We start from the raw sequence: 113,495 nt of genomic DNA, 5'->3' as shown, positions 1-113,495 counted from the left end.
AAATGGCAAAGTATATGAGGGCAAAAGAAGCCAAGGAAGCAAGTTCACAGTTCTTGCTTGCATCACGTCTGATCACATCTCATTGGCCAAAGAAAATCACAGGACCATACCTAGTGTCAATGGAGTGGAAATTAGAATTATTCCCGTTCTAGAGGGAGGGTCTTCAGAGCAATGCCCAAAGTCACATAAATATATAATTCTGTTATGTGAAGGTTGTAAAGTGTTGGGAGCCCTCATCCACTTTGTCACAATGGTGTAAACCAAATAATTTCTCTCACTAATGGGGCCATTTTGAAGGGATTTTTCTTTATGCCCACTTGACCTGGAGGGGTACTAAAGTGATTTTCTTTTCTTCCCACTCTAAAAAAATACTTCAAACATAGAGATATTATTTATAAATTTTATATATATGTATATATATTTTTTAAAGATTTCATTTATTTACTTGACAGAGATAGAGAGAGACAGCAAGAGAGGGAACACAAGCAGGAGAGTGGGAGAGGGACAAGCATGCTTCCTGCAGAGCAGGGAGCCCAATGTGGGGCTTGATCCCAGGACCCTGAGATCATGACCTGAGCCGAAGGCAGATGCTTAACGACTGAGCCACCTGGCACCCCAATATATATATATATATATATATATACACACACACACACACACACACACACACACACACACACATATATGTGTATGCACACACATTTAAGACGCATATATATATGTGTGTGTGTGTGTGTGTGTGTGTGTGTATACATACCATACCCATAAACATACCCAGTTTGGTGCTTGAGCTCATGACCCTAAGATCAAAAGTTAACGTGCTCTACTGACTGAGCCAGTCAGATGCCCCTATTCTTTTTCTACTCTTGGAACGTCAAATTTTTGAGACCTCCAGATAAACTATAAGTACATTAGTTCCTGTTCCAGAATCCTGGGTCCCATACACTTGGTTATTACCATACTTACCTTATCTGTGACTATTCATAGCACCTGTATCACATAGAAATTGCATTTGGTTGCAAGTAATAGTGCCCTGGAAAAAAGGTGGTTTAAACACACAGATATTATTCTTTGACAGGAGGATGTCTTCAGATAAGCAGTCCAAGGGTAATCCAGTACTTTTTCAGAGTCATCAGGAATCAGGATCCTTTTATCTTTCTTAGCCATTATCAAATTTTCCTCATGGTTCGATATGGCTGCTGAAATTCCCTCTATCATGTCTCCTTGTGTGTCCTTTTTCTCCCTCATCACTTCATGTCTATCTTCTCAAATTGGGTACTTGATGAGAGAGGATGATCTTCATGGATCCAGGAGAATGACCTTTGGTGAAGTACGTTAGTAGTGGAATATGTTTGTGAACTAGGACTTCCCAGCTCCTAAACCTATTCTCTTTTCTAGCTTATTGTTCCCATTTTTTCTCTTCCTCTTTATCACAGAATTATTTTCCATGTTCTTTGCCCTGAAACTCTGTAATGCCTCCCGATGGAATAAGTAGAGTGAACATTCCTGCCCTGTTGACTTTGGGCTTGGCCATGAGACTTGTTTTTTGTTTGTTTGTTTGTTTGTTTTGATTAATGAAATGTGAGCAGCTGTGACCCAAGGGGAGCTTTTGAATGTGCTTGTACAACTTGGTTCAGCCTCTTGAACTTTCTGCAGTCTTCCAGGAGAAGAACATTTTCGCAGATACCTGCTAGTTCAAGAATAAGGAGATGAGTGGAACAGACCCAAACCCAAACCTCAACCTGGATTCAGGTTCAGTGAGCTCAGGGAAGTCCCTCATGTCATAACGAAAGAGCAACCCCATGAGTGCAAAGTATGTGCTTATTTTTGTAAGGCATAGTTTGGGGAATTACTTGTTATAGAACATTAGGATGGCAAAAAAAAAAAAAAAAAAGTTGACTAATACACCCACCAGGCTGGTCAACTCAGGAGAAAGAGTTAAGGATACTATTTTATACTCTTTCTGTTGAAAATGACATGAAGTCAATTCATGTCAGTAGGAAAAAGGAAGGTATGACTCACATTTCTGAAAAGCTCAGGAATAGATCTGGTGTCTCGTACAGCTGAACACAGAACCCAGATGATAGTGCAGGGTTTTATATTTCTTTCTACCTATCCCTTGCCCTTGCTTCTGTTTGAATATTAACTTCATTCTATGCTATGGTAAATAACTTCTTCCATGCTGCTGGGAAATGTGGCAGCAAGCAGCTCAAGCTTATAATGTCCCTACAACTAGGGAACCCCAAGGATGGGTGAACCTTCCACCGAGGCCTGGCCAATCAAGGTGCTCCAAGCTCCCGGCCATGGGATTGGCTCCGTTATGACCAGATAGCCCAAACAATCCTTTTTCCCTAGAATTTTCATGTGGGATCCTAAGGAAATGTATCCCTCTGATATTCTAGGGTTCTGATGGGCTAATTCCTCAGGAATAGGGGGGCAGAAATACTTCCTTAAAAGAAGGGATGATGGCCCAAGTTCACATGAGCACAAAAGATACACAATTTAAGATTGGAGAAGTATCTGGGCAACTTTAGCCCGAACCTCTCAAACCTTAAAATCCTAAAAAAAGATTAATTCATTTTTTATTTAAACTTTTTTGTTGACTAATAATAGCTATCATGTATTAATTTTTCTTTTGTGTATTAGGCATTTATTCAATCCTACACACAAAAAAATCTCAGGCTCTGGGAAGATAAGAAACTTGCTCAAGTTCACGAAGAACGAAAGTGGTCATGCCGTGATTCAAATTAAAATCTATCTGCAAAGCCCATGCTCTTTCCACCCCAGTGTATCACCTGATGAACTAACTGGCAGTGTCCCTTAGAGCCGCACTTGGGCAAAACTGTGCTAATCGTCTCTCCAAACCCCTTCCCACTCCCTCCCCACAACTTTGCAATTCCCCTCTCTTCTGGCCCCTCTCCTACTTGATGGTGATGTTCTGGGGTTGCTGTGCGATTTCTCGATGTGGTCACCTTGGTAGCAACCTGAGCTCTCGCTTGTTCATGACCTCCTTCAAAACCTCTAATCCCATGCTTTTATGGCCCTGGTTCTCCAACACAGAGGAACCTAACCAAGTTGTCGCAGAAGAGTCCTCCAGGTCATGGAATCACATTTGTACTTGACAAGACTTTCAGGGTCTTCTAAAGAAGGGCTGCTGGTGGAAGGGACCAGCCCATGGACAGCCACACAGGAGTCGGCAGTCATGTGAGTTTCCTGCAACAAATCCCATTAATTGGGTAAATTAAAACAAGAGATCTTTATTATCCCACAATTCTGGATGCCAGAAATTCAAGTTTAAGTACTGAAGGTTCAGTACTTCTGGGGATCCTGAAGGAGATTCTGTTCTGTGCCCTTCCCTTAGCTTCTGGTGTTGCTGGCAACCCTTGGCATTCTTTGGCTTATGGCTGCTTCATTCCAATCTCTGCCCTCATGTCCACATGGCCTTTTTCTCTGTGCATCTGTGTCTCAAATTTCTCCCTGTTCCCTCTTAAAAGGAGACCAGTCATTGGTTTATGGCCCATCCCACAGCCAGGATGATCTTATCTTGAGATTCATTTTTCCCCCCAAGGGCAAGAATGTCTTTATTGAAATAAGATACTAGGAAATGTTAAAATGTTAAAAGGCCTAGGGCTCTCCCAGTACCTGGCTACTGTGCTACCATAGCTGGTGGGTCCAAGTGGCCGAGATAGCCCAGGGCCAGCAGCCAGTGTCAAGGGCCTGAGAGGTTACCCCTCCCCGCAAGTGCTATGGTCTGTGCTTGGTATCTCACCGATTTCCCTGGAAAGGCTTTATGGGGCTTTATAGCTCCTAAAAAAGGAAAATATTTACAGTCTAGAATTATGTTCATTCATTACTCAGAAAAAATCATAGCAGATAAGAAAAAGCTGTTGGTTGACCAATTCCTGGTCTTCCAAGTGTTGAATTATATCCAAGGCAGGGGGGATTGGTTCTCTGGATGAATACAGACAGGGGATCCCAGGGCACTTCTGTTATCCTGTGGTTTGTGGTCTACATCTTTCAGGGCAAAGATGGTGTCTGAATTATCTTTAAATCCTAGGTTCCTGAAAGAGCTTTGCTTAATTAGTGGTCTGTTCTTAGCTTCTCCATGTCCTTTTGAAAGAGATGTCATGTACCATCACACAAATAAATAAGAGAGGAAACTTTCGGGGCGCCTGGGTGGCTCAGTGGGTTAAGCCGCTGCCTTCGGCTCAGGTCATGATCTCAGGGTCCTGGGATCGAGTCCCGCATCGGGCTCTCTGCTCAGTGAGGAGCCTGCTTCCTCCTCTCTCTCTCTCTGCCTGCCTCTCCAACTACTTGTGATTTCTCTCTGTCAAATAAATAAATAAAATCTTTGAAAAAAAAAAAAAAAGAGAGGAAACTTTCTGATATCTTCCTTGGGAGCTCCCAAGGGCAAGAGGTATTGTCTTGCCTTGACCCAGGCCCCTAGGGCACAGCTTCCCTAAAGCTCACCTCTGCTGGTTATTTTTTTTGGCCCGTCCTCAACAACAGACAACTGTAATTTAATTTTAAACACCTTTAATCATCTGGCTACTTTAATCCACCCCCTCACAACTTTCCCCAGCCTGGCTCCCATCAAGCCAGCCATTTCTGGGTCCTTCAGTTTCCCCTCTTCTGGCTTTCTTATTTACACTGGTCAATGACCTGCTGCTCAACCCCATTTTACTGATGAAGAAACTGAAGCTTACAGAGGTGACCTAACTTGCCCTATGTCTGTGTAACTCGGGCAGTGGCTGAGCCAAGTCCCCTAGTGGCCCCTGCTTCTCAGGACTTTGGCTCTTGGAATTACTCTTGTGTGGGGAGAACATTCTGGAATGACCCAAATTTACTTCCATGGTTGACTTCCCACCTAGTGGAACATGGCCAAGGTAGGGAACAGAACTTTGTGACTTGGGCCAGGACCTGTCTGAATGGTGGGGAAGAAAGTCTCGAAGGTGAGGATGCACAGTAGGGAAGGCCCCTGGGCTGCTAGGAAGTTGTGTTTGCTGGGCATTGTGGGAGGCTCTTTACCCATTTTATCAGTCCATTTTCTAGCTGAAGAAAATATGGCTTCCAAGAAGATCCATGATCTAGCACCCAAGAGACTGCAGTGGGATACATAGGGAAGTTTGTCACCAAAGGCAGACTGAAGGTAAGAAATACCACAGGGGTGCTGGGGATGCCTCACAGGGGAGAGGGTGAGGTCGGGTGCCCTGCCCTGATCACCCCTGCCGATCTCATTTGTTCCCAAATGACAGCTTGTGAACCATTCCTGGGCTGTATGTGCATTTCCTAAGGAGCCATTGGAGTGGGCATGGTCCCAGAAGCCACTGGTGACATGTCGTCAGAACACCATAGCTTGTGGGACACCTGGGTGGCTCAGTTGGCTTCAGCTTAGGCCATGATCCCAGAGTCCTGGGATTGAGTCCCGTGTCAGGCTCCTTGCTTGGCAGAGCGTCTGCTTCTCCCTCTGCCTGACGCTCCCCCTGCTTGTGCCTTCTCTCTCTGTCAAATAAATAAATAAAGTTAAAAAAAAAAAAAAGGCAAGAACACCGCAGCTTGTTACTTTTGGAGAAACCGGTACCACTACTTTATAGTGTGTGTTGGGGGGGTGGTGGGGCGGGGCATGCTCCCAAACCTGGAAGAACCTCAGAATCACCTGAGATTCTTGAAAAATTATGGCTAGAAAAAGAAAAGAAGAGAAAAGAAAAGAAAAGAAAGGAAAAGAAAAGAAAAGGAAAGAAAAGAAAAGAAAAAGTATGGCTCATTGGGGGCCCCTCTTCAGCCTGGGGGATATGATCTGTATCCCTAAGCTGCTCCTCAGGAAGACTTGCACAATAGGTGGGGGACTTCACAGCACCTTCTGCCAGCCCAGTGGGGCAAGGGTCACCCCTGTCATCGGATGGACAGGGGCACCGCAAAGCTGAGCGGCAGCTGGTGGTCCTGAGAGAGAATGAGACAGAAGGGGACAAGCAGGGCCTTCCTGGATAGAGCCCTGGGTTCGGATCCCTCACCTCACCTGAACCTTAATCCCCTCATCTGAATAATGGGTCCAGGCATTTCCATCACCCAGCACTGAGGTGTAGCCCCCACTTCAAAGCACTGCAGGGTTAAATCCTCCAACCAAAGCGATGAGCCTGTGTAGGAGGCTCACCCTACAGGTTCTCAGAAAGTGACAGCTGGTAACTGGAGGCCACGCCAGCTGTGGGCTGATGGGCCTTTCCACACCCATGTGGTTCTCTCCTGTCTCATCCACACCTGCATCTGGGGGAGAACCACAGAGTAATCCTAACACAGTCTGAGTGCACTTACCCTCGGATGGCCAGGCTGTACTATTTTAATCAGGGCTTCTCTGGGCTGAGGCGGGTTCTCCAATCCTGGCCCACAGCTGGGCAACAACATGGAGCCTGAGCACACATCTGCCTGGCTCTGGCCTCCTTTCACGGACAGGCTCCTGTACCGGACAGGCTCTTCTGCCCACACCCCTGCTGGTGTGGCCACAGGGAACGATCATTTGCTTCTGGGCTGGGTTTTGACTTGGATGGCCATTGCAAGGGATGTTGCCAAGGGACAAGGGTTGGTTGAAAACTGGTGGGAGAAAAATTCCTGACGCAGAGGCACGCACCGGGCACCCCCCTGGAGTTTCCCACACCATTTTCTATTTCACACTGACTGCTGCCCTCCAGGGTAAGCGAGCAGAGGCCTGACCCTGGAGCCAGTCTGTCTGGATGAGAACCACACCCGGGACTCATGTAAGGGGCTTTCTTCTTTGATTTACCCCTGAAGCGGCCAAGAACTGATCAAAGGAGAGAAGGCAGGTGTGGGTAGAGTTGAGTGGCTCTGGCTCCCTAGTGCCTCCCTTTAGGCTCAGAGATGCCTGGGAGTTCCGTGGCCTTGGCAGGCTGGGTACCGTGGAGCCAGGTGTGGGATGGGGGTTGGGGGGAGAGCAGAACAGAGAGAATGGAAGGACTCCTGTCTCATAGGCCCTCAGTCACCTTAGTGCCCAGGGAAAGCTAACTCCCATGTAAATGACATTGTTGCTCAAGAAGTCACTTCACTCAGGTCAGAGGTCTAGGTTTTGAACCTTGGCCCCAGTGGGAGTACTCCCCCCACTCCCCATCTATACCTGAGCTTCTGGAGTTCGTTTTCCATGCACAGGCTGGGCTGGCACGGGACCATCACCATTCTCATCACCGGGATGCCGTCAGGCCCACAGTCTGAATGCCTCTGACTGTGTCTACTTCCCAGCAGCCGCCTAGTCCCTTCATTGACAAATTCTGTACTTTCCAACTTGGTTATCAAGGTTTCTATTGGTGCTACCTCATGCTGAAGGTATGCTGCCCTCCCTGGTGTTCTGGCTTCTCCTGTTCCAGCACAGGGCACACCTTTTTCTTTTTTTTTTTAAATTTATTTGAGAGAGAGAGACAGCAAGAGAGGGAACTAAAGCAGGGGGAGCAGGAGAGAGAGAAACAGGCTTCCCGCTGAGCAGGGAGCCTGATGCGGGGCTCGATCCCAGGACTCTGGGATCATGATCTGAGCCGAAGGCAGCCGCCCAACAACTGAGCCACCCAGTTGCCCCCAGGGCACACCTTTGAGGCTACCTTGTGTGCGACCAGCATCTGAGCCGGGGGGATGAACGCCAGCTCTTAGGTTATACACCAGCTGAGTGGCCTTGAGCAAGTCAACGAAACTCACCTCCCTGTTCTGCCGGCTGAACCAGGCCTAAGCCCAGGGCATGGGCTTCGGAGGGAATAGACAGCTGTCTGGCTTTAAGAGGCTTCTCCCTTGACCCCTTCCAGCCTCAGTATCTGGCAAGGAGGGCCTGCCAGCTATCTTTTTTTCTTTCTTACTTTTCAAAAACCTACAACGCCCAGGGTCAAGCTCTAGCCTTTTTCTCTGTAACCTTCACCCCTTGCCTCCTGGGTCCTGATTTCCTGTCTCCTTGCTGAGCACCGACATCCCCACTCGGTTTTACCTGCTCAGCTGCACGTGGGCCTGGGACCCTGCAAATGCCCCGTGGCAGCTGAACATTTCATTCCTGACTGGGGCTTCTTGCCTTGCTCCTTCACTCTGGAACCAGGGACGGGAGGGACTTCAGACAAACCTCAAATACCTGTCAACTCCACTTTCCCTGGAGCTTGAGGCCAGCAATGTCCCCTGCAGAGGGTTGGCAGTCCCTGCGGCCTGAAATCTCAGCCAGCCCACCGGGTCAGTGTGGCTGGAAGGGGGAGGAAGGAGGACATAGGAAAGGCTGTTTTTGTAATCACTTTCCTCACCACCAGGGGCGTTTTGCCTGCCTTGCACCCCGGTGGAGTAGAGGAGGGTGAGCTCCAAGGCTTCCAAACAAAATCTTTAGAAAAAGGAAGTGAGGAAGAGCACTCGGAACAGAGTAAACTGTTTCAAGAACCCAGATTACCAAAGATTTAAAGTAACAAATGCACTTTTAATACGTCTATGGATAAAAACTACTCAGCGCAGGTCAGGAACCCAGGGCAGCCCCTACTTCTGTTGGAGCCATGCCCTGCACGGTCTTTGGGTCTGAGGTTAACAGGCTATTTGCATTATTTCATGTGATCCACAGTATTAGAAAAACAAGGCATTAGATCAGTTTTGATGAAATGCACTGCTGGCAGCTGAATCCGGTCCATTATATTCCGTATTTTTTCTTTAGTTCTTCTACTTTGTTGATGTAAGCTTTCATGGCGTCTTCCTTGGAAGTCCCTGGAAGCAATCAACAGGATTATCTGTCACAGAGGCAGCATGGTAGAAGAGCAGCAGCCTGAAAGCCCTAGATAGCCCCAGTTTCATGCTTAGAGGCTCAGTTTCTCACCTAGAAAGTGGGGTTTCTCTTACCTGCACCTCACAGGCAGTGGCCAGGATTCACCTTGAAATACTGAAGGAGCTCGGCCCATAGTAACTGCTCCCTGAAGCACTGAACCCCTAATGTGTATGCAGCTGTCCTGAGGCCTGTCATTGGCCTGCTGGCCATGTAGGAAAGGCAGGACGCTCCAGACACATCAGAAAGCCTGTCCATGGGAAGCCACAGTGACTCTCCTGGCCCTGCTTCCTTGGACTCTCATGGCTGGCTCTGCCCTATCAGGCGTCTCTCTGTGGGGCTCTTCTCTGGTGGAGCTGCTATGTTGGCAGAGAGAAAGCAAAGCCAGGCACCCTCTTCTCCCCAGAAAGGAGCTGTGGGAAAAGTCTTAAGAACTCTTGAGCAAAAGCGGCTGGGCCGTGGAGGGGAACGAGGCAGCTCTCTGCCTTCATGCTGCCATCCAAAGGACACAGACCATACCCCTCAGAGGCAGTGAACCCCGGGTTCCTGGACGCTGTGGTAAGGGAGAGACGCTGGGAATCAGGGTGTTTTCTGAAACACTGCAGAGTTGCCTGGGCACTGGTATACGAATGGCCAGGGACAACGGGCAGTCAGCCGGGCATTCCTGCTCCTGTTCCTTGCAAATCCTAGGAGTGTATTTCTTGTATGCTGGCCTTTTCTGAATCTGAGGGTTTTTCACTCACAGGAAGACAGAGGGCTCATTCAGAAGCTAGCTAGGCAAGAACACAAAAGCTGGCGGGCCCTTCAGTGCCAACTTGTGGGTCTTGCTGCTGCAGGTGGCACGCGATGAAGTCGGAGCTGGGATACTTCCTGCCTGCTGTTGCTTAGCATAGAAAAGCTCCATTCACGGGGCCTACGATGTGCCAGCAGCTTGCCACGCATTAGCTCATTCCTTTCCTTTATGTGCCTTTCTGGCTGGAAGGGAGCTGGGGAGAGCTGCTTGGGCTAGGGTATTGCTGCCTGCCCTTTTGAGGAAGAGAAGGGTGTGAGGAGGAAACGACTCCTTCTTGTGAAGGTGTGGGCCATGAAACCACTCCAGGTCAAATATTCACACCCCCCACCCCTAGTCTGGTCTCCAGCTCCTCCCCCCCTCCAGAAGACACCACTGCTCAGAGACAGTGCTCTTGAAGAAGGCATAATACATAGGTATTAGGAAAGAAAGTAGGTGGCCCAGTTTTTTTCCATTTTGACCAGGCCAGGCTGATTTCAAGCATGTGCCTCACCCACTCTGTTTTCTTGCCTCACCCCTTTCACTCCATAATGAACAGTATTTTGTTACTGGGCTTCACAGACTAGGGACAATGATTATGAACAATTACCTTTCAGCTGATTCCAGGCATCCCACTTGGCCTTGCCTTTGAGATCCAACAGCCCAGGCCGTTCTAAAACAGGGGAAGGAAAGACATTAGATCTGCTTCAAGTTCTAATGGAGTACGTCATGGACTCTCTTGTCCTGAACTCATCTTTCATTTCCCTGGTTCCTTCCAGGCTCTGCTATGGAGTTAAATGGGTCTAGCATAGTGAGTTCTGCCTTTAGAAACCCAGATGTACAGGGGTGCCTGGGTGGCTCAAGCCCTCTGCCTCTGGCTCAGGTCATGATCCTGGGGTCCTGGGATCGAGCCCCACATCAGGCTCTCTGCTCAGCGGGGAGCCTACTCCCCCCCCCCTCGCTGCCTGCCTCTCTGCCTACTTGTGATCTCTGTCAAATTAATAAATAAAAAAACCTTAAAAAAAAAAAAGAAACCCAGATGTACAGAAATCCAAACTTTTTTTTAAGATTTTATTTTATTTTTTATTTATTTGACAGAGAGAGAGAGAGAGGGGAGGGAGAGGCAGAAGCAGGTTCTCCGCTGAGCAGGAAGCCCAATGTGGGGCTCAACCCCAGGATCCTGAGATCATGACCTGAGCCAAAGACAGAAGCTTAACTGGCTGAGCCACCCAGGCAACCCCAGAAATCCAAATTTAAGATCTAGAGAAAAAAGGAAGGAAATTGTTCTCATTACTGAGCAGTTATCTTAAAAGTTAAATAACTCCAGAATTCCTCCTTTTAAAAACCATACTTAAGAGTTTTTTGTTTTTTTAAAAAAACAAAACAAAAAAACAAGCACTACATCCATTCATATGGCTTAACATTCAAATGCTGTCAAGGAGAATACTATAGTTTCCCTCCTACCCTTGGTCTCAGTCATGCAATTTCTCTCCTTCATGTTGTTGCTATTGGTTTTCTGGGCTCCTCTTTCTGTGAACAGTTTGTTCATATCCTTGCCCCATTTTTCTACCAAGTTGTTGGTCTAATTCTTGTTAATCTGTGTGTGTTTTTTTCCCCAAAGGCAAAGCATTCTTCAAGTCAGGCCATGATTTTGTGCTTCCAGACCTGTCATCAGCTGCACTTGAGAAACACATTGGCTGCTTCCCTGCTGACCTATTTTACTGCTACACTGAGAACAAAGGCAAGAGGAGCAATCCTGGTGCCCATGCCCTGGACCACTGTGCCTGAGACACCTCAAGTCTCCTCAGAGGCTTTCAGAGCAGCATTCCCGGAAATGCCGGAAAGGGTGCCGTGGAGTCGTCACCTAGGAAGAACGAGCACACTCCCGTAGCCCTTTTTGTGATGATGGACATGTACATTTGCACTAACTCAGGGCCACTGGCCACTTCTGGCCCTTGAGATGTGGCTTGTGTGATGGAGGACTGAGCTCTGGATTTTATTTAATTATTTTCAATTTAAAACTCAATGTGGCTAATAGTGACGATCTGTGAGACAGCGCAGCCCTAGATTGAACTGACACCTCCCTACTCAGGAAGTGACAGATTCCCAAGCCAGTCTACATACTCATGTAAAAGCAGGGCAGAGACCAGGGTATGGGAAAATCCTGTTTGGCAGAAAAGCATGTCAGTCCCTCTGGTCACCCCCACTTCCTCTTTCCTTTCCTGCCATGGGAGGATATAAGGTTTATAAATCCAGCGCAGAACTCACCTTTGCCCCAAGACTTCTCTCAGCTAAGCCCTTCCTGGGAACTTTGATTTGGCACTGCGCTGGGCACCATTTCCTGCTTCCAGATGGCTGGCAGCCACCTACCTGCTCCACTGCCCACCCCAAGCTCAGTGGAATTGGCCACGCTCATCCTCCTGAACAGAGGAGGGGGTGACCTCTTTCTGTGCAGCCATGGACACTGCCTCTGAGTCCCTGCCTAGATTGCATTGTGCTGTTGCCTCACTACACATCCGAGTTTCAGGGACTCAGGGGCAGAATAAAAACAGTCCTAAGCCAGAAAGACTGTATCCAAAATATGGTAGTCTAAACTACTACCTCAAAGCTATACCAAGATTTTTTTCAACAGGGAAGAAACGCTTAGCAGGAACCGTTGTTAGCAAAAATGCTTCTGACCGGCCACAGGAAGCTAGCTGCTTCTCTGCCCCTGTTATCAGGCTTGGCCTGGCTGCCAAGGGCTCTGACTTTGGTTCTGCTGGTCTGGGGTGGAAGTAGTATGATTCAACAAAGCTACTACTGAGCTGAGAGCTTGGACTAAGTCTCTTCCAGGCTGGGGTCTCTGCTTCCAAAGATGGAAAATTTTAGTGATAACCAGTAAAGTACTTCCAAAAACTAGGATTTGAATTCTGCTACCTGAGCCACCAAGAACAGTGCAGGGTCTGTGAGCCCCATTCAGGGGCATGATCTTAGCCTGGTGGGGGTGGGACCCCCAGGAGCTATTACCATGTTCCATCTGAAGAGTAAGATTTTGGGTGGTTTTGAGTGTACAGTTCCCATAGATTAAGAGTTCCAGCACCCATCAAGGCTTCTGAGCCTGCCTTGATGAGTAGGGGCCTTCCCAAGCTCATCTCAGCATACCTGTGCTTTTTCTTTTTTTTCCTGAAGATTTAACTTATTTATCTGACAGAGAGATAGAAAGACCCAGAGAACATAAGCGAGGGGAATGCCAGAGGGAGAGAGAGAAGCAGCAGGGAGCCTGACATGGGACTTGATCCCAGGACCCTTCTGGGATCAGAGGGTCCTGGGATCATGACCTGAGCTGAAGGCAGATGCTTAATTGACTGAGTGACCCAGGAGCCCCATACCTGTGTTTACGTCACCCACAGTTACTTGTTTGTAGTGGCCATAGATGAACAACATCTCATCATCTGTTGGCTTGGTCTTCAGGTGCTTAACGTCCTCCGCAGCTTTGTCAAACTCAGCCTAAACACGAGGGAAAGAGGCCTAAATAGAGCTCAGTAATGGGGAGACACAGGTTGGAAAAGCAGCACTCCTGGGATGCCTGGGAGGAAAAACAGTTTGTTTTCTCAGCTCCCCAACAGGCCAGCCAGAAAAATTCAGCAAAACAAGGGAAGCATAGGCGTTCACTGGTTCGATGGACAGCTACATACTGGACCCCTCACCATACCAGGAGCCAGGTGCTGGAAACACAGCGGTGAAGAAGGCATGCTGGGAGTGCCTGCAGTAGGCATACAAGTCACCAAAAAAGCGTGGTCAACAGCCTGACCATCCCTGGGTCAGGCCGGCGTCCCAGTAGAGCCGGGACTTGTGGATAGAGCCAGCGTGTTTGCAACCGGTGAGAGGGAGACAGGGTTTGAGTGCGGAGGTGTGGGCAGTAGTGTTTGTTGGACCTTTCACCGCCACCCGCCCTCTGGGACTGGCCATTCAGCACCGACCTCTATTTCAGTGTTCTGATTGGAGAGAAGTGAAAGGAGTCAGAGGTCATCCCACTCAGTTCAGTTTCCGCAAAGCGGCTACATTCGAAGGAGGGAAACGGCCTCTGGGTCACCTCCCCACAAGCCATCCTCTTCCCGAACGTTGGACACTCAGCCCCTATGTCCCCTGACCTCTAAGTTGTCAGCGACGGCTTCCTCGCTTCCCCATTCTGCATGGCGTCCCTACTCCTGCCCTGACCTTCCAGATGGGGAGCCCGGTCTCTGCTTCTTCCATCCACGAAACCCTCTACCTGCCATCTTTCTACCTACGACCCTAGCCTCTGTCCCCCCCGTTCCCGCTTCATCGCGCAGTACACCCCACGGGCAACTTTCTAGCAGTTGCGGGTGGGTAGCAGTGTCCAAACCCTGTAAGTTCCGTTCACAAGGCTCTGTGCAAAGAGTCAGCGCTGGGCACGAGTCCAGGAGGCACAGCGGGGCCGCAAAGGGAAAGACCCTGCGGAGTTCTGGCTGGGAGATATCCCCCTCCCCCAGCCTGCAGCCAGGAGAGGTACGCTTTATACCTGAGACATGCTGGAGGCGTCTGGAGAAAACCGGTGAGCCCGCGGAGGCGGCGAAGAGCAGGAAACAGTAGCACCCGACTCGACTCGCAGCGCCTTTAGAGGCGCAGCCGCAGGCGGCTCCAACCCCTGCCAGGCCAGCGACGGGCAGCCAATCAAAAGCCAGCTCTAAGCTGCGGGGCGTGTCCAGCCGCTGCAGCGCCGCCAAACCCGCCCGAGCCCACGTGGGTTTGCTCGCACACGCGCAGTGAGAGACCGAAGGGGACGCCGGGTACAGGTGGGGCCCGCGGAGGACAGGCGTGCCTGTGGGATTCAGAGCTCGGCGGCTGTGGGGAGTGGACTGCAGCGGTAGAGGGGACGGGGCGGCGGCTAAAGAGTAGAGACTTCTAAATTTGTTCAGTCTTGTGTCTGGAGTGAGGAACCCGGAAGTTGCGCCTCAGGCGCAAGTAACTTCTCAGGCCTGGGGAGGACGAGTGGGCTCCGCCCGTCACGGGGTTCTAGAGGAGACCTTGTTGGTCCGGTCGGTGGACAGCCGCGCGGTGGTGGGATGCTGGACTGGTTCCCGGAAAAGCGAAGCCGAGGCCTCTTCTCTGAGCTTTTGGCCCGTTTTGTGACCTAGTAATCTTAAGTTTGCAGTCCTGCACTGCGCATTTTATTGTGGTACATTTCCTCCACCTGGTGCATGAAAGGCAATGCCAGTGTCTTATTTGTCTTTAACAAACTTGCCCTGGACCCGGTACCCAGCAAATGTTTGTTTGTTATGTTCATTCATAAATGTTTACTGAACTCTTAGCTACCTGACTTGGACTAGTTTCGACACTGATACAGCAGAGTAGGAAACAGATAAATTCCTGCATTCCTGCTACTTATATTGGAGATAATAGTTAATAAAATAAGTAGAAAATTTGTTAGAGGGTTAGGGAGTTGGCAGTTTGCAGTTTTACATGGGAGGGGGAGGGTAACATTTGAGAAAGGCCCTCAGTGAGAGGAAGGAGCATTCCAGGTAGAAAACAAGTGAGCAGAGAGTGGAGGGAAAGAGTAGAAAGAGATGAGACTGGAGAGTTAAAGAAGTGTCAGACTGGCTAGATGATGCAGAGCTTGGCCTTTATAGGAACTATAGGGGTTGGGACTTTTATTTTGAGATGGGAAACCAGAGGCTTTTAAGCAGAGGAGGGTGAGATCAAGGGGAAGCACATCTGCAGAGTTGTAGAGGCTGATGCTCCTGGTGGGAACAGAAAGGAGCAGCACAGGTGATGGGCAGAATTTAAAGTTGATGAGAATTTTCTGGTGGTTACAAAGCTGGGTTTAAGTGAGGTTGATTTGTTGCTTGCTTGTTTGGAATATACTCCACTTTCCCCCCAAACAAACAAACAACAACAACAAAAAACCAAATTTCTACATGGTAGTTTTGTGAGCAAGTGAGTCCACAAAAGTTGGTTAATGGAACTGAAGTATTTAACTGGTAAGGATTGTGGGTCCCATGGAGCATGGTGCTAAATGGTTTTCCTTGCTCCAGGACCCACTCTGGGCCAGGTTTTGAAATAACTGAAGACGTGCTCTTCAGCCTGTGTCCTGCTTTCTTTCCTTATTCCTCAGGGACCCATTTTTTGTGATTTCCACTTAAGAAAATGCTGCCTTAAGGCCTCCATTTACTGTTTCCTAGGCAATTGGCACTTAGCTTTTAAAATAAAGAGATAACAAGCCAGCATCTGAGATTTAATTTTTTATAGTAAATTTTAGAGAATATTTGGGGGTCAATAAGTTGTATGAATTTTTAATTCTGTATTTCGATAGCATTGGAAAGGTAATTGCTCTTCATATCCCCAGAAAATGCAGCTCTTTTTCAGCTTTTTTAAAAAATGATTTTATTTCTTTATTTGATAGACAGAGATCACAAGTAGGCAGAGAGGCAGGCAGAGAGAGAGAGGAGGAAGCAGGTTCCCTGCTGAGCAGAGAGCCCAATGCAGGCTTGATCCCAGGACCATGAGATAATGACCCAAGCGGAAGGCAGAGGCTTTAACCCACTGAGTCACCTAGATGCCCCTCAGCTATATTTATATCCTTGCTAAAAACTAGCACACTTCATAATAATTTTACTTACAATCATTTTTATTTATTCTTCTGTCTGATTTTTCTCCCCTACATAAGCCAGGGAAAATAGGGATCATCTTGTATTGGTCTGCGCTTCTATCTCCCAAGTGCCAGGAACTTCTTAGGCACTGAGCAGATGGCAGGTGATGAACGGAGTCCTTGGCTCTCTATGAAATGTTATTCTTCTTAGCCATGACCTTGGAAACTTAAGTTTATGGAACTGAATGTGCAACTATAGACTGTGGTAAAGTAGATGAATTCTGATGCAAGGACCATGTAATCTCTTTGTATCACTCCTAGCTGGGAACAGAACACAATTATTTAGGGAAGATGGGGAACCTGATAAGCCACCTAATGCACCTACTTGGCTCTCCCCTTTAGTAGAAAGGCTCTTGTCATTGCTGTAACCTGCCCTCACATCCTTGGGGTGCCAATTTCGACTACTCCTAGGCTACACTTGCTGGGTCTCAGTGTAAAGCCAGATGGGCAGCATATATTAACAGGTGAAAGCTGTTCTTACTTAGTGGGTGTGAATAGTAGTTTTTTAATATTGGGTTTCTTGGTATGAACTAAACCTCTAATTTCTAAAAGCCTAATCATTAAAAAAATGTACTACAGTTACAGTAAAGCTTTCCTAGAAGGCAAGGGCTAGAGTACTCACAAATGCTGAATTCTATCCCTTTGGTATTTATTTTCACTTCTTGAAATGTGATTCCTGAGGCATGGCTCAGTTGAAGGTGGGAGGGTATTAGTGTGTTTAAAGGGAAGGAAGCACTTGGGAAATGCTTCTGGGATAGGAGGTGAGCAGAATTGGGGGCGTTTTGTGAAGGTGGAGGGAGTTAAGAGCTGAGTAGGGATAAGAATGCAGCATGGCCCCCCCACCCCATTCTTTTCGATTCCTCTGTCTCTTTAACTTTTCTGATGGTATAATTCCTTTTCTGGCAGCTGCAACTCTCTTTTTTTTTTTTTTTTTTAAAGATTTTGTTTATTTATTTGACAGAGATTACAAGTAGGCAGAGAGGCAGGCAGAGAAAGAGGAGGGAGCAGGCTTCCTGTTGAGCAGAGAGCTGGATGCAGATGCAGGGTTTGATATCAGGACTCTGAGATCATGACCGAAGCTGAAGGTGGAGACTTTTTTTTTTTTTTTAAAGATTTTATTTATTTATTTGACAGAGAGAGATCACAAGTAGGCAGAGAGGCAGGCAGAGAGAGAGAGAGAGGAGGAAGCAGGCTCCCTGCTGAGCAGAGAGCCCGATGCGGGACTCGATCCCAGGACCCTGAGATCATGACCTGAGCCGAAGGCAGCGGCCCAACCCACTGAGCCACCCAGGCGCCCATGAAGGTGGAGACTTTAACCCACTAAACCAACCAGGCGCCCCTGGCAGCTGTGACTCTTAACCAGCCCCTTCCATCTGCCATTCTCTTGTTCTTTTGGGTGTTTAGATTCAGAGGAATTGTAGCAAGCTGGGTGTGAGAGAAGTGTGTGTGTATGTGTGATCTATGTGTGTATGATTCGCTCCTTTCCCAAGTACTGTTTCTATCCGGCTGACATGGCTGACATGGCTGACATGGCGGGGTTGTGGTTTGGGCTGAGGTGAGACTTAGAGACCAGGGCTTGGGAGCAGGGGAGCAGGGACTCTTGGGGGAAGTGTCCTATGCTGGAAGGTGAGAAGGCCTCTTTTTAAAAAGATTTTATGTATTTGACAGCACAACCATGGGGAGAAGCAGGGAGAGGGAGAGGGGGAAGCAGACACTCCTCTGAGCAAGGAGCCCAATGTGGGGTTCATCCCAGGACCCTGAGATCATGATCTGAGCCGAGAGCAGATGCTTAACCCACTGGGCCACCCAGGCACCCTGAAAGAAGACTTCCTGAAGACTTACTTAAACATAAGTAAAGATAAACACTGCTGAGACGACTCCTGTATCCCGTTTGGAAATACAATTATGGACAGGAATAAGGAAGCACCTTAGGAAGATATCTTGATAACTACAGTCAGTTACTCTAGTTCTTACTCAACCTCATTAGAAGTATAAACCCTTCTAAATCTGTTTTCATTTTGCCTGTTTCCCTGGCTTCTGGTTGCACATGACAGACCCTTGGTAAAATGCTTTGAAACTAGGTTGTTAGGTGAGCCGAGCCGAAGGCAGCTGCTTAATGACTGAGCCACCCAGGCGCCCTGACAATGCCATTTAAAAAACTTTATTTTTGACATGATGCACTAAAAAATGACAACAACAAGAACAAAACAAAACAACCCAGCACCCTAATTTTTATTTTGAGGCAATTGTAAGTTCACATGAAGTTTTTAAGAATACATAGATCTCTTATACCCTTTTCACATTTTTCCCAGTGGTAACATCTTGCAAAACTATAATACGTACCATAATCAGTATATTAACATTGAAATATTTAAGATAAAGAAACTTTTCATCATCAAGAATCCCTTATATTATCCTATGCTAAGGAAATCTGTGTGATTTTAAAAGGTTAAAGCTTTTGCAGGTGCCTGGGTGGCTCAGTTGGTTAAATGACTGCTTTTGGATCAGGTCGTTAACCCAGAGTCCTGGGATTGAGTCCCACGTTGGGCTTCCAGCTCCGTGGGGAGTCTGCTTATCCCTGTAACCTTCTCCCTTTTCATGCTTTCTCTCACTTTCTCTCTCAAATAAATAAACAAAATCTTTAAAAAAAGGATAGTATTTTAAAAAGTATTAAAAAAAAAGCTTTTGCAACTTTATTACTGGTTAAATAAATTTGGCCATTATAATGTCCAAGCAGTTGGGGGGAAAAAATCAAGTAAGTGCTTGTTTTTATAGTAGTTTTCATTAAAAATATTCATATGATAATGTCTACAAGCATCATCACTTTGATTATTGTAGATGTAGTATTGTGATAAATTGTTTAATGGGGGAAGGCTTTTCATTATTGAATATGATGTTAGCAATGGGTTTGTCGTATATGGTCTTTACTGTCTGCTCTCTTCATTGAGAGTTTTTGTTTTAAACATGTTGAATTTTGTTAAATGCTTTTTCAGCATCTATCAAGATGATCATTATTTTTATCCTTCAGTTTGTTAATTTGGTTTATCACATTGATTTGTGGATATTAAACTATAGTTGGATGCCTGGAATAAATCCCACTTGATTGTGGCGTCTGGTCTTTTAATGTATTGTTGAATTGGGTTTGTTAATATTTTGTTTGGGATTTTTGCATGTGTGTTCATCAGGAATATTGGCTTGTAATTTTCTTTTTTGGTGGTATCTGTCTGGTTTTAGTATCAGGGTGGTGCTGACTTTGTAAAATGATTTTGGAAGTATTCTGTCCTTTCAGTTTTTTTAGGATAATTTGAGAAGGATGGGTACTAACTCTTTAAATGTTTGGTAGAATTCATCTCTGAAGCCATCTGTCCCTGGACATTTGTTTTTTGGGAGTTTTAAAATTACGGTTTAATTTCATTACTTGTAATCAGTCTATTCACATTTTTTTTTAAGATTTTATTTATTTATTTGACAGAAATCACAAGTAGATGGTGAGGCAGGCAGAGAGAGAGAGGGAGGAGGAAGCAGGCTCCCCGCTGAGCAGAGAGCCCGATGCGGGACTCGATCCCAGGACCCCGAGATCATGACCCGAGCCGAAGGCAGCGGCTTAACCCACTGAGCCATCCAGGCGCCCTATTCACATTTTTTAAAAAGATTTTTATATATTTATTTGACAGAGAAAGAGAGATCACAAGTAGATAGAGAGGCAGGCAGAGAGAGAGGGGAAGCAGGCTCCCCGCTGAGCAGAGAGCCTGATGTGGGACTCGATTCCAGGACCCTGAAATTATGACCTGAGCTGAAGGCAGAGGCTTAACCCACTGAGTCACCCAGGCGCCCCTGTCTGTTCATTTTCTATTTCTTCATGATTCAGTCTTGGAAGGTTGTGTGTTTCTAGGAATTTATCCATTTCTTCTAGGTTTTCCAGTTTGTTCAAAGTATTCTCTTTGATCCTTTGTATTTCAGTGGTGTCAATTTTAAGTCTTCTTTCATTTCTGAATTTATTTGGATCCTCTCTGTTTTTGTTTTGTTGAGTTTTTGAAGAGTTAGTCTAGCTAAAAGTTTGATTTTATTTTTTCAAATAGCCAGCTTTTAGTATTGTTGATCTTTTGTTTTCTTATTGCTAATTATTTTTGCTCTGGTCTTTATTAGGTTCTACTAAATTTGGGCTTTGTTTGTTCTTTTTCTATCTAGTTCCTTTAGGTTTAAAGTTAGACCATTCATTTGTGATTTTTCTGGTTTCTGGAGATAGGCCTGTATTGCTGTGAAATTCCCTTTTAGAACTTCTTTGCTGCCTCCCATAGATTTTGGAAGGTTGTGTTTCCATTTTCATGTGTTTCAGATATTTTCTGATTTCCTTTTGATTTCTTTGTTTGACCCATTAGTTATTTAGTCTGTGTGTGTTTGTGTTTTTTCCCAGTTTTCTTCTTGTGATTGATTTCTAGTTTCATACTGTTGTGGTCAGAAAAAATTCTTGATATGATTTTAGTCTTGAATTTTGGAGACTTGTTTTTTGGGCCAACATGTGATCTGCCCTAGAGAATGTTTCATATACACTTGAGGAGAATGTATATTTTGCATTTGGATGAAAATGTTCTATATATATCTATTTAGTCCATCTGGCCTAATGTGTTGTTTAAGGCCAGTGTTTCCTTACTAATTTTTCTCTCTAGATGATATATTCATTAGTGTAAGTGGGATATTAAAGTCTCCTACTGTTATGATATTATTGTAAATTTTTCCCTTTATGTCTGTTAATATTTGCTTTATATGTTTAGGGACTCCTATGTTGGGTGCATAAATACTTATGAATGTTATATCCTCCTGTTGGATTGACCCTTTCATCATTATGTAATATTCCTCTTTGTCTTTTGTTACAGTCTTTGTGTTAAGTTCTTTTGTCTGATACATATATTGTTACTCCAGCTTTCTTTTCATTTCCATGTGCGTGGAATAGCTTTTTCTATTTTTTCACTTTCATTCTGTGTGTCTTTAGAACCAAAGTGAGTTTCTTGTAGGTCACATATAGATAGGTCCAGTTGTTTTTTTTTTTTTTTTTTTTTAACCCAGTCACCCTGTCTTGATTGGTGCATTTAATCCATTTACATTTAAAGTAATTATTGATACCTATGTACTAATTGCTATTTTTGTTGTTTTTTTGGTTATTTTTGACGTTCTTCTCTGTGCCTTTCTTTTTCTCTTGAGCTCTTCCCTTGCGGTGTGATGGTTTCCTTTAGTGTTAAATTTGGTTTCCTTTCTCTTTATTTTTTTGTGTGTATGTGTTGTAGGTTTTTGGTTTGATGTTACTCTGATGTTCATGTTTGAGATATGTTTGTTTTAACCTGATAGTGCTTACATTTGAGGGCATTCTATAAGTTTGTTCCTTTTTATTGCTAAGTAATATTCTATTATATGGATGAACTAGTTTAACAATCATCTGCTGAAAGGCATCTGTATTGTTTCCATTTTTGGTCATTACCAGTAAAGCTGCCACTAGTCACTTATGTACAAATTTTTGTGTGAAAATATTTTCATTTTTCTGAGATAAATGTCCAGGAGTGCAATTCTGGGCCATATTGCCACTTCATGTTTGGTTTTGTAAGAAGCTGCCATTGTGGCTGCATCATTTTACATCCTTACTAGCAACAAATGAGAGATTCAGTTTTCCCACATCCTTGCCAGCCTTTGGTGCTAACACTCTTTTTTATTTTAGGTATTTTGATAGATTTGTAACAGTATCTCATTGTGATTTTAACTTTCATTTCCTAATGGCTAATCGTGTTGAACATATTTTCATGTGCATATTTGCCATCTGTGTATCTCTTCTGTGAAATGTCTCTTTGTGTCTTTGTACATGTTTTATTTTTATTTATTAAGATTTAGACACAGCAAGAGAGGGAACGCAAGCAGGGGGAGTGGTAGAGGGAGACCAGGCTACCCACTAAGCCGGGAGCCCGATGCGGGGCTGTATCCCAAGTCCCTGGGATCATGACCTGAGCTGAAGGCAGATCCCCAGTGACTGAGCCACCCAGGCGCCCCTCTTTGTATATGTTTTAATTGTGTTTTTTCAGTGTTGAGTTTTGAGAGTTCTTCATGTATTCTGGGTACTAGTCCTTTGTTGGATATGTGGTTGGCAAATATTTTCTCACTGTTTTTAGCTTATCTTTTCATCCTTTTCCAGAGTCTTTCATAGAGCATAAGTTTTTTTATTTTGACTGAAACCCACCTTACCCATTTTTCCTTTTATGGATTGGACTTCTGGCATCTAATAACTCCTTACCTAATTCTATATCCTGAAGATTTTCCATTTTTTAAATTTTCTATTTTTTAAAGTTTTATAGTTTTATATTTCATAAATGCAAATAATACTAAAAACATAAATTTTATATATAGTGTTTAAGATTTGGGTTGAGGTTCTTTTTTTTCAAGTTTTTATTTAAATTCCAGCTAATATACAGTGTGATACTAGTTTCAGATGTAGAATTTAGTGATTGATCACTTACATACAACACCTAGTGCTCATCACAGCAAATGCACCCCTTAACTTATCCCCCTCACCCACCTGAGGTTCTTTTCTTTTTTTTTCCTCCTGCTAATTGCTTCAGCACCATGTTGGAAAGATAATCTTTTCCTCTATTGAACTGCTTTTCACATTTATCAGTAATCTGTTGGGCATATTTATGGGGTCTTTTACTGGGTTTTCTCTGTGTTCTAGTGATAAATGCATCTATTCCTCCATTAGTACCACAGAGTTGATTAGTAGAGCTATGTATTAGATCTTAAAATTGGATAAACAGATTCCTCCAACTTTATTCCTCTTTTTCAAAATTGTGCTAGCTATTCTAGTTCCTTTATTTTTCCATATAAATTTTGTAAGCTTTTTTTTTTTTTTTAAAGATTTTATTCATTTACTTGACAGACAGAAATCACAAATAGGCAGAGAGGCAGGCAGAGAGAGAGAGGAGGAAGCAGGCTCCCCGCTGAGCAGAGAGCCCGATGCGGGGCTCGATCCCAGAACCCTGGGATCATGACCTGAGCTGAAGGCAGAGGCTTTAACCCACTGAGCCACCCAGGCGCCCCTCCATATAAATTTTGCAATAATGTCTATGTCTACAAAAAAACCTATGATTTTGATAGGAATTCGATTAAATTTGTATATCAGTGTGGGGAGAATGGATATATTTACTCTTGGGTCTTCTGATATATGAACTCCATATGTTTTAGCTTTTATTTTGATCTTCTTTAATGTATTTGATCAGTAGTTTGTACTTTTTAGCATATAAGTCCTGTACATATTTTGTTAGATTTATGCTAATTTGTTTTTGAGTGATTGCAGATGGTATAGTATTTTTAATTGTGTTCATGTGTTCATTGCTAATATATAGAAATACACTTGGTTTTTATATGTTTATCTTGCATCTGTGACTTTCCTGAGCTCACCTATTCTAAAAATTTTTTTTCTTGTACATTCCTTTGGATTTTCTCTATAGATAATCATGTCATCTGCAAACACATACAGTTTTATTTCCAATATATGTGTCTTTTATTTCTTTTTTTTTGGTCTTACTGCACTGGCTAGAACTTCCAGGATTGTGCAGAATAAGAGTGATGAGAGAAAAAAAAAAGTGATTAGGTAGATATCCTTGCCTTGTTCCTCATCTTAAGGAGAAGGCATTTAGTCTTTCACCATTAAATATAATGTTAGCTGTGGATTTTTTATAGATATGCTTTATAAATTTGAGATAGTCTCCCTCTATTCCTATTTTTCTGAGAGTTTGTATCATGACTGGGTGTAGACATTTGTCATATGCTTTTTTTGTTTGTTTGTTTTTTGCATTGATTATGCATTGATATCAGTGATTATGTGATTTTTCTTCTTTAGCTTTTTATTGTGGCAGATTACACTGATTACTTTTCAAATATTGAACTAGCTTTGCTTCCTTGGAAGAAACCCCAGTTGGTCATGACATATAATTCTTTGTATGTATTGCTGAATTCTGTTTGCTAATATTTTAAGGATGTTTATACCCGTATTCATAAGGCATATAGGTCTGTAGTCTTGGAAGATTCTGTCCCACATAACAAGCCTGGCCAGGTCCTAACTTGAATGCCCTTCGTGGCAAGGTAGGGGTACCAATCACTATAGCTGAAACTGGGAACAGATTTCATACCACCTTTTCTAATTGGAGACTCATTATAGGGAAAACTACCCATAGGGTACAGTTGACATAATGAGCCTGGAGGGCCGCCCCCCCAAGTAATTGAGATTAGTTTTGGAGTGATTGCCACTATTGGCCTGCTTGTTTGTTACCCAGAGCTTGCTCACGGTGTTTTTAAAAATACCTGCAGGTCTAAGATGCAAATAACAGTGTTTTAGGGAAGAGGAAAGTTAATACTGACTTCCACAAAAAAATCACAGGCCCACGGGTGCACATGGTGTCCTTGGAAAGAAATTGCTTTACAGTTTATGACTGGGACCCACGTGGCTCACAGGGCACAAGGCGTCAAGACTTCCAGTATAATCTTCGGCCATCTGGTAGGCATGATAGTTTTCACTTGAATACACATCATTGCATTTGGAACTTATTTTTGGAGGGACTGCCTAAGGGCAGTCAGTCCAGTCTGCCTTGTCTGTGCCACTAGCTGAGAGATGTTTGTCCTTTGGGGTAGCTATGGGAAGTTGGGGAGGTGCAGTGGTGAAGAAGACACCTGGAAATGTGGGCAGGTGTTTTGCGTGGGAGCCATAGAGGCTGGGATATGTTTTTGATAGACTGTTCTAGTAACAGTGATCTTATTGTGGTCACAGCCATCTTTCAGGAGTTGGGGGATTCAGGTATCAATAAATTGGAGGTGCTTAGAATCGTTGGGGGGGAAATTCAGCAGGGTGTTTTGCTTCATGAGGACTTCAGCAGGGGCAGGTAGTTTTTAAGATAGGAGACCTCTAATGAGCGACCCCCCCCCCCCACATCTCCTGTGGTAGACTTTGTTCTCTATGGACATGTCCTAGATATTAAGTTTGTTTCCCTCCCTCCACCCAGACAAAAAACTGTGTTTCTCATTCTAGTGCTATAACTTTACCTTTTTTCTGATCAACTCCTATTCCTTGAAGGGATTTTTTTTTTTTTTTAAGATTTTAAGCCCCCACCACCAACATGGGGCTCAAACTTATGACCCCAGGATCAAGAGTTGCACACTCCACCAACTGAGCCAGCTGGGCTCTACCCCCTGCTGAAGTGAATTTTTGTAAAACTCACAGAGACCTGTTATGTCCCCCACTTTGGCCTGCAGTGTGTTTGCATGATAATTATGGTTGCAATCTAGGACCTGGTCCGTTCAGCAAGAGAATCCAGAACTCAAATCCCCCAAGCCCCTTTTGGCTCCTTGTCACATGGAGGGTGTAGCAATTCGGCTGGTGGGGGGCTTCTGTAGAGGAAAGAGAGAAGCATTATAAGTAATGGCCAGGGTGGAATCCCAGGATTTCACATTGGTCTGTATAAACCACTCTCCCCTGCCCAGTCCTGTTTGTTCAGGTCATTACTGGGAAATGGCTGCGAGAGGAAGGTCCTTTTCTGGGGGCAGCCACGTTCGGAGCAGACCGCCGTGCCACCATATGTGCTCCTGGGGGTTGTGCAGGTAGATGGAGAAATCTTTTAGAGTTGTTTTTTGGGAGGTATTTTCACTGTCTCATGATGCCAGATGGCTGTGGATGGTGGAGGAGGGGAAAGTCTATGGACTACCTTGACTTTTAGCCCATTGTTCCTTGGCATTGGTGATAAATGTTGAACCATGGTCAGCCTGCAAATAGGGTGGAATACCAAACACATGGCGCGGACTCATTTCAAGGGTCACAGTGGCATGACTGGAGTCAGGTGATTTGGAATATTAACACCCAAACCTGGGAAAAACTGCCATTGGGAGAGTGGCATCCCGAGAGGAAGTCAGAGGTTGAATGTTGTACATCTGCTGGGAGTGGGTCAGGGCAGCGGTGTGTGCCGTGTGGCCTCCCTCACTGTGGGACCAACGCTTCAGCTTCTGGCAGGAGTCCCAAGTCTGGCGGAGGCCCTGCCTTGGACGTAGAGTTCTTCTTGTTGTGCCCATGCCTGAGGACAGACCAAGACGGCATCCGTGGTAGGTCTGGGCGGTGTAGGCTCCAGCAGTGGCTGGTCATCAGAGAACAGGCCCTTGTGTGGGCATCTAGGGGAGTTGCCCCGGTGGTTCAGCCAGCAGCTGAGAGTTGTCACAGTTCACAGCCCAGTGGATGGTTTTACAAGAGGCAGATCAAACCACTAGGCCCTTGGTGACAGCTCAAATGTCAGTAAAAACGCAAGCTCCATCTGTGGGAACATTAGCCAGGGCTGTGGGAACGGACTTGAGTTCTGCCCACTGAGCAGAGGGACTGTGTGCGTTTTTGGTTTATCACAGGGAGGAGAGGCAGGGGAGCTTGTTGCAGTGGCATTTCTCTACCTGTAGCTCTTCCCGATTGGGGAGAATCCCCTCAGGTACCGCATATAGGAAAGTATAAGCAAATGTAACATACCATTCATACGGAAGAATGACAGTACTTTGAATTGGCCTGAAGGGCCCCGATCCACTGGGTCATGTTAGTCTCTTTCCCATTATGAATCCTGTCCAAACTCTGTGGGCTGAATCTGAGTACTTCCTTCCAGCACAGGACCAGGTACCTGGGTGCCTGTGTCCACAAAACCATGAAAGTTTGAGCCCCTTCCCTCCTGGAAGTTCCCCAGCACTCTTGGGTGCATAAGGCCTTTGGTCTCTCTTAGGGACAGGGAGACCCCAGCCTACCCATAATCCTCCTCCTCCTTAAAACAGATGTCACGGTAGAGGGCGAGGGGAGGGGATGGAAATACATAGCAGGAGAGCAGCTCTGTGCCAATCAGAAAGGCCCACTTTTAGTTCCAAGTGGCCTGGTGGCTATTCGTGGCTCAACTTAGTGAACTTTTCAGTCACCCACTCTCTAGATCCTCATTGCTGACCTCATTTGTTTCGGCTCTGGGGACTCCTTTGGTGTTCAACAGCTACAGCCACGTCACCTCTCATCAGAGAGGTGGGCGATACGCAGCATCGCTGGGGGGAGTGACTGACTGACTGCTAGCCAAAGCACCACTGGACAGCTCCTTTCAATCCTGCCCTTTGCTGCTCACCCCCTAGAAGTTAATTATCCCTTTCTCCTCCATACCCACCACTTGGACAAGAGCATTTGCTACCAGATCTCAGGGGATCTTCTTACAGCCCCTAAGCCCACGAGACTTTTGCCTGGTCCAAATAGCTATGTCTGTGGCAGCATCCATTCTTGTCAGCAACAGCTGCCAAGAACTGTGAAGAACCTGAGATTTTACCCTATTTGAAAGCTGACAGTCAGCCCGTCACAGTTTGCCAGACACCGGCAGAAGACGAGGCACTCTGGGTCAGAAACAAAGGATTGTCTCTATACAACATGGCCAGCAGCAGTATTTGCATGTTTTTGTCTGTGCTTCTTGCCTCACAGATCCCATGGGGACAGTGAGAAGGTCTCAGAAGGATGCTGTCCACGCAGTGGGTTTGAGTCAGGCTGGAGAGCCCTGAGTTCGGGTAGTCCTAATCTCTTATAAAGTGCTGTGAACAAATCTGCCCAACCTTAGCCCGGAGGGAGACACAACTGGACAACCTTCCCCTCTGGAGGGAGAGGGAGAGGATATCTCTGTGTTTCTAGGCTGTTTGCTAGACACACTCCCGTGCACAGAAAGTTCAGAACCAAAGCAGCCAGTTCCTCATAAGAGATGCAGATGTGTGAGAGATCCCTGAAGACTCACCTCTCAGCACACAAGGATTAACATTCTTACCGATGATTGTGAATCAAGAAAACTAGAATTTATATTCCATACATCTTGTTCAAGAAGGAAAGCATGTGAAGTATTCATTCCAAAGAGTTTAGTGTCTCACCCCTTTGGAAAACTCAACTGTCCAGGATGAGTCAGTTCTCTGGGTCTTCCTTGCCTTGAGCAGAGAACACAAATTGTGATTTTGTGTATTTGCCCCAACTTGAGGGTCACAAAGGCACATCTGTGGAATTATAGTTGTTGATTTTTCAGGGGGTAATATACTGAGAGTGAACAGCAGTCAACAGTTTGTTGATTAGAATTGTTTATGACCCTTCCTCAGGAAAGGGCAGCTGCTAATGGCATTATGCAATGAAGTACAACACTGAGAAGCATTTGGTAGCTGTCAGATTTAGCTAATATTCTAATATTTACTTTGTATGTATTGTGCTATGTGAACATCTAAGGTGGAAAACTGTTTTTCTTAACCTATCTAAGAAAAGGTTGAGGTTAAAGACTTTAAAATCACTCATAAGTTAATAGATTGAAAACGACTTTCTCAAAAGTTTTATGTCCATGAAAGATGCGTAAACTGAATTTTCCTTTTCTTTTTTTAAGATATTGTTTATTGACTTGATGGAGTGAGAGAGCATAATCGGGAGAATAGGAGGGGAGAGGGAGAAGCAGGTTCTCCACTGAGCAGGGAGCCTGATGCAGGACTCAATTCCAAGACCCTGAGATCACGACCTGAGCTGAAGGTGGACGCTTAACTGACTGAGCCACCCAGGCACCCCCTGAATTTTCTAATAGTGATTTGATTTGAATTATACAACTGAACACCTAGAAAAAGGCAAAGGGGATTTCAAATGTTTATTTAATCCTCACATGGTCTCAGTTTATAAATGTATACTTAATTTCATATTTTAAAAATTATGCTTTTGAAAAAATTTAAAGCAAATTCCTGTTCATTTTTCCCCATTTGTATTATAATGACCAGCTTTTACTATTTCATTGTCACTGAGATCTATTTTTATTTTTTTAACTTAATTTTTTCTTAAGATTTCATTTATTTGAGAGAGAGAGATAGAGCACAAGAGGGGGGAGGGTCAGAGGGAGGAGCAGACTCCCCACTGAGCAGGTAGCCTGATGTGGGACTCCATCCTGGGACACAGGGATCATGACCTGAGCCAAAAGCAGACGCTTAACAAACTAAGCCACCCAGGTGCCCCCGAGATCTGTTTTTAGAATAAAATTTTGTTCTGCCTCTAAGAGTTAAAAAAACATAAAAAATGCTTTTCAGGTAGGTCAGAGGAGATTAAATTAACATTTCACTTTTAGTCATAATCTTCAATGTGATGTGATTTAATTTATGAATTTCATAAATTTATTCTTAAGAACTTTAGTTATATAGAAATGTAAAGTTAGTAATTGGCCAAGGTTGAGTTCTCTTTAAAAGGAGGACATTTATCGTTGACCTACTTAGCAGGATGCCAGGTGCTCAGTATTTTTAAGAGAAATAAAAATAATGGTTTTTATCTTTTCCTTCCCTGGTCTTAACTTTTTTTTGGTAAAATGACCTATTTAGATGATATTTAGCAATACATATGATTATTTACTCCACAATCAGTAAGATGCAATTTTGGAATCATTTGCATTTCAGTGACTGTCATCTTAGTAGAATTCCTTCTTTATTCTACTTTTATACCTGATTGTCTGTACTACTTTAGTTTCCTCACGTAAAGGAACAATAAACTGAATTTCTTACCCTCTTTATTGATTTGTTTCAAAAGGAAGACAAATGGACTTTTTGCCCTGTAATATTAGTTCCTAACTCTAGAGGAAAACTAGGCATTTGGTACAATATACAATATACATTTATATTCTTTTCTTTTGTTTCTTTTTTTTTTTTTTACATTTATATTCTTTGTATTTGGTTATAACAGTACTTTGGAAGTTGTACCTTTTTCGTGTGGGCAACACAAACTTTTTAATTTTACTTTTAAATAATCTCTACACCCAGTGTGGAGCTGGAACTTACAACCCTGAGATCAAGAGTCACCTGCTCTGCCGACTGAACCAGCTGGGGCCCCGTACTGGTAAGACAAACACTAAAGCCAACTTGTTATATGGCAATTTTGGTTTTATAATATTTACATTGAGGAAGGAGATACAACTTTACAAAGATTTTTAGTTTTTTCCAAAATGATTTACCCTAGGAGTCTGTTAAAATTCATGTCCTATCTCAGAAACCTCCGTGTTGCAGGAAGGAAGGTCACCCAGTGCCCTCTTCTTTCTGGTGGTTCTAGAATATTCTCCATGTTAACTGCTTGAATGTTGAGTGCTTTCGTACTCTTACAGCTTCTAATACTTAACTCATTTTGGATTCCATTCTCTTACAAAAAGGTCAAGAGCATGCTTTCTTCTAATGCTTTCAAAGGCACATGTCCTTTTTTTCGGTTGATAAAGTCGGTCTTCCTTATTCGCACATTCTTTGTGAATTCACCTACTACTAAAATTTATTTGTAGCCCTGAAAGCAAGACTCAGAGTACTTTTTTGGCTGAAATGTGCAGAACAGTGAAAAGTTTGAGTTCCCACCATTCCCAGCTGAGGTCAAACCAGGGGACCTGCTTGTCTTAGCTCTCATACTATAAACAAGTTTCTGGTTTACACTCTGTATAGTGCCATGCTTTTCACATTTTTGTGCTTTTTGTTGGCAATCTCACTAAAATGGATCCTACCTGGAGTGACGAAGTGCCCAGGAAGGCTGTGATGTGCCTGAAGGAGAAAAATACGCGCCTTAGATAAAACTTTTTTCCCAGACCTGAGTTATAGTGCTGTTGGCTGTTGAGTTGAATGTTAATAAGAGATGAATAATATATAAAATAAGGGATCTTCAAACATAAACACACGTAAAACAAGGTTATGCATTGATCAGTTGATGAAAATATTGTGACCAGTTATACCAGAGACTCATGAGAACCTCACCCTGTATTTCTGCAGGAGCAGTGGTTCACTATTCACTAATTCAGTGTTCACGACCACTGGATAGATCTTATTTACTGCGAATAATCAGAATTGGCTGCAGTTAGTTGTTTCATTTATTTTCTTTGGGCTGATGGAGATCAGTCTGATGTCTTCAAGTAAGTGTTCTGTGAGTATGCCTGTTTTGTACTTGTCATCGTGGTGGGCTCAGAGCCTTTACATACTGTGCTCGATTTTTTTCACCTCGGGAACTTGTGCCACCTGATTGACAGTCCTTCAACTCAGAATTTTGCAATGAGGAGAGCAGCCAACTTGGAATGAGCACAGTTGGGTCTTTAAGGAAGTTGGCCTGCAGCTTGACTTGGCTTTCCCTGACCATTCCATGCTGAATTTCCACCTCAGCCATCCATGCTGCTGGGGTCTGGGCCATAAAAAAACCACCTCCAACCTGTCCTGTAAGGACCAGGGAGTTCTAGTTCAGGAGGGGAGGCTGCTGGGCTGCATCCATTCTTGGTTCTGATGAAGCACTGGTTACCTGTCAGGGACCTGGGAGCTCCCTGTGAGGGCTTTCCTACACAGATTTTGTGTTTCTTTGTTTTCAAGAGTTGAGTTTGTTTTGGATGTGGTGGCTTCTTCATTATCCCAAACCAGCTGGGTGAGTATCAGCCAGAACAGGTTTTTTTTAGGCAGGGAGGTTTAGAGACCTTCCTAACCCCTAGGCAGTGTCACTTTCTCTCCCTCTCTCTCTCTCTTTTTTACAGCTCTCACTTGTCTACACTGTTCCTTTTCAAATCCCCACCCTCCATCATATTAAATACACCCATATTGTATATTAAGCTTAACATATAATTATGAATAGAGTTGAGTTGCCGTTGAAATGTTATATGGTATAGGTATTTGATTAAGTGTTAATTTTGATTTTTCAAAATTTTCATATTCTGAAGCAATAAACCTTTTCTTTACAGTCTCAAATATTTTTTTCTTTTTAAAAAAGATTTATTTTTGTAGGGACGCCTGCGTGGCTCAGTCATTGGGCATCTGTCTTCAGCTCAGGTCATGATCCCAGGGTCCTGGGATCGAGCCCTGCATTGGCCTCCCTGCTCAGCAGAGAGTCTGCTTCTCCCTCTCCCACTCCCCCTGCTTGTGCTGTCTCTCTTTCACTGTGTGTGTGTCTCTCTGTTAAATAAATAAATAAAATCTTTTTAAAAGTATAAATAAAAAGATTTATTTTTGTGAGAGAAATCATTTGCCTGCACAAGCCGGGGGAAGGGTGGGGGGGAAGGGGCAGAGGGAGAAGCAGACTCCCCACTGAGCAGGGAGTCCAAAGTGGGACTTGACCCCAGGACTCTGGGATCATGATATGAGTCAAAAGCAGACGCTTAGGAAGCCTGGGTGGCTCAGAATGCTAAGATTTCAAGTATTCTCATGGGCAGTGGAAAAGCTTATAGGCCGAGGTACTGTGACTGCAGTGCAGGCAAGGATGCAGGTTTTCCCCAGCCTGTTAGCTGCACTCGGTTCTGCTGACATTGCTGAGGGCTCTGGTGTGCCTCAGGCCATACCTGTTGCTAGGTGTCCCAAATAAGCCGCAGAGCATTCTTTCTCTTAAGGGGCTGATAGGCCAGACCCCTTCAACAGCTGTCTTCTTGTGGCACAGCCAGGTGCTATGGGCAACCAGAGGGGCTGGTCGCTGAGCCTGGGGCAGAGGAGGAGCTGACTGCAAGGGTGTCCTGGAGCAGGAAGTCCCGACTGAGTTTTGAAGGCTGCCTGTGTGGTGGTGCAAAGGAGCGCGGGACAGCGGGGGTGTGGGGTAAGCCGGGGGCAGAAGGGTATGGTCGAGGCTTGGAAACAATGTGGTATGTGTTGGGAGACTGTGCGCTGTCTTGGCTGCTGGAAGGTGGGTGGTGGTGGTGACAGAGAGCGTCAGAGCGGAGGGAGGGGCTGGCAGTGGAGGGCTTCAGTGTCATCTTAGACAAGACCAGACCCGTCCTGGGTGTGTGACCTACTTCTGGGACCTCTGACTGCTGCATGCATTTGAGATTTATTGGTATGCCTTAACTGCATGTCAGATGCATCACCAAATTTCTCACCCTCTCCATCCTTAACAGCATTGATAAATTCTGTAATGTTTAATTTTGTCCTGGTACCTCTTAAAAGGAAATGGGTTGGTTTTATTTTATTTTATTTTATTTAAATATTTTATTTATTTATTTATCTGAGAGAGGAAGAGAGACAGAGAGAGAAAGCATGAGAGGGTGGAGGGTCAGAGGGAGAAGCATACTCCCCACTGAGTAGGGAGTCTGGTGTGGAACTCGATCCCTGGACTCTTCGTTCATGACCTGAGCTGAAGGCAGAGGCTTAACCAGCTGAGCCACCCAGATGCCCTGGAAATGGCTTAGTTTTGAAAAATAACTTTTTGTCGGGGTGCCTGTGGCTCAGTGGGTTAAAGCCTCTGCTTTCGGCTCAGGTCATGATCCCAGGGTACTGGGATCAAGCCCCATATAGGGCTCTCTGCTCAGCAGGGAGCCTGCTTCCTCCTCTTTCTCTGCCTGCCTCTCTGCCTACTTGTGATCTGTCAAATAAATAAATAAATCTTAAAAAAAAACAAACAAACAACTTTTTGTCCATGCAAATCACACCAGGGAAGCACACATATGCAGTGAAACAGCTTAACTGAAAAGTACATAATCATTATTAAAACATCAAGCGATATTAGAAGTGCATAAAACCGAGAAGTTTCTTATATTTCTACCATTCAGAGATAGGCACTGTTAACATTTTGGTAAATGCCGCTCTGGATGTCTCTGTGTGCTTATGGAAATACTGCCTACCTGTGGTTTTCTAGCTTGTGTTTTCGTTCACTGGTGTGTCTTAGCCGTCTTTCAAAGTAGTGTCCGTGGATCTGTATTTCCCTTTAGTGACTGCAGGGATTTTATCTTATGGTAACTGTGTGACAGAGTTTACCTGAGCAGATCTTCGTTGATGGGCATCTAGACAGATTCTAATTTTTGTTAAGTATTAGAAGCACTTCAGTGAAAAACAAGTTCCTTGAATGTATGTCTTTGTGCACTTTTCTTAAAATGATTTTATTGTGAGAAATTTTAAATATATTAAAAAAAAATAGGATAGCATGGCAAGTTCACATATATATCCAGCTTGAGCACTTAACAATGTTCTGCCATTCTTTCCTTTAATCTACTTTCTAATGCTGCTTTTTCTTCTGCCAGGGTATTTGAAAGTAAATAATTCATACTGTTTCACCTATTTATTACCTTACTCTTAAGATAAGAGCTCAAAAACACAATAATATCAAATAAAGAGAACATTAATTCCTTATATCATCATCATTCTTTTTTTATATATTTAAAATTTCTCACAATAAAAACATTTATGCATATCAGAACCCATCTAAAATGTTGCATGGGTTGATCTCTTTAAGTCTCTTTTAATTTCTAATCTTCTTCTCCTTCTTTATTTCTTGTGTTATTTATTTATGAAGAAACCAAGTCAGGGATGCCTGCCTGAGTGGCTCACTCCGTTAAACATCTGCTTACAGCTCAGGTCATGATCCCAGGGTTCTGGGATCGAGTCCTGCATCAGGCTCCTTGCTTAGCAGGGAGCCTGCTTCTCCCTCTGCCTGCTGTTCCTCCTGCTTGTGCTTTCTCTCTCTCTCTCTCTGACAGAAAAAAAGAAAAGAAAAGAAAAGAAACCAAGTCATTTATTGAGCAGAATTTTCTAGTCTGAAGTTGGGTGCTGACCTCCTTTTTTTTTTTTTTTTAAGATTTTATTTATTTATTTAGATAGAACACAAATATGCAGAGTGAGAGGCAGTGGGAGAGGGAGAAGCAGGCTCCCTGCTAAGCAGGGAGCCCGACATGGGGCTTGATCCCAGGACCCTGGGATCATGACCTGGGCCAAAGGCAGATACTGACTGAGCCACCCAAGTGCCCCTAAAGATATCCAATTACCTTTACTCATGTTTCTACTAAGGTATTGGTCTTTTCTTACATATTTCTGTTGTTATGCCTTTCAGCCTTTTTCTGGATGGTTGCTGATTTTTATTCACTTAGGAAGGCCTTTCTTACCTTAAGATTATAAAAATATGTGCCCCCTTTTCTGGTGCCTCTCTGTGATTTTACGTTAAATGTAAATATTTGTGCCATGTTTGATTGATTTTTGTATAAGGGATGAGGTAAGGACCTAATATTACTCTTCTCTGAATATCTGACCATTTTTTCCCAATTCCATTTATTAAATAAACTGTCTTTTTCCCACTAATGTCAAAGACCACTTTTATACTCAGATCTCTAATCTTGAGTCTATTTCTGAGTTTTCTGTTGTGTTCCACTGATTTGCCAGTTTTTCGTGCTTTATTATCACTGCTTGAATTACAACAGCTTAATTGTCCTTTAAAATTTTTATTACTGACTTTTGTGAATATATGAACCATACCAGCTTATTCATGTATACTATTTTATGTCTGATTATTGCTTAATAATGTGTTTTAAAAATTGATGCTGCCTTTTTTTTTAAATAACTTTGCTGACTAAGCTCACAAATTTATTCTTCCAGCTAGATTTTAGAAGTATTTGTGATAGGTCTCCCAAGGCACCCTTTTATATTTTGACTGAGATTTTATTCAGGTTCTAGATGAATGTAGGGGAGAGTTGATTTCTTTACAACTTTGAGCCTTCATAGTTAACAACATGGTCATTTCATTTATTAAAATTCTTGTCTGTCCTTGAATTTTTTTTATTAATTTATTCCAAAGTTTTTATTGGTTTTGGCTTCTCTGTTGCTTCGGTGGGATGCCTTTTAAATTTCACCAGATTTTTTTTTTTTTTTTTAAGTAGGTTGAACCTCTGGGGAAATACCACATTTCATAATCTGTAATATGAGCTTTCAAAACTCTCTTCAGTATGCCTGTCTCTCTGAACTAACAATCTGTAATTCCCTTTTTTTTTTTTTAAGATTTTTATTTATTTATTTGAGAGAGAAAGAGTATAAGAGAGATTGAGCGGGAGTGGGAGTGGGGGGATACAGGTTGGCAGGAAGGGCAAAGGAAGAGGGCCAGAAAGAGAAGCTGCCACCCCCCGCTCCATGCAGGGCTGGGTTCCAGGACTCTGGGATCATGACCTGAGCCAAAAGCAGACCCTTAACAAACTGAGCCACCCAGGCACCTCTACAAGCTGTAATTCCTATAGTCCTTAAGACAAATCAGATAATGGTTGCCTCCTGTAGCTATTATTCTTCAGTGACTGAGTACAAATTATAACAAATTTCTAATGAAGATGACAATGCATTGCTGGCCAAAATTAGAGATTAATGCAAATTCAAAATTTCAACTATTTGAGTATGACATTTGGTCAGCTTTTTATTAAGTGGAAGGAACAGACCTCTAATTATACAGGTTTCATAAGGCATGCATGTGCTAGTCTGCGCAGACTCCTTAGACCATTTACATGATTTATTTATTGCACCTGGGAATCTGGGATCTTCTGTTTCCGTGAGCTGCCCTTATGTCCAAACCTGTTTTATCCCAAGTTGACTATTGCTAAAGGCGGCTACTATTCATTAAAAGTCTATTACGTGAGATCCGATTGTGTGTTGCCACACACAGGTGTAGTTGATTTTTAGGTAGATCTGGCCATGTCTGAACTCTTTGGGGACCAGGACTATGCAACAGGGCTTCATAACAGGTGTGCCTGGATGTGTGTGCGTGTGCTTTGGAGGACTTCTTTGTTGTTGTGAGAGCCGTGACAGGAGGAAGAAGTGGTCATGATTTTAGCAAACCTGTAACACTGTTCTGATGTCTTTCACAAAAATCCTGTGCAGTATCCCTTTTTCAAGAAGTATGCTTTATCAAATACTTCAGTATATCTTACATTATAATTCTGTAGGTGTCTGCTGAGCTGCTATTACTAGATAGATTCTAGGATTAGAATTTTGGGGGAGCATTGTAATCCAAATTTAAGAAGAAATAGTGTCATCACTAATATTGGAAGTATCCATTCCAGTTGATAATTTGAGGTCATTAAGTACGTAGCAAGATTATAAGGTGAGCCCTTACCTTGTTTTAGAGTACGGAAAAATAACTAAGTTCATTAAGAACCATTCATTTAAATATAAACAATACAAATTACAATTATAAATTTTTGTATTAAAACAGCTTGAATCTTTGCTTTTCATACATAATGAGCTATATATTCTCTCAACTTTAATAAAATATTTGTTTAAGCATTCTATGATAGAGAGACCCTTTCTAGGCCAAATCGGTGTGGCATGTTTGTGTATATTATTAAATAGTCCAGACACCCTAAAAGGCATAAAGAGTAACACACTATCCATGTACCTAATATCCTGCTTAAGATACGAAATTCTACCAATATAATTGTCCCATGTGCTTCTAATTGCATAATCCTTCCTTCGCCTCAGGAATAACAATTACCTCCTTTTAAAGGTCATAGAAGCTGCTTTTGAACTTTAGTATAAGTGGTGGGGTAACCCTGACTCTTCTGCAACTTGCTTTTTTTTCATTTTCCATAATATTTTTGAGATTCATTTATGCTGATGCATAGGTCTATTCATTTTTGCTGCTTGTATTCTTCCACTGTATGCCATAAAAATATTTCCTTATCTCTTCTGTTGATGGAGGTGTTTCCAGTCTTTGCAGTTAATAAACAGTGTTCTTCTTGTGCACCTATTTCACAGATTCCTTAGGGTGCCTTTGACTGAAATTACTGGATCAAAAGATTACTGTTGGGGATGCCCACTTTCCTTGATTAAATTCTCATTGCTCTATATGCTTCCTTGCTAACACTAGGGATTATTAGATTTATTCTTATTTTGTTAGTTTGGTGAGTGATAGGTCTCATTATCTTGAATTCCTCTGATTACTAGTGAGGTTCGACATCCTTTCTTATGTGTAGTAGTATTACAGGTATTTTTTCCTGGTGTAATTGTATATTATGGCAGAAAATTATATGTAAAGTTGGAAATACCATGAAGTAGTTCCTACTAGATAGAAATATACCATGGTTGTATCTTTAGAACATTGGCAGCTTTGCAGATTTTTTTGGAGGAAATAATGTGGCATGATTTTCTGATAGTATATGAGAGCATGAACTTGGGAATTAAACTGATGCTTGAATCCTCGCTGCATTGTTTTTTGTTTTTAAGAGGGGAAGGGAGGGACAGAGGAAGAGGGGGAGAGATTTATCCATTTGTGTCATTCAGGACATTAGCGACTGTGACAAAGCTGTCGTGGGTCACAGTGGATAGGTGGGAGTAACCTTGGGACCCTTGTGGGTGCCCGAGATCTGGCCTGGGTTTGGGGACTGTCACTAACTATACGATGCGAGAGAGATGGCTGGGTGCCCTGGAGTTCATAATGGAAAAGCATGCTTGTAGATAATTGTGAATTGATGTTATTTAGAGTGTTCTCATGTCCCTTGCCACAGGAATAGCTCCACATGGCTTCCAAAGACGTGACCGTTACAGTTCGCCTCATTCGTTCATTCGAGCATCGCAATTTCAAGCCTATAGTATATCACGGAGTTGATTTGGACCAAACTACAAAGGAATTCATAGTATTTCTAAAGCAAGGTATGAGATGTCTTAGTCATTTTGCTTCATTAGCATTTTGAAAAAATAGCTATTACATAGATGGTAATCTTTTAAAAATACTTTGGAAGATATTAATCTAGGTTCTAAGCCAGGGACTAGGTCAGCTCCTGTTCTGTTCCTTGGCGTCAGCAGGAAGTACCTTCCTGAGGCTCATTTAGCCTGTGTGTGCCCACCTCAGGAATTGCCCTCAGGAATTGCCCTCATGTTTGGTTTCTCCCTTTTTTTCTCCTTTTTTGATTTTTAAATTATTTATTATTTATCCATTTATTAAGATTGTATTTATTTGAGAGTGTGAGAGGGAGAGCACGAGCATGGGGAAAGGGACAGAGGGAGTAGTAGCCCCCCCCACCCGCCCTGTACTGAGCAGGCAACCCGATGTGGGACTTGATCCCTGGACTCTGGGATTGTGACCTCAGCCTAACGCAGGTGCTTAACCATCAGAGCCACCCAGGCACCCACCTTTTTTTTTTTTTTTTTAAATTAAAAACAATTAAGATCTAGGTTTTCTTACAATGAGTTTTTGTATTTGGAGGTTGATTAACAAGGATATGCAATGTGGCTAATTGTGTGGCCTGGCTGAGCACACAGAGGGCCTTACAGGGCAAGGTAGGAAGGTGGCAGACCTCTGAACAGCCAGAAAATCATTAGGGCTGTTGGTCATTGAGATCACAACCAGACCGACTGGTGCTATTTTATCATTTCGAGCTTAAAATTCAAAAGGCATAAAGTGAGTGAAGTCTTTTTTTGCCCTCCCCAAAGATTTTATTTATTTATTTTTGGGGACTGGGGTGGGGGTAGAGAGAGAGAGAGTGTGCAAGCACACAAGTAGGGGGAGCAGCAGGCAGTGGGAGAGGCAGGCTTCCCGCTGAGCAGGGAGCCTAACGTGGGACTTGATCTCAGGAGCCAGGGATCATGACCTAAGCCTAAAGCAGATGCTTAACAGACTGAGCCACTGGGTATCCCAAGTGAAGGATTTTTTTTTTTTTAGATTTTATTTATTTATTTGACAGAGATCACAAGTAGGCAGAGAGGCAGGCAGAGAGAGAGGAGGAAGCAGGCTCCCTGCCGAGCAGAGAGCCCGATGTGGGACTCGATCCCAGGACCTGAGATCATGACCTGAGCCGAAGGCAGCGGCTTAACCCACTGAGCCACCCAGGCGCCCCCAAGTGAAGGATTTTGATAGGACCTCAATGGGTTTCTAACCCCTGTTCTCAATTATTGAATTGTTCCAGTCATCAGCATTTGATAAAACATCTAGAATAAGCTTTTATTATTTTAATTGAAGTGTAATTTACGTATGGAGTACAGATTATAGTTCCATGAGTTTTGACAAATGTATTGCTTTATACCCATCTTAATTTTTTTTTTCTTTGACATAATTTTAGACACAGAAAAGTTGCAAAAATCGGACAAGGAGTTCCAACTTTGGGCAGTTTTACTGCTCAGTATTACCTAAGTAGGGAGTAGGCAAGGTAGGAGACCTATAGAGAAGACAGACCAGTCTCCTTTAGTGACTATAGTCACTCCTGTAGTGACTATAAAAGATGTCATAAGGAGAACATAATTACTCCTTAAAGTAACTGTAGGCTGACATATGGAGCATATATCGTGTTCTTAATTGTTAGGGAGGACTTGAGAGTTGGTACTAAGGTATTGCCAATTACAGAGTGTCTTGCTTTTGAAAAGATAACACTGGCAGCATATTTGGATTTCAAAACAAAAACAAATCCCTCTTTCTTAATTTGAAATCATTATGCATATTGTGGATTACAGTGTTTCTTGGTATGTCATAGAATGTGCTATGATGTTCTTGGTACAGTGCAGGATAAGTTCTTCTCAAAGCCCTTGAGAATGGGGTATAACCTTTAGGCTACTGCAGGGGCAGGGGAAGATGTACCCACATTTCCCCCTCACCGTCCCCTCTCCCCACCCCCAGTCACTATGTTCTTCTGTTCCCAGGTACCATAGGTGCCTTCCCCATCAGAGCAGTGGTATAGATCACAGCTAGATGCTCAGCCCTGCCTGTCCAGATCTTTCACCCGTGTTAGTAATAAAATTACTGCTGCTTTTTAAAGTTACACATGTAGTAAATGTGTCCCACTGAGTAAGAGGTGAACTTTTGGGATACGGGCTCTTTTGAGATATGGACTCTGTGCCCAGGCCTATCTGACTAAAGCACTATGGAACTTCTCTGAAAGGTTGGTGGGCCACATATCTACCTTTTATAATTTTGTACATAACAAAGGGTTTATTTCTGGGGAATTTTTAAAGTAATAATAGCAGCAGATGTTACTGTGTGCCTGGTACTGTGCTAAGAACTTAAACTAGATGATCTTACTTCATCATCTTTTTTTCCCCCCCAGATTTTATTTATTTATTTATTTGAGAGAGACAGAGGGAGAATGCAAGAACACAAATAAGGGAAGTATTAGAGGGAGAGGGAGAAAGAGACTCCCCATTGAGCAGGGAGCCCGATGTGGGACTTGATCCCAAGACTCTGGGATCATGACCTGAACCATCCACATGCCCCTTATTTCATTCTTCTAAAGTAAGAACCATTTTATCCCATTTTATTTATAGGTGAAGAAACAAAGGAGCAAGGAAGTTAAGAAACTTGCCTGAGGTTACATGGCTAATAAAAGGCAAAGCTGCAATCCAGCCCAGGCAGTTTAACTGTACAACATGTTCTCTTTAAAAATTTTTTTAAATTTTAAATCCAGTTAATTAATATTTAGTGTATTATTAGTTTCGGGGTAGAATTAAGTGATTCATCCTTTGCATATAACACCCAGTGCTCATTCCTTCAAGTGTCCTCCTTAATGCCCATCACCCACCTTCCGTCCAGCAACTCTTAGTTTGTTTCCTAGAGTTAGTAGTCTCTTATGGTTTATCTCCCTCTCTGTTTTTATCTTATTTTTCCTTCTCTTCCCCTAGGTTCATTTGTTTCTTAAATCCCACATATGCAGGAAATCATATGGTATTTGTCTTTCTCTGGACTGATTTCACTTAGCATATATACTCTTTTCTTAAAATTTAGATTCAATTAGCCAGCACATAGTACCTCATTAGTTTCAGTTGTAGGGTTCAGTAATTCATCGGTTGCATATAACACCCAGTGCTCATCCCATCATGCAGCCTCCTTAATGCCCATCACCCAGTTGCCCCATCCCCCCCACTCCCTCCCCTCCAGTAGCATATGTATTCTACACACCACACTAAGTTGCCTCTCTTCTGTTCTATTGCCTGACTAGTAAAGTGGGGTCTCTAAAGTAAATGGGTTCACTCAGTGTCAAGAGTCTTTGCATTGAGTTCCTCTTGCTCTAGTGTTTTGAACCCTGAAAGCTAGAAGAGTGATGTGACCCCTAGTGAATTTTGCATACAGCCAGAAATGACCATTGTGATGAATCATCTTTGGGTGGGGGGCAGGGAGGTTTTAGATGCCTTCTTGCCTTTCTGTTCACCTTTTGCCATCCTTAATCTAACTAGTCTCCTCTCATTGTTATCTGTTTCTCCCTCAGCAAAGGAACTTTGGTTAAACTGGATTCATACTTCTTGAGAATCAGTTTCTCAACATCATGCTATTAAAATCTTAAGTTGTATAAATATTTATAATAAGTATAAATACATCTATAAGTATAAATAGAAATATATAAGATTATGTATAGGCATGTAAATATAATAAAATAAAACCCATTATTAACATATGGGGAATAGGTGTTACTTACATAATCTGATCACAGACATACTGTGTATACCGTCTTACAGAGATGACTAATTTTTAGATTCAGAATAGTGTACAAACCAATTACCTAGATAATATAAGACATTTTAATTATTCTTTGATTTGGAAGCATTTAAATATTTTGTAGTCCTTTAGGTCTTGATTCTGAATGTAAAATCAGCCCACCCATGAAACAGAAAAAGGCTGTAGAGGATTTGCCAGACCTTCTAGTTTGGAACCTTCCTGTCCCTCCTTACTCCTGGTGGTATGTTACTCTGGAAAGCAGCTGTTCCATTGGGTGAATACTAGAAGAGTTAGTTTCTTTGTTTACTTGTTTCCGATGCTCCCTCCTGTCCACACTTTGCACTGTTACTAATGTCTTACCTTAGTCGGCTACTCCTATTGCAACGAAATGAGCAAATAGTGAGGCATCATTAACTAAAGTCCATGGTTTCTTCTGGTTTCTGTAGTTTTTACCTTGTATCTTTATTCTGTTCCAGAATCTCTTCTAGGATTCCACACTACGTTTAGCTGTCACGTCTCCCTAGATTCCTCTGGGGTCCTGTGGGTTCCTCAGATCTCTTCCCCGCTTGATGGCTTTCAGTTTTGAGGAGCACTGGTCAAGCCTCTTGGAGGATAGCCCTCTAGTGGAATTTGCCTGCTACATTTCTCGTGATTAAACTGGGGTTATGCGTTTGGGGGAGGAAAGCCATGAAGGTGAAGTGTCAGTTTTATCTCATCATACAGCTGACAGTTTTATCTCATCATATCTTTCTATGTGATGGTGATCACTGCTGTTAGCTCCCCTGGCTGTGGCAGTGTTAGGTTTCTCCACTGGAGAGCTAGCCTTCTCTCTCCTCATCTCGTGCTCTTTAGAAGGCAGTCACTGTGTAGAGCTCACACACAGTTCATGAGTGGATAGTTCTGTTCCCCTTTCTTTCTTTCTTTTTCTCCCTAAATCAACTTATGGATTGTATTCGTTGTAAGCATACAGTTCAGTAATTGTTCCCCCTTCTTTAGGGAGGAATATCTACATCATTTATTTGGAATTATTCTGCAGGGGAGATGTAGTTTGGTTGTGCAAGCTCTTCTGGCTCTGGCCTTTGGGGACTTTCAGTTGTCTTCTGTGTCCCTTTGATGTGTGCCTTCTCTGTGTGTCTGCTGAATACTGTCTCACTTTCTGGTGCTGTAAGATGCTTCAGGCTCGTCGTGTGTGTATCCTGCTCCAGTCCCAGAATCAGCCATTTCTCAAAGCAGCCTGGTTCCCGAGAGCCAGATCTGGGTGCTGGATGTGCTCCCTCATTCCTAAGGTATTGTTTTTTAAAGCTCTCTCAGCTGACAGAGCAAAGAAACAGATCACCCTGTGTACACACACATATCTGTGAGTATCTTCATGTCATCTATATCTGTATATTAAACCTGAGTCCTTCCTGATGTTTTCCAGTCCATTCCAACATGTATCCTTCTGGCTTCCTCCCCTTGCGTATTTGTAGTCTCATTCTAAGAATGAGAAGTTTCGCTCCCATCCTCTGCCATCCATTTACTTAATTCTTTAATTCCAGTATACAGAGTCCTTCATCTGTACGCTCTGGGAAGCAACTTGATATCAACTAGAGCACAGTGCTCTTGTGCAGTTCCTTTTGCCTTAGACTTAAAAATGTCTTCATTGCCATAGTTACTGAGGTCAGCAGCTTTGCTTCCACTGCCCTTAGGAAGGTCATTTCATACATTTGCAGGATGTCTAGATTCTCTTGTCACTCTCTGCATTCTTGCCTGGGATCCTCTGTCCTCCTACATGCTGGTGGGTTTTTTTTGTTTGTTTGTTTTTGTTTTTTACTTTGCATACGTTGAAGTCCACTCTTTGTGCCGTAAAGTTCTGTGGGCTTCAACAAGTGAGTAATGTTGTGTCACAGGACCCTGTGGTACAGAAGAGTTTCAGGGCCATAAAATCCTCCATGCTTTACCTCTTCATCCTCCCCCACAAGCCCCAGGCAACTGCTGATCTATTTATTGTCTCTAGTTTTGATTTTTCCAAGATACCATGTGCTTGGATTTGCACAATATGTAGCCTTTGCAGACTGGTTTCTTTTACTCGGAAATGGTAATGAAGGTTCCACTGTGTCTTTTCATGGCACATCCTGTCTTCTTAATTTCCTTTAACCTGGAACAGCACCTCCCCACCCTGCCTTTTGTCTGTCATTGCATTGATTTTTTTTTTTTTAATCCAGGTCCGTGTTCTTATAGAATGTCCTATGATCTGGATTTATTTGATTGTTTTCTCATGAGTAGATTCAGGTTAAACATTTTTGGCCAGATTACTCTGTGGGTTGCATGTCCATGAGCTTTGATAAGCTAAGACTGACCTGACACCTGTTTCTGTAAATGGAGTTTGTTGGACCACAGTCACAGTTGTGACCCAGACTCTATGGCTTATAAAACCTATAATGATGATTAGCAGGCCTTTACATAAATAGTTGGCTAGAATCGGTGGAGGTAATTCCTTGCTGTTGCATCACATAAGGAAGGGTTTGCTGTTGCTTTGCCTTGTTACTGGTCATACAGATTTCAGGCATTTGGTTAAGGCTCCATCTATCGGATTGCTCCGTTATAAAAGTATCTTTCTGATTAATAAGTAGTGTGTGGAGTGATAAACATTGAAAACATTTACATATCTGGTTTCCAGTAGTTTCAGTGTCTCTCGATGAGCCTTACCTGAATCATTGATGTTTACAGAAATCAGCGTTTTGGGTGCCTGGGTGGCTCAGTGGGTTAAGCCTCTGCCTTCGGCTCAGGTCATGATCTCAGGGTCCTGGGATTGAGTCCTGCATTGGGCTCTCTGCTCAGCAGGGAGCCTGCTTCCTCCTCTCTCTCTCTCTGCCTCTTTGCCTACTTGTGATCTCTCTCTCTGTCAAATAAATAAAATCTTAAAAAAAAAAATCAAGGTTTTTCTTCCTCTGTGATTCCTTCTACATTTATTATTTTGCATTCTGCTGTAAAGAAGCAGGCCTCCCGTGCCCCTCTTTTTTAGAAAGGAACAGGTTAACTTTTCAGTGGCTAAGTCACCGTATCCTCTTATCATAAAGAGACTCTTCCTCCAGTGTTGTGTTGAGGCAATGTTCTCTTGTTTGTACTATAAAATACACTATAGATTCCTTAGTTTAAATATTTAACTCTATAAACTCAAAACACAAACTAACACTCTATAGTAATGGGGGAAGATAAAGGGATTAGAGAAAGAGAGGTTTCAACTGTATCATATCGTTTTTATTTAATAAAAAATAGTAAAGAATCTGAAGCAGTCATGACCATATATTAAATGTGGTTGGTGGGTTAAATGAATTCTGTTCTATTCTCTGCACTTTTTTTTTTTTTAAGATTTACTTTTTTACTGAGATAGAGCAAGCAGGGAAGCTGGGGGCAAAAGGAGAGGGAGAGAGAATCTGAAGCAAGCTCTGCATGTGCCCAATGTGGAGCCTGACATGGGGCTCGCTCCCACGATCCTGAAATCACAACCTGAGCTGAAACCAAGAGTTGGACTCCTAACTGAGCGCCCCAGGTGCCCTTATTCTCCACACTTTTTATGTTTAGATAATTTTGTATTTAAAGTGAAAGATCTTGATAGAGCAAAACCTTGGAATCTTACTATAATATCACACAGGACCCCTTATTAGATTTTAATGTTGGCACATTGTTCTGATTAATGGTGGGTATTTGGTATTCTTGCTTGTAACATATTTGTCATTAAAGTAGTCAATTTCTTTTTTTCCTGTAGGTGTTCATGCTTTCCTGAAAGTCTTCACAATGTAGAATAGATCTAAAAATAAGTTAGAAATTGTTTCTCTTCTATTTTTAGAGGCTTTACTATGAGGTAAAGAATTATTTTATTGCCCATCAATATTTTAATAATTTTCAAAGCTTTATTGATTTTTACATTGAAATGTGTGTTATAACATTTCAGACTTTTAAAAAAGATTTTGTTTATTTATTTGACACAGAGAGAGAGAGATCACAAGTAGGCAGAGAGGCAGGCAGAAAGACAGATGGGGAAGCAGACTTCCCAATGAGCAGAGATCCCAATGTGGGGCTCGATCCCAGGACCCAGGATCATGACCTGAGCTGAAGGCAGAGGCTTTAACTCACTGAGCCACCCAGGTGCCCCACATTTCAGACTTTTTTGGTGGCATCCTAACTGCCAGCAATGTATTTATTAAGTTGCCTTATTTTGCTAATTAATTTTTCTATAGATGCCTTTTATGGTAACCAAACTGAATGAGTTAAGCTAGTAGTTACCTTCTTGTGAACTTTACAATAATGAAATATTAAATTGATTTATTGCAGAATTCATCCTGTAATCCCAAAATCTTCTATAAAAGTTCATTAGGTCTCAAAGTTAAGTTCAAAGTTGGGGAAAGAAAATGAAAGGAAAACTCTATGCAAAATGGGAAATATTTTCCAGAATGTCATAGATTTGTCACAGACTTTTCCTTTCAGTCAACATGAACAAGAGGGACGAAACTTACCCTTCCATCTGAAATAACTGAAAAAACTATGCAAAATTTATGAAGCAGTGGTTTTCAGATATTGGACATGAGGGAGCATGAGACAGTGGTCCCTGGGGTAGGAGAAACAAGGTGGTTCCTATGATTGTGCCACCTTACCACCTGGAGGGAGTCTTTAGGCCACAGAGCAGGGCAAGGGGAGTGCAGGTAGAATTTGGTTATTAGTGTCATGAGTTCAGGAGTCAGAGCTGGCAGTCGGGAGTGGAGCCTAGAGACTTCATAGGACAGAGAACTGGCATGGAGGGGCTGTTCAGAGGGAATACTCTGAACATTTGCAGAGCATCTTTGAAGATGGGCAGAGTGTGTATCTTTAGTTGAATACAGTTAGCACAAGTGTATGAGGCCAGGTAAAGAACAACCTGAAGGGAGCAGAAGGGAAAATGCTCAGAGCTCATACAGGCCTGGGAATAGTTGACCCCCACCCCCCCCACCCTGGCCAGAGTGGAAGACCTTGTAATTTACAGGTTATTAGGCGGGGTATCTCGAAGGGTATTGCTGAAATTGTGAGGCAGAATTTAGAGTAAATTCCACCCTGCTATCATTTAACAATGACAGGGTGCTCAGGGTGTTTATAGAAATACACAAATATCCAGCCCTCAAGCAAGATAAGATTCACACTGACCTGCATCAAATCAGAACTTACCAGGCATGCAGAGAAGCAGGAAAATATGAATCATAATTAAGAGAGAAATCAATCAGTTGATGCTAGCCCAGAAATGTTGCAGATGACAGAATTAGTAGACAAGGACAATTGAAAGTTATAACTACATTGCAAATGTTCAAGAAGGTAGAGGGATCATTGAACACATTAGAGATGGAGGCTATGAACAAAAAAAAAGACCCAAAAGAGCTAGAGATGAAAAATACGAATTTGAGATGGCTATGCACTGAGTAGGATTAACGAATGTGTAGATCAGATGGGGCAGAGGAAGAGATTGGTGAACTTGAAAATAAAGTAACAAAAGCCATCTGAAAGCATAGACAAAGGACTGAAAGAAAGATAAATCGAACAGTAGAGAGGGGCAGGGCAACTTCCACCAGCCAAATATACATGTAATTGGAGGCCATGAGGATGGGAGCTGGAACGGGGGACAGAAGACATATTTGAAGAAATGGTGCTTGGAAATTTTACAAATGTGATGAAAACTATAGACCCACCTGCAGTTCAACGAATCCCTAAGCAAAAGAAACATGAAGAAAGCTATATCAAGGCATATAATCAAATTGTGTATAGTTGGTTATAAAGAAAAGAAAGTCTTAAAAGTCTTAAAAGAAAGTCTTAAAAGCAGCTGGGGGAGAAAACCACATTGCATAAGGAGGAACAAGGATGAACGATATCAGGCTTCTCATCAGAATCAATCCATGTCAGAAGACAGTGGAGCAACATCTTTAAAATAATGAAAGAAAGGCAGTCTAGGATTCTATTCTGGTCTTTCAGAAATGGAGGCATAAGAAAGACTTTCAGACATGCAAAAACTGAGAGTCCGTCACCAGGAGACCTGAACTATAGGAAATGCTAAAGGACCTTCTTCCAGCAGAAGGGAAATGATACCAGATAGAAATTTGGAGGCACACAAAGAAATGAATAGTACAGGAAGTGGTAAACATGGGTAAATATGAAAGCTTTTTTTTTTCTTATTTTATAATTTTTCTTGAAATAGATTTCATCATGTAAAGAAAAACAGTAACAGTGTGTTGTGGTTTATGGAAAATACACGAACTAGCACAAAGGCTTGAGGGGAAGAAATGGAAGTACAGGGTTCTTTCACTATAAAGTGTTACAGTATAATTAAAGATGTATTACTACAGACTTTGAAGCAACTGCGTATGCACGCATACACACATCACCTAAGAGTTACAGATAATATGCCACCAAAAAGGTTAAAATAGAATAATGAAAAATTGTCAGGTTAATCCAAAAGAAGGTATAGAGGAGAAAATAATAACACATTGAGAGAACAAAAGAAAACCCAAATAGCAAAGTGGTAGATTTAAATCCAAGCATATTAATAATCACATTAAATGTAAATAGTCTGAACAGCTTAATTAAAAGACAGATATATAACAGGAAGTCCTAAATTATATGTTGTCTATAAGAAATGCACTTTAAATATAAAGATAAAAATCAGTTAAAGGTAAAAGGATGAAAAAATTACACCATGCTAATACCAATCAAAAGAAAGCTGGAGTGGCTCTAGTAATATCAGATAAAGTAGATTCCAGAGTAAAGTATATTACTAGGGATAAAGACTATCATTTTATGATGGTAAGGCATCAATTAATCAAGATGACATGATTCTAAATGCTTATGCACCTGACACAACAGAACTTCAAAAATATGAGGTCAAAACTAACAGAACTGCAAAGAAAAATAAATGAATCTCCAATCACTGGAAGATTTCAGCATCGCTCCCTAATAATTGATGGAGCATGTAGATGGTAAGAATACAAAAAATTTGAACACTATTAGACTAACTTGACCAAAGTGACATTTATAGAACACTCCACAAACAACAGAATACCCATTCCTCTCAAGTACCCACAGAACATTTACCAAGAGACTATATTCCAAGCCATAATACAAGTCATGACAAATGGAAAAGGATTAAAGTCCTACAATCCAGGATGCCTGGTTGGCTCGGTTGGTTGGACGACTGCCTTTGGCTCAGGTCATGATCCCGGAGTCCCAGGATCGAGTCCAGCATCGGGCTCGATGCTCCATGGGGAGTCTGCTTCTCCCTCTGACCTTCTCCTCGCTCCTGCTCTTTCTCACTGTCTCTCTCTCAAATAAATAAATAAATAAATAATCTTAAAAAAAAAAATGTCCTATAATCCATGTTTTCTGACCACAATGGAGTTAGATTAGAAATCAGTGACAGAAGAATTTCTGGAAAATTCTGAAATACTTGGAAACCAAATAGCATACTTCTAAAAACCTGTGTCTAAAAGCAGAGATCAAAAAGCAGAGTATTATGAACTGAATAAAAATGAATATACAACTTTTCAAAATTTGTGGAAAGCAGGTGAAACAGTACTGAGAGGAATAGTTACAGAATTAGAAATGTCTAAATTAAAAAAGAGAAGAGGTCTCAAATTACTGATTTCAGCTTCTGTGTTAAGAAGGTAGAAAAAGAAAAGTAAATTAAATCCAAAGTAAGCAGAATAAAAGAAATCATAAAGATTGTAGTAGAATATTGAAAAACACAGAGAAAAATCAAAATCAGTCAAAGCTGATTCTTTGAAATCTATTAAACTGATTAAGCTCTAGCTGGCCTGATTGGAAAAAAACAAAAGAGAGAAGACACAAATTATCAGTATCAGCATTGAGAGTTGTTACATTACTACAGAATCTTTTATAGACACTAAATGAATAACAAAGGAATACACTAAACAACTTTATGCCATAAATATGTTATCCCAGGATAGTGGACAAGTTCCTTGAAAAGACCCATACTACCAGGACGCCTGGGTGGCTCAGTCATTAAGCATCTGCCTTTGGCTTAGGTCATGATCCCAGCGTCCTGGGATTGAACCCCACATTGGGCTCCCTGCTCAGCAGGAAGCCTGCTTTCCCTCTCCTAGTTCCCCTGGTTGTGTTCCCAATCTCTCTGTGTCTCTCTCTGTCAAATAAATAAATAAAATCTTAAAGCAAACAAAAATGACCCAGACTACCAAAGCCAACTAACAAACAGACAACCTGAATAATTCTATATTTTAAAATAAACAGTAGTTAAAATACATTTCCACACACAAAACTCCAGTCTCATACATTCGAGGAAAAAATAATCCCAGTTCTTTAGAGACTCTTCCATAAAGCTCAAGAGGATGGAAATATTCATCACCTGATTTTCTGAGGCCATCCTTAGCTTGATATCAAAATCAGAGAATGTAATTAGAAGAAAAAAACAGCTGCCAACATCTTTCACACAAAGAGATAAAAATTCATAACCAAGGGGCACCTGGGTGGCTCAGTCATTAGGTGTCTGCTTTCGGCTGGAGTCATGATCCCAGTGTCCTGTGATTGAGTCCTGCATCTGGCCTCCTGCTCAGTGGGGAGTCTCCCTCTTCTGCTCCCCCTGCTTGTGTTCCCTCTTTCCCTGTGTCTCTCTATCAAATAAATAAATAAATAAAATCTTTAAAAAAATTCATAACCAAATTTTAGCAAATCAAATCAACAATATTTAAAGAAGAATAATATAACTATATGGAGTTTATCTTAGGAATGCAAGAATGGTTTACTATCAGAAATCACCGTGGGTGCCTGGATGGATCAGATGAAGCGTCTGTCTTCAGCTCAGGTCAACGGTCCCAGGGTCCTGGGTTCGAGCCCCATGTCCAGCTCTCTGCTCTGTGGGGAGTCTCCTTCTTCATCTGCTGCTCTGCCTGCTTCTACTCTCTCTGTCAGATAAAATCTTGAATAAAAAAGTCAGTGGAAAAACAAAAAAGGGCAATCAATGCAATTCATTATATGAATAAATGAAGGAAGGAAAACCAGAGGACTATTTCAGCAGGTAAGGACAAAATCCAGCATCCATTTCTGTTAGAAACTCTCAGCAAAGTAGGAATAGAAGGGAACTTACTCTACCTGACTAAGGATATCTGTGAAAAATGGACCTCCAACATCATACTTAATGGTGGAAGACTGAGTACTTTCCTCCTAAGATTAGGAACCAGGCTCATGATCACTTCTATTCAATCAACACTGAGCTGGAAAATGAAAAGACAAGCTGTGGACTTGGAGAAAATATTTGTAAAACATCCAACAAAGGACTTGTGCCTAGGAAAAAAAACAAAACTCTTCCAACTCCGTAGGTAGGACATAACCCCATTAAAAAGTAGACAGTAGGGTCTGAACAGACACTTGAGAGCAAAGAAGATACATGGTACTCACCATTGTTAGTCTAGTGAAGTGCAAGTCTAAATCACAATGAGAACACAACACTCTCAATGAAATGGCTAGAGTGGAAAGGGCTTATTAATTAAAACCCAGTGTTGGCTAGGATGTGGAAGGACTAGAACTCTGATGGTCTGTTATAGCAATGTAAAGAGGAACCCCTTTAGGAGGTGACTTGGCAATTTTCTTAAAAGGGTAAATGCACCGCTACTTAGAACCCAGCCATTCTGCTTCTGGGTGAAATGGCATGTCCACATGGGAACCCACAGCTTAATTTGTTGTAGTGCAGAATGAGAAACCGCCTCTTTCGTAAGGAAGGTGTTTGTTCTTTTTCTTTTCCTCCTCTGGCCTTTTTATATGTTTGTACACCAAAGATCTTACCTCTCACCATAATGGGTTGAATGGCTGGTCTCTTTTTGCCACTGCAGAAAAGAACCCCTTCTTCTTGCTGCAGAATGGGGGGGTTGGATTCTAGCCCTTAGCTCAGCCACCCTGGGCCCACCGGGACCTCAGAGTTCTTAACTGCCAAATGGAAGGCTTAAGTTCTATTTATTTATTCATTCATGAATATTTTTGAGCACCTGACACGGGCCCCACACTCTTTTGGGTACTGGTAACACAATGAGGAAAATCGGCTATGGTCCCTGCCCTCCCGGAACCAGTTCTCTGTTAACCTCTGATGGGCTGGACACTGTCTTCAGTTTCAGGAGCTAGGGCCTAGAGTCTTAATCTCAAGGAATTTATGAATTAGGAGAGCAGGAAGACCAACTTCACTGAACAGACTGAACTATAGTTGTAAGTTCCCCCTTCCCCCTGCCCTTAGCAGGGCTGGGAGGGCGGGCCTCTCCATGGTGTGGCTCTTGAGCGGACACCTAGAGGAAAAGGGAAGGCGCCCTCATTGGCCTGTCACTGTCTCTTCTCTCAGAAATCCAGACTGAACAGAAGACAGTGATCTGATTTCTTCCAATGTAAGCACCTCTGACGGTGAGCAGTTTCTCCAGGCCCTCTGCGTCTTACCTCACACCTTTGCAGGGCTGCGTTGTCTTGTTTGGGAACTATAAGTGCTAATAAATGAACAGATCTAACTCCCCTTTCTGGTGTTTAATTAACACTTCTTCGGCCTAGAATTCATAAGTGAGATCCGGGCTCTCTGTCCCTCTTGTGTTCTCCCACCAGTGTACCGTGCTCTCCCCCACCTCACGAACATACAAGCAAATGCAAACATACATTCTTTCTTTTCCCCTGCTTTACTTGAAAGGTGGCTGGCTTTAAAAATAATGGTCTGCCTTATGCTTCCCTTTACCTTTAACATATCTTGAAGATATCAGTAGAGCACTTCTACTGCCTCTTTTTTTTTTCCCAGTTGAAAAATATGTTTCATTTTTGAGGCATGTTATTTATTTAATAAGTCTGCCTACTGGAGGACATTTGGATTTTTCTGAGTATTTGCTACTGTAAACAGTGCTACAGTTAGCAGCTTTGTATGTCATATTACACACACACATGCACGCACGCACACACACACACATGATCGAGTCTTGAAGTGGAATTGCTAGGTCTATGCATATGTAATTTTGATACATATCAAATTGCCCTCTGATGTACATGCCCTCTCAGACATTTGAATTTCTGTTTTAAAAACAGTATTTAATTTGTTCTTCTTTTGTTTTCTTTGCTAAGTTAGTTAGTTTTATTGTAGGTTGGGTGAGTTTTGCTAAGAGTAATAACACTCATCTAGATCATTGCTTTCCACTACTGGCCTGAACAAGTTCTCAGGTTCATATGCTAAATGAATATCAGCTGTATAGAAAATAATATCTCACACATGAATGCTGTGTATTTCAGATGTACATAGATGCTATTATATTTAATAAAATGACAATTCATTTAATAGTGTTACTGAATTCTTAGTTCAGCTAGTGTTACTGAATTCTTAGCTCAGCATTTCCTTAGTGGTCCCATTGTTTTAGATGACCTTTGGATTTTGATGGCATTTTAGCTTCATTTTGTGTTCTATCAAATTTCCCAAAGTAACTTAGTCTGGAGATCTAGGAGAATGTAGTGAAAGACTATGCATATGCTACAAGTGTCTATTTGAATATAACAAAAATAATATTTCTCTTATAGATATTCCTTTAAGGACCAGCCTGCCACCACCATTCAGAAATCATAAATATGGTAACTAATTTTACTTATTCTTTAAAAATGTATATTAATATTATTTTGTTAGTTTTGTGTTGATGGCAGTTTGAATTTGGTTTTCAAAAATGATTTTACTATCTGTAAATAAAAACCAGTATGGAAATTTACTTAGAAATAGAGGAAAAAATAAAAATAAAAAAAACCAGAGGAATCATGGTGTATCATTGAAGTAAATTGTAATAGTGTACAAAAGTGGCCTATTTGTGAGGAACAAATAACGTGTTTGGGAAATGATGTCTAAAATGAATTTCTTTGTCAGGTAACCAGGAAGGAAAAATGATTTCAGACTAGGAATTAAAAGAAGAGATTAAACATTTTAAATACCAGTAACTTGAGCATAGTATTTAGTAATTTTGTATGTTGCAGTGGTAGATTAAACAGTGTAGTAATGAGGCAGGAAGTTGGGTTCCATTACTTGGTGTAATAGTTGGTACAGTTATTAACCTTCAGCTTAGTGACACTCACCAAACTTTGAGTTTGAGACCTCACTTGAAAATTATGACGCATCTAATAAATATTTCTTTTAATTGGTACAGACATTTTTTGAAGTATAAATCTTTTATTACCTTAGATCATTTTTTGGAGTGGCTTTTAATTCTGTTCCCATTTGGTAGAGCAACTTATGACCTAAAATACTTTGAAATCACAATCTTCACCGTGTGTATGCATTTTAATATCCACAGACTAATTGTGAGGTCATAAGGGGTAGTCAAGCAGAAGCTGAAGGCACTGAGTGGAAAGTACTTTGATTTATTGGGCTTAAAGAATTTACATACTAAATATTGAATAAGAGAAAGGAATAAAAAGCATGATTAAGTAAATATGAATCTTCTCAATTTTGGCTTGCATGGCTTTCAGAGTATAATGACTCGCAATAAAACCTTGAACTTGAGTCAACCTACAGATGCCATTTCTGTTTCGTCGTGGTGTGTGTGTGTGCATGTGCACATGCGTGTGTATGCATACACATTCTAACTTGTGTTCCCTGTAAGTCATTTTGGAAGATAAGTTTTAGGTACTGAACGCGATAGAATATCTGTTAATCATCATAGTGGTAGATAGTGTACCTCTTACATTTTCCCCACCTAATTAACACTGTTTTGTCCTAGGATTTGCATACTATTCAGGTGAATTGGCAAGAGAAATGAACACATTTATCTGGGAGGTGAGAAATCGGAGAACCACTGGGCTTTTGATAGACTTTCAGTGACTCGGTCTAGGCTTGGCTCTGGAAAAATCTGCCACTTTGTTCAAGAAGGAAGGCCAGATGTTAGTTTCTCATCTGTTCTCGTCCTCCGGTATTGCTACCTGCTCTGTGGGAACAGGATGCACTGGGTGCTGCGGAGTGGAAAGGCTGCAGCATCAGATTTCAGCTTTGCTAGTTGAGGTCTCTGTGCCCTTGGGCAAAGGGCTGGCTCGCTGGCCAGGACGCAGAGAGTCTGAGATTTCTCAGGGCCCTTCCTTCTGTTTAACTGGCATCTACATCTATGATGGATTTATCCCGACCAGACTGTGTTCTAAAGCACACTGGATATTGTCTTATTTTTAAATCCTTATCACCTAGACACTGTGCGTGTGTGCAGTAAATATTGATGGCTGTGCAGTGTGGACTGCTGATCCTATTTGTTTCATAAGGCCGGTGAGACTAAACCACGCTTGTGTGAACACATCAAATGCCTCACAAATATTCTTTTTATTCTTTTTTTGTTTATTTATTTATTTTATTATATTTTTAAAAGATTTTATTTATTCATTTGACAGACAGAGATCACAAGTAGGCAGAGAGGCAGGCAGAGAGAGAGGGGGAAGCAGGCTCCCTGCTGAGCAGAGAGCCCAATGCAGGGCTTGATCCCAGGACCCTGGAATCATGACCTGAGCTGAAAGCAGAGGCATTAATCCACTGAGCCACCCAGGCACCCCTATTTATTTATTTTTAACGATTTCATTTATTCATTTGAGAAAGAGAGAGACAGAGCACAAGCAGGGAGAACAGCAGGCAGAGGGAGAAACAGGCTCCCCACTGAGCAGGGAGCCTGGTGCAGGACTCAATCCCAAGACCCTGGAATCATGACCTGAGCCGAAGGCAGACGCTTAACCGACTGAGCCACCCAGGCACCCCTATTCTTTTTATTTTTATGAGGTTACACTCCTGTAAAAGAGATTATTCAACAAGGAAAAGGACATTATTAGTACAATATTGTTTGCTAGCTTGTTGTTTTCCTGACCCTCTTACCAAGTCTTGCTGGTTATTGTTGGAGGGAAAAATCTGAAAATTTCTGTTCAAATCATTTCTTCTGCTGCTAAAAAATTAAAAAAAAAAATATATATATATATAGCCTTCTTATTGTGGGTTTGCAGGGCCCATCAGAGCAAGGATATTTCTAATAAAGGCTCATTACCAAAATATGTAGAACATGACTGGTATTTGGTAAGGTCAAACCACAGTTTTGCTTGTTAGTTGTAACAGACTTTAAGCAGGATCCTTTTACTTAAAAAACTGTTATTGGCTTTTCTAACTTGCCTTTTGTAATAAACCAATATCTATCTATAATGAGAAAAAGATAATAACTCAGAGTAATAGATAATCCAAAGCCAATTTGTTTATTTTCTTGTGTACATTCTGAACTTATTTTTACAATTGTGGTATATTTACATCCCTAGGATGCATTTTTTCACCTAAATTAGGTTTATTTTTAGTTCTTAAGAGTACATAGTTGCAGTCCTAGAATTAGGCTGACCTTGTGTTTAAAATAGTGGGTAATTCAGAGTGCCAGTTCTTAACTCAATAGCTACCCTATTCTTTTGTAGTATTAGAACAGAGTTAAATCAAGGCCCATTTTTAAAGTAGATCCTTTCATTTCATTTTACTATTGGAGCTCTTTATTGAATCGAATGGCCTAATTGATAGAAAGAAACTTTAATTTAAGGTTAGGAGTTTATCCAGATATAATAATACATATCATAATATGTTAATTAATAGTTAAGAATTAGAGTTAAGAATTGGAAGCTTTCTGACTTGAAACCCGTTGAGTGCTGAGCCTCTGCTATAATTAAGAGCTCACTGTTGCAGAGTCGGACTGCACCCAGTGTGGAGAAATGGCTTATTGGAAAAGCACAGTGTAGCCTGACATCAAGGTAAACAGATTAAGGAGTGAAGGAGGATGGAATAAAGCAGATTAGGTGGTGTGAGTCTGTGCAGCATGTGAAAACCGGGAGGCAAATACTGATACTCTTTGGGCTTTAACTGCAGTGCTCACATTACCAGTGAGCCTGAGCTCGGAGCGTGGTAACAACTTGTCAGGATGGTGGTTTGACCTCCTGTCACTGCATGTATTCTGAGAGATCACTAGGCTTTTTGAACTGCTCATGTTAACATCTGACATGTTTTACATTATTTGCTAATTATAGCCTTCTGCGACTCCAAAAAACAGGATCGAGTAATATCCACCTGTCTTCTGTTCTAAGGGAAGATGTGCCAAGTTCATTGCAGGTTATAGCACCCAGTTTTGTGTATCAGAGACCAAGGCTTTCAGATAACTTTATAGAGCAGTGACTTTTAAGGTGATGATATATATAAGTAGTTTTTTAATTTACTGTACACTGGATTTTTAAGTAAATGTATCATAAGGCAAGGACTTAAGTTTCTTACTGTGACCTCCCATTTCAGATTACTCAAATGAAGTTTTAAAATAATCTTTTACAAAAACTTCTTTTTTTCTTTCAGATAAATTAAAGATTGTTCATCAGGCACATAAAGCAAAGGTATGTTTCATATGTACAGTATCTGGCACATAACAAATAATCACTGTTGGCTGTCTCAGTGAATAAATGAATGAACACACATACTTCTAAAATATTTCTCGTGCTCGCTTCGGCAGCACATATACTAAAATATTTCTCATTATTTTTTAGCATTTTTTATTTCGTGAGTACCCTTTCTACAGCCATTAAGGGGAAAAAAACCCACCAAGCCTCTATTAGTGGTAGATCCTTTTAAAAAGTGTTAATTTTTTAAAAAGCATGCATTTTCTATATCAAGCAAGTGTTTACTGTAAAAATATATATGCAAAAATATGTTTTTTGAAGTTACTAATTCACAGGCGACAGCCATATTCTCATGGCATTTTCTTTGTAATCTCTGGTATACAGTTACTTGAAAGCTGATTGAGTTTATGGTGGGTATCTAAGACTAGGGAAGACAAGGAAATTAGGTGAATTCAAAAATAAATACTACTTGGGGTACCTGGGTGGCTCATCCGGTTAAGCATCTGTCTTTGGCTCAGGTCATGATCTCAGGGTTCTGGGATCAAGCCCTGCTTTGGGCTCCCTGCTCAGTGGGACTCTTCGAAATGCTAGTGAGGGTCATTCAGTTGTCCAGACTCGTTGAACTGAACTCCCCTTAGGATCTGTGCATTTTGTTTATGTGAAATTCTACCTTAATTTCACAAGACAGTAGATGTGCCAGAAGGGAGCCAACATAAGACTTAAATGGAAATGCTTAGGATATTTGGATGGAAAGATGCACCAGCATGAGGATGTCCATTTTTTCTTAGTTTATGAATTTAATGCCACCCCATATATATAAATGAAAGAAGCTGATTATAACACTAATATGCAAAAAATATATAAGAATAGTTAGGAAAAGGAAGAGAAAGGAGAGTGACTAGCTCTGACATGTATTAGCCATAATCATTAAACTCTAGTAAATAAAAGCTTGTAGTGCTGCTATATGAACTCTTAGGTCAATGGCGCAGAATTAAAACTCAAAAAATTGACCCAAATATATATCAGAATTTAGTGTATAATAAGTATAACATTTTATTTATTTATTTATTTATTTATTTATTTTTTTAATTTTATTTATTTATTTGACAGAGAGAAATCACAAGTAGACTGAGAGGCAGGCAGAGAGAGAGAGAGGGAAGCAGGCTCCCTGCCAAGCAGAGAGCCCGATGCGGGACTCGATCCCAGGACGCTGAGATCATGACCTGAGCCGAAGGCAGCGGCTTAACCCACTGAGCCACCCAGGCGCCCCAAGTATAACATTTTAAAGCTATGGAGAAAACATGAGGATTCAGTAAGTATTAGTGGGACAATTGTGGGACATCCAGAAAACAGTGAGCTGAATCCACATTCTTTTCTTTATGCCAAAATAAATACCCGTGGATTAATGACATAAATGTGAAAATGAAGCCCACAGGTGAGGACTGAGATGAAACTGATTGAACATGAGTATATCATTTGTTCAGGCCGGATGATGGGCGTGTGGAGGGTTCATTGTGCTGTTCTGTATGTTTTAAATTCTCCATAATTAAAAGCTTAAAAAAAAAATGAAATTGACAAAAACATTTGAAGAGAAGGTAGAATTTTAAGGTAATCTTAGAGTGATCCTAAGTATGGTAGAAAACCATAGTATCCTAAGTATGGTAGAAAACCCAGAAACTATAAAAAATTGATAATTTTACTTATTTATTCAGCCATTCAGCAAATTTTACCAGGAAAAAAAAAACACTAAGGAAAATTGAGGAATGAATGAAAACAGGGGAAATTTTCTAGCTTACATTACAGAAAAGACTTAATTTTCTTAGTATATGATGCTATTTTATAATTCCACTTAAAAAATGATCCTTCAAGTTCATTAAAAAACAAAATATTTACAACTTGACTCAAAATAAATGCAGATTAAGACCACACTTAATCTCCATCTGTTAGGTTGGCAGGGATCAGATGATTTTGATAAGACACGGTGTCAGCGACATTGTGGGAAACAGGTACTCTCAGCGATCAGTAGCTTTCCTGTAAAGTGGTACACGACTACTCGGGAGCATAGTTTAGTGACATCTGCCAGAATACAGTTGTACGTGCTTTCTGACCTAACGATTCCTCTTCTAGAACTTATGTAGAAAACTCGTACATAGGCAGAATGACACAGGTTATGAGCATGTTTGTTGCTGGGTTTTTTTTATGGTAGCAAGAAACGGAAACAACCTGAATGTCCATCCATGGGATCAGAGTGTGTGTGTGTGTGTGTGTGTGTGTGCGCGCGTGCGCGCGTGTGTGTGTATCCCTTCAGTGGAACAGCCGACAGCCTCGGTAAATTGAGGCTGCTCGTGTACTGATTTTGTGAGATTTTAAGCTATATATTAAGAGGAAAAAGTCAGGAGTTAGAATATAGCGTACAATAGGCTGCTATGTGTTTGAAAAAGTTTGCCTGCGCATTTCTGCCTACATGAATGTGTACAGATACAGCCACTGGAAGTATTCGCCAGAATTAGCCTAACTTCTCTGGGAGAGAACTAGACCACCTGGTAGATAGGGCTTGTGAGGAGACATACTTTTCACTCTTCCCTATGTGCTTGGAGAATTTTGTATCATGAGTATGTGCTACCTATTCCAAAATGATTTTTTTGAAAGATTTTATTTATTAATTTGACAGAGAGTGTACAAGCAGGAGGAGCAGCAGGCAGAGGGAGAGGGAGAAGCAGGCTCCCTGCTGAGCAGGGACTCTGGTGTGGGACTCAGTCTCAGGACTCTGGAATCATGACCCGAATCGAAGGCAGATGCTCAACCAATTGAGCCGCCCAGGAGCCCCTAAAATGATTTTTTTTAAATAACGTTCTCCCCACCTTTAATCTGTGTGCTCCAGAGGTCAAGCCCCTGCACTCTCTAGTGGGTGAAGTGAACTGTGGAGCATGCCTTCTGGGCCTTCTATTTTAGCTGCTGAAGTGGCCTTTCTTTTCCCTCTTAGCCATATTCTAGAAATAGATGATGTTGCTGAGCAGCTGCATTCTGTTGACAGGTGGTACTGTGTATCCAACTAGTGGTTACCTCTGTGTGCTTTTTAGGGGCAGATATCCACTCAGAATTTTCTCTGATACTTACAGTGTTTAGCTAGATTTGTAAATTTCACTGGAGGGCCAACTCACCCACTCCCACCCCAAACCTCATAGAGGAAGGTTATAGTCAGTATGACATGGGATTAAGTTAATATGACGTAGGTAGGTCAAAGTTTTTAGATAAATGGGCTTTCAGCCATTCAGGTAAACTTGCTTCTCTCCGAAGTCGGGCTGGTCAGAGCTCAGGGGCCTCAGTTCTGTGTACTCTGGGCTAGCTGGCTGGCTGGCTTTCTTTCTTTCTTTCTCTATCCCCTCCCTCCCTCCCTCCCTTCCTTCCTTTTTTTTAAAGTGTCACTTATTTATTTATTTATTTATCATGCACTTAGAGCATGAATGGGGGTGGAAGGAGGAGGGAGTAGTAGAGGGAGAAGCAGACTCCCGGCTGAGCAGGGAGCCCGCCATGGGCTGGATCCCAGGACCCTGGGATCATGACCTGAGTGGAAGGCAGACATTTAACCAACTCAGCCACCCAGGTGCCCCGTCTAGGTCTGTGTCTTACCCTCTCTGACTCTTGGAATATTGTGAGGAAGAGACAATGACGATGACGGTGAGGGCAACAGGCACAGCAGAGCAGCTGACATGGAGAGGCCTTGCTCTGTGACTGACACTCTGTTATGGTTTTCTGTACTTCATCTCATTTCATCCTCATTCATTTTGGCAAAAGACAAAATTCATACCTCTCCCCTTTTTTTAGAGTGAGAGATTGAGGGAGCAGGGTGTCAGGACGGTGACAGGGACAGGGAGAGAAAGAATCTTAAACAGGCTCCACACCTAGCACAGAGCCTGCCATGCAGCTCCATCACACAGCCCTGGGATCATGACCTGAGCCGAAATCAAGAGTTGGATGCTTAACCGACTGAGTGACCTACATGCCCCCTCGCTTTTGTTTTTTTTAACGGAGGAGGAAACTGAGTCTTGGAGAGTCTGTGTGGTTCGTTGAGAACACACAGCGGGACATCAGTGGAACCCAAATTTCCATCCAGACCTGGCCCCAAAACTTTGTGCTAGGGCGCAGTTCCCTCAGCACTTACGGAGTGTGTGTACATGGTCAGCGCTCACATCCATTTGCTTCTGTCCCAACGATGATGGGAAGAGAATGTGACTTTGGTTACTGCTGTCACACACGGTAAGAATTCTGGGTCTTTGAAACGTCTTAACCAAATATGAAGCACATACGAGTACTGATAAGATGCAGGTTTTCTTTCTTCCCAGACCAATGAGCTTGTGTTGAGCCTGGAAGACGACGACACGCTCATGCTGGAAGAAGACTGCACGCTGCGAGCTGCGGGAATTGGTGAGAAAGTGCGCCGCACGCTGCTGGAGGGGCACTCAGCGTCCCCGGCCACCCCACCACCGACGCCTGGCTGATTGTGTTTGCATAAGTTGCTGCAAAGTAAATGCTACCCTGGGTGCCCTTTACACTCCCTGATAATTATTCAGAGGAGGAGGACAAGAATGATGTACATTCAGATCATTTGACTAAGGGCAGGAGATAGCTGCTCTCCAAATGTGCAGAATGCAAATAGTTCTTTCCTGCAGGTCTGCTCAGAATCCTGCGGAGGGTTGCTTTAAGTGATTGACAGGCTATTACTCACTTAATAACCTACTTACTCTTATCAGCATCATTTGAATGGATGGTTTGAGAGAAATGGACCTGGTAGAACTAATGGGGAATAATGAACTGAGATGTTGTTTGTAGAAGGTGTAGCGCAGTTTCTAATAGTCCTCCCGACCACTCAGGGCCGCCCCGTTGTGGGATTTCAAACAGGAACCTCGCGTGTGTGCTTGAAAGGGGGCCCGAGTTAGCTTTTCAGCCTAGAATGTGCAGGTAGTTCTATTTTAAAGAAATGCCATGTGGCGTGTTTTGTGACCATTAGATGTCACTCTAATTCTGTGTATGTGCATCTGGAGATTCTCTGGTGGCTGGGAGTGAGGCTTTTCAGAGAGATGGGACTGTTGAAGGTTCTGTGCCTTTGTCGTACCTCTGTGGTCCGTGACTCCAAGGAAACAGCACAAATCACACTTACTTTGTAATTATCCAGACACACTGGTTAAGGGGCACTCCAAGTGAGGTCCATGTTAGGAAGCTTGACTGGTTTTTTTGTTTTGTCTTTTTTTTTTTTTGACAGGTGTTCTATTGAGTTATTTTAGTGACATATATCAGGAATCCAGTTTTGAGTGACACATGTGCCTAAAGTGAGTTCCTGACAGGTCTTATTTATTTATTTTTAAAGATTTTATTTATTTATTTGACAGAGAGCATGCACGCATTAGTAGGGGGAGCAGCAGGCAGAGGGAGAGGAAGAAGCAGGCTCCCTGCTGAGTGGGGAGCCCAATGCACACTCAGTCCCAGGGCCCTGGGATCATGACCCCAGCCCAAGGCAGCTGCTTCACTGAGTGAGACACCCAAGTGCCCCAGGTCTTCTAATTTAAATAGGATCCTAAATGACAATGTTACAAAATCTTAAGCTTGCTTTCCTTGTTTGTCTACACTATTGGCTATTTTTAGTGTCTTTTCATAGCATAAATAAGTAAGGTTAACTATTGCTCTTATTGGAAAACACACTTTTTATTTTGCCATTTATTTCTTCACGTGCTGTTCTGTTATTATGGCAAATGGCACCTGTGTTACTGAGGCATGGGGCACCTAGAAGCTAGCCCCACTTGTTGTTAAAACATAAAACTGTAATTATTATAACAGACTGGTTTGGTATTGATGGAGGGATTAAAACCTCTGTGGAAAAGATCAGAAGGAAACTAAAAAAAGTAAGATCTCACAATATGATAAAGTTGTGACCTCTCAAATAAGTGGGGTAAGAATGAATTAGCCAGAAAATGATGTTAGGCCCGTTGCCAAAGCATTCGGGAAAATAAAATTTAAATCCTATCTCTACCTTTATTCCAAAATAAATTGTTGATTGATTATATGTCATAGTGTAAGAAAAATCTTTTTTAAATAAAATGTAGCTTAGTAGTTTCATAATCTTGGGGAGAAGAGCTCTTCAAGCGTGACCTTGAAGGCAGAGCCGTAAAGCAGGGAGAAATGATAGATTTAATTCTGTAAATAGAGTTAAAGGAGAAGCACTAAACAATGAAAAACATACTTCATATATGACAAAAAGTTATTAGCCTGAATTTATTAAAAACCCTCATAATTAGCTTGGAAAAAGGTAAAAAAAATTTACTGATAAAAGAAATGGCTAACCTATGAAAAAATAGTTCAGCCTTATAAGTCCGGAGAGAAATGCACTATGAAGGTAGATGCTATTTTATATAGTGTACTAGGCTAATGGTTAAGCATTAGAGACCAGAGCCAGAGTGCGTGGGTTTTCAAGCTTGATTCTGCCTCTTACAGGCTGGGTGACCTTGGACAAGCAGTCATTTGAAGACTAACAGATGTAAAAAAAAAGTGGTAGTATCCAAGAGAGTGTTGGGAAGTGGATACCCTCTGGGTTTACTGTCAGGAATGTATACTACCTCTAACTTCCTGTCGGTCAGTTTGGCCAGTAAGACTTCCTCACTCTTAACTTCCTGTCACATCTATTACCAGGCCAACAGGAGTATGCTTCCTCAAGCTCCGTGACTCCCCCAAGATTGAGATGTGCCTTCAAAGGGGTAACAGGGGTCTCTCACCTTCCCCATTGGTGAATCACTGATGTAGAGCTTTCTTTATTGCATGGAAATAGAATATAGTATGTGATACCATTATTGTTCATAAATGTGTATATTTGTGCATCTATATGTGTATATGAAGAAAAGGTCGTATAATGAAATTATAGAAGTGTTTCTCTGGCTGGTGGCACTGCAAGCAATTGATTTCTTTTTTCTTTCTTGGTATTAGCTAATTGTTCTTGTAATTTAAAATTTTTCTATAGTTCCCATGTACTCTAAATTAAGGAACCAATTTTTTTTTTAAAGAATATACTCCTACTACAGTTGGAGAAAATTGGTTTGAATGAGGGCTGTGTATTTTACTTATTTTGTGACTGTTCATAAGCCATTTAGTGTTGTTGAACTTCTGTTTTGATTTCTGTAAAACAAAACAGAAACCATTAAACCTGTTTCAGAGTGTTAAGAGTTGAGTGAAAAAAGGTAATGAAAACATCTGGAACGATGCATGAGGAGACCCTCAGAAATACGTATTTGGAAACCATTTTAGAGAAGGCAGCTGGCAAATGTTTTGGATTTATTAAAATACTGTGAGTTGTTGGCTTAACTGTCGTGACTTTCAGACTCGTGTAATGAATGATCTGTAAAGGTAAGAATCAAATCCATCTTTCTGTCATTCTTGTTGTAAGGCCGTGGGTCTTTGATGAGCATCACGTTCTTGTCCCGAGTTCCCCACTGGTTTCAGGGTGATCCCAGAACCTCACACTGCACACCCACCCCCTGCCCAGGGCCCTGGCAAGCCCACAGCCCTGGTCTGGTGTGACTCTTGGCCCGGCTGGAGTGGCTTCCTCACCTGGAGCCACCATGCTATGCCCTGGAGAAGCTTCACTTCCGCATGGGGAGGGAAGCTGTGCTCCCTGTGAGCCCCAAGAAATTAGGAGTGGGAGTAGAGTTGTAAAAATGACACCTGCAGTGTGTGATTTTTCTGGGGAATTTTCCCTCCCTCGGTGCCTTGTCTGGTTAGGTTTTTAAGTGGTTGAAGAGAAGACTCCCAGGTCCTCCTGCTCCATTTTTCCCACTTGACCTTGCTTAGAGCTGTCACTCTGCCATCACAGCCAGTTGCCATGGGAACAACGCCAATGTAACAAATGTATCATTATGACTTTTCTGCAGAATTCATGAAAGGAAGAGAAGGACTGTGAGGGGAGGGAAATTAGGGGAACAAACTTGTTTGAAGATCTCTTCTCTCACAGAGAAATTCTCCAGTTCCTGCCCTGGCCTTTTAACTGCCTTGCAGATCCCAATTGTATATTCTGCGCCCGACGTCAGGGCGCACGTTCGCTTGTGGACTCTGAGCTAAAAGACCTAAGGAAAAAGATGTGGGTTTTTTTTTTGTTTTTTTGTTTTTTTTTTTTAAGGAAGAAGAAAGCTTTACTTAGAATTGTTATTTGTAAATGCAAAGGTTTTTATCTTGTCATTAATGATTGTAGTTTTACAGACTCGTTCCCCTAAGTGGTAAATTTGCATGTCAGTAATTTTAGGGTGCTGTTTTTATGTCTTTCCTTCAGCTACATTCTACTACTATTATCTTTTGAATCCTCTTTCCTTAGGCAAAAAATGGTGGAGGGTAACTCTTCAGGCCCATTGTGTTTTACTGGAACTATTTTAAAACAAGATATAGTAGACCAAACCCTAAGTGCTTATCTGAGAGAAGAGTTTGTGTCAAACCAGATCCTGTAATCAGTCCAAAGCTCCCCTGTGGTCGGTTTTCATTTTATGTGTCAACTCATGCTGTCTGCCCACAACCAGAACCCTGACTTTGTGCCCAGCACCTTTTGATTCTCTCAGATGTACAGCTAATATTGCAGGATTCTTGGGCTCTCCTTTCTTTATCAGGATTGTGTTTGATTTGTGTTTCCTGACTGTTCCAGGTGCCTTTCCCGTTCTCTTTTGAGTAGCAATATCTTAGGGCATACATGCTCTCCTCCCTTAATGGCATCTTACAGGGGCTGTTCTTTACCTTAAACATCAAAGCCGTGGTAGTCTGGTGCTCAGGAAAGTATGTGGGGGGCCCAGGGAATTTGGGATTCCAGAACAGGGGTACGAATTGTTCTTCCTTTTTTACCCTCCCCTTACCACCATGGGGATTATAAGCCTGTGTCCAGTCCATCAAAGGTCAGATTTATTTTACTTTTTATTCTCTTCAAACTGTAGCTTGAAGTCCTCTCTGCCAGCTGATCTAAAAAACAAATGCTTGAAGCAAATATGAAATAAAGCACTGTGTTTGGGAACTCTTGGCTGGAGATAACTTTGGTGCAAACTTAGAAATATAACTCAGCTGTGAGCACAGTTTTAATGATTCATAAATTCAGATTTTAGGAACCTTAGAAAGATAGAATATACTCTTGGATCAGGTGAGAAGGTGAAACTTTGTCCTTTTGGTCTCAGGTTGCTGCAGAAACCAGAACTCAGTGTTCCTGTATTTTTTTCCCCCCAGTAATCTGTACTTATTATCACATTACAGCTTGCCTGATCATTAATTATCTGTACCATAGAGTCCGTGCACATGTCTCTGTCTCTCTTCTCAGACAACAGTTGCTGTGCCGTATACTACTTTGGTGCCACCTAAAATAGGCTAGGGACTTTGAAACTGTGCAAAAATCCTCACAGAGTTTTTTGGAATAAATTAGTTAGGAGCTTAAGTATATTGCCTTGAATTTTTCTTGAGCTTTTACGTTTAAAATTGGTTTTTCTTACATTCTTTTATTTAAAGGCATTATTATTTTCCTGTTAAAGGGGTGTATGTATATATGTGGCTGACCTGTTTGGACACATTATAAAATTATTAATTTCAGGGGCGCCTGGGTGGCTCAATTAGTTAAGCATCTGCCTTTGGCTCGGGTCACAATCTCGGGGTCCCAGGATCAAGCCCCACATGGGGGCTCCCTGCTTCTTCCTCTCCCTCTGCCTCTGGCTCCGACTCATGCTATCTCTCTCTAATAAGTAAGATCTCAAAAAAAATTATTAATTTCATTTTCAGAGTTTGAAGGTCCTGGCTTGTGTTCATTGCATTAAACTTGAAAGTCAATATTAAAATGGTGCACCGTATTTGGAGGGTTCTCACTTGAGTTCACTTGCTAGTAAGACAAAGGGATGAACCGGCAGTGTATTTATTGGATTTTAGATTTTACATTCATTTCGGATTCACACGCCGAGGCACTCTGCACCTGAGTGCACTGCGCCTGCAGCACATTTAATTTAAAATCAGGTGCCCTAGGGGACTGGCACGCAGTAGACGTCCTCGGGGTTCTTCTGGAGCCATTTTAAATAGAATTGGGGCAGCAAGAATTTAAGAGATAATGGTCGAAAGGTTCAGGATGCCGAGGTTCTGGAAAATCTTCTGTAATTTGTTTTCACTCCAATTGACAAGTAAATGCGTGGCATAAATACAGGAAATAATTTTCAAACATTTTCAACAGAATTTTGCAGATTTTAAAAAGCATTCTGTTTGGTTTCTTCGAGGACCACATTACTTAAGTTTCAAGTACATTTTGTGTCTGACTTTTGAATGTTTATAGTAACCCATGTTGAACTTGTATGCTATTTTCCAGTTTTTGAAGGGTGTCAATTTTATCAGCCCTCACAAAGTAGTGGGACTGGAACCCATTTGTCAGTCTTGTCTTGTTTTTGAAAAAAAGTATTCATCTGAAAATCTTTCTCTTAGGGGATCTCATTTTGAGCGTATATGAGAGATGGTGTATAAAAATACTTGAGAAGTAACGAATTGATCTATAAGTTAATTAGACCCAAGAAAACCTGCGTGGCAAAGCAAAAATGCTTTGTCAGTTGTTTCTTTCCTTCAGCTTATTCTGAACCTGTTATTACCATACGGAGGAACTATACGATGTATTCGTTTCTCAAAAGGGGTACAGATAAATGTCAACAGCAGTAAGTGAAAATTGTAATTACAGTTAGTGTGTATTGAGCAAAGTGCTGCGTGGGCAAAGCACTGTGTAAAGTTCTGTATGTAAATAGCACATCGTGGATAAAACCCTGCATTGTGATTCTGAAGAACAGGGTGCTTTTAGCTCACTCTCCCTTTGGAGGATGATTAGAATCACTTGCATATGATAGAGATCTACCTTTGGGCTTGCTTCCCTTCAAAAAAGGAAACCCAAGAGCTTTTTATATATAAAGGAATAGATCTTAAGATACCTTCTCTCTGAATATTGAGTTTCCTGAAGCCCCCCTTTCAACATTTTACTCATTCCAAGTGTGGAGCCTCTTAGCCATTCTTTAAAATGCTATTTTTGTGTAAAATTCAGCTGTACATGAACTTCCTGTTTGCCCAGGGTTCATTTGTTTCCAGCCCCTCCCCACCGATTCTCAGCTTGTCACAGCCCTGTCTACCACCCACCCACCCCCAGGCTCATTGTGCTGAGAGTTTGCAATCTGATTTTCATCAAGATTAATCTTCATTTAATCTTGAAGATGCAGTGGTCCTGGAATCAGGATCTGAGACTATGGGCGACTTTATTTTATAATTTGAGCATTTCTGTATTTTCTGTAATGAGCACGGTAACTCATAATTGAGAAACAAAAAGTTTAATATCTTTTTATTTTTATTTTTTTTTAGATTTTATTTATTTGACAGAGAGAGACAGAGAGAGAGAGAGCACAAGCAGGGGGAGTAGGAGAGGGAGAAGCAGGCTCCCCGGGGAGCAGGGAGCACTACACAGGACTCGATCCCATGACCCCGGGATCACAACCCCAGCCAGAGGCAGACACACAACCAACCGAGCCACCCAGGCGCCCCTAAATTTGATATTCTTAAAACCAGCAAAAACCTTTTTTTTTTTTTTTAGCTGACATGTCATGCTAAGCTCCTTAATTTCATTCTTTTGTGACAAATTCTAGTGATGAGATGAGTTCGGTAAACTAAGAGACCAGGGGTAATCCTTGGCATCTTTCCCTATTATCCTATTTATTTGGTGTGAAGAGTTTTTACTTGTCTGTTTTTAGAGGATATGTTAATTGAGTGATCGGTATTCATTACAAATAATCTCGTCTGTTTTCCTGTCGAGAGTCTGCAGGCCCTTTTGCTCTTTCTGTAAAAGCTAAGCAGACTGTATTAACTTCTGGTTTAATTTAAAAAAAAAAAAAAATGAACGTGGAACTTGTTGGCACACACCTTAAAGATCTGCATGTTTAATAATTGGAAGGCTCTCCATCAGATTTGTCTCCAGTCTGAATTAATAATGTTGCTGACTTATTGTTTTAGAAGACGGAGTCCTTGACCTGCTAGGTTGAAAGAATTGTGACTGCTCTGCTCCTTTGTGGGTCCTTTAGCTGTGCCGTATCCCCTGTGAATAATTAGAGGTGTTTGAAGGTATTGCGGGAGAAGCCAATTTGTGTCTTTCACTTTGCATATTGTTGAAGCCTCATGAATTAGTCATAAGCAGGCAAAAAATTAACTTCTTCAGACACATATTTTGATGGGTCATGAGGGAGAATGTAAAGTGATCTGTAAAGTATTCTACTGATCCTCTAAGTATTAAATTATTATACCTACAGGCTAATTTCAAAGGGAAAAAAACGTTTTTCCCTCCTCCTTCAGAACTGAGCAGCACATTTGGAAAAAAATAAACATTTATTTTCTAGGATTGTTAAGAGGACTCTGACATGAGTAATTTTATGGTTTCCTGGAAACCAGTCTTGTACTCATTCTTGTTTTTAATTTCTTTTTGTATTTTTCTTTTTACTTTTAAATTATTTGAATTTTAAATTCTTACAGCGACAGCTGATACTTCTTGTTGATTTGGTGAAATGTGAAACCAAACAAGTAGTTCATCTTTCTCACTTTAGGCATCTGAAACACTGAATCAGAGTAATATGGATTTTAATGCTTGCTTAAAATCTAGTTTTACATTAAAATTTTTTTCCATTATCTTCTTCTTTTTTTTTTTCCAGCTCATGAAACTGAAATTGCATTCTTCTGTGAAGAAGATTATAAGAACTACAAAGCTAATCCCATTTCATCCTGGTGAAAACCTCTTGGGGGCTCTCTTTTTGCATACCTGTATTAAGCTCTTTATTCCACTAGTGAGTTTTGGAAATTGACAAATAAACTTAAAAATTAATCTCAGGCTCTGCTATGTGAGCTCAAGTCTGTGGTGTTTTCTCTTTCTGCAGGTCTGCTTTTTTTTTCTTTCTTTCTTGTAAAATAATATAATATTTATGAGAAAAACATTTTTTTTTAAATGATAGAAATAGTTATTCAAAAATTATCATGGAGGGTGCCTGGGTGGCTCAGTTGGTTAAGTGTCTACCTTCGACTCATCATGATCCCAGGGTCCTGGGGTGGAACCCCAAGTTGGGCTCCCTGCTCAGCAGGGAGTCTGCTTTTCTCTCTCCCTCTGCCCCTCCCAGCCCCTGTTCATGCGCGCTCTCTCTCTCTCTCGCTCGCTCATAAAATCTTAAAAAGTCATCATGGAATGATGATTGGTCCTTTAGTCATAACTTACTTTTCTGAAATTAGGGGTTTCTTGGGTAGCTTACATGTCGGGTTCTTTAAAAAGATTATAAGACTAAGGTCATTCTGTTCATTTTATTTTTTTTCTCACAGTTTCTCTTAAAGCCATTGTGCACTCTTACTGTCTGTGGTTAGCAGAGATTCTGAGTCTCTGATGACCACAAGTGCCATCTTTTTGCTCACAGTGATATGCTGCCATGCATGCATTGAATTGTTTTATATTTTGGGGAGGTTTTCTGATGTAAGAGATTTTCTTCTTTTCATATTTCAGCCCACACAAATAACGTGGCTGAATTTTTTTTTTTCTTTCCCCTGAGCTCTGTTCCCTTACTTCAGGAACACACTATAATAGAACCAAACTCATTTCTTTGGAGAGAGAAGGTAGCAGGATGTTTGTACTTCTGGAAGAAAATTGTTCATTGAGAATAAGTCTAAGCCATGGAAGAGACATTCTTTCAAAATAATACAATACTCTTGATTCCTGATAAAGGCCAAGACCAATACCTGAAGACTAGTGATTTCAAAGGGGCCTCTCAGCCAGCATGTATATCTAATCAGAACTCCTACAAGGTTAGTTGGCTCTAGAATTATTCTAAGAACCCTTAAAATTGCTTGTAGGGCGAATTGGTTTCATTGTGGTAGAGGCTAGCTTAAAAAAAAAAATCAGCTTTGAAAGTCTGGTTAACATAATCAGAATATGCTTTTTTTGCTTTTGCTTTGTTAAAAGATGTAGTAGAGCCTTATTTAAAACAGAAAATTTATTTTATTCATTTCATTCATTTAAAAAGGACCAATGACTGAGTCTTCTGGGGAGTTAAAGAATTAAATAAGACACAGTTTTTGCCTCACTGAGTGGGGAAAGATATTTAAGCAAGTGCTATAATGGCAGTGAGAACTGCTGTGGGAGCATTGATGGTGGGGTAGGTAGTTCTGTGTGGGGTTAGTTTTTATTTTAAAAGAGGTATCAGTTGAGCTTTTTCTTAAAAGGTTCAATAGGGGCTGCCTGGGTGGCTCAGTGGGTTGGGCTGCTGCCTTCGGCTCAGGTCATGATCTCAGGGTCCTGGGATCGAGTCCCGCATTGGGCTCTCTGCTCGGCGGGGAGCCTTGCTTCCTCCTCTCTTTCTCTCTGCCTGCCTCTCTGCCTACTTGTGATGCCTCTCTGTCAAATAAATAAATTAAAAAAAAAAAAGGTTCAATAGGAATGTTTGCTTAGTAGAAAATAAGGAAAAGGCTTTTAGGAAAAGGGACCAGCATATGCAAAGGCAAAGCCCTGTAAGAGAGCTTGTGATTTTCTGTAAAGTACAGTTTTCGGTGTACTGGCGTTGGAAAGCCATTAGATCAGAAAGGAGGAGGAGAAGGCCAGAGAGGAGGTTGAGTTGGGCCTTGTCCCTCATGCTAAGGAGTTAGACATTTATCTAGTATCTAGGTAGTGGGGAGCCAGTGGAAAGATTGAAACAGATAAAATCATGTTGATTTGTGTTTTAGAAAGGGAGCTTTGACAGCCATGTCCCAATGGCAGAAAGAGAGTTGTCATGGGCCAGATGAAGACTGGAAGGCCTGACCTAGGGCCCGGCACAGGCGAAGGACAGGGGAGGAGACTTTTGTGAGATTGTGTCAACATTTGAGCATTATATAGCAAGCATCGTGTTGGGTGCTCTACATATATTATCTCATTTAATGTTGACCACAGCTCTTTAGTCTTGATAATATCCTATCTATTTATAGATAAAAAAAAAATTGGGGCCAGAGAGATAAAGTGGTTCACCAAAGCAGGGCAGGCATTGTAGTGGGATTGGAGCTGGGTGTGTCTCGATGTCCTCACCTTGCCGCTTCTGCCCTGTGGTCTCTAATTAGAGATATGGGGTGGAGGGGCTGGTGGGTTCCTGGAACCTGGTGAATGCTGTGTGCAGAGGGTATAGCGGGGTTGGGGGACTTTGGTGATGCTTGTTCGGGTGAGTACCTGATGGTGATGACATTAACCCAAATAGGGAATTTAGTGAGTAAAACAGGTTAAAGCACACACCGTTTGCCCATTTTGCACACATTCAGTTTACACACATTTCAGTTTTCTTTTCTAAGAACAATTAAGTCTATCTTAACCAGTATATTTTCTTTTTTAACAAAAACACAAAAATATGCATATATAACCCTTTGTTCTGTTGTCTCTTTTCCCTATTAGACAGTTACATATAGTTTTAAGCACAGGCAGGAAAATAAAAAACAGACTTATATTATGACTAAAAAGGGCTATTACAAGGAATGGAAGATTGGTTCAAAACTTATAGAAAACTGATCAAAGTAATTCTCAAAACCTACAGATAAAAGGAGAAAGAAATTATGGTTATCTCAATAGATGCCAAAAAAGCATTTACTGATCTGCAACCCATGACACAAATAAAAACTAAAACTAGAAGAGGATGCCCTTCACTTGATGAAAGATACCCACAAAAACTGCCTAATGGAGACGTGTTTTAAGCAGACCTATTAGGGAAGATACAGGAGCAAGATGACCACTGTTGCCAGGACTATTTAGAATTGTTCCACAGGTCTTATTGTAACCAATACAATAAGAAAAGTCATAAGATCCTGGAAAAAGCACAGATCCTGGATAGGAGGATGTAAGCCATTCATTTGTAGACAATAGGATTGCAAGAGGATCAACTGACACATTATGAGGAGTACTGAGAGACTTCCAGAGGGTTTGGTAGTGAACCTACATGTGCATAAAACCTACAGAAACGTTACTAGAGGATATAAAGACCTAAATAAAGAGACCTCCTGTGCTTATAGAAGGAAGCTTTGGTATAGTAAAAACCTAGATTTATACTGCATCTGTAATTTAGTGTGACCTCCATCAAAATCCCAAAGGGTTTATACTGAAATTTGACAAACTGATTGAAAGATTCATTTGAAAAAGTAAGTATACAAAAGGAACCAAGATCACTTGGAGAAGCAAGAAGGAAGGGGGATTGCGTACCACATTGTCAAACTAGATCTTAAATGTGTAGTAATTAAAACAGTGGGGAGTGATACAGAAATAGACCAAAAAAAAAAAAAAAAAACCCAAAAACAAAAAAAAACAACCCCCCCCAAAGGGATAGAATAGCAAAGTAAGCTGACTAATGTATATGGAGACATTATATAATAAAGATATTTGTAAGAAAAGAAAGATATTTAGCACCTGGCTAGGCATTAAAAAAATGATTAAGGGTCCTACTTCCTATCATTCACTAAAATTTCAGATGGATTAAATAACATGAAAAATTAGATGATGAGCTTATTAGAGAAAAAAATGTGGATTATATTTATGACCATGGGATAAAGAAGTCCTCCCTAAAACACAAAATGCAAATACTTGAATTGACTAAATTTGATTTATCTGTATGAATATCTAGCTCCCCCCACCCAAAAAAATCAAAGGTTGAAGGAAAAAGATGGGGGGGAACTACTTGCACTCATAAAGGAGACAAAGGATTAGTTTCCAGAATTTGTGAATGACTCTTATAATAAGTCTATGAGAAAAGGACAAACATGCAGCAGAAAAAGACACATTTTATAGAGAAGTAGTTTATAAGAAAGGAAAGCTATATGACTTATAAACGTGAAAGGATGCACATCCTCTTGTTCAAGGAAATTCAAAACAACAGGATACATTTTCATTTGTCAAGTTGGCAAAGAGTAAAAAGGGTTTGGTAATAAGTATTGGCAGTGATGTGTGCCCACACTGCCAGTGGGAATATAAATTCGTGTACAGTCACTTAGGCAAGCAATTTGGCGTGCTATCTACTAAAATAACAAATGTGCAGATTCTATTGACCCAGAAGTTCCACTTCTTAGAATCTGACCCAAGGAATCCTCTCACCTACAGGAGGAGGCATTTTATAAGGGAATCCACCACGGTGTTATTTACAATAGAAAAAGACTCTGTAAACGTCCTAATTGAAGTCAGCAGCAGAGTAGCCAAACAGATGATGGGATATCTATGTTCTCAACTAATTAATCTGAAACACTGAGAGACATATATCTTATTTGTGGACATGGGACCATCTTTGAGACATCCTGATGGATGGAATTGCAGAGAGACACAAACTGTGATATCATTGTTTAAAAGCACAAAATACCTATAGGTGTGCCTGGGTGGCCTAGTGGGTTAAGTGTCTTGACTCTTGATCTCAGCTCAAGTCTTGATCTCAGGGTTGTGAGTTCAAGCCCCATGTTGGGCTCTATACTGGGTTTGGAGCCTACTTAAAAAAAAAAAAAAACTGTAATGTGTATATATGTGTACACCTATATGAATATACACATTGTATACACATCTGTACATATGCAATAAAGCATATACACCAAATTGATCACATTGGTTACCTCTGGGGAGGGGACTAGTACTGGGAGGTGACAGTAAGAAAAGCCTCCTCTGTAGTGTTTATAAGGAGAATGTACTACTTGTGTTAAGAATTAGTGAAAACTAATACCTGTATAGAAGTTAAAAGAAGCAAGAAAAAAAAAAATTAGGCAATGGCCATTACCATTTTGGCATATTCTATCTAGGTTATTTCTTCTATATATGTTTTTCAGTGTTTCTGGTCTTTTTGGTGTGTTTTAAGTTACACAGGTCACCTGTGCTTTTTATTTATGTATTTATTTTTAAAGATTTTATTTATTTGACAGACAAAGATGACAAGTAGGCAGAGAGGCAGATGGTGGGGTGCTGGGAGGAGCAGGCTCCCTGCTGAGCAGAGAGCCTGACATGGGGCTCAATCCCAGGACCCAGGGATCATGACCAGAGCTGAAGGCAGAGGCTTTAATCCACTGAGCTACCCAGGGGCCCCTTTAAAGATTTTTTAATATATTTATTTGACAGAGAGAAAAAAGTGACAGAGGGAACATAAGAAGGGGGAATGGGAGAGGGAGAAGCAGGCTTCCTGTCAAGCAGGGAGTCCAATGTGGGTGGGATGCTATCCCAGGACCCTGGAAGGCAGCCGCTTAACCGACTGAGCCACCCAGGCGCCCTCACCTCTGCTTTTTAAAGACAACCAACTCTAAGGTGACGTGAAAATCCCCTTCTTCAAAGATCACTGTTTTGCATAGCCTGATAGTCCATACATTTTTATGCACATATGTCATTATTTAAAATTATTTAGCATTCTAAAGCACTATCCTTTGATATTTAAAATGTATCATTAAATATAGTTGAGGTGTCTCATTTTCCTTTTTTTTTTTTTTTAAAGATTTTATTTATTTATTTGACAGAGAGAGATCAGAAGTAGACAGAGAGACAGGCAGAGAGAGAGAGGGGGAATCAGGCTCCCTGCAGAGCAGAGAGCCCGATGTGGGACTCTCGATCCCAGGACCCTGAGATCATGATCGGAGCTGAAGGCAGCAGCTTAACCCATTGAGCCACCCAGGCGCCCATCTCATTTTCCTTTTGAATCTCACTATATGGGGTGTCTAGGTGGCTCCCTTTGTTAAGGAGCTGCCTTCGGCTCAGGTTGTGATTCCAGAGTCCTGGGATTGAGCCCTGCATTGGTCTCACTGCTCAGCAGAGAGCCTGCTTCTGTCTCTCTCTCTGCTTGCTGCTCTGTTTACTTGTGCTCTCTCTCTCTCTCTATCTCTCTCTCTCTGTGTCAAATAAATAAATAAAATCTTTAAAAAAAATCACTATGTACAGGACACTGTATGTGCTTTATGTATTATCTCATTTAAGTTGTCTCTTTGGAAGAACTGGGAGCAGTCCCATCTTTAAACAGGAGAAGACAGTGCCCCCCTCCCGAAGTTTTGAGGATCAAGCCAGACTGCTTACAAAGCCCTTTGTAGACAGGGCCTTGCATGAACTTAACATGCTCAGTAAGTATCTTATGATGCAGCATCAGCTTCATTTTGGAGCCAAGAACCTTGACGCTGTTGGACATTAAGGCACTTGGCCAAGACCTAAAATTTGGTTAAGTCTGAGAGTAGCTTTCTTTTGGCTTCAGATCCCACATTCTGACACTCTTTGAAGACACGGGGTGTCAGGCCCTTGGAGAAATGTGGTAGGAGGGGTGTTAACCACAAGCCAAGAGACAGTGTCCCACGGTTGGTGGTTGACACTCCTTCTATGTCTTTTGCCCTTTTCATTTGAAGAGAACTTACTTTCTCTTCATGCGCCACAAGAACATACAGGCCCTAGTCCCGCTAACAAGCCAAGCCTAGTTGTATGCCTACTTGGGACACCTACAGAGGTGGCCTTGCCTGGGCCCCTTTGAAAAACTCTTGCTGCATGCAGAGGCAAGGAGGGCGTGTCTGAGGGCACCTCCCTAGTGGGAAGAGAAGACGTCCAAGTATGAAGGTGTCCAAGGACCCCCATTCTTGTCATCTTTTCTTCGTGTGTGTATTGGGGGCAGGGCCCTGATTATTGGTTCTTGGCAATTGCCCTTCATTTTACTCAAAACTCTTAGGATTCATCAGATTAGCAAAGGTAATTGAAGTCAGCAGAATAGTTCCTTAATGAGTTTGAGGTCAGTATTTTGAACTCCACTATCGAGACAGTGACTCTTGGGTTCTGCAGACTCAGGCAGTTGCCATCTCTGACATTGGACCCACAATATAAAACTCATTGCCACTCTCCGTGTTTCACTCGGCATGGCCAGCCCTTACATGTGAGGAGGGGCTGGTGGTAGAGGAGAGGGCAGCTTTTGTCGTTTCTTTCCATCAAAGGAGATCTATTTATTCACTGAATTAGGCCTGAGACTATTCCGGTCCCCACCCCCACCCCCAAAGGTACATTTTGGGTTATAATACTAACGTTGACTTTAGATAAGGGCCTTTGGAGACTCGTTTTTTGATCATTAGTCAGGGAGAGGGCTATAGCGTGTGTAATGATTTAAAGGAAACATACAGGATGAGTGTCCTGCAGCTCTGTCTGCCGTGTGGTGTTCAGAGAGCAGTGACCCCGCTCTGCTGGGTGTTTCTGGCGCTTCACAGTGGTATGCAGTAAGTAATGTCTTTCACTGGGTGGTGAGATTTACGATGGAGCACATCCACTGCGGATCCCAGGTTATGCCCTACAACTCTGGAAATAAACGAAGGCAGATGGTTTGGGGAATGCTGCCTTAGAGATTCAAGCTTTTTGGTTCTAGCCTTATGTATAGGGAAAGATACCATGGCCAGAGATGCTGTTCTTGGGGTCAACGCAGTGACCAGAGTATTCTGACTTTTCCATTTCTTCAACAGGACCAAGACAAGTGGGGAGGATGAGGATCATGAGGGCTTCTTCCCCCTCCATTTCTCACCTGGTGGGCTGTTTCCTATCCTTTCGCTGTTCAGTTCTCTTCACTTGATCTTAGCCAAAAGGCCGAGAAGCGATGTGTTCAGTTCTCTTTAGCCAAAAACAACTCGTTTCATTCCCTAACCATGGCCCATCCTCCTCCCTATACCCCCCAGCTTTGCTCTTTATGCCATCTGACTATGCACTGCTACCTCCCGGCCCCCTGTTGCAGACACCTGCAGGCCCCCAGGCCACTCCCCCTTATTCCTTCACCATGTTAGCTCCTGGCCCACTTTCACCTCTCCAGTCCTGCTTCTGTTGCAGTTCAGCAGAGACAAGACTTTCAGTCCCACTGGGGCTCTTAGGCCACTGACCAGCTCGACCGCAATGTTGTGATCATGGACTCGGTCTCAGCCGCCTGCTCCTGCAGTCACACCTTAGCCGTAGTCACCACCAGTAGCCACACCCCAGTCTATAACTGGATCTTCTTACCATGCCGCCTGCCCTCCCCTCTCCCTCAGTCTGGTGGCCCCTCTAGCAGTTCTTCAGCCTCATCAGACCTGGAGTTTACAGCCCTGCTACCTTTTCATAGCTCTTCCCCTAACCTGAGATTCTCTGGTCCTCCTTCTCCTCCCCTCACTGCCCCCATGCCCCAGGGTTTCAACCCACTCTGTGCCTGGAGGAACTGCACACGGCTGCATGCAAGCATGCAGACTACGGAGCTCTGGTTCATGACTGTCAGGTTTGGGAAAGTCCCTGACCTTGCCCTGCAGCTCTGCACTCCCTAGGTTCCTTCGTCCTTCAGGTTCTCTTTGGCCATCGACCCTGACATCTCCTCTCTTCCTCATTCTGGGCTGCTGCCCTTGCTTCCAATTTCACTGAGAAAACAGAGGCCATTGGCAGATGGCTTGCCGCTGCTCCACTCCTGTGTCCCCCCGCTTGTGACAGTGGTGAGCCAGTAGTGCTTCTTTCCAAGTCTGTCCTCCGTCTGGGCATCGCACCCAGAGCGTCACCGCGGGGCTGTCCTCCCCATCTCTTGCGTTTCATTCCCAGTGACATCTACCATCTTGACCCCTGCACCAGTTGCCTCCTCTTCCCTTTTTAGCAAGCCCTTAACAGAGTTATCCACACCCTCCTTTTCCCGCTTTCTTCTTGTTTTCTCTTGAACTCCCTCCAGTTGGGCTCCTATTCCCATCAGTCGACTGAAACAACTCTGGTCTGTGTCACCAGTGGTTTCCTTGCCATCAAAGGAATATGATTCTCCATCTTCAAATGAAGCAGTCAGGAACATTTTCCATGAACCAATGGACACCTTCCTTCTTGCAGACACTTTTTCTTCTCTTTTCTTTTTTTTAAAGATTTATTTATTTGAGAGAGACAGAGCACAAGCATGAGCGGGAGGGGCAGAGGGAGAGGGAGAAAGAATCCTGAGCAGATTCCATGCTGAGCACAGAGACTGACAGGGGGCTCAATCTCATGACCCTGAGGGCAAACACTTTCTTTATGTGCTTTCCTTGTGCTCCACTGGCCACTCATTCATCCTCATTTCCTTTGCTGGTCCTTCCTCTTCTCCTCCAACACCAGAACACCCAGGACTGGGTCCTCAGGCTTCTCTAATTGCATGGAACCCCCTTGATGAGCTCGTGCATCTCACAGCTTTAAATAACAACGCTATGCTGTGGACTCCTGATTTTATCCCACAGCCCCAATCTCCCTGCTGAACCTAGCACTCGTTCATCTAACTGGCCGCTCTTCATCTCCATTAAGGTAGCTAATCAAGTAATAGATCTCTCAGATTTTAACATGTCCGGAAACAAGCTTCAGATCTGTCTTCCCTCACCTAGTCACTCAGTCTTCCCCACCAAAGGAAAGGACTCCCACCTGTTTGTGTAGGCCAAAAAATTTGGAGTTGTGTCTTACACGCCGCATGCAGTCCATGAGCCAGCTCTGTTTGTTCTGCCTTTGAAGTATATCCAGCATTCAGCCTCGACTCACTTTCATCACTGTTACCACCTGGTCGGAGGCACTACCGTCTCCCACTGGGATTATTGCAATAGCCTAACGGTGCTCCCTGCTCCTGCTCCTGCTCTGCCACTGTTTTCCACCCAGCAGCTACAATGATTGTTCTAGAACATAAATTCTGTCTTGCTTTACTTTGGACAAAAGCGAATCTCTTCCTGAGTCTTGCAAGGTCCTGTATGATCAGCCTCTGCCACCTCCGTGACTTCATCCAGCATCTCTCCTCTCTCTTTATGTAGCCACCTTGGCCTCGCTCCCCGTCCTGGTACATGCCAAACACATTCACACCCCAGGGCCTTTGCACTTGCTTTCCCCTCTACCTGCAGTGCCTTTTCTCCTAGTTGTTTTTGTGAGTTTCCCTCATATCTGTCAGGTGTCTGCATAAATGCCATTAGGAAGACTTCCCTGGTCACACTATATAAAATAGCAAATGCCTGCCCTCTGCAGCACTCCCTGCCCCTCTAACTGTAAAATAAAATAAAATAAAATAAATTCTTTTTCCGATCTCCTGCTATTTGAATGCTCCCAAGGTATAGAACAGTCTCTGGCACTGAACAGGCCAGCATAAATTCTTCTTGAATGAGTGAGTGACTTTGAGATTGTCTTTGCATCTTAAACCTTACAGATTCTCGGAGCTCATTTTAGGGCAAAGTAGACCCGTGCAGATTGGATGAACTCTAGAAGTTTCTGCCCTTGAAGAATGGTCATTCAGATTTATATACACGGCTGTAGACTAGGCTCTGGAGTAATTGGTCAGCAGTCCTGAGTGCATATGTGTTTCAAATGGACATGAGGAAATGAGATTAAAGAGCTCATCCACAGTTCTTGGTATGAAGCTGATTGCTACCGCACCCGCGTATTCATGGAGCAGGCAGCTCTTTCCGGTGGTGCTCTTGCTGTGTATGCCTGGAGGCGAGCCTGTGCCTCCTGAGGGCTTTTTACCAGGTGGAAAAAGCACCGTGGTGGTTATTCACAATAGACAAGATAAGTGCCCTAGTTTGTCATTTGTTTCTGTTTGAACTGTCCCTGGAAAGCCAAGCAGAAGACCAAGCAGTGGATTCTGCAACCGTACAAATTGCAGCCAGTTCCCCCCGCCCCCCAACATCTGCCTTAAAGCAAAGTTGCTTGTAAAAGTGACCTAGAAGTGAACTTGTGACATTTAAAATTACACCAGCTGAGAAAAGGCAAATGGTGCACTTCTGCATGTATTGGGCATTCTTTTCTCCTTGGTGTTTGGTTTCCATGAGGGTGAGGGGGAGGAAAAGGGTTGGGTTTTGAAGTCAGATGGCCCCGGGGTTGGAGGAATGCACACACTGTCACTAGTTTGCAGGTGTGACCTTGGGCCAGCCACCTGGTCTCTCTGCATCTCTGTTTCTTTCCCCATCAAATGGGGGTAACAGCCCAGACTTCACAGAAGTGCTCTGAGGTTTTGGTCAGATGACCGGGCTCGGTGCTGAGTACACACATACTCTGTTTTGGGGACAGTTGCCATGGGGCTGTTGCACAAAGGAGATACCCCTATTGCACAGGGGCACAAAGGCACAGAATGAGACATTGGGAAGGTATATCAAACACTGGGGAGGAAAAGCCAGACCTTTTCCTCTGAGTCAGGTGTTTCCCACCACTTGTCAGCTCTCTCCCGTCCACGTGCACCTGTCAGCCCCACAGCCCCGCCCAGCACTGCTCCTGGGACCCAGGGAAGGACTCGCTTTTCATTGTCTAAGAAATCTTCCGTCCCCATTCCCTTGCCTTGGGTGCCTTGCCCTTGGATGTAGCTCACCCTCAGTGTGTTTCCTGTCAAATGTTTCCTATACATGTCCTCTTTCTCCAGGTTGGAATTTTTCCCAATGAGGACCGAGTTCATTAACAACAGCAGAATACTGCAGATTTTCTTTTTGTAAGAGAAAGGCCATTCCTTTCTCTATTTTCTGGATATAAATTGCTTAACAGGAGTGGGATGGGGTGGTAGAATGATTGGATATGGAGATGGATTCAGAGGCTATTCAAACAAATACAATCTTTGGGAAGAACAATCTGGCAAGGGCAGGCTTTGCAGTACGAATCTTCTCAACATCTGCCCGGACTTCCTCAGTGGTGTTCCTGCCTGGCCATTAATCTTTATATTTTGTAGAACACCTCTTCCTCCAGCAGAACACCTTTCCTGCTGTTCTGGCCAGTTCTTATTACACAGACTAGAAATCCAGGCGGCAGTTCCAGTGGAGGGAAATCTGCTGGGGACTAAGCCCTGCCTGCCTGCTCTCTGCCACCAGGTGTCAGCAGAGTCCGCCTGGGCCTCAAAGTCTCCAGGGCGAGTGGGCCGGGCATTTGTCAGTGACTCTGCTCGTTGGGTATGTTTGTCCACCTGTCCAGTCAGTGTCTAGCCGGACTCCTTTAGCTGAAAGTCAAAGCTTTCAGCCTGTATATGGTATGGAGTTTTGTACTTTTGTTTAAAAATGATCATATGGCTGCTACTGCCTTAAATTCAGGTTTATTTCAAAAGTCAGTGCCTAGGGCGCCTGGGTGGCTCAGTGGGTTAAGCCGCTGCCTTCGGCTCAGGTCATGATCTCAGGGTCCTGGGATCGAGTCCCGCATCGGGTTCTCTGCTCCGCGGGGAGCCTGCTTCCTCCTCTCTCTCTCTCTGCCTGCCTCTCTGCCTACTTGTGATCTCTCTGTGTCAAATGAATAAATAAAATCTTTAAAAAAAAAAAAGTCAGTGCCTAATTATTTCAAAGCTGATGCCTTTCTTTAATCAGACCTCAGTCATCCTACTTATTCCTAAAAAGAATACTGTAATGTGTCTTCGCTTTTGCAAAATGCCCCTGCTTATTTGTCGAGCGTTATTTTTTTAAAGCTCACGATTGATAAGTGACAAGCAAGTTTTGGTAGGTCCTTTGTTACAGCTACCAAGGATACTGCATTATGTGCAACTTCCTTTTTTTAGCTGAGCTTAGATGGTTAACCAAATCCCTTTCCAAACCAGTGATATTTTTTTTTTTTAAAGATTTTATTTATTTATTTGACAGAGAGAGATCACAAGTAGATGGAGAGGCAGGCAGAGAGAGAGAGAGACAGAGAGAGAGAGAGAGGAGGAAGCAGGCTCCCTGCTGAGCAGAGAGCCCGATGTGGGACTCGATCCCAGGACCCTGAGACCATGACCTGAGCCGAAGGCAGCGGCTTTAACCCACTGAGCCACCCAGGCGCCCGCAAACCAGTGATATTAGACATAACACCCTGCTCGGTGGAAGGGCCTGGAAGTGATCCTTCTGCCCGTGAAAAGGCGAGTTGGCCACAGAGACCAGAGCCTGGGAAGCTGGGTGACGTGCACCTCAGGGGCATGGCAGTTGATTGCATGGGGTGCTGTTTCCCTTCTGCAGGCTGGAAGTGCTCACAGGTGACTTCCCATTAACTCTCCAAGTAGTTTACAAAAAGCCTTGTGTTTATTTCTAGGTTATTTAATAAGTTAAGAAATATAGCTTTAAGGTCATAAACGGAATAAAAAACCAATCTACCAGGGTGCAGAAATGCCTCTGCAGGCTTTCTTCATGATTCCTCTCAAGTCTGGCAGATGGAAGCAAATTGTAGGGCAGAGGGCTGGTTTGGTCCAGAACCATGGCCCAAGATGATAGGATCTCTGTACAGCTTTGGGGACTCTAATTTCAGCCCCCAGTCCTGTCAGTGCCACCTTGCTCTTTAAGATGCCAGGGAGAGACTTGGTCACCCTTGTGTTGACAGGCAGGAGCTGGGAAGGAGAGAGGACAGTCCCAGGAAGGCTTGCACAGGAAGGCTTTGCTCCCCAAAGTCCTCCCCAGCTCTCCCTTTCCCAAACTCATTCTTCCCTGGGCAGAATGGGGGTCCCCTGACCTCGAGAGCATTCTGTGGTTTTAGGTCTCCTCTACGTGATGGAAATGGGTTGAGACCTGTATGCAGAGGTTCTGTTATCTGGCCTTCCTCAGATCTCCAGACCAAGAGGACAGAGTAATTTATTGAGATGGGGGCTTGGTGGGATTCTCTGTATTCTCTTCTCCTCTCATTCCAAGGTAGTCAAGGCTCTTTGGTGATTTTTGTTTGTTTTTAAGGTTTTATTATTTATTTGACAGAGAGAGAGAGAGAGAGAGAGAGACAGCAAAAGAGGGAACACAAGCAGGGGGAGTTGGAGAGGGAGAAGCAGGCTCATTGGAGAGCAGGGAGCCCGATTTAGGGCTCAATCCCACTGAGCCAAAGGCAGATGCTTAACAACTGAGCCATCCAAGTACCCCCAGGCTCTTTGGTGTTTTAACCCAAGGGTACTTGAAGACTGAATGCAGAAGCAGCTTGAAGACAGATTCTTTCAGTCTTTCCTGGAGCCTTAGCTGGTCAGGCAGATTTTGCTTCGAGGCTTGGGGTGGAGGGGAAGGAGGAGCACATTGGAGGGCTGGAATGATTCCACAAGGCAGGTTATACTCCTGGCATGGGTCTTTGTTCTGGGGAGGAAATAGCTACCCCCAAGGGGGTGAGCCCCCCAATCTGCCCAAGACTCTGGACCTCCACTCCGCATAGGAGTCAGCAGGTTGCGTAGCTTCCCAAAATAAGATGAATAGAGACTGCAGGCACCACTGGGAAAGCCAGTATGAACTGAAGATTGAAAGACTCTCCCTGAATACTTTTCCCCAGGACCTTTGCATAGCCTAGAAGTAGAGGAAAAGAAGCTCAATAATGACTGAGACTGAATTTCAAGCTAGGTGGGGACCTGGAATCAGACTTAAGAAAAGAAAGAAAGTGGCTATTCACCTGAAACTAATAGTGCACTGTATATTAACTAACTGAAATTTAAATAAAAACTTAAAAAATAGGAAATTTCCTTCTTACATATTTGTGATCACAAATTTATATACAGCATGCTAGGGTTGGCCTAACCTAGTATTTAAGGTAGGACAATGTAGCCTGGAGAACAGAATGAAATTCCACTTCCAAATTATCAAAAGAACCCTCTCTTCTTTACTGAGAATTAAAATGTATGTGTAACTTTTTACCAAGTTAAAAAAATATATCATTCATACTAAAAGACTTCTACTGGTTTCCTGATCTAACTTCTCTCTCTTCCGTGAAGGATGTGTTTTAAATTTGCAGGGCTGGGCATTTGGTGGACAGTTTTAACTTCGAAACTCCTGTCTTTCAGTTTGGGGAAGTTTTCTCGTGTAGGTTCTCTGATGATTTCTTCTTTTTCTTCTTCTTTTCTCTCTGATATTTCTATTAGCCAGATATTAGACTCCTGGGATTGTTCCTCTGAGCCTTGATCTTTTTTCTTTTGGTTTCCCTTCCTGGGAAGTGTACTAAGTTTTATCTTCCCATTTTTTTTCTATCATTAAATATTTCTACTATCATATTTTCAGGTTTTTTTCTAATTCTCTATTTCTTTTTTATAGTATCATTTCCTTCTTTTATGGGTGTAATATCTTTTCTCTCTAAAGATATTATTAATTGTCATTTTATCTAAAGATTTTATTCTGCTGCCCATATTGTCTCCCTTTCCTCTGTGTTCCTTTTCCCAGTGGTTTGTTTGGGTTCTTTGTTACCCAGATGGTAAAGGCATACCCTAAATGTCTCTCCAATTCTATTTAAACTTGAGATGCTAAAAAGCTGTATAGTAGAGCTCTGTGTCTGGGTGGGACCTGTTTCTCCATGACATTTTGGGTCCCAGAGCCCAGAGAGTAAACCTCCAGACTGTCCTGGGGCTCCCAGGATTTGGAAGGGTGAGTGAGCTAGGTTCTTAGGGATGTCCGTGTCTGTGAACACTCCAATTGGAACTTCCTCCAACTCAGTTCTACTGTGGCAACTCTTACTTCTCTGTCCACTTTCCATCTCCAAAATGGGATGAACTCTATTGTCCTTTTACCTTCTGATTTCTCTGTCTTCAAGGGCTTATTATACCTGTATTATCCTTGTACTTGTATCCTTGTATCCTTGTACTCCATTTTAGTAGAGTTTCCAGAGATGATATGGTACATATAGTCATTCTATCACACTTAACTAGAAATCTCCCTCCCTCCTTCCTTCCTTTAAAATAAATTAAGTATCATTTACATGCATTAATATGCAAAGATCTTAAGTGTATATAGTTCAAGGGTTGTGACAAATGGGCACCCTACAGCCCAGTCTGTATTTTCATAGAGCGTGCCCATGACCAGACATTTCCCTTTGCACCCCTTCCCAGTCACCTCCCTGACTCTCTGCCACCAGCAGCCACTGTTCAGATTTCTGTCACCATAGGTTAGTTTTGGGGCCTCATTTTTGGGTGTTTGAGGGAAATATGTACACAGTCTAAATTGTTCTCCCAACTGAACTCACCGAAGAAGAAATTGGAAGCAAAGAGAGAACAATGCCATTTTACTGTTTTAAAAAAGATTTTATTTATTTATTTGACAGACAGAGATCACAAGTAGGCAGAGAGGCAGACAGAGAGAGAGGAAGGGAAGCAGGTTCCCTGCTGAGCAGAGAGCTTGATACAGGGCTTGATCCCAGGACCCTGAGATCATGACTTAAGCTGAAGGCAAAGGCTTTAACCCACTGAGCCACCCAGGCGCCTCCCTCCCCTTTTATTTTTTTTTAAAGCACAAAATCTGACCAACTCTAACCTCATCTTTTAGGAATGAAGAGAGATTTATTCTCTCCTAGATAAGGTTATGGAGATAGGGTTATGGAGAAATCTGTTTCCTCCATAACCAACAGAATTTTATATCTCATATCTAGTTAAAAATTCAGTAATCAAAAAAGATCCTTAATGTCTTGGAACAAACACCATGCCCCCTTTATAGATCTTCAAGGTCATACTCTTCTTTGTTGTTTTGAACAAAAAGTGAAATTTCCCTTGTTTTCAAATGTGTATCTGACCTCTCATCAAAAAATACATGATTAGGATACTTGGGTGGCTCAGTTGGTTAAGTGACTGCCTTCGGCTCAGGTCATGATCCTGGCGTCCTGGGATCAGATCCCCCATCAGGCTCCCTGTTCCGCAGAGAATCTGCTTCTCCTTCTCCCTCTGCCTGCTACTCTCCCTCCTGTGCTCTCTCTCTCACTGTCAAATGAATAAGTAAAACCTTAAAAAAGAAAAAAAAGATGAGAGTGTCAAAGATGACCAGTGACTCCCTGGTTTAAAATGTATATCCCTACAAATAGATATATATATGCTAGTACCTTCTCTATTTTTTTTTTAAGATTTTATTTATTTATTGAGAGAGAGTGCACAAGCTGGGAGAAGGGACAGAGGGAGAAGCAAACCCCTTAGCTGCGCAGGGATCCTGATGTGGGGCTCAATCCCAGGACACTGGGATCATGACCTGAGCCAAAGGCCGATGCTTAACGACTGAGCCACTCAAGCGCCCTCTTCTAGTACCTTCGGAAATGTGTACACTCATGGACTTAGCGCTCTCACAGCAGGGGTGGCAGTGAGGGGTGGATCTTGGGGGGATGCCGTATGTATAGAGGTAGACTATGGTATTGCTGTGTTAATAACTGGGGTGTGCTGGGGCGCCTGGGTGGCTCAGTAGGTTAAGGACTCTGCCTTCGGCTCAGGTCATGATCTCAGGGTCCTGGGATCGAGCCCCACATCGGGCTCTCTGCTCGGCAGGGAGCTTGCTTCCTCCTCTCTCTCTGCCTGTGTCTCTGCCTGCTTGTGATCTCTGTCTGTCAAATAAATAAATAAAATCATTAAAAAAAAATAACTGGGGTGTGGGGGTGCCTGGATGGCTCAGTGGGTTAAAGCCTCTGCCTTCAGCTCAGGTCATGATCCCAGGGTTCTGGGATCCAGCCCCGCATCCGGCTCTCTGCTCAGCAGGGAACCTCCTTCCCTTCCTCTCTCTCTGCCTGCCTCTCTGCCTGTCAAACAAATAAATAAAATCTTAAAAAAAAAAAAAAAAAGAACTGGGGTGTGCTAGTTGCTTGGCTTCTGGCTGGTAGTAGCTCCCTTCATGTAGAGCTCCCGTGAATGGCAGGAGTCGTATTTTAAAAGGCCATGTCTAAGTTTCTTTCCTACGGCCGAGTTCAGCAACCTCTGCAGGAAGAGCCAAGCCGTGGGAAGGGAGACCTCCCGCAGTCCTGCAGGGACAAGAGGTGTTTAGTGAGTGTGTGGTCCGTGCGGGGCCTCACCAGAGCGCATTCTGTAGGTTTCCTCACTCAGTTATCCTGCCAGGAAATACAGAGCGGGTATTGAGAGCCTGTGTGCAACCAACTACACACTGTCTTTGTAAGGAAGGCAGGAGGGAGTCTAGGGGTAAAAGGGAGGCTCCTTTACTCTCCCTGGATGTGCTAGAAAAAAAAAAATCCCTAACTGTATCTACCATGAGTGATACCTTCTTTGTTTCTTAGCACTTTCTAATGCCTCCTCAGCATGAGTCAGCTCAGAATTCGGGAATTAACACCGCACAAGAACGCCCTTCCTTCTCTTTCCACGGCTCCTGCCCTGGTTTGGGCGCTCATCATTTCTCATCTTGACCATCGAGACACTCTCCTGTCTGGTGTCCTTACCTGCAGACTCTCATCCATCGAGTCCGCCTGTCACACTTGCTGCTGGAGTGATCCTTTAAAAATGCAAGTCTGACTGTGTCCCTCCTGTTTAAAACCACCTGATCATCCTCATTTCCTTCAGGATAAAGTACAGACTCTAGCATGGCCCTGGGGACTTCTTGGTTTAATCTCAAGGCACATCTCCAGCCTTCTGCTGGGGATTTGGCAACCCCCTCCCCTCTCCCATAGCCGTCTTCTGTCCCTACCACGCGTTCTCTCTGGACACCCCAGGCTTCCATATAGCTCAGGTTTCTCACCCTGTTCTCTGGAATGTTCTGTCCCCTCTCCACCAGACTACCATTCATCTTAGAAGACTCAGATCGTTTCTGACCCACCTCTGTCGCCATCTCACAGCCAGTAGACTTCGATATGCTCTCCTTTGGGTCCTCACCAGTCTTCTCTAGGAGTTAGAATACTCTGTTGCCTTGCTTTTTTACATGTGGATCTTTCCCACAAGATGGGGCTCTCTCCAAGTCTGGGGATCAAGTCTTATTCACAGTTGTAGCTCCACTGCTTGGCACATATTAGGGCTTAATAAATGTACAGGTCTGTTTATTTACATATGAACAAATGGGTTTCACTTTCCCTATTGCATCTATATTCTTCTGAAAGCTGCTGGGCTTTGTGGAACTTGTATTAAGGAATTCACATACCAGCTATAACAAGCAGATAACTCAGCCTATGCCCAAATTGCCTGACGAGATTACCTGTGTCTCACCGGTGGGACCACAATTTCTGTTGCTTTTATATTCTCTCCATGTCCTGACACAGTGCTGGATATGCACTATCTGTTTGAAATGTATTTGTTGATTTGAGTTGGCTAGGCTAGGGGATGCGAAAGACAGGTAAAATGTGGTCCTGACCATTGAGAACCTGACACATCAAAAGGGAGACAGGACAGGTCCTATGGGGGGAAAAGCCTCATTAAAACCAATTACTGAGGGCTCCTGGGTGGCTCAGTGGGTTAAGCCTCTGCTTTCTGCTCAGGTCGTGATCTCAGGGTTTTGGGATCCAGGCTGGTATTGGGCTCTCTGCCCAACAGGGAGCCTGCTTTCCCTTCCCTCTGCCTACTTGTGATCTCTCTCTGTCAAATAAGGAAATAAAAATCTTAAAAAAAAAACTTACTGAGACTTTCTTCCAAAGTACCCAAGGATGGCTGCAGTATCCCCAGAGAAGCCCTTCCGAATTGCGTGACCCTGATGAAGGTCTTCCTTCACCCTATGATTTGTTGCAGGAAAAATAAGGAAAGAATTTTGAAGCAGTTAAGGTCACTTTGTACTAAGACAGTGGCTCTCGATCATGTTAAATAAAATGTCAGTTGATAGTTACTGTGTCATTCTTTTCACATGATTTTATGCACAGTGGATAATTTTATTATATATCGGTATCTATATACATGAATTGGATTTGACTAAATTATTGATTTTTAAGAATTTAGTAAGAATATGCAAACAAATGTATGTCCCTTATTTAAGGAACCTGAGAAGGAAATGACAAGATACTGATGTGTTGTGAGGACTGCCATGGTTTTTTTTTTTTTTTTAACATTTTTTTTATTTAATCATTTGACAGAGATCACAAGTAGGCAGAGAGGCAGGCAGAGAGAGAGGAGGAAGCAGACTCCCTGCTGAGCAGACAGCCCAGTGCCGGGCTTGATCCCAAGACCCTGGGATCATGACCTGAGCTGAAAGCAGAGGCTTTAATCCACTGAGCCACCCAGGTGCCCCTGCCATGGGGTTTTTTTTTTTTTTACATATGAATGCCTTTATCTGATCTCGTGCCCAACATTGGGCCCTAGATATTGCGTCACCTCCTTATGGATGAAAAGATGGAGGCTCAGACATACTCATTTGCCTCAGATCTCTACAGCCAGTATCATAGAGCACAGGCTTGAAATTTTAGAGGTTTTCACATTATGCTCCCTAAGATACTCAAATCTAAATTCATTCTCATGAAATTCTGGGTTAAATCCTTTAGCAAATTGTCAACCATAACATTCTCTTGGTGACTACCTGTGATACTGTGATATATAGAGAGAAAATAAATTATATAGATATATAATAAGTCATATACATATGATTTATTTATTTACTTATTTATTGAGAGAAAGTGCGCATGTGTGTACACACGTGCAGGAGCGAAGCATCTGCCAAGGGGTTGGGGGAGGGGCAGAGAAAGAGGGACAGCCAATCCTCAGACTCTCTGCTGAGCACGGAGCCCAACTTGGGGTTCAATCCTATGACCGTGGGATGGTGACCTGAGCTGAAATCAAGAATCCAGTGCTTAACTCACTGAGCCAACCCAGGCATCCTTGTGTATTTATTTCTTATATGTGAACATGTATTTAAGTTTTATTTTATTTTATTTTTTATTTTTTAAAACATTTTATTTATTTATTTGACAGAGAGAGAGATCACAAGTAGGCAGAGAGGCAGACAGAGAAAGAGGGGGAAGCAGGCTCCCTGCTGAGCAGAGAGGCGGATGTGGGGCTCGATCCCAGGACTCTGAGATCATGACCTGAGCCGAAGGCAGAGGTTTTAACACACTGAGCCACCCAGGCGCCCCATATTTAAGTTTTAAACATGAGAAAGGTCTTAGCTGTTAGATTGCAAAAAAAAAAAAAAAAAAAAAATGCATAATATATGAAATGAACACGGGCTGATATACCTCAGTATTTCTGTGTAGTAACAGCATGAGGAAACCATGAATAGTATTTTCAGTATGGCGGTAATTTGACAATATTTCTAAATCAGTATCACACAAACCCAGTGACTCATTGAAATCTCTTTGGGATCCTATGGGCACAGCAACACTGTGGTTAAGAGCACAGCTTCTGGGGTCTGTGGGACTCTGGGCAGTTTACTTTGAGGTCCATTGTCCTCATCTGTAAAATTAGGCCAGCAGTGCCTACTGCAAGGGCTGTCATTGGGATTCACTATCAGGATGTCTGTCAGGTGCTCACTGGGGACCTGTTCACAGTATGGCTCAGTGATGGGTAGATAGCTCTTGTCATTGGCTGGATACACACTCTCCTTAGCCACCACCTGAAATCATGCCCTGGGATACATACCAGGAATGGGCTGTACATACTCTGGAAAGTTCTGGAAAGGCCAATAAGATATTAGTGAGATGTACTCTCCTGGTCATGAATATTGAGAGGGCATGGGGAGGCTGATGTTGGGAAGCTTCTAGGAACCCCAGTATTTGGAGGGAGAAAAGGATGTGGCACAGAGGAGGAGTTAGTACAATGGCCGAAACCGTTTTCATATCACTGTGAGCCGGGTGAACAAATCCGGATTCTCGCAGGTAGCCAACTTTGAATGTCTCAGCTGTGTCCTTGAATGTCTGTGGGCATTTCATCGTGCAGTCGCATAGAGCTCGTATTCTGGACTTTCTGGGAAGTCTTAGTTTCCAAGATTCAGTTCCAGCGGCGAAGCCCAATTTCTGATTTTTGGATTTGGCAGTATGGAACCTAGAATTGGGAGAAACCTCCAATTTCAGTCTTTAAACACTACAATAGAAATGAGGTATGGGGACACCTGAGTGGCTTAACCAGTTAAACGTCTACCCTCAGCTCAGGTCATGATCCCTGGGTCCCGGGATCAAGCCCCAAGTAGGCTCCCCAGTCAGCGGGGAGTCTGCTTCTCCCTTTCCCTCTACCCCTGGCTTGTGCTCTCTTTCTCTCTCTCAAATAAATAAATAAAATCTTACAAAGAAAAAAAAGAGAAGAAATGGGGCTTGGAGAAGAGATGGGAGCAAGAGGAAGAGGAGGGCGGCCTGTAAGGACAGTGGGAGGAGAAGGAACCTATGCAAACCTGGGGCTCACACCCAGGCATCGGGGCTGGGCAAGCACATCACATAGAGCAGAGCACGGGAGGGCTGGCACCATGCTGGGCGTGAAACCCCGTGCACGCGTGACCCCCACATGCCCAAGCTGTCCTTGGTGCCACCACTGGCCTCCACCCAAAGCCTGGAGAGAGATGGTTGCCAGCATCTTTCAGGGACCCTGGGCCTCCCGCCAAGGGCCCCGTGGACAGATTTCCTGGGTTGGGAGAGGGGCCACAGCTTCTCGCCGCACTGTGAATGGCCCAGTGAATTAGTCCTGACAGTCTCCTCAAGTGGCCAGTCTCTGCAGTGTCTCCACAAAGAGAGGACCTCAGAAGTGGGCGCTCTTGCAGAGGGACTTAAGATAATTCTCCCAAGAGCAAGGATGTTCTTTCCTACCTTAGCCTTGAGGTTTTAAAAGACTCAGATGAGAGGGTTTTGTGATTCTGGGCTTAATGCTTTCACCCTATTTCCCATTCCATCACACCCCTCCGGGCTATGAAATTTGGATTATTTTTTAATCTTCCCTTCCCATTTCCATTGTTCTGGTGTTGAACTGATTATGCAGAACTGTGTGTGGATGGCTCTGTGGCCCCTTCCCTCTGGGGATGGAGCTCTGCTTTCTAAACATCACTCTTAATCCTCTTATTGGCAGGCTTGGGGGGAGGATGGGGGGGTAAGGTACTCACCCCATCCATCAGGGCCCACAGTGACCGAGCTTGACAGGCGCTGGGAACGCCCGCCACACAGAACAGGAGGTCGCCAGGTGCCGGGACCCCATATCTCCTGCCCTCCCCTCCAGCTACCCTCTCAGGTGATGGTGGTTAAGAGAAGACATACAAGGCAATTGAGCTGGCCCTGCCCACGGAAGGGAATAGGAGGCAAGCCGGCTGGGAGCTGTCACCTGGAATCACTTACTGGGAAGTGCTGAGTCACCCTCAGATGAAGGACAGCGAGGAGGATGGGTGAGTGACAGTCCCACCTGCAGTGGCGGACTTGTACAGCAACACTTCAATTCAAAGTGAAAACAGATTCTTTGCCTTGGAACCAGCCTGGTGCAGTGTAAGGTCTTTTGCTCCCAACTCAGGGATGTTTGTGATCAACGGATTGACACAGGGGTGCCTGCTTTCATTTTTCATTTATATGGGCTACTTGGGACACCTCTCCCTTTCCTAAACTTTGACCTCTGATTGACCCTTACAGAACTTTCCAGAGTCGGTACAGCCTACTCCTAGCACCAGGGGATGATTTCAGGGAAAAAGTTAGTCTTTTACATTTTTAAGAAGAGACCAGGGCTACTCAGCTAAGTATTTTAGCAGGTAACTATCTCGCTAGAATTTAATAGCACCATTTTGTTTTTAACGTTTTATTTAAGAAGTGAGTGATCTAGGTTTCCCACTGATGTTAGAGGTCTCAGTCAACTTCCATAGCACCTACTCTGTGGGAGGCTCGTTTTAAATGCTTATAAAGACAGATTGCTGATTCTTATCAACTAATTCTCATAACCTAATAAACCTCCAGGATAAGAACTATAATTGCCCTCATAGATGGGGAAACCGAGGCACGAGGCAGTTCAGTTGGGTTGAGAAGTAGGGAGAGGCAGCCAAGGGAGGCAGCATGAGGGGGTTAAATCAGGTTCAGAAGTGGGAGGAGGCAGCCAGACCTGCCAGTCTGGCTCTAGATTCTGTGTCCTTAACCTCTGTGCTATGCTGTTTCTCCACAGCAGCACATTAAAAATTAATGCATTCAAGGAAAAAAGTGAGTCGATTTGTAGGAAACGTTGCTATAAAGACAATAGGGCTCCTGCACCCTCTGGAATGACAGAAATAGGGAAAGGGGAACTAAAATGAGTGCAAGCCGTGGGCTACCTTGACCAACAGAGTCAAGAAGTGCCTAGCCAATTAAGCACCTGAACTTGGACAGGGCACACTCCACCCAGAGGCACCCTGGAGCCTCAGATCCAACTCCTGGCAGGCTGGTTGTGTAATGGAGACATCTCGCAGGACTGGCTGTATGTGTAATAGTACGCGCATGCATACACGAGTGTGTGTATACACTCACACTGGTTCTCTCGGGTGCCAGGAATCGAGCCAACCAGTGCTCTCATCACATGTGTCTCTTCTTTCCCATCCATGTAGTAGTCCCTTAAATTGTCGCAACAGCCTGGGTGGTGGCTTTCATCCCGGGAGCTGGATGCAAGCACTAAGACCAGGAGAAGCTGCTGAGCTTGTCCACTCTGGTGAGCGGTGCTGGGAGGTCAGCCAAGGTGGCTCCTGAACCCAGGCCGGTTCTCTCCCAGCATGTGACACTGCCAGTTATGTGTGATTAAGGGATGAGTGCACTTTCCCACATTCTCTTTCCTGAAAGTGTGGGATTCAAATATGACTCTGGACAATGATTCTCAGACTCTGAGGTTTAAATAATAAATAGTTTAAATCTTAGAGATTGATTTGGATTCATCAGCTTTCTTTCTTTTTTTTTTTTTTCCTTGAAGATTTTATTTATTTATTTTACAGAGATCACAAGTAGGCAGAGAGGCAGGCAGAGAGAGCGGGGAGGCACGCTCCCTGCTGGGCAGAGAACCCAATGTGGGGCTCGATCCCAGGACCTTAGGATCATGGCCTGAGCCGAAGGCAGAGGCTTTAACCCACGGAGCCACCCAGGTGCGTCTGATGCTTTCTATTCTACTGAGTAAGGACATTTAAAACAAAACAGTACTTCCCAAGAGTGAAACGAAGCCCTGTTTTCATCCATCCTCACTGCGAATACGTAACTGAAAGGAGATCCTAACTCAGCAGCAGGGGGAGGACATAATCTCGGAATAACCTGCGTGCATGCCTGTATGTGTATATATGCATGTATATATGTGTACGTGTATTCTATTTTTAAGAAAATTAAATTTTTTTCATGGAGCCGAATCGGCAGGGTTGCAGTGTGGGTCTGCCCTTTCTGCTCTTTCCTGTTGCCTGTTTAATTGCCTTAATTTTAAAATCGCCTCCTTCAGGGAATACCAAGAAGGGATCTCCCACTCATCCTGACCCCGATCATGCTCACTGTGGATGTTCCTGGCTCTCTCCTTCTATGGACACGTGGCACCATCTCTAGTCCTGGGAGCTTGTGCTCTCCCCGAGGGTAACGCTGGGGTCTGTTTTGTTCACTGCTCTGCTCTAGAGCCTTGCACAGTGCCTTGCGTACAATGGCCACACAGCAACGGTCTGTTGAGCCACTGAGAAAGGAGTGGATGGATGGCTGACGAAAGGGAGAATTCCATGTTCATTTCTACCCCTCGTTGTGTGCGGATCTGATAAGCTCCTTATGGAGAATATGTTTGTCAATTATGAAACAGTAATGGGAAGTACACTGCCACCCACCTTATCACCTAAGAAGAAAGTTCATGAGCATCTTCCTTATCTCATCCTTGTTGCTTCCCTGGGAATGAAAACCATCCTGAATTTTGGATCTCTCATTCCCTTCCCTTTAAGCCTGTAGTTTTAAAAATCCCATATGTACGTATTCCCTCCTAAATTTTGTATTTACCACCCTTGCTTCCCTAAAATAGTTTTTAAAATTACATATGTATGTAGACTCTCAACAATGTATAATATAGCTTTTGCTTAGTTTCTGAAGTTTATAAAAATGGTATCCTACAGCTTTTTCTTGATTTCTTTTATTTCTTTCTTTCCCTCTTTTTTTTTGCCATTGGCTTTTTTCAGTCTATATTTTGTTTCCAAGTTTCACTGGAGCAATGGTGGTTTATTTTCATTGCTGGATAATTGGCCATCGTCTGAATAGTACAATTTATTCATGCGTTCCCCTGTCAGTGGGATTGGTGCTGTTTCCATTTTGGAGCAATTATGAATAATACTCTGCGAACATTCTTTTCTAAAAGAAGTTTCGTTGTTAACATAGCATTATATGCTCACACATATACACACATATAGAGCATAAAACAAAATGAAAGTTAATGACTTAACAAGGGAATGCCCTTAAAACACCCCCATGGCAAGGAGACTGGCTCTGACCCCATCAGCCTGACTTGCTTTCTTTTCCAAACACAGTGCTCTCCCTCCCCAGCCTGGTTTTTGTGCCGATCACCTCTGTTGTGTCTGTATTGTCATCAGTCCAAAATGCTAACAGTTTAGCTTTGTCTGTGTTTTCTTTTTTTTAAAGTGTCATTTAAATCTCCCTTGACCTGTAGGGTCTCATTCATCTCCTTTCTTTTACCATTTTGAAGAGGGAGGGCTCCAGTGGCACCTGGGTGGCTCAGTTGGTGAAGCGTCTGCCTCCGGCTCAGGTCAGGATCCCAGATTCTAAGGGATCAAGTCCCGCATGGGGCTCTGTGCTCAGCGGGGAGTCAGCCTCTCCCTCTCACCCTCCCCCCTCTCATGCACTCTCTCTCTCTCTCTCAAATAAATAGATAAATCTTTGAAGTATTTGGCTACAGTTTGCATCTGTGTGTTTCTCCATTATGCTTCCATTATGCACAGGGATGTTATTCTGCTCCTTACTTTTTTCTTGAATAACAGTATGAGATTTCACTTTAATTTTTTTACTGTGACTTATGTTTACATAATACTAGGTTCCCTGAACTTTAAGAAAGGAGGTCTAGGCATTGTTCTAATTTCACAAGTTTCGAGTCCCTTCTTCTGTCACTTTCGTTAAGCAGTGAAGAACTATGGCTCCTCCCTTCCTGAGATGCCCTGACTCTCTTTGCCCCTCCCCCGCTTTTATCGGGTCCTTTTTCTTTCTCTTCTCGTCTCCTCTCGTCTCGTCTCGTCTCTTCTCTTTTCTTCTCCTCTTTTTCTTTTTCTTTTTTTCTTTTCTTTTCTCTATGTTCCTGACCTGCTCCCTTTGGATTTTCTTTTTGGCCATTACTCCTCAGCTGGGATTTGTCCTGGTTGAGAGCCTGGCCTGGTCAGTTCTGAGTGTTTCCTGGGCCCTGTCTTCCCCGGTCGCTTTAGGCTTTTCCCCTTGAACTCACCTGTTGTCAGAGCGAGCAGATCCCTGCCCGGGTCACGTCCCCTCCCCAGTTGGCCTGCTGGCTTTCCCTTGGTTGCCCGTTGTTGCTTATTTTGAAGTTCTTAGGTCTCTTGCCAACTCTCGTTACCTCTGACTCAGCCTCTCTGCCATGAAGGTCTTGTAGGTCTGTTTCCACCCGTTAAGTTTTAGGGGTCACGGGATCTGTGGAGTTAGTCTGTCCTAGGTACTGCCCATGGGATTTTAGTTTTGCAATCTTGGCCGCTCTGTATATTTGTGGGAGATCTGGAGAGATTACACATCTACAATACCGAGAGTGTTGTCTTCCCAGAATGTCCAGGAATACTTGGATAGACATGGACTGTTGTACACCTACAGGAATGTTTTAAGTGTCCCTGGGAGCAAGAAATGATACATTCGTAGGGCAAATATTTGGCATTGCAGGATAGTACTAAATTGTTTTCTAAAGTTGTTGCATCTTGGAGCCTCTGGATGGCTCAGTCCATTAGCGGCTGCCTTTGGCTTAGGTCATGATCCCAGGGACCTGGAATCAAGCCTGTCGGGCTCCCTGCTCAGTGGAGACACTGCGTCTCCCTCTCCTTCTGTTTGTCCCCCTGCTTGTGTGCTCTCTTTCACTATTTTTGTCGCTAGCTGTCTCTCTCTCTCAAGTAAATAGATAAAATCTTTAAAAATAAATAAAGTTGTTGCATCAGTTTATGGTGTCCTCAGTCGACTATGAAAGCCCTCACAGATCCACAGGTGTGCTGATACTTGTCAGACTTCTGAATTTTCCACATCTGCCTGGTGGAAAAGTTTGTTATAATTTGTAGTCTTCATTGCATTTTCCTTCATTTTCATTTTCTCTTCATAGGCTTACTTTCCCCCTCATATATCCTTTTCCATGAATTGCCTGTTTGTGTCTTTTTTCCAGTTTACTTTTGGGGTATTGTTTTTGTTTTTGTTTTAATTGACTTTAGTTCTTGCAAATTATTTTTCTCTTTTTTTTTTTTTAAGGAGACTTTAATTAATTTAAGTTTTTATTTTAATTCCAGTATAGTTAGTATTTCATATTATTTAAGGTGTCTTTTGGTAAACAAGAGTTTTTAATATTTCTTCTGAGGTGAAATTCATGTAACATCAAGTTTGCCATTTTAACATGTACCATTCAATCACATTAAAGAGTTTTAATATACTTGAGTATATTTTTTCTATTATGCTTAGTGCCTTTTGTGTCTTGTTAAAGAATCTCTGCCACTTTGTCATAAAGATGTTCTCTACTTCTGTAAGTGTTAGTGTTTTACCTTTGAAACTTGTGTCTTTATTTGGAATTGTTTTCAATAAATGGTGTGAGGTGATATTTGTTTTTTCCCCCACATATGTAATTGATTGTCCAAGAACCATTTATTGATTATTACATCCTTTTCCCCAGTAACCTGCAATGCCACATCTGTCACGCCATATTTCGTTGACTCTAAGAAGCCATCTATGTAAGAGGTAACATTATTTTGGTGCAACAATAAAAGAAAAAGTACTTATATAATGCTTTCTTATGATTTAACATTTTGTGTTTCTTTGAAACGTCTTTTCATCATAAATCTCTCTTCTGTATCCACATCAGGAAAATATATGTGAATTAAATTGGTTAAGGTATTCTTAAAGTTTCTTCATATTTACTTCTGAATCACTTTCTTTTAATTGGGATATATAATTCATATACCATAAAACTTACCTATGAAGAATATAATCTGGGGGTATTTAACATATAATCAACCGTCTTTTTATTGTTGGATTGTAAGAGCTCTTTATATATTCTGGATACAAGTTCCTCATTAGATAAAGGATTTCAAATACTTTTTCCCATTCTGTGCATTGTCTTTTCACTTCTTGGTGGTATCCTTTAAAGCACAAATGATTTTAGTTTTGATGAAGTCCTTGTCATCTATTTCATCTTTTGTTTCCTGTACTTTACATGCCATGTCTAAGTCATTGCCTAATCTATAGTCATGAAGATTCACATCTATGTTTTGCTTTACAAGTTTTATAGTTTTAGCTCTCACAATTAAGTTGTGTATCCATCTGAGTTAATTTTTATATATGGTATGAGGTAGAGGTCCAGCTTCTTTCTTTTGTGTGAGACCACCAGTTGTGTCAGCACCGTTTGTTGAAAAAAATCATTCTTTTGCCATTTGGTCTGTACCCTTGTTGAAAATCAATTGATCATAGTTGTATGGGTTTATTTCTAAATTCTAAGGTCTATTTCATTGATGCAAATGGCTATATTTATGCCAGTCTTGTTTATTTATAGCTTGTATAAGTTTTGAAATTGGAACATGTGAATCTTCCAGCTTTGTTCTTTTTCAAATTTATTTTGGCTATTCTCTGCCCTTTGCATTTCCATATGAATTTTAGGATCTCCTTACTAATTTCTGCAAAAAAAAAAAGGCCAGATGGAATTTTGATAAATATTACACTGAATCACCCACCCGCCACTTCAAACCCCTCAGATTGTGTTTCAGAGTCCATAGTCTCTCATGATTCACCTCCCATTCCAACTTCCCCCAACTCCCTTCTCCTCTCTAACTCTCCATGTCCTCCATGCTATTTGTTATGCTCCACAAATAAGTGACAGTTTCTTAAACATAGAAAACAAACTGATGGTTACTAGAGGAGTGTGGGTTGGGACATGGGAGAAATAGGGGATGGGGCTTAAGGAGTGCATTTGTTGTGATGAACACTGGGTCATGTATGGATATGTTGAATCACTATAAGTGCATACCCAAAACTAGTATTATACTCTATGTTAACCAGCTGGAATTTAAATAAAAAGTTTAAAAAGAAAAAAAAAAAGATTACACTGAACCTGTAGATCAATTTGGGGAATGTCATCTTAACAATATTAAATCTTCTAATCCATGAATACAGAGTGTCTTTCTGGTTGTTTAAGTCTTCTTTGATTTCTTCAATGATGTTATATAGTTTTCAGGGTATGTATGTATATCTTGTTAAATTTATTCTGTTTTACTTATTTTTAAATTTTTTTTTAATTTGAGTAGAACTGATACACAATGTTACATTAGTTTCAGGCATGCTACACAGTGATTCAGCCTCTCTATACATTATTCTGTGCTCACCACAAGAGTAGCTACCATCTGTCACCATATAATGCTATTATATCATTGACTATATTCCCTATGCTGTACCTATTATTCCCATGACTTCATTCATCCCATGACTTCTTCTTCTTCACTGGTAGCCTGAATCTCTCACTCTCCTTCATCCATTTTGCCCATCCCCCTACCGTAACCTTTGGCATCAGCTTGTTTGCTGTATTTGTAGGTCTAATTCTGCGTTTTGTTCATTTACTTATTTACTTTTTTAGATTCTACATATCCATGAAATCATATGGTGTTTGTCTTTCTCAGCTTGACATATTTCACTAAGCATAATACCCTTTAGGTCCATCCTTATTGTTGTAGATGGTAACTCAATCATTTTTTGTGACTGCGTAATATTCCCAAGTGTGCGCACACGTGCACGTGTGTGTGTGTGTGTGTGTGTGTGTGTGTACACTCCACTTGTCTTTATCCAATCTCAGTTGATGGACACCTGGGCTCTTTCCATAGTTTGGCTACTGTTGATAATGCTGCTATAAACATCGGGCTACATGCACCCCTTTGAACCTGTATTTTTGTAGTCTTTGCTATTTTTCTTTTTTTTTTTTTTTTTTTTGTATCCTAGTAGTACTATTGCTGGATCATAGGGCAGTTCTATTTTTAACTTTTTGAGGAAACTCCATGCTGTTTTCTAGAGAGGCTGTACCAGTTTGCATTCCCACCAACAGTTTTGTAAGAGGGTTCTCCTTTCTCTGCATCCTCACCAACTTATGTTGTTTCCTGTCTTAATTTTAGCCATCCTGACCGGTGTGAGGTGGTATCCCATTGTGCTTTGGATTTGTATTTCCCTGATAATGAGTAATGTTGAATATATTCCCATGTGTCTGTTAGCCATCTGGATATCTTCTTTGGAAAAATGTCTATTCATCTTTTCTGTCCACTTCTGAACTGAATTACTGGGTTTTTTTGGTATGAGTTGGATAAGTTCTGTATAGATTTTAGATACTAACCCTTTATCAGATAGGTCATTTGCAAATACCTTCTCCCATTCTGTAGGCTGCCTTTTAGTTTTTTTGGCTATTTCCTTTGCTATGCAGAAGCTTTTTATCTTGACAAAGTCCCAACAGTTCATTTTTGCTTTTGTTTCCCTGGCCTCTGGCAACATGTCTTGTAAGAAGTTGCTACAGCCAAGGTCAAAGAGGTTGCCGCCTGCGTTCTCCTCTAGGATTTTGATGGATTCCTGTCTCATATTTAGGTCTTTCATCCATGTTGAATTCGTAAGAAAGTGGTCCAGTTTCATTCTTCTGCATGTTCTTGTCTAGTTTTCCCAGCACCATTGATGAAGAGACGGTCTATTTTCCATTGGATATTTTTTCCTGCTTTGTCAGGATTAGTTGACCATAGAGCTGTGGGTCTATTTCTGGGTTTTCTATTCTGTTCCAATGATCTATGTATCTGTTTTTGTGCCAGGACCATACTGTTTTGATGACTACAGCTTTGTAATAGAGCTTGAAGTCCAGAATTGTGATTCCACCAGCTTTTCTTTTCTTTTTCAGGATTGCTCTGGCTATTTGGGGTCTTTTGTGGTTCGGTACAAATTTTAGGATTGTTTGTTCTCTGTGAAAATGCTGGTGGTATTTTGATAAGGATTGCTTTAAATGTGTAGATTGCTTTGGATAAAGCAATCTACACATTTTATGTAAACGTGTTACATTTTATGTAAATGTGTTAAAATGTAAAGACATTTTAACCATGTTTGTTCTTCCAATCCATGTCTTCTCTGATCTTTATTATTTCTTTCCTTCTTCTCACTTTGGGCTTTCTTTGTTCTTCTTTTTCTAATTCCTTTAGGTGTCATGTTAGATTGTTTGTTTGAGATTTTTCTTGTTTCTTGAGTTAAATCTATTCTTTTTTATTTTTTTTAAAGATTTTATTTATTTATTTGTCATAGAGAGAGAAGCGAGAGCAAGCACAGGCAGACAGAGTGGCAGGCAGAGGCAGAGGGAGAAGCAGGCTCCCTGCTGAGCCAGGAGCCCAATGTGGGACTCGATCCCAGGACGCTGGGATCATGACCTGAGCAGAAGGCAGCCGCTTAACCAACTGAGCCACCCAGGCGTCCCAAATCTATTCTTTTTTAAAGATTTATTTATTTATTATTTGAGAATGAGCGCGCACAGTGGGAGGGGCAAAGGGAGAGGGAGAGAGAATCTCAAGCAGACTTCGTGCTGAGCCCAAGGCCCAACGTGGGGCTTGATAGCACAACCCCAAGGTTGACCTGAGCCAAAACCAAGAGTTGGATGTCTAACCAACTGTACTACCCAGGCACTGTGGGTTAAATTTATTCTTAAGTATTTTAGCATTTTCAATGATATTATTAATGAAATTGTTTTTTGTTTTTAAAGATTTTATTTATTGGGGCACCTGGGTGGCTAAGTGGGTTAAACCTCTGCCTTCGGCTCGGGTCGTGATCTCAGGGTCCTGGGATCGAGCCCAGAATCAAGCTGTCTGCTCAGCAGGGAGCCTGCTTTCCTCCCCACTCTGCCTACATCTCTGCCTACTTGTGATCTCTGTCAAATAAATAAATAAAAATCTTTTCCATAAAAAGATTTTTGGGGTGCCTGGGTGGCTCAACAGGTTAAGCTTCTGCCTTCGGTTCAGGTCATGATCTCAGGGTCCTGGGATTGAGCCCTGCATCGGGCTCTCTGCTCAGTGCGGAGCCTGCTTCCTCCTCTCTGCCTGCCTCTCTGCCTGCTTGTGATCTCTGTCTCTCTCTCTGTCAAATAAATAAATAAAATCTTCTTAAAAAAAAGATTTTTATTTATTTGAGAGAGAGTGAGAGAGAGCACAAGTGTAGGAGGAGGGGAGAGGCAGAGGGAGGAGAAGCAGACTCCCCACTGAGCAGGAAGCCTGACTTCGGGCTTGAACCCAAGACCCTGGGATCATGACCTGAGCCTAAGGCAGACGGTTAACTTACTGAGCCAACCAAGTGCCCCATAGAATTGTTTTCTTAATTTCATTTTTGTATTGTTCATTGCTTAGATATAGAAGTCCAACTGATATATTGATTTTGTATCCTGAAACCTTGCTGAATTCACTTATTAGCTCTAATCTTTTAGTAGATTCCTTAGGATTTTCTATATATAAGATCATATCATCTGTAAACAGAAATACTTCTTCCTTTCCAATCTAGCAGGTTTTTTTTTCTTTTCTTACCCAATTGCCCAGGGTAGGACTCCAATACAGTTTGGTGAAAATGATCATCCTTGTCTTCCTCTTGACTTCAGGAAAAAGGCACCCAGCTTTCACCATTAATTATGATGTTAACTAGAAGTATTTCATACAAACTCTTTATCAGGTTGAAGAAGTTTCCTTCTATACTTAATTTATCATATATTTTTATCACAAAAAGGTGTTGGGTTATTCCACATGCTCTTTTTTTTTCACATCTAGCGAAATGGTTATGTGATTTTTGTCCTTTATTCTATTAAAATGGCATTTTAAATAGATTTTTCCACTTGGCTGTGAGGTGTGACATTTTTTAATATGTTACTGGGTTCAATTTTCTAGTATTTCGTTAAGGGCTTTTTTTTGTATATGTATATCTATAAGGGATATTGAGCTGTAGTTTTCTTATGACATCTTTGTCTGGTTTTATTATGAGGATGCTAATGATTGCACAGAAGGAGTTGGAAAGTATATTTGTTTGTAGTATATTGCTGAAACAATGTACTACAATCTCAGTGGCCTAAACAATAAAAATTTACTGCCTCATAGTTCTTGACTTATATTATCTCATAGTTCTCATAGGTTTAGAAGTCTAGGGTCAAGGTGGCAGCAGGTTGGTTCCTTCTGAGCCTGCCAGGGAAGGCTCTGCTCCAGGCCTATCTCCTTGGCTTGTAGATGACTATCTTCTCCCTGTGAGGCTTCACATCATTTTCCTTCTGTGCGTACATCTGTCCAAATTCCCCTTTTTGTAAGGATATAAGTCATATTAGATTAGGGCCCACCTTAATGACCTCACTTTAACTTACTTACTTTGTAAAGACCTTTGCTCTACGTAAGGTCACATTCTGAAGTACTGGGGATTAGAACTTCAACATGTGAATTTGGGCGGGGGGTGGGGGTTGTGTGTGGAGGAGATCCAATTCAACCCATAACAGGAAATGTCTTATATTTTCTATGTCTTGAAAGTGTGCGTGAAGGACTATCATTGATTGTTGTTGTTTTGTTTGTTTATAACTTAGGTAGAATTTACCAGTGAAGCCTCCTTGTCTAGGGCTTTTCTTTGTAGGAAGTCTTTTTTCATCACTAATTCAATCTTTTTTGCTTGTTATGGGTCTGTTCAGATTTTCTTATTGACTTGGTGTCAGTAGTTTGTGTTTTTCTAGGAATTTGCCCTAGTAATGCATCTAATTTGTTGGCAGACAATTGCTCATTGTATTCTCTTATAATTCATTTTATTTCTGGAAGGTTGGTAGTAATGTGCCCACTTTTTTTTTTTTTTAAGATTTTATTAATTTATTTTACAGAGAGAGAGAGCACAAGCAAGGGGGCAGGGATGGCAGAGGAAGAGGGAGAAGCAGGTTCTCCACAAAGCAGGGAGCCCCTGGATGTGGGGCTCCATCCCAGGCACCTGGGATCATGACCAGAGCTGAAGGTAGATGCTTAACCATCTGAGCCACCCAGGCACCCCAAAGTGCCCATTTTCATTTCTGATTTTATTCCTTTAAAATTTCTTTCTGCTTTTCTTCATCAACCAAGGTTTGTCAATTCTGTTGATATTTTCAAAGAGCCAACTTTTTGTTTTGTGAATTCTTTGTATTGTTTTTCTCTGTTTCCCTAATTTCCACTCTAGTCTTCATTATTTCCTTTCTTCTGCTTTTTATGGGTTTCATTGCTTTTGCTTTTTTAGTTTTTTCAGGTTATTGATTTGAGAAGTTTCTTCTTTTTAAATATAAGTATTTACAGCTATAATTTTTCTCTAAGCATTGCTTTAGCTGTATCATACAAGCTTTGGTATATCATGTTTTTGTTTTCATTCATCTCAAAATATTTTCTAATTTTCCTTGTTATTTCTTCTTTGACCAACTGGTGTGTTGTTTAATTTCCACATATTTCTGAATTCCTAAAATGTATTTCTGCTGTTGTTTTCCAATTTTAGTCCACTGTCGTTGGAGAACATACTTGGTATGATTTCAGTCTTTTAAAATGTATTGGGACTGGTTTTATAGCCTACTGTATGATCTGTCCTGGAGAATGTTCCATTTGTACTTGAGAATATATATTCTGCTGTTGTTGGATGGAGTGTTCTGTAGATGTGTGTTAGTTTAGTTGTTTTATAAGGTTGTTCAAATCTTTGATTTGTTGATCTTTTGTCAAGCTTTTCTACCTGTCATTGAAAATGGACTATTGAAGTCTCCAACTATTATTGTCAAGTGGTCCATTTCTCTCTTCAAACCCAACAGTTTTTACTTCATGTATTTTTGTTGTTAGGTGCATATATGTTTATAACTGTTATATATTCTTGATAGGTTGACACTTTTATTGTTATAAAATGTTATCTCCAGTAACAAATATTGTCTTACAGTTTATTAGTCTTTTATCATATAGCCTTTTATGATATAGTTCTCTTTTGTTACTGTTTGCAGAGTTTATCTTTTCCCATCCTTTTAGTTTCAGGCTTTTTGTAACTTTGAATCTACAGTGTATCTCTGCAGCCAATACTTAGTTGGGTTGTTAAAAAAAAAAAAAATCCATTCTGCTAATCTCTGCCTTTTAATTGGAGTATTAAATCTTTTTACATTTAATGTAATTACTGGTAACATAGGATTTATGACTGCTATTTTGCTATTTGTTTTCTATATCCTTTTCTTTTCTTTCTTTTTGAAGAGAGGAAGGGGGAGGGGCAGAGGGAGAGGGAATCTTAAGCAGGTTCCACACCCAGTGCAGAGCTGGACACAGGTTGTGATCTCACAACCCTAAGGTCATGACCTGAGCTGAAATCAAGAGTTGGGTCCTTAACCAACTGAGCCACATATGTGTTCCTATGTCTTCTTTTTCATTCCTCAGTTTCTGCATTTTTTTTCTTTCTTTTGTGTTAAATAGGCATTTTCCAGTGTGCCATTTCAATTCCCTTGTCATTTCTTTTACTATATATTTTAACTCATTTTCTTATTGTTGTGTTGGGACTTATAATTGATATACTAACTTAAAACAATTTAGTTTGGGTTTAATACCAACTTAATTTCAGTAACTTTACTCCTATTTACTCTATTCCATCCTCCCTCCTTTGTGCTGTTATTGTACAAGTTACATCATTATACACTGTGCCCATCCACACAGATGTGTAATTATTGCTTTGTGTTGTCTTTTAGATTGTAACTGAACTGACATGAGTTAATTCATTGGTGAGTCATAGGTAGAAACTACATAAGGTGAGTTTTACACAAAGGAAATTTTATTTGCAGCGAATAAGGAGATGATGAGGAATAATTTCCAAAGCCATGAGTCCCAGAGCAAGGGTGAATGGGTTCCTTTTATTTAGGGTTACAGTGAATATGTAGATAGGGGAGCTTGTCCTCATATGTATAGGTAGGCCTAAGTCGTCCAGGCACTTTAAGACCTATGCATACATTGTATATTATGTAAATGAGGCTTGTGTTCCTTGTTGGGTGGGGATTTTAGTATTATAATGAGGTAAAGGTGACTGTTGGTCACTCCATGGGTCTCTCCCTGGACCAACTGCCCTGGCATGAGTTGAGGGTTAAGTTCAAACTGGTCTGGGTGGTCTGAGCCACTAGAACTCTTCCTCTGAGCCCTGTTATTGCCTGAGAGGTAGTTTTGGTTTCCATCACTGGGATGTTACACCTTTAGGGTCTTTTGCCCAAGTTAAGAGACAAGCTAGGAGGAATAACTTGAGGAAAAATGTGGAACAGGTCATTGGGTGGAAGCAGGTGAGCAGTAAGTCAGGTTTTGGGGTCTAGCTGGTGACAAGATGGGAGAAAGAGTTATAAATAAAAAATACACATTTATTTATATATTTACCTCTGTGGTTACCTTTACCAGTGTTCTTTATTTCTTCATGAGAATTTGAGTTACTGTCTAATGTCCTATTTATTCAGCTTGGAGAACTCCCTTTTGTATATCTTGTAAGAGTAGGTCTGCTAGTGATGAATTATCTCTAATTATATTACATATAATTAATATATGTAATTATATATAAACTAATCATATTAGTTTTTGTTTACCTATGAATGTCCTTATTTCTCTTTCATATTTGAACATATTTATAATGGGTATTTAGAAGGCTTTTTCTGTGAAATCATTTATCTTGTCATTTCCACAGGCAGTTTTTGTTGCCTTATTTTTTCATTTTCAGTGTATGGGCTATATTTTCCAGTTTCTTGTGTGCCTCATGTATTTTTGTTGGAAAGTACACATTTTAGATAATATATTGTAGCAACTCTGGGTACCTCCCTCCCCACCAGGGTATGTTATTTTTATTTGCTTGTTTGTTTTTTAGTGACTGGATTATTTTAATGACATCTATTTCCTCCTTCTTATACAGTGTTAAGCTTCTGATGTTGCTCCTCAGGGAGATCCAACTTGGAAATACCCATAGTCCCCTTGGGATGACAGTGGTATTGGTAGACTTCTCTTTCTTTCCCTGACCACACCTAGTTATTAAACTCCACTAATTGCTAGCTGATTGTGCTATTGTTTCCAGTAATGCCCTGGGGCATAAATTGTTCTGCAGAGTAATTCAGTCAACGTGTGGCTCCTTGGAAGGAATAGCTTCCTAAGTCTGTGTTTGATCCTGGTTTTGATCCTAGGAGGGAGAGTTCTTTCCAGCCGTCTTGTTCCATGGTTCTCTTGTAAACTACCTAGTTGACATCCCAGGCTGTGTTTTTCAAAAATCCATGAACCTCCCCATTGCCTTTGTCCAAAACCTGTAGTGTTCTTGACAGTGCCCCTAGGTTTGAACTTCTCCATGCTCTGTGCTGTTAAAAATGACGTCAGTTCCTTGGGAAGAGATTAGGAGCTATCTATTTATAGCCTGCTTATCCATTTAGGCTAATCTCTGAGCCAAGGCTCTAGAGCTGCAGGGGGGAAACAATGGCAAGCTTCTTTCTGAGTCATATCCCTGCTCTAGCAGGTGAGTGGTGGAATGTTGGCAGCAGCCTGAAATCCTTTTGGTTTGGCTCTCCTGCATGGAACCTCTACCTGATGAGTTGGAACAAGGGTAATGGGGGCCCCACTATTTTTAGCATGCCACACCCAAGGTAGGGCCTCAGTTGTACAAGGGGGAACTAAGCAGAAGAAGGGAGCCCACAGCTCTCAAAAATACTTGCTTGGAATTAGCTTCAGCAGCTAATTCTGAAGTTCTCCTTTTCCTAGGAAGAGAGCCCTTCAACTGGTGGCTTGGGAAGAGGGAGCCTTGGGTCCTTGGCTGTAGCATTCTCGAGTCTTCTGAGCTGGAAGAGGGAGGAAAGGAATGGTCTTAGTTCATATACCACACACTCTTGCCTTATCAATTTTTGGGGGGTAAATTTTCTTAAATTAATACCATTTTTAGAGGCTTTAAATTCTTGTTTTCAAAATTAATTTTCACCAGTTTCACTGGGGAGTGGTCAGTGGAGTGCCTCACACTGTCATATTGGAAGTGGATCTCCCTGTCCCTCATTTTACAAGTACAGTTTTGCTGGATTTAGAGTTCTTGGTTGACTATCTTTCAGCAGTTTAAAAATGTCATCTTTCTGTTTCTGGTCTCCATGGTTGTCCTTGTTGGCTCAGGCTTCCATAACAAATACCATAGACTGGGTTGGCATAAATAACAAATTAATTTCCTCTTAGTTCTGGACACTGGAAAGTTCAAGATCAAGGTCCAGTGTGGTCAGTTTCTGTCTCTTTGTTGATACTGTATTTGGTAAGGCATCATTTTCATGCTTTCCTGTAGTTATTTAGAGATGGTCTCCTTTAGTTCTTTGAATATGTTTAATAACAGCTAGACTCTCTTACTACTTATAAAAAATTCTATATTCTTTTGGGGTTCCAGTAAAGGAAATTAATATTATTTATTTTTCCCCCCAAATTTTATTTATTTGTCAGAGAGAGAGAACGTGCACAAGTTGGGGGAGCAGCAGGCAGAGGGAAAAACAGGCTCCCTGCTGAGCAAGGAGCCTGATGTAGGATTTAATCAGGACCTGAGCTGAAGGCAGATGCTTAACTGACTAAGCCACCAGGTATCCCAAGAAATTATTATTATTTATAAATCATCAGTTTTTACAAATATTATTACAAATATTATTATTTGTAAATCACCAGAGAGAGTCTTTCTCTCCTGTTCTATATATAGATAGATATCTATATTTATCCATATATATATATATATATGCCATACATCTATATCTGTCTACAGATGTATGTAGCATTTGTTTCATGTGTTATTTTCTTCTTTTGCATTGGCTAGTACCTCTGGTACAATCATTTTCTTTTTTTAAAGATTTTATTTATTTATTTGACAGAGAGAGAGCACAAGTAGGCAGAGCAAGAGAGAGAAGCATGCTCTCTGCTGAGCAGGGAGCCCACTGTGGGGGTTGATCCAAGGAACCTGGGATAATGACCTGAGCCAAAGCCAGCTGCTTAACCAACTGAGCCACCCAGGAGCCCCCTCTGGTACAATCTTAAAATAGAGCTGGTGATCATGGGCATTTTTGTTCTTCATTTTAAGTGAAATGCTACTACATTTCACCATTAAGAATTATATGTGCTGTAAATTTTTTTCTGTAAATTTCAGCTAGATTATCAGGTTAAGGATATTCCCTTCTATTCCTATTTTGCTATGAGATTTTTTTAAAAAATTAAATCATGGATAGATACTGAATTTTATCTTGTCTTTTTCTGTATCTACTGAGATGATAAAAAATTTGGGGGGGTCCCTGGGAGGCATAATGAGTTAAGCATCAGACTCTTGGTTTCAGCTCAGGTCGTGATCTTAGAGTCATGAGATTGAGCCCTGGGCTGGGCTCTGGACTCAGTGCAGAGTTTACTTGAGATTCCCTCTCTTTCTCCCTCTGCCCCTCCTGCTTGTGCTTACTCTCTCTTAAATAAATAAGTCTTCAAAAAAAAATTTAATTTAGTGAATATTTATAGAGTTTATGTTAAATTATACTTGTATTCTTGGAATCTGTCAAGCAGTCATGGTATCCAATCTCTATATGTCACAAGATTAAATTTGCTGATATCTTTATTTGGGATTTTTGCATTTATGTTTATGCGTGAGATTGGCTTATAATTCTCCTTTCTCATATAGTTCTTGTCTATTTTTATTATCACTCATTGCCTCCTAGAATAAGTTGGAGAATAGTTTATCTTTTTATAGTTTTTGGAAGAGTTTATGTAAGATGGAATGATTTGTCCTCTAAAAGTTTAGTAAAATTTTGCTGCTTAACCATCTGGGCCTGGGGTTTTTTGTGGGAATTTTTTTTGGGGGGGGGAGTGGGAAAATTTTAAACTATAGATAGAATTTCTTTAATGACTGAGGAATATTCAGACTTCTTTTTCTGAATCAGTTTTGGTAAGTTATATTTTTATCCATTCTAACTTGTCCAATTTAATCACATGAATTCATGTGTAGTATTCTCTTACTATCTTTTAAATTTGTTTCATCTATAGTTTTGCCTTCTTTTTATACCTAAGATTATTCCTCAGTTTTTTTTTCCCCCATGAGTGGTCCTACAAAGATGGATCAGTTTGATTCATCTTACCATAAAACCAGACTTTGACTTCATCAGTTCTTTCTACTGACCTTTCTATTTTATCAATTTCTGCTCTTACATTTATTATGCCTTTCTTTTTACTTTTTTCTGGGTTCTTAGTGTATTAATTCTTAGTGCATAATTGAGACTATTGATTTCCTTCTAAGAAATATTTTTGCTGCATCCTCAAATTTTTGATGAGATATTACCATTCCATTTTAAATTTTTGAAAAAATTTTCATTCTCATTTCCTTTTTGATTAATGATTTATTTGGAAATCTTTATTTTAAATTTCACAATGTATGGGTATTGAAATACAGCTTTGTGGGGCACCTGGGTGGCTCAGTGGGTTAAGCCTCTGCCTTCGGCTCAGGGCATGATCTGAGTCCTGGGATCGAGCCCCGCATGGGGCTCTCTGCTCAGCAGGGAGCCTGCTTCCTCCTCTCTCTCTGCTGCCTCTCTGCCTGCTTGTGATCTCTCTCTGTCAAATAAATAAATAAAATCTTTTAAAAAAAAGGAAAAGAAATACAGCTTTGTATTCTTGATTTTTTTTTTTTTTTTTTTGACAGAGAGAGATCACAAGTAGGCAGAGAGGCAGGCAGAGAGAGAGAGAGGAGGAAGCAGGCTCCCTGCTGAGCAGAGAGCCCGATGTGGGACTCGATCCCAGGACCCTGAGATCATGACCTGAGCCGAAGGCAGCGGCTTAACCCACTGAGCCACCCAGGCGCCCTGTATTCTTGATTTTTAACTTCTTTTGCACCAAGTTTGGAAAGTATATTTGTGTGACATTTTTTCTTTGAAAGTTTTGAGATTTGCCCAGGTCTAATATATTTTCAATTTCTTTTTTTTTTAAAAGATTTTATTTATTTATTTGACAGACAGAGATCACAAGTAGGCAGAGAGGCAGGCCGAGAGAGAGGAGGAAGCAGGCTCCCTGCCGAGCAGAGAGCCCGATGTGTGGCTGGATTCCAGGACCCTGGGATCATGACCTGAGCCAAAGGCAGAGGCTTTAACCCACTGAGCTACTCAGGCGCCCTTCAATTTGTTTTCTTGAGAAGAACATCATTTCCTTATTCTTTATGATACCAAGCTTATTGTTATAAACAAATACATTTTTGTTTGTTGTGATTTCCCAGTATAATGATGAGTTTATCTACATTTTTTTCTTTGCTTTATATATTTTGAAGCTACATTATTAAATGCATATGCATACAATTCTAAAATATTTAAATCTTTATCATTATATAGTGACTCTATCCCTAATAATGTCCTTTGTCATAAAGTATACTTTGTATAATTATCTAGCCACCTCAACTTTCATTTGGTTTCTTTTTGCCTAACATATTTTTTACTGTTGCTTTATCAGGCCACTTTTAAATAGTATATAACTATATAGAAAAATCCCAATCTGGTAATCTCTTTCTTTTAATTCAAGAGTTTAATCCATTTGTATTTATTGTGATTACTGATACATTTGGATTTGTTTCTAACATTTTACCTTTTTGTTTTTGATGTCTTCTGCTTTTTCTATGTTATTTTTCTCTTTTCTTGCTTTTTGAGAATTGAAATTTTTGTTTGCTTTCTTATTTCATTTTTTCCTCTCCTAAGGATTTGGATTTTATATTTTTAGGTTTTTAGTGGTCACCCCTGGCATTTTTCCAGGCTTACTTAACAAAATCTAAATTAGTCCACAATTTTTTCCACCCCAAATACAAGAGTCTTAGAACTTTTTTTTTTTTTTTAAAGATTGTATTTATTTATTTGGCAGAGAGAGACCTGGGGAGAGAGGAACACAAGCAGGAGGAGTGGGAGAGGAAGGAGCAGACTTTCCGCTGAGCAGGGAGCCCATTACGGGGCTCGATCCCCTGGATCATGACCTGAGCTGAAGGTAGATGCTTAATGACTGAGCCACCCAGGTGACCCAAGAGTATCAGAACATTTTAACTCAGTCATTTACTCAGTCACCCTACATGTCATTGTTGTTTGGTCTTTCAGTATGCCCTTAA

The 113,495-nt window shown here is 42.0% G+C and overlaps 2 protein-coding genes across 11 annotated transcripts; one reads left to right on the top strand and one right to left on the bottom strand.

The window, feature by feature from the left end:
* Positions 1-8,419: 8,419 nt before the first annotated feature.
* DBI (diazepam binding inhibitor, acyl-CoA binding protein) lies at positions 8,420-14,187 on the bottom strand. The gene is made up of 4 exons (XM_032353869.1): positions 14,062-14,187; positions 12,911-13,028; positions 10,153-10,215; positions 8,420-8,718 (listed from the first exon to the last, which is right to left on the bottom strand). Exons 1-4 carry the CDS (start codon positions 14,068-14,070, stop codon positions 8,645-8,647), a joined length of 264 nt encoding a protein of 87 aa, XP_032209760.1. The 5' UTR covers positions 14,071-14,187; the 3' UTR covers positions 8,420-8,644.
* Positions 14,188-14,255: 68 nt separating this feature from the next.
* Positions 14,256-70,630, top strand: C8H2orf76 (chromosome 8 C2orf76 homolog). 10 transcript variants are annotated; one of them, XM_032353861.1, is made up of 9 exons: positions 23,869-24,718; positions 25,699-25,815; positions 26,212-26,310; positions 30,019-30,094; positions 38,439-38,583; positions 53,906-53,956; positions 57,705-57,742; positions 62,089-62,170; positions 70,456-70,630. In XM_032353861.1, exons 5-9 carry the CDS (start codon positions 38,451-38,453, stop codon positions 70,530-70,532), a joined length of 381 nt encoding a protein of 126 aa, XP_032209752.1. In that variant the 5' UTR covers positions 23,869-24,718; positions 25,699-25,815; positions 26,212-26,310; positions 30,019-30,094; positions 38,439-38,450; the 3' UTR covers positions 70,533-70,630. The 10 variants fall into 10 exon arrangements, with proteins under 10 accessions (XP_032209757.1, XP_032209750.1, XP_032209754.1 ...); XM_032353862.1 differs by lacking the exon at positions 23,869-24,718 and having other exon boundaries at positions 25,361-25,815; XM_032353863.1 differs by lacking the exons at positions 23,869-24,718; positions 25,699-25,815; positions 26,212-26,310 and adding an exon at positions 14,295-14,335.
* Positions 70,631-113,495: the final 42,865 nt, after the last annotated feature.

This window comes from Mustela erminea, chromosome 8 (genome assembly GCF_009829155.1).
Source record: "Mustela erminea isolate mMusErm1 chromosome 8, mMusErm1.Pri, whole genome shotgun sequence".
NCBI lineage: Eukaryota > Metazoa > Chordata > Mammalia > Carnivora > Mustelidae > Mustela > Mustela erminea.
This window is presented reverse-complemented; position numbering and strand designations above follow the sequence as displayed.

Bases quoted from the DNA above. Each gene is read 5' to 3' on its own strand.
- DBI (XM_032353869.1), bottom strand. The intron at 10,216-12,910 runs GTATGGGGCTCC...CCCCTGTTTTAG, and splicing joins TGTGGGTGACGTAAACACAG to AACGGCCTGGGCTGTTGGAT. The intron at 8,719-10,152 runs GTAATTGTTCAT...GATTGCTTCCAG, and splicing joins TGCCTGGAATCAGCTGAAAG to GGACTTCCAAGGAAGACGCC.
- C8H2orf76 (XM_032353858.1), top strand. From the start codon at position 24,650: ATGACTGGGACCCACGTGGCTCACAGGGCACAAGGCGTCAAGACTTCC. The intron at 53,957-57,704 runs GTAACTAATTTT...TTTTTCTTTCAG, and splicing joins ATTCAGAAATCATAAATATG to ATAAATTAAAGATTGTTCAT. The intron at 57,743-62,088 runs GTATGTTTCATA...CTTTCTTCCCAG, and splicing joins ATCAGGCACATAAAGCAAAG to ACCAATGAGCTTGTGTTGAG.